The 140,681-nt window shown below is 53.9% G+C and overlaps 1 protein-coding gene across 1 annotated transcript; it reads left to right on the top strand.

The window, feature by feature from the left end:
- Nucleotides 1-39,114: 39,114 nt before the first annotated feature.
- Nucleotides 39,115-122,981, top strand: NKD1 (NKD inhibitor of WNT signaling pathway 1). The gene is made up of 10 exons (XM_030299041.1): nt 39,115-39,248; nt 39,377-39,409; nt 40,131-40,264; nt 93,714-93,780; nt 107,833-107,939; nt 111,032-111,127; nt 116,526-116,673; nt 117,209-117,293; nt 118,673-118,800; nt 119,505-122,981. The coding sequence occupies exons 1-10, from the start codon at nt 39,224-39,226 to the stop codon at nt 120,092-120,094; spliced, it is 1,413 nt and encodes a 470-aa protein (XP_030154901.1). The 5' UTR covers nt 39,115-39,223; the 3' UTR covers nt 120,095-122,981.
- The last annotated feature ends 17,700 nt before the right edge of the window (nt 122,982-140,681 follow it).

The following is a 140,681-nucleotide window of genomic DNA, read 5'->3' as shown; positions in this document are numbered from 1 at the left end:
ATGCCAGTGGAACCCCGGCCAGCAGGAATTTCAAGCCATCGGAGAAGTCTGCCAGTCTCTGGCTGGACTTTGGCTGGGACCCTCTGCTGTAGCTACTTTTAGCTGGGAACATTTTTTCCCAGACTCTTGAAGGCCACACTTGAAGGATGATGATTTACTCACCAAAGACCCCAAACTGACCAGGGGCATTTCTATATCAAGTTAGCCATTTACATGCCTGCCTCCCCAGTTTCCCCATTCTGGGTGGTGGAGCCTACTTGTTAAGACCCAGAGCTCAGGAGGCAAACAAACCTGGGTTCTACCCCTGGGTCTACCTACCTCTTATTGACTTTGGGCCAGTGACCTAACATGTCTGAGTCTGTCTGTTTCCTCATCTGGAAAACAGAGATGATGATGATGATGATAATAATAATAATAATAAGATACCTACTTTAAGAGTGGTGAGAATTAAGTGAGGTAATAATGTATATGAACATACTTGCACCTAATAGTGTTTGTATCAGTCAGTCCAGGTGAAATTATGCTGCAGTAACAAACATCCCCCAAAGCTCAGTAGCTTAACACAACATAAGTTTTTTTTTTCTTTTTAATGCTTATTTATTTTTGAAAGAGAGAGCATGAGTGGGGGAGGGACAGAGCCGAGGGGGACAGATGATCTGAATGTGCTCTGCACTGACAACAGCCCAATTCGGGGCTCAAACTCACAAACTGTGAGATCATGACCTGAGCCAAAGTTGGATCCGCAACAGACTGAGTTTATTTTTCACTCTTATAAGGTTTGCTGTAGACCTAGGCCACTCCCCAGGGCAGCTTTCCCCCATGTGTGTGATACGTGATCCAGAAGATTAAATTCTGGTTCCCCCATTTCAACAAGAAGCCCCCATGTTCACTGTGGCAGGGGAAGAGTTTAGCTAAAGAATTGGGAAGAGCCCTTTTGCCCTCAATTAATTGCACAGAACTACTTACATGGCTTCATCTAACAACAAGGACATTGAGATATACAGTTTTCTGTATGTTTGGGGAGGAAAAGTGAACCAGGTACCGGGGAGAACTCAGTGTCTCCCACAGTGTTCAATAAACATTAGTTTCCTGCCTTTATTTTCTACCCTCAAAGAGTTTAGAACCTGTTCAAGGTGACAAGGCATAGATAGATGAAAAGATAAACATATTTTCTTAGTTCCTTAGAAGCATGGGTCCTTTGCATTTTGTAGAAGGCTTTTCAGCCTCATTTCCATAGTCTCCCGGGGAGGATTTTTCCTGCCGGTGTATGAGAAGTAAGACGGGGAATGGCGTGTGGGAGGCCCACGTAGGGACTGGACGGGCAAGCGTCAGAACCATCTGGTTTTGCGGAGGAAATCCAAGTGCACCAAGCCTCCCAGGAGGGCAGAACTTGAGGCTGGTAACTCAGTAGCTGTCTGTGGACAGACAGAAGGACAGACCGTGAGCCAGGCATCAAGCCAGTGCTATACGTACTGTCAGTCATATAGTTACTATGAGTACCCCAATTTTACAGATGAGGAAACTGAGGCTCAGAGAGGTGAACCATCTTGCCAAAGACATGCAGCGATGGCACAAGGGAGGAGGGATGGGGGGGGGATCCGGAAAGTCTCTGGGCTGAGGAGTGGGTCAGGGTTGCCTGGGTCCTCCCTCGTTCCTTCTGCCCGGGCTCCGGCTGAGCAGGCAAGACAGGGGGCGCTGTCTGCAAATTGCCAAATGTGAAACACGCAAGAGGCTCTTTGCAAAAATCCAAAGCGCTCGCGGGAATTTTTTCACAAAAAATAAGATGAGACTTTTCAGTATAGAAGCAGCCAGCGGCTCCTTTTTGGATAGAAGGGAGTTGGGGGAGGGAGGGGGATTCTGCAGAGGGAGGGAAGGCACTCTTCTCCACGTTGGGGCCTTAAGCTGGTGGAGATCCGAATCAAAGTGTCCTTCCCTTGTAAGATGGGGACACTGAGGCTGAGAGCAGGGAAAGATTTGTTCAGGGTCACACAACCAGGAAGTGGCAGAGGCAGGTGGGAACTCGGGTCTCCGGATGCCTGTCCCTCCCGCCACCCCCTCCACAGCTGCCTTGCGTGGCAGAGCGAAATGGAGGTCAGAGGGCACAAAGTCAACACCGAGCCCTGTGTGCAAGCAGGACGCGGGACCTCTCCTGAGGCCTGGTCTATCCCCGCAAGCTTGCAACGTCCCAGAGAGGAAGGGAGCAGGGAGGTGACACCCCCATCATACCTCAGTCCCCTAAAGTATCTCGTTTTCCATAAGGGTGATCAGCAATCTGTTGCCGTGACATTGTTATTTATTTATTTTTTTTTAGGATTCTGATACGAGGGCAGAAAAATCAAGACCAGGAGGCATCAAAAGGGGATCAAACGGGAGATACCGTTATTTTTTTCTGCCTTGACCAGGGAAGCAGGCCTCCTAGCCAGCTGTGCCCCGGCCTTCCCAGACTCCCCCTCCTGACCTTAAACTACAGCTCACGCCCTAGTATGTGTGTGTGCCTTGCTCCCCACGTCCTGGACTTGGTTTTGCCGGGAACTGGGGTGTGGAATGTTTCAAACGTGGATGGGCTGCCTGCGGGGGGAGGCCAGGGTGGGCTTCCCATCTCTGGGCGCGTAGGGGCTGAGGTTGGCCCCAGGGTGGCATGCTGTGGGTGGTGTCCCAGGGGGGATGGGGGGGTCTCCCCCCTCCCCCCCCCCTTTGGCTTGTGTTTGGCTAACAGGACGTGGCACCCAGGGATCAGTCAAGCCGTTCATTCCCTGCTTCTCTCCCTGCCAGGCCTCAGCTCCTACCTGGCGGCCTCTCCAGAGCTCACCCCTTCTGGGTTCTGGTACCTGCTCCGAATCCTAGTCCTTTCGGGCCTCGCTGGGGTAACCGCTCACCACTGGTGCTCGGTCCTCTCAGGGTGCCTCGCGGCCCACGTCCGTTCCCCTTCCCGCGTGCATGGCCCCGTCACAAAGTCCCCTCGCCGTCCCTCTGGAAGATGCCATCTGTTTGCCGCCGGGGCCTGGACTGACACAGGCAGAAGGGGTAGGACGTCCACCCCCGCGGCCCCCGTCTTTCCCGGAGGCCGCGGTTCCCAGGTCCTACCGCTCTGCCCGGCGGTCCCGGCATTTCCGACAGCCCGGCCCCTCCGCGTGCCAGGCCCGCGCCGAGCTCCCGCCAGCCTTATTTATTTATTGAACAAGATGCAAGCACGGTTTCCTTTTGTGTCTAATGTGTCAGCGTTTCAGCGGATTCTGACTTCAAGGCGGGGATTTTGTTGACAATAATGAGATCACCCAGACAATTACCGTTTGATTTTTCCGTTTGCCAGAGAGGGGAAGATTAAAGAAAAGTTAAGAAGCTTTGGCTGTTTCCTGTTATCCATTTGCGGGGAGGGGTGGGGGTGGGGCGGAGGGTTGGGAAGAAGAGAAAATCTAACCGCTTAGAAATGTCCACGTCGGGAGGCGCTCAGCTGTCTGCACGCGGCAGGCTTCGCGCGTCGGTGAGGGCGCCCACGTGGGACGATCCGAGAGGCGCCCGAAGCTCCTCTCTTCCCAGGTTCTTCCTCACCTCAGGCCACAGGATCTGAAAGTCCACCAGCTCCAATGTCCATTCCTGCAGCTTACATCCTGGAGTGAGACACGGGGGACTGGGATTCAACACACATGTATCGTCATCATTATTATCAGGGATAGAAACATTATTGTTTTGGTTCAGCCGCTAACTTGTTGGCATGGGGTTGGCTTTACTCCTCCGGCCTCAGTTCCCCCTGTGAGGGATGAATGAGAGGACCAGACCCCCTTTGGCCCTGACTTCCACCGCCCAGTGCTTCCCCCTGATTTGGGCGGCCAGATTTTTCGGATGGGGAGACCCTGGGAAGAGCGTGCATGGGTGCTGAAGGAGAGGAGGGTGCTGAAGGCACAAGTGGGGACTGGAAGCTTCTTGGCTCCCGTCATGCGTTCCTAATGAGACCTCAGGCCCAGGAGGGCAGGCCTCGGCTGGGGGCATTCAGAGCGTGTCCCATGGTCTTCCTGGGGGAGGAACGGTGCCGGGCAACTTAGGCAAGCTGGAGAATCTTCTCCCTCCTTCCATCTTCCATGTGGGGTTCCTAGTGGGGCCCCTCCTGTGAACCAACCTCACTGGCAGACATCATCTGGCTTCTATGCTCAGAAAGACCATCTAGAAAATGACTGTACCTCTGGAAATGTTCTCACGGCCTCTTCTACACCTTACACCTCTTTCTAGAACGTCACAGAGGCTCTCACCCCCAGTGGGTTCTGCCTTTCCCTCTACCTATCACCTTCCCTCTCCCTCCCTTCCAGCTCTCTGCCCCCTCCTGTGCGTGAACGTGTCACCGTCTGCTCCTGCCAGGTTGTCACTCTATTGGTCTGTCCAGGTGCTGGCACTTTCAAACAACCTGCTAGGTACAGTATGTTGGAAGGTGATCACTGGGACAACACAGTTTGTCACCAAAAAGAGAAAAAAAAGAAGAGAGAGAAATCATAGCGGGGTGAAGGGACTCAGAAACTTTAAGCAAAAAGAATGCTAGACAAATGGGAGAACTGAGGCCCAAAGAAAGGGGTGGCTCCACAATGTAGTGCTTCCTCTAAGGCTTGCGTCCCCCACGGCAAGATAAAGCAAGCCGAGGCAGTTTACTGAGTTTTGTTTTGTTTTTTTTTCTTTTTGAAGTAGGGTTCACTCCCAGTGCGGAGCCCAGTGCAGGGCTTGAACTCGTGACCCTGAGATCAAGGCCTGAGCTGAGATCAAGAGTTGGACACTTAATCGACTGAGACACCTGGGCGCCCCTGAGTTTTTCATAAAGCTTTTTCTTCTGAGAGTTAGTCCTTCCTACTTTTGCTGTTTAAATATCCACTCTTTTATGACATTGTGGTGATAACGCATAGTTGCTGATTTTCTTTTTAAATATCCTTTTGCGTGGGGGCACCTGGGTGGCTCAGTCAGTTAAGCATCTGACTCTTGATTTTGGCTCAGGTCATGATCTCACGGTTCGTGGGATTGATTGCCGTGTCGGGCTCTGGGCTCACAGAGCAGAGCCTGCTTGGGATTCTCTCTCTCCCTCTCTCTCTCTCTGCCCCTCCCCTGCTTATGCACGGTCGTCTCTCTCTCTCTCTCTCAAAATACATAAATAAACATTAAAAAAATCCTTGCTTGGCATAAGACACAAATTTTAAAAATTGGCAATATCAAATTGATAAGCCAGATTTGGGTGAAATTTGACTGTTGCCTGATGGCCAGTGTCTGGGAACGTGTGCCTCCTAGCATCAGGAGAAGGCACAGGCCAGCGTTTGTTAAACTCCTCTCCTGGTGGAGAGCTCCCTACCTCCCCTGGGAGGTGGTTCTGAGGAGCACAGACTTAGGGAAGCCAAGGCTCACAGCACCCCACTGGCCTGGGCCTGAGCCCCACTGTGGGAGGGAGGTCACAGTCAGGCCCCTGCCACATTGGTTCCTGAGGCCTTATGTTGCTGTGGGCCAGAAAACGCAGGACAAGGTTTCTCCTGCCCAATTAGTGATTATGGGTGATGTTTCACTTTCTTTACTGTTTTCACTTTTTTCTGAATTTTTACAGGCAGCAGAATAACTTTTATAGCCACCTCCAATAAATCCTCTCTACATTGGAGAAATACAAGCCCGCAAACCTTTGTCCTCCATTTTCCTTTTTTTTTTAAATTTTTTGTAATGTTTTTATTTATTTTTGAGACAGAGACAGAACATGAGCAGGGGAGGGGCAGAGAGAGGGGTAGACACAGAATCTGAAGCAGGCTCCTGGCTCAGAGCTGTCAGCCCAGAGTCCGACACGGGGCTCGAACTCACAGACCGTGAGATCATGACCTGAGCTGAAGTCGGACGCTTAACCGACTGAGCCACCCAGGCGCCCATTTTCTTACAGTCCTCCATTTTCTTAAAGTTTATTTATTTATTTTGAGACAGAGCGAGCGAGCAAGCATGTGTGGGGGAAGGGCAGAGAGAGAGAGGGAGAGGGAATCTCAAGCAGGCTCCGCTCAGCGCAGAGCCGGACTCGGGGCTCAAACTCATGAACCATGAGATCATGACCTGAGTCAAGATCAAGAGTTGGACGCTTAACCGACTGGGCTACCTAGGCACCCTTGTCCAATTTTAAAGTCATAATTGCTCATGGCACTAAATTGGAACACCCAGGGAAGGACAATGAGAATGTCTGCCTCCCACGAGAGAGTGATGGCCAACATTTTGGGTCCTTCCTTTCCATCCTAGGACCACGTGGAAACAGAGGACACAATTGGCTGTTCCCTCTTGGGGTTCCTCTCTCTTCCACACGACCCACTCGTTCCCTCTAACCTCCCCAGATGCTGATGCCAGCCCAGTAGGAGCTCCCCTGATAAATGTTTGTGGAGCTGAATGAAAAGGCAGCGGAGAAGAGCCAGCCCCTGAGAGGTGGGCCTCCACTCCCAGGCCCCCCGGAGAGCTCTTTCGGCCAGACTTTGACAGGCAGGGGTTTGTTTCTTCATGTTGGTTAGCTCAGAACGGAGTTAAGACTCCTAATCATCTCAAATGACCTGAAATGGTTTCCCAAGCAACCTGGGTAGACCCTGGGGGGTCCAGAGGGCATGCAGGGGCCCTGGGCCTCTGAGGCTGGAGGCCTGCCTGCCCCTGCTCTGCCTGACACAGATTCCAGAAGGGCAGCAGATGCCTGATGCCGAAAGCCTGGGGAGAGTGAGCGTGTGTGTGTCGGGGTGTGTGGAGCGGGGGGCTGGGAGGGGAGCAGGGGTCTCGCTTGGGCCTGGGGCATTGTCTCCAGGGGCAGGGAGAGGAAGTGGCCTGGGGGCATCGCTGGGGACAGCGATGAGTGAGAAGAATGGGGTCATTCTTCCAGAAAGCTGAGCGCTCAGAGCTGGGGTAACTCCCAGGGGCAGGGGGTCCTGGCTGCTGTTTGCCCAGGGCAGGACGGTCTGGCGATCAGTGCCAAAGCATGGCTGGAGGGTTCCCCGTGGGAGTGGCTAGTCCCAAAGGGGAGGGAGAGCTGGTGCTGGCCCACCATGCAGTCCTGGGATCTGGGGCTTTAGGACGGGGAAGGCCTTCCCGTCATTCACAGTTTGGGGAAACCAAGGCCCAGAGAGGAGCAGGGACTCTCCTGAGCTCCCTTAGTGAGTTAGCGGCAGAGCAGGGACCTTAATCCAGAGGACTCTGGGGACTGGGGTTTGAGACCCAGGTTGGTCACTTAGTAGGTGCATGTGTGAGCCCTGGGGCCTCAGCTTCTCCGTCTGAAAAATGGAGATAAATACAGTTCCCCACGGAGCTCGTGCAGGAGCCTGGCTAACGTGTCATGGACAGTTTTTAGCTGCTATTTATAACCGACTCTTAAATCTAGCCTCCGGGCTCCTGCTGGATCCTCAAGGCCCCTTACAGCTACTTCCCTGCTCCTGGCTCCTCTGTTCAGCTACTTGAGGACACCTGTTCTTGCTCTGTTCTCCGTGTTTGGTCCCCCGGTGCCCAGACGAGGATGAGCCCAGGTCCCCGTTCTCTCCTGCTTTCCTTGCGGTTATCCTTTAAGAACAGATGGCTGGGACAAAGGCCTTTCTCCCAGTTCCGGGCACGGCCGATCGGCAAAGGAGACAGGGAGCACAGCTTCCCAGGAACCCGTCTGACGTGTCCCCTGGGTTACTGGCTGCCGAGAATGGGGGTGGCCTCCGCAAGGCGACCGGCGTCTCTGTGCACCAACCACGTATGTGCCTGATGTGTGATAATCATTTAAGCCTCACAAAAGGCCTGTGATGTTCACGGTATTTGTTACTGTTTTGCAGATGAGGAAACTGAGGTCCAGTGGGCCAGAATCACTTTGCTTTGGACGTTCTGCCTCCGTGTGGCCTAAATCCTCCAGGCCAGGAGCTCGAGCTCTGTCCTGCTCTTCACCGTGACCGGGCACCTCAGGGGCAGGGCTGGGTGCCCTCTGGCATGGGAGCTGGGCAGGCTTTTGGCTGGCAGCAACTCTGTGGGTTCCCAGTTAGGAGGCGACCGGGAAGCCAGGGCATTTCCTGGGTGCACATCCTAGCCTTCTCGGCGCAGGAGGCCTGCGGCCCCGGGGAGTGAAGGCAACTCTGTGGCTGAGGCCTTGTACAGCTGCTTTCCTAGCAGCTCTGCCCTCCAGCTGGGTGGCCCTCGGTTTCCTTATGGAGCCTGGGCCTTGAAATCACCCTCCTGCTCTCTTGTACCTCCCTGCCGGGTCTGTGAGGCCAGAGGAAACTCACACTGGTCTTGCCTCACCCCCAGGAAGGTGAGGCCTCAGAGAACTCTGGGCCCTCTGTCACCTGCGAGCTCCCGGAAGACCGTGACTCGACACACCCACCCATCCCCCTAAAGGTACAGGATCCGAATGAGTTGGACATAGGCAGCTTCGTGGAGCCAGAGGTCTTGAGTCCTGGGAAGTGGTCAGGCCAGGCCAGGTCCGCAAAGGGCTTGCAAGTCCCGCTCAGCCAGGCACCCACAGCCGCCTGTCATCAGCCGCAGCCTGGCTGCTCAGCTTTCTTGGACCTCTGCTTCGGAGGCCACGGAATTGCTGCCGGTTTTAAGGCACAGAGATCCCAACAACTAGAGATTTCTACCACCAGGTCATTTATTATCTCACACAAGAGAAGCCCAGGGACAGGGGAGCTCCGTGGTGGTTCCACAGTCTCTCGCGCACTCGCTTCTGTCCCTCTGTTCCCTCCACTGTTCCTAGCCTGAGTGTGACCTCTTGGCTCGGCCATCCTCATGGCCTCAAGATGGCTGCAGGATTGCATGCCCACGGGCACTATCCAGTGGGGAGGAGACGGCCAGCTTTCTCTCATGTGTCTCTCTTCGAGGACAACAGACCCCCTGCGGGAAGCACCCCCAGCTCACCCCTTACCTCTCACTGGCCAGAGGACACCATTGCCGTGAGGAGTTTTGACCAGTCAGGGTTCATCCCGGGGACGGAGTCTAGACTCCCTCCAAAACCCATTACTTTGGACCTGAGCAAAATGTTAACGAGGTGGAGGAGGGAATTCTGGCAACAGGCATTCAAACACGTTTCCCTTAAATCTCCATGTAAATATGCGTTTGTGTGCATATATACGTACACTGACGTCTGTTTCATCTTTAAAGCACCTATTTTAATCTTATTGAATTCTGATGCTGGTGCCACCGCTGAGATTGCGTTTAGTTGGTCGGGTCTCACCTGGGCTTCAGGATTGCTGGCAGTTGCCCAAGAGATTCCAACAGGCAGCTCGGGTTGAAGACTGAACAAAAAGTTCCCTGAGCCCGTTTACAACCGCCTGCTACCCCGGCCAACGCTCAGTATTAGCTTCATTTTCGCCCGTCTGAGAAACGGGAAACAGTCCCTCGCTGCTGTTCTCATCGGCATTTCCCTGGTTACTCTGGAGGATGGGTATCTTTGGGGATGTTCGTTACTCATTGGTGCTCCCTACCCCAGGATTCTTTCCCCGCACTCCTGCCCGTCTCTGTCCCTCACAGAGCCGGGGCCCTTTCATTACCCTGTCTCACTGGGTCTCCTGGAGGCCTCAGAGAACAGACAGTAAGGTGGGACCCGTTTCCCATTGTGGAGAAATGGACATCAAGGCCCAGGAAGGACCCCAGGACGTGCAGCGGATAAGAGGCAGAGGTGAGCTCACACTGGGGTCTTTATACTTAGGTTCGTCTCTGTTTCCAGGACGCCAAGAGCTTCGAAAACATTTTAGGTAAGGAAGTTTCTTTTGACATCTTACATATAACCCCAAGTAGAGAGCAGGAGAAAGGCCTGTCCCTGAGGAGCTGGGTGTAAGGTCTGTCCCCTGCAGCTCTGTCCCCTGAGGACAGGGGCTGGGTCTTCCAAACTTCCTTGTATCCCCAGTGATGCCCGGGCAGTCCCGGCCACCGGTGGGATTCCACAGGTGCCACTCATAGTGCTGCTTTGTTTGGCCCACAGGGTGATTTTTATTTTATTTTTCATGTTTTATTAAGGTATGCTTTTTCCTGAGGTGTAATTTTATTGTATAACTTCTCTGTAGGAAAATTCACCCTTTTCGGTATTCGGTGCTGTGAGTTTTGACCAACTGTCACCACAGCGACATATAGATAATCTCCATCGCTCCCCAAAATACCCAGAATGCCCTTCTCGATCTATCCCTGCCCGCATCCCCAGCCCCCGGCAATCACTGATCTGTTTTCTGTCCCTATGGTTTTGCCTTTTCCAGAATGTCATAGAAATGGAACTTTACACGGAGGGGTCTTTTGATTCAGTGCTCTATAACTTAGCAGAATGCATATGAGATTCAGTAATTTTGCTGCACGAGTAGGTGGTTTATTCCTCTTATTGCTGATTGGTGTTCCATTTCATTGAATGTACCACTATTTATCCATCACCTGGTCGAGGGACGCATGGGTTATTTCCAGTTTTTGGTGATTACAAACAAAGCTGTCATAAACATATCCTTCCAGGTTTTTGTGTGGACGTAGATTTTTTTTAAGTTTATTTATGTATTTTTGAGAGAGAGAGAGAGAGAGAGAGAGAGAGCGGAGGCGGGGCAAGACAGAGGGAGAGAGAGAGAGAGAGAGAGAGAGAGAGAGAGAGAGAGAGAATCCCAAGCAGGTTCCATGCTGACAGCACTGAGCCTGACCAGGGGCTCGAAACCACAAACTGTGAGATCGTGCCCTGAGCTGAAGCCAAGAGTTGGCCACTTACCCGACTGAGGCGCCTGTCATAAATATTTCTCTCTCTTGAGTAACCCCAAGGAGTTGGGTTGCTGGGCTGCACAGCTGAGCGTATGTTTAACTTTATAAGAAACTGTCAAACTGCGTGCCATATAGCAGTACTGTTTTGCATTCCCTCTAGCAATGCCAGACTGTTCTAGTTGCTCTATCTACTTGCCAGCACTTGGTATTGTCAGTTTTTTTGTTTTTTGGTTTTGTTTTTTAAGAATTTAGCTATGCTAATAGGTGCCTAGTGTTATCTTCGTGTGGCTTTAATTTGCATTTCCGTGATGACTAACGGTGTCGAACATCTTTTCATGTGCTTGTTTGCCATCTGTGTATTGTCTTTGGTGATGTGTCCACATCTTTCGTTCAGTTTGTTTTTAATTAGGCTTTGAGGGTAATTTATATATTCTGGATACAATATAAAGGGGTTTTTAAAAATCGGAATCTGTTTGTAATATTCAAAGAGATTCCAGGAGATTTCACGTCAAAGTTGGCTTTCTGGTTTAAAAAAAAAATGGGAAGATCTGACAAGGTTGAGGCCAGCATCCCATGTGACAGCAGTGGCTGAGGCAGGGTGGTGCCTGCGTCTTCATATTGGCTCCCTTCCCCAGCCTCCTGCCTGTTTACACGACAGCCTGGCTCCCGCAGGCATTGGAGTTCGAGACCCTCTGAATGGTGTGTTCAAGGCTTGTCCTGTGGGTTGGCCACATAGACAGCGCCCCCTAGGGCTGAGTTCAGGCTTTGCACCGTTTTGCTTCCCATCTTCCCAACGACCCCTTGTCTGAGATTGAATCCCCAAAACCTACTTTTTCAAAAGAACACAAGGCTGATGCTCCTTGGACCCTTGATGTTCCCCACCTGGCCACCATGTGGTTCATTCACATGGTAGCTTATGTGGCTGGTGCCCTCTGGAGTTGTGCAGTGCACAACCCACATTACCATACATGCCAGCCGAGGCCTTTGTCGCGCCCTAGCCCAGGCCTCAGGTGTTTATTGTTTGCTCACCAGACGGGAGGATGCTATGTAGCATGTACTGGAACCTGAAGTTGTCTCAAGACACCCTACCTTCTCGGCCTTTGGTTTTAAACTTATAAATTCACAAAGAGGATTATACAGGATGAGTGGTTCTTAAACTTTAGCATTTGCTAGAATCTCTTGGAAGCCTGGCTAAAACACGGATTGCCAGGGTTCCTGGGTGACTCAGTGGGTTGAGCACCTGACTTCTGATTTCAGTTCAGGTCATGATCTCATGGTTCATGAGTTCAAGCCCCGCATTGGGCTCTGTGCTGACAGCTTGGAACCTGCTTGGGATTCTCTCTCTCCCTTTTCTCTCTGCCTCTCTCCTATTCTCTCTCTCTCAAAAGAAACAACAAACAACAACAACAAAACATGCTTTGCTAAGCTCCAAGAAATTGCATTTCTAACAAATTCTCAGGTGATGTAGATGCTCCTGGTCCAGAACCATGCTTTGGGAACCACTGTTCTAGATCATTCCAGAGGGAAGGAGAGAGAGAAGAGTGATTCTGAGTGGGAGAGGTTAATTTAGGGAGAGGAGGTCATGAGAAGAAAATGAAATGCCCTGAGAGAGGAAAGGGATGTATGGGATTCTCAGGTCCCCAAAGGACAGAACCAGGGGAGAAGGCTGCGGCAGTCCCTCTGAGTGACATGGCTACACCTGGGCTGGCTGGATCGCGGCCCCGGGCCTTCGCAAAGGTGCTGCACCCAGGTGAGGCTCAAGGCGGCAGAGGTGCAGCCTTGGGGGAGTGGGGGGAAGAGGGGGTGGGGGGAGGAGGGGGTGGAGGGAGGAGGGGTGGGGGGAGGAGGGGGTAGGGGGAGGAGGGGAGGAGAAGGCGGGGAGGAGGGGGTGGGTGGGCCCTGCAGGGCTGTCAGGCTCTGCCTTGGGCTGGAGACCTGTCAGAAGTGATCAGGACCCCGTGTCTAGTCAGGCTGCTGGGAGAGTGCTTGGAATCTTGTTTAATTTGATTTTCGAAAACCAAAATAAGGACTTTATTTTACACATCGAGATCATGGAGTAAAATTCATAGCTGCCGTCCATGATTTCACTGTGAGCGCCTCTGCCTTCACAACTGCAGGGGTTTTAGCCAAGGATACAATAATTCCGGGGTGCCTGGGCGTCCAGCTTTGGCTCAAGGTCATGATCTCAGTTTTTGGGTTTGGGCTCTACGTCGGGCTCTGTGCTGACAGCTGGGAGCCTGGACGGAGCCTGCTTCAGATTCTGTGTCTCCCTCTCTCTCTGCCCCTCCCCCACTCTCTCTCTCGCTCTCTCTCAAAAATGAATAAACGTTAAAAAGAAATTAAAGGAAAGATAAAACAATTCTTTCTTAAGCCTGCAGAAACCCATGGTGGAAAGAAGTCAACAGATGATGAAAATCAGTTTGTAAATAGCCTGCAAAGTAGAACCGTCAAGAGGTGGTTGAAACTACTGCTCGTTCTCCCTACCTCGGAATCTGTGTAATATCGTAGTGATCAAAGGTGCAGAGGTGATCAAAGCACGAGACAGGTGCCAAGGGTCTGCTGTATCGGGCACTATGGGCAAGAATTACCAAGTACATTACATATGTTGAATCGCCCCACAGCCCTGTGAGGTAGGGATCTATTGCTCCCATTTTATAAAGGAGAAACTGAAGTCAGTAAAAAGCACTGTGTCTGAAAGCACACAGCCAGGGGCAAAGGCAGGATTAGAACCCAGATCTGTTTTACTATTTACGTTGTGGATTATACGCTGTGGGAGAGGATAATCTCTCAAATCACCTTAAACATAAAATGGCTCTCCACAGGAAGGGTACGGGGTGACGGCAACGGGCAAGGGCTGGGGGTGGACTGGACCTCAGCAGGTTTCTCCCTGGCTCTCTGGGGCCATCTGGCCTCTGTGTCTATTTCTCCCGCACATCAATTTCATCCTTCTTTCCTTTGGACACTGCATCATCCGGTTTGCCTGTGGTCCAGTCTTGGTCAGCCCCAGCATGGTTTAACAGACTGGATCCCAGTCCCTACTCCCCAGGAGGGAGGAGCTGATGGGTCCAGCTGGGGTCAGGTGTCTCCCACTGGTCCAACTGGCTGTTTCAAGGGAGGACGTGGTGGTCAGGGGAAGGAAGTCTAGCCCTGGGTGAAACAGCTGTCCTCTGCGCAGGTGGCCCCCATGTTGTATAGGAAAACCCAAGGCTCTGAGACTAATCACCCAGCTCGCGATGCACTGGGAATGAAGGCTGCTTACTGGGTTTTGAGCCAGGCAGACGGGGGTAGATCCCTTGGCCCCACTGTGTAAACTCGGACAAGTTCTAGAGCCCCTAAAGCCTTGGTTTTCTCAACTGTAAAATGTAGAAACCGTAACCATCTCATAGGATCTTTGTGAAGAGTGGGTAATGTCTTGCTCCTTGCACGTAATAGACCTTTAGTGTTAACATCACACATCCCTACGTATAGGAAGGCACCTTTGGGGCTGTTTCTTTTCCAAAATAGCTCTAGTACCAAAATATCCAAATAGAAGAGGACAGATAAGTGCTAATTCTCTGTGTCTTGTACTTCTTGATTCTTTGCGTCTATCATCAACCTCTGGGGGGACCTCAGGCTGGCTATTTGAGTGGCACAGGGCCTCAGTTTTCTCGTCTGTAAAATGGGCACAATTATTTCCTCACCACCCCCTACCATCTCCAACAGCAACGCAGAGGTTCCTGCAGGCCCAGGGATGCACAAGAAGGAACTTCAGGGGAATCGATACTTTACAGCAACAGGTTATTATTATTTTTTAAGGTACCTGAAGAGACTTGAAAACCCCTATGCTCCAAGGATCAGGAAAAACCTTCAGAAAACTGGTTATCTCATTTCAGTTATAGATGCCCAGTATTGCCAGATCATCTGATTTTTAAGGAGAAATTAGAAGGAAAATACTTGATTTAAGGAATACTTGAGTATCTGGTCTATTTTAAAAATCATTTAATATTTGAATTAGTACTCATATCAAAAATCATCATGGGGGGTCAAATAAGACACTCCCCGGGGCCACCAGTTTGAGTCCCCTCCCCCCACCCCCTCCCACATCAAGGCAGGCAGGGGGTTCAGGGCCTCGCTGCGAAAGCTGTCCCCCCACTCAAGCTCTGGTCCAAGCCTCTGGCCAGGCTACAGAGGCGGCCTTCCCCCAGCCTCCTCCCTGCCTGGGGCCAGGGATGACTTCAGCTGGAAGACAAAGGGGCCTTCATGTTCAAAGGCCGGCAAGACGGTTCATCCTCCGTCCTCCACAAACAAACAGGGAGGCTTTGATCTGGGTGGGGGTGGAAGCGGCAGCTCCAATTAGGAGATCAGCCCGTGCCTGGGCTAAAGAATGTTTGTAATAAAATAAAAGATCTAAGTGACGGTAATGAAGGGTAATAGAAAAATGGTGTCACTCAGGATTCCCCCTGAGCTGTCCCATTTGAAGTGGATGAACCGACTGGTGCAGGAGACGGGACAAAGGGCCGGTCCGCCGGTCTCTCCCTGCCTTCGCCCTCACCCCCACTCTGGGTGCACGTAAAAGGGCCACCGGGAGAGACGGCATGGCCGTGTTTGCGGAAGCATGTCCCTCCTTACCTTTGCGGACATTGCCACTATCACCCAGGGGTGACCACCCTCCTTCCTTCAAGACGTGCGAGTCAAGACCTTCCCCAGGGACCTTCCTACCGGGAAGAAGTCCCTGCTGTCTCGGCCTTTCTTCTCCTTATCCTGCTGTGAGTTGCTTCACACTCCGGAAGCCGATCCATGGGGTTTGGTCCTGCAATATAGCAGGGCTTGGGCTATTTCTTGCTGGAAACTTTTGTTGAGGGCAGAGGCACTTGCAGATTGGGGATGGCAGTTCTTCCTCCCGTGCTGACGTCCACCGTAAGGATGGAGGAAGGTGCATGGAAAAGACTGAGCTGAAGTCGATGGTTTGATATGTAAGCTTACACAGACAGAGGCACAACACATCAACTGCTTTATGTTCGTCATCGGGGCTGCTATGTATGGTTGCCCGGATCGTGCACTGCACAATCCTAGAGGATGCCATTTATTGTTTAGGGAGTAACTATTTCCCTAATTCCATTTCTCTTCCTGATAAGGCTCAAGGCAGTCGTTTTGGTTCCCAGATAAGGAAATTGAGGCTCGGAGGGGTTGCATGATATTCTCTAGGCAAGACAAGTAAGCTAGGAATGTGGGTCCTGCTGGCCAATGAAGCCCTTGTGTTACCACATCAGGATACGACACTGAAGGTGATGGCCCAGGATAGGAATTTAGAAGGCACGCTTCTCGGGCTGTATCTTTATTAATTCCTTGAATCCTTCCACATCCTGGTGAGGTGGTAAGTGATTGTCATCTCCGTTTTCCAAATGAGGAAGCCGGGGCAGAGGTTGGGCTGGAGGTAGCTTGCCCAAGGACATTTAGTAAGCAGAGCTGTGGGTACTTGAAGGCAATGGGCTGGGTGCTCAAAGCCCGTGATGTTACCCACTGTACTATCTTGCCATCATCGTGACCCTATTTCCGGCTCCTTGGTCCGACGTGGTTTCTATCCCCTTCCAAACTGGTGATTCCATTCGTCTGAGAAAGCCTGGGGGTAGAATATGAGTTCCATCCCTGACCACACTTGTCCCCCTCCACGACGGCAGGGATCCCTGAACAGAAATTTCTGGGGGCGATGGGGTCTTGCTCCTTCTTGACCACATCATCCAGCACCCCTCTCCCTGCTCTATCCGGAGGCAGCAGACATCACTCCCGCTCTCTCCTCCTCCCTCAAGGGGGTCCTGCTTCTGGGGAAAGTGCCTGAATACACCCGGATTTATCGACCATGTATGAAGCAGAAGGCAGCTCTTTTTTTTTTTTTTTAATTTTTTTTTACATTTATTTATTTTTGAGAGACAGAGTGTGAGCGGGGGAGGGACAGAGAGAGAAGGAGACACGGAATCCAAAGCAGGTTCCAGACCTCACGCTGTCCAGCACAGAGCCGGACGCGGGGCTCGAGCCCACAAACCGTGAGATCGCGACCTGAGCCGAAGTCAGACACTCAACCGACTGAGCCACCCAGGTGCCCCCCGGAGGGCAGCTCTTGCCTCGACGTGGAAGTCCTTTTAGCTTTTATTTTATTTTTTCTGTTTCTTATTAGTAGTTTCAACTAACCTGGTATGACTTGACATGGGTTGCCTCCCAACTAGCAGAGAGTAGATGTCATGGGGGGACATTAGCCTCGTTCCTGTGTGTTCAAGGACACGAGACACGCCTTTTGAAGAAGACGGGAGGACTCAGCAGTCTCCCACCCTCCTGGTGGTTCCAAGGGAGAGGGACAAGGCAGGTGGCTCTGGAACCAGGACTTGGATTTAGCCCTTAAAACAGAGGAGGTCACTGAGCCTGCAAGGTCGGGTGGGTCCCCCTCAGAGCAAGGACAAGCAAATCCAGAACGCCCCTCTGGAGTCAGCTCTAGAGCCACACATGTGTAGTTTCCTCCTGGCCGGCTGCAGACTTAAAATCCGCCAGACTTTAGAAGCTCTTGAGTTAGGTTCAAATTTCACAATCGCCACCGGCCACAGAAGCCAGCTCCTCCGAGAAGAGGCGGAGATCTGCCCCTTACCCCACTGGCTTGGCATCCTGGGGGGAAGGTTTGAGCGCGTAGAACGACATAGGCCACTCCGTGGGCCACGGCAGGGGTCTTCCAGGGTAAATCTGACCGTATTCGGGTCTTGCCCTCCCGGCGGTGAGCGCCTGGTACCCCCTAAACTGCACATTCACACACACCGCTCAGGCCCCCTCCCCTCCAGGTTTGCTCCTTCACCGGCACATCCGGTCCTGGGTCCCGGCTACCTCTACCTCAAGGCTGACACCTGGGCAGCTCCCGCCTCCCCATCCCGCCGGGTGGGTGCTCTCCTTTGTCAGAGACCCCCAGAGTGAGAGTGAGTTGTGGGGGGGGGGGTGACACATAGGGGTGTGTTGCGCCCATAGGGAGGTATGTGAGCACGTGTGCCTTCTAGAGAAGGACCCCCAGGCAGCGGATGCCGGATTGCGTGGGGTGGGGGGCAAAGGAGCTGGGCAGGGCCAAGCAGGGTGAGCTAGCTAAAGAATAAAATCGATTCTCCAGGATCTTCATTAAGGGAACGAGAGCTCCGCCCACTCCAGACACATCCCACTTTCACGCATATGTTACCGGGGAGGTTGGTGGAGGCCCGGAGGGGGCTTGAACCGGGGCCGCTCTGCTCCTAGCTCTCCTGGGTGGGGGGTGGGGGGGGAGCAGGTGTCTGTGACAGCTCACCCAGGGTCCTCCTGCCAGTCAGTGCCCTGTCTGCAGGCAAAGCCAGGGTCCGGCTCTCTTGAACCATTTCTTGCCGTGTGCCCCCGCCCCGCTCGCACGCACGCGCCCTTCAGGGCCTAATTTCTGTCATCTGGACAGGAAGGGGTGTGTCCGGCTGGAGGCGGTTTCCAAACCTCAGTTTTCCCTGCCAGCATCTGCCCCCTGGCCCTGGCAAAACCAGAAAAGGGAGGACAATGCAGTGGGTTGTTCGTACATCTAAATGCATTCCGTTTAACGGACTTGCCTTTCTTCTGAGAGGACGCCCTTCTTCTTTTTTGAGATTTAAATGCCCTTTTAAAAATCAAACGATAGACCGATAGACGCCGGACGTGTGTGGGCACGTGTGCACGTGTGTTTATATATATATATATATATATATATATATATATATATATATATATAAAAGCAGAATGGCAAAAGGCAGAGTGTTATCGAAGCACAGTCTGAGAACGCCCGGAGGTCTCCCTAGGACCCTTTCAGGGGTCTGCAAGGTCAGGACTATTTTCCTAATGATTCTGAGCTGTCGTTTTCCCTCTCCACACCAATGGTGCAGGAGCAATGGTGGGTAGACCCACCGATGCTGGAGCATGATGCCCTCACAGTTAACACAAAACACCGAGGAGCGCCTGGGGGGCGCGGGTGGTTAAGCGTCCGACTCTTATCTCGGCTCAGGTCCTGATCTCACGGTTTGTGAGTTCCAGCCCCGAAATGGGGCTGTCAGTAGAGAGCCTGCTTGGGATTTTCTCTCTCCCTTTCTCGTTCCCCCTCCCCGGCTCGAGTGCTCTCTCTCTCTCTCTCAAAATAAATAAATACATAAGCAACCATTAACAATGACAACAACACAGAAAGAGACAGTATCACTGAGGAAGGTCCTTGAGGTGGGGACATGGATTAATATGTGTTAATTTCTTGACCCTCGAGATAGCCATTTTAATATTGTCGGTCACCAAATGCATAAAACATTCCTCCTACAGACTGAAATACAGTAATTGTCTTAAGGAGAAGTCTTTGCGTGGTAGGCTGAGTTGTGAGCTGACCTAACTGAACACCGCTTTTACTTTGAGAAAAAAAAAAAAAACTAACCGAGAAATTATGGTTATTGCGACTTGAGTCCTGGCAGCCAGTAAATGAAACGTGTGTCACTTCAAGGAAAATAATGGAGAGTATTTGCTGCCAATGATAAAATTCAAGCTTTCAAATACCTGGAACGGAATGAGTGTCTGATAAATGCTTCTGTCCCTCTCCCTCCCTCCCCTGCTTCTTTCCTTCCTTCCTTCCTCCCTTCCTTCCTTGCTTCCTTCCTTCCCTCCTTCCTTCCTTCCTTCCTTCCTTCTTTCTTTCTTTCCTTCCTTCCTTCGTTTTTTCCTTCCTTCCTTCCTTCCTTCCTTCCTTCCTTCCTCCCTTCCCTCTCTTCATGGTGGAGATTAGCTCCTCGGCCCTGGATGGCGAGGCCTCTGAGAATTTAGTGTGAGCAGGGAGAGGAGGTGTCAGTTAGGGCACAGGGTAAATTGCCGGAAGAATAGTGTCTCCAAGTACAGCGACTTAGATAAGACAGAAGGCTCTTCTGCCTACGTAAAAAACACCAAGATGGGGAGTAGTCTGGAAGTGGAGGGCAAGTGGACTCCGTCAAGTGGGTCAGGGGCCCAGGCCACTTCCATCTGGCTCTCTGCCCACCGCATGGCTGAAGCTGGATCTTGGCCCCCTGTGTGTGCTCTAACCCGCCAACAGAGGGCAGGTGCACGCATCCCCGGCAAGCAGGGCCACACTTAGCTGCAAGGGAGGCCGGAAAGTGGAGGCTCTCGCTGTGTGGCCTTTCTATTTCTAAAACAAATACGGACAGAGATGCTGGGGCGGGGTTAGCTGTTTCTGCCGTGATGGGTGTGGTGCAGGACGGGAGAGGAGAATGTGGAGAGAGCAGGACGTGGCATCTCTAGGCTCCCACTTCAAAGAGAGGCTCACAAGGACTCAGCATCCTGGCACTGATGCCTCTTCCCACCTTGTCAGTCTGTGCAGGTGATGTGGGCCACGTGCCCTCACGAGTGGCCACGCGCTCTCACAAGTACCCCAAGCATCTGACCTTGTTAGACCTAGAAGGGACCTTAGAGATGCACCCTCATTCTATAAAAGGGGAACTGAGCCCCAGAGAGGGGGGAGACTCTTGCCCAGTGGCATACCGTGAGTCAGGGGTGCTACCAGAACCAACTCTCCTTCCCCTGGCCCGTGGCCTTCCTGCCGCACCGTGCACCCCTCCGCCATGTTGCACCCCGCCTGCTTGCCCCTGGGTGCTCCACGTGACTCCGTGCCCGAGCTGACCACCCAATTCCTTCTCCTGTGTGACCTTGAAAAGCACCGGGAAAGGAGTTAAGCACACGAAGAGAAGAACAAACAGAAGGATGTAGCTGACGGAAGCTACATCCTGAGGAGGGGTTTTCCATCCCTTCTCACGTGTAGATCCCTCGAGATCCTTTTGGCAGTAGGAGCAAAAATCCCACTCAACCCTGCTTACACAATTAAGGGGGAATTTATTGGCTGACGTACCCAACAATTCCGTATTTTTGGGCTGGGTCGGTTTCCACACGCCACTTCCGGTACCAATTTCTAGATCACGTGAGGTGTCTTGTTGACCAGTGGCAGCCCCAGGCGCTGACTCACCTGAGCCATTTGGGCCTTCCATTGGAACCCCCCACAGAGGACTGGAGAAAGGACTGGACAATTTGATCTGGAGGCTGTATCTCAGAGGATGTCAGAACAAGGGATCTGTCAACTTATGCTTTGATCGCAGCCAACTTCCACCCCTGAGATCAAGGGCCAGGTCTGGGGAAAGAAATTCTGATGGCATGCCGACCCCTGTCTGAAGTCACAAAACGGTGTGGCGAAGAGGGGGAGACATGCCCGATAGACAAAAACATGGTGACCACAACCTCCCATCTCCCCGTGGGGGGACACTGTCATTCCCTGCGTTTATGGGGTCATGCCATACGGTTATGGCTTTTATTCTCAAGTTTTAATTTACAGATACACACACAGCCTCTGTCGAACAGGAGGCAGTACATATATATAGTAGTGAGAAAATCTTGACCCAACATTCAGTAACCATATAACCTTGGGCAGGTTATTCAACTTCTCTGAGATTCCGTTTCTTCCTCTGTAAAACGGGGGTGAAAACTCCCTGCTGTCGAGATAACGAAAGACAGAAGGCACCGAAGGATCTTGAAGTGGAGTGGCAGTCAATCAACAGTGGCGACATTTATCACTGCGGTCTCCCTCCCTCTCTACTCTCTTAGGTTGGGTTCCCGGGAGCAGCTCCCAAGAGGAGGGAATGTGTAGGAGGTGGGGAAGCGGGGCCAGGAAGGGAAAGTATCAGTTAGGGCACAGATACCCAAGCAAGCATGTGATATCGAGGCCGTGATAGCCAGCAAAGCAGGGAAGTGATCTCAGGCAAGACTGGGGTATTGAGCAAGGATGTCATATCAAGAAAGGGTGGCGGGTCAAGCAACGATGGATTTGATATCAAGGATGTGATGTGATATCAAGCAAGGATAGGGCATCAAGCAAAGCAAGGATGGGCTGTCATGCAAAGACCTGCCGGAGGGTCACGGGGGCTCCCTTCCACCTGGGTGCCCCGGAGATGTATGCGTCATGCCTCAGAGTTGCAGAGGAGCAAGGGAACAGGGGTAGCGATGCCCTCACTCTGCTGGGTGTTGGCCGAGTTCTCCAGTCGCCTGAAGGGAGCTTGCCAACAACGAGACACAGGTTCTGGCGATCGGGACTCAGGGCGCACATCGGGGTCAGGCAGAGGGGTCCGAGGAGACATGGGCGGACCTACCGGCCTCAGCAGCTCTTTCATAGTCGCCCAGGAAACCTGAAGCCGGGAATGATTTTCATGGTGAGGCCAGAGTTAAAGAAGGCCCAGGGGCAGGCCCAGCAGCCTCCGTTCTCTGGATCAGAGCTCACCCACTCTGGCTCCAGGGTGCACCCCTTGGAGCTGCCAAATTGCAAAGCACTTCCAAACAGGAGAATCAACGTGCTCAGCTCAAAAGCTGGAGGTGGTTATTTGAAATACCGACCTGAGGAATGAGGGATTTCGACCCCAGAGGCCCTTCGCACTGTGGCCTTGCACCAGCAGGCGCTAAGCTGGGCCAGGCACATATATATACATATATATCAGCCCAAGCTCAACTCGTATTCCCGCTGCTCGAATTTTGAGGGTATAGAGAAATGCTGGAATTTCTCAATTGGCAAAAGGCCTCCCTGCTCAGGTGTCCTCCCAGTGTCTCCTAAGCACCTACCAGGCACCAGGCACTGGCCTCAGCCCTGGGAAGACATCAGGCCTCACAAATTCATCAGTGACTCCAGTTGCGGCTCAGAAAAGACAGGCAGACCACGTGTGTTGGAGTGCCAAGGAGAGGATGCCACTTCCCACCTGGAGAGGGGGGGAGGCCTCAGGGAAGGGATAGATTTTGAGCTGCCCTAAGAAAGGATCTGAACTCACTGAATTGGGAAAGGGAAATCAAAAGGGCCTCAGTTCACTCACGGCCTAGAGCAATGTTTTAGAATATTCTAGAATATTCTAGAATATTTTACTATTTATTGAGAAACATTACCAGGGCACTTGTATGTTCTAGGACAAGTTCAGGAGTTTTTATATTTGTAAAAAGTATGAAGGTCCAAGGGATGTTGGGGATTTGGGCTCCCTAGCATCTGACCCTATCCTCTTCAGGAGTCATATATCTGTTCTTTGTCTTCTAATGGCTAAGGCATGACTGGGCCAATGGGATGCTTCCCCCTTCAGAGAAGCAGGGGGAGCCAGAGATGCCCACCCTGCCAGCAGCGGCCTAAGGATCCAGCACCCAGAGTCCAGGTAGCCAGTGGTGGTCTGTTTCGCACCTATGTGTCTTCTGACCCTGGTCCCAGCTGCCTGACACTTCTTGCTTCCTGCCTATTTTCTCAGTCTGATTTTACAGCTACCTGTGAGTCCCTTCTCTGTTAGGATTAATCAAGGTTAGATTCTGCTTTGGCACGCAGAGTCCTGACAGGTCCAGAAGAGAAAGTGAGATGATAAGGCCGGAGAGAGAAATGGGAGACTGACTGATGAAGGCCTTGAATGCCAGGCTAAGCATCCTTTTGGCCAGTCGTTCTTTTTTTTTTTTAAGTAGGCTCCATGCCCGACGTGAGGCTTAAATTAAACTCATGGCCTTGAGATTGAGAATCACGTACTCTACCGACTGAGCCAGGCAGGTGCCTGTAGGCCCGTGGTTCTTAATCGGGGATATGCTTCAGAATCACCTGATGCATTAGTTAGATATGGCTGCAATAATGCTGCATAACAAGCGAGTCCATGAGGCATATGACAGCAAAGATTTCTTTTTCTCACTACAGGTCTGAAAACCAACTGGGGTGACTGATGAATCTGAGTAGAATTGGCTGAGCCAGACTAGGGGTTGGGTTCATATCTGCTCTGCGTATCTCTCATTTGGGGACCCAGGCTGAAAGGCTATTTGGGGCAAATCCTTCACGGTGAATAGTAGAAGTGTGAGAGGGAGGGGTGGAAATACGAAATGCCTCTTACGGCCTTGGCTTAGAACTGGCACCGTGTCACCTCTGCCCCTATTCGACGGGGCAAGATAAATCCCACGGCCAAGTCCTGCCTCCTGGGTATGGGAGAGCCTCCTCCGCTCACCGTGAATTGTTCAGAAGTAGACAAGGAAGAGCCGTGGACAAATCGTTTCATCTACCACACCGGCGGTGTTTCCACAATCTGATACCCTGATTCCAAGCCCTCGAGTGGAATATCTGTATTTTGAAAAACCCGGTCGTTCTGATGCACACTCCCGTGGGGTATGTCCTCCTTCTGTGGACAATGAGAAGCCATTGAAGGCTTTGAGCAGAAGCAGGACATCATCAGTCCTGCGCGTGGGAAACGGCTTTGGCCAATAGACGGATGTGGAGGCTGGGACATCAGTCGGTGAGCGTGTGGTTGCCTCTGAGCCAGAGGAGACGATGAAGTCTTGGGCCTGGAGTTCAGGTACGTCTGCTGTGTCACAAGGCACCATAAAACTCAGTGGCTCAACGCAGCCACCGTTTCATTGTCTCTGGTGATTTGAGGGGTTCGCCGGGCTCAGCGGGGACAGTCTTGCTCGATGTGATGTCAACAGGGACCCCAGTCATCTGGGGACTCTCTTATGTTAGACACCCACAATGGCCGTTGTTGCTGGCTGCCGGCTGGACACTCAGCCGGGGCTGTCTGCTGGCACGCAAACGTGACCTCTCCATGTGGCTTGGGCTTCTGGCATCGCGGCTAGGTTCTGAGAGGGAATGTTCCAGAAGCAAACATTCCAAGTGGGAGAAAACAAGAGCGGCTCACCACTACCACCATACACTCTGTTGGTTCAATGGTCACAGGCCAGCCCAGACTCAGGGGGAAATAAGCAGCTTTGCTTAACAGGGACAGTGACAAGTAGGGACAGTGACACATAAGAGTGGCCATCGTCAATCAGTCACACCTGGGCGGCGGCAGTGTGGAGGGAGGGGCTGCAGATCTAAGAGAATGGACGCAACGTGGCACCTCATGGGTCATGGAAGGAAGAATGGAGATGCCCAGGAAGCCTGGCCCTGGGGGTTTGTCAGGGTGGCTATGGGGATCTCACGTGGAGTGGCCCCTCTGTCATGTATTGTGTTCCCCGGGAGGGATGGCAACGGTTTTCCTTTATCCTTGGAGGCCCAGGGCCATCTGGAGAAGGGGGTCTTCTGGTTCTAGTCACCAGGAGACAATCCAAAAATCATCTTCCTGAACACTGAGACCAGGCCTCGGAGGGCAGCCCCGGATCAGAGTATGATACAGACTTTTCTTTTTCTTTTCTCAACCTCTGGCTCCCTCACAGCTTTCCTTCAGATCTGTGGCTTCTGGTCTCCATGTTCACCTGTGTCACCAAGGACGCTTGCTCTCTGGCCACTCAGATTGTTCAGTCTCTCATTCCTGTGTCTCTACTGTTTTCTCTTTCCCTTTCCCCGGGGCCAATTTCATGGGGTCAAGTCTACCCATTTGTGCATTGGAGGGTGGAGTTAGGAGGATATTCTGCCTTCCTCAGGTAAGATAATGACTCCCGTTCCCTGCTTCCTTTGGGGGCCTTGTTCCTTCCCATCCAATGCTGTGGTTGGGGGTGGAGCCACCACTCAACTCCATCAGGCCACAGGGTTGGTTGGGCACCTGACTCAAGTTGGACCAACCAAACGCCTATAGTGATTGGTTCAGAAATGTGCACATGACCCACCCTGGACCAATTAGAGTCCTTCCCCAGGATTTTTCTCTCCTGAGCTGGGGAAGAATAATTCTGTTTTCACGCTGAACACAAGGTTGTTTGGTTATGAGTCTGAAGCTGCTCATGATCTGTCTTCCCAGTACCTGGGTTATGTGACCCCATAAACTAACTTTTTTTTTTCTTTCTTTCTTTCTTTCTTTCTTTCTTTCTTTCTTTCTTTCTATTTATTTATCTTGAGACAGACAGCATGAGCAGGGGAGGGGCAGAGAGAGAGGGAGAGAGAGAGAGAATCCCAAGCAGGCTCTGGACTGCTGTGGAGCCTGACGCCAGGCTCGAACTCATGGACCGTGGGATATTCACCTGAGCCGAAACCGAGAGTCGGTCGTTTAACCGACTGAGCCACCCAGGCGCCCCAAGCCCATACATTTCCTTTCTGCTTGGGCTACTTTCAGTTGGGTTTTGTCACTGCCGTTTACAACCAAAAAGTGCTAAAGAAAACATTATTTTTTGGTGTTTTCATGAATGACAATGATGACGGCGATGACGATATGATGGTCCGTTTTATCACAGGTCTGTTATTTGCAGGCTCTGTGCCAAGTGTTTGCACACATTGGCTGGTGATTCACCTTGGTCTGTGGTTATTTGCATGCACGGTGACACTTCCCATGAACCTAATCTCCTCTCTTCGAGATTAGGTTTGTCCCAACACCGTGTAGGGCACCCAGCTTGGTGCCTGTCCTGCACGAGGTGTAGGGCAGCCTGATGACAGCCCCTCAGTGGGTCACCTCCGACTTAGCGTTCGGTGTGACGTGAACAGGGTGGTCAGTGCAGACGTTCTGTTACCGCACAGATTCCACAGGCCACCTGGGTTTGGTCCTCTGGCCAGAAGTTGTGTGGGGCCTGATCTTCGGGAGGTGGCTGCCTAAAAGTGGAAAGGACCCCCCCTCCAGCGCCTCCTGCAAACCCAAGCCTCAGTTCCTCCTTCCCTATTAGTATGTTGACAGCTGGCTCCAGAATTCCTTCTGGGGACGGTGAGGAACCGTGAGGAACTGTTCATTTCTACTAAGTCACTTGGGCTGGAGGCGAGACCTCCCCAGGGCTCCAGCTGGGGGTTCACATGGAGGCTGGACAGTTGGCACGTGGAGGAAGAGGTGACATCTACACCGGCCCTGAAGGATGAGCAGGGGCCCGGAGTGGAGAGAGTAGGGGGCAGAACAGCAGAGAGAGGGCATGGCCTCAGGAGCCTGCTTGGGACTCTCTCTCTCTCCCGCTCTCTCTGCCCCCCTCCTCCAGATAAATAGGTAAACTTAAAAAACAGAAAAACCTGCTAACTTGAATGGAGAGCCAAGGTTACCTTGACTTTCCAGAGGGACCACAGCTTTCCTCTGTTTAAAACCTTATTTATTGTGGGGCGCCTGGGTGGCGCAGTCGGTTAAGCGTCCGACTTCAGCCAGGTCACGATCTCGCGGTCCGTGAGTTCGAGCCCCGCGTCAGGCTCTGGGCTGACGGCTCAGAGCCTGGAGCCTGTTTCCGATTCTGTGTCTCCCTCTCTCTCTGCCCCTCCCCTGTTCATGCTCTGTCTCTCTCTGTCCCAAAAATAAATAAACGTTGAAAAAAAAATTTTTTTAAAACCTTATTTATTGTGATCTTGTGCCCATTGTCTGGGTTTTTGGTGAGGCCCAAGAGCTTTTCAGCGGTTTGCTAGTCCTCTGTCTGCCCCCCTGGACCATCTAGGCCCCCTGCATGCTCTTATGTAGACAGGTTAATGTTTAGGGGACGAGAAGGAAGAAGATGGGGCGGGGCTCCCAGGCCCCATTCTCAGTCCCTCCTTCCTCTCCCCGTCCCCCCCCCCCCCAGACATCCAAGACTCAGCATGTGATGACAGAGGACAGCAGGTAGTATGGGCCCCACCTCACCTCACACAGTGTGGGACCTCGGTCACCTTCCTCCTAGGTCGTAAACAGCAAAGGTCGACAGTGATGTGCAGCCTGGTGAATTCTTGAAAGATGGTCTGATGCCCGATGAAACTGAGAGCCATGCGAGTGTCTATGGTGGGAGGTCACAGAGGTGATGTTCTTGACGACAAGGCAGCATGAATGATGGATAACGTCTGTGGAGAGCCCACCCTCAGCGGGGGAACTGCAGACCATTTTACAGACGGAGGAAGTGAGGCCGAGTATCCAGCCAAGGCCGCTCAGCTGGCAGGTGAAGAAGGCAGAGCCATCTCGAATAGCCTAGAATCCCTCTCCAATCGTTTCAGCACGTTCCTTTCTTAGCTGTAATCCCCACACGCAGATGAGAAAACTGAGGGCAGATATGGGAGACAGGAAGCACTGATGCTCTGCGTGGTCTTGGTTTCCCTCGGGTACCCACGGAAGGCAGAAGGTCTGGGTAAAGGAGGGACTCATTTCTTCACCAGAAGCAAGATTTGTGCCAGGAAGAAGGGTCTCAGGGGAGGCTTCAGACTCAACATTCCTTGGCTGAGCCCCAGGCCTTTACACAGACGTTGATAAACACTTGATTTGTCATAATTTTTTCTACCACTGGTTGGCATGTACAGTTGCACAGTGTACACACTGCCCAGCTTGAAGCGTTATGTGGGCATAAACCTGGACGACCCATCTTGCAGTACGCAAGGGCTTGGCTGGCAAGCAGTGGGAAATCCAGTCTCTGCAACTGTGTTGAGAAGCTCCATTCCTCTCCTTGAACCTGTATCCTCATCTACAAAGTGGAAACGATAATCAGAGTCCCTTCATTTCCAGGGGGTTGTAAGGACCACGTGGGATGACAAAATGCCCGTAGCCCTTCACACAGGGCCTGGCAACAGTGGGCTTTCAGTACAATTTAGCTTCTCACACTTGTCTCCTTGACTGGTCGAGGGCAGGCAGGAGCCCCACCTGATTAATTCCTGCATCCTTCCTGCCCAGCCTGGTCCCGGCACATTGGAGAAACTGGGTACCCCTTTGCCAAGGAACTGAAGGAATAACATTAATTGGGGGGACACTGGAGCATCAGGCACCGGGCTGGCATTGCCACCCCTAGTTTTCCCTTTAGGAGAGAGCCTGGGACAGGGTCTGAATTATTACCTTCCCTCTCCAGTGTTCACTGTCTCTGGATGAGTTTACCTAAGCAGAGGGTGAAACTAGTGACCACAGGCTGGGTTCCCGTAGGGATGCATGCTCCCTATGGCCTGCGCCGCACTTAAAATCTTTACAGTTCGTGGGGCACCTGGGTGGCTGAGTCAGTTAGGCCTCCGACTCTTGGTTTCGGCTCAGATCATGGTCTCACAGTTTCGTGAGTTCGAGCCCCATGTCGTGCTCCACGCTGATGGCGTGGAGCCTGCTTGGGATTCTCTCTCTCCCCTTCTCTCTCTGCCTCCCTCCCCACTCGTGCTGTCTCTGTCTCTCTCGAAAATAAATAAATATACTTAATTTTTTTTTTTTTAACAATTCATGGCCAACTTAAAAAATTTCGAAGATTTCATTTAGAAACCCGGATTCACAGCTCCTTTTGAAAAATCCAAAGATCTAGCAGCTCCGGGCCCTCGGGTGGTAGCTGGTGTTGAGCTGCGGCTGTCTCTTAAGGCTGGGTATGTGCCACCAGACCTCCCTGGCCCCTGCCCTTCCCTTATGTTTCCTGCGCTTCCCCGGTGAACCTGTGACCAGCGCCCCCCAACCCCCGGCCTTATGGAGCTCCTGTGCAGTCCCAGTGACCTCTCAGACCTTGGTTTGGCATACCAAACTGTGCCGGGGCCTTCCTACGTGTGATGCGTGTACCTTACTAGCGAGAATGTGGAGGTGCTCTCCAAATGAGCTGGCCAACGCTCACAACCCAGCCCGCATTGTAACCATCCTGTGGACCTTCTCTCCCCCCCCCCCCCCCGCCCTCCCTGCCTCCCTCCAGTCAGCCAGGCTGTTGCATTGTTTTGGGACGCAAACATACACACGTTATTAGAACCCCAGATCAAAGGCGGCATCCCACAGCCTGCCTCTCAATGGTCCCTTTGTGCAGACAGAAGCCTGCACAAAGTCAGAACCCAGGGACAGAGGGAGGGGCTGGGGAGGGGGGCGCTCAGTACAAAGATATTTGTCACCCAGAGAAGTCCGCAGATCATGAAGCTAAAAGGGGCGCCAGGTGGAGGATGCACCCCCAGTAGCTGTGGGAAGATGCAAACAGAGGAGGAAACACCCATCCCTGCGGTTTCAGAGGGGAGGACAGCCGCGGCCCGTGGCCCAGTGCATGGCCCCCATCTGTCCCCCTGCCCTGGCTGGGAGCGGAAGCTGCTTGGAGCGATTGGGTGGCAGTGACCCGTTGGGCACAGAGTCAGAAGAAACAAAAATGATGTGGGAGGGGCCTGGAGAAGACCCGAAGAGGCCGTGGGGGACAGTGTCCCCTCCGGTCAGATGGGTTCATGTGCTGTCATTCCTGCCTACAGCAGACATTTTTAAAAAAAATAAATCATTGTTCCACTATATGCTAACTAACTTGGATGTAAATTTTAAAAAGTAAATAAATTATAGAAAAATAAACTTGTTTTCATGTTTACTTATTATTATTATTTTTTTAATGTTTATTCACTTTTGAGAGAGAAAGAGAGAGAGACAGACAGAGTGCAAGTGGGGAAGGGGCAGAGAGGGAGGGAGACACAGAATCCGAAGAAGGCTCCAGGCTCTGAGCTGTCAGCCCAGAGCCTGATGTGGGGCCTGAACTCATGAACCGTGAGATCATGACCAGAGACAAAGTCAGGTGCTTAACCGACTGAGCCACCCAGGTGCCCCAACTTACTATTGTTTTTAACGTTTTATCTATTTTTGAGACAGAGAGAGAGAGAGAGAGAGAGAGAGAGAGAGAGAGCATGAGTGGGGGAGGGGCAGAGAGAGAAGGGGACACCGAATCTGACGTGGCCCCAGGCTCTGAGCTGTCAGCACAAAGTCCTATGCGGGGCTTGAACTCATGAACCGCGAGATCATGACTCCAGCCTAAGTTAGATGCTTACCTGACTGAGCCACCCCGGCTCCCCTATGTTTGCTTATTTCTGAGAGAGAGAGAGAGAGACAGAGAGAGAGAGAGAGACAGAGAGCACAAGTCAGGGAGGGGAAGAGAGAGAGGGAGACACAAAATCCGAAGCAGGCTCCAGGCTCCGAGCTGTCAGCACAGAACCTGAAGTGGGGCTCGAACCCACGAACTGGGAGATCATGACCTGAGCCCACGTCGGACGCTTAAACGCCTGAGCCACCCAGGCGCCCCAACATTTCTAAAGCCCGTACTGTGGGCCAGGCATGGAGAGGTGAGGCCGGCACAGACCCGACGAACTCAGGCTCAGGCCCCCACGCAGAGAGCCGGCTTCTCTGCTGTGACCAGGGCATCAGGGAGAGCTGGCATCCGCCAGGGTCCTGCGCTGGAGGCCCTAAGCGTTTCACACACATTGTCTCGTTTATCTCTAGGGCTGGTTGGAACAAAGAAGTACTTTGAGAGTTCAGCTGCTGAGCCAGGAATCTGCCAGCCTGGGGGGCGGTGCAGGCGGTGGTGAGCAGGTACGAGAAGGATTACCGGGAAGAGAGGGGGTTTCTCTAGGAGGGGAACCCACGAGGACCGAATGGAGTCCAAGAGGTCGCGGGGGTGCTGAGATTCTAAGAAGACACTTGCTGACCCTTAGACTTGGCAGGGTCCCAGGGTTCTATTCTGTTCTCTGTCTCCACTCCCTCCCCAGGGGATCACGTCCAATGTCAGGCTTTAAATTGCTTCTAGATGCTCGTGATGCCCAGGTGTATCTCTCTAGCCTGCAGCTTGCTTCTGAACCCTAGGCTCTTGGATCCACCTGCCTACTTGACCTTGCTGCTCGGCTATGCAACAGGCCTCTTCCAAGTAGCTGCTCAGACGGAGCCCCCGGGGTTCCCTGCCCTGCGCACAGCTCTATCTGCAGACTCCCTCCTTCCCAGGGATCAGGACAGGAGCTCTGGCATCTTACACAACTCCTCTTTCTCTCCCCCACCCCCGTGTCCACTGCATTAGCTAACCTCATTGCCTCTGACTTCCAAATACAGTCATATCCTCCGTCTCACCTCCTTGGCTGCTATCACTCAGGTGTAAGCCACCATCATGTCACAACAGCGTTGCTGCAGTCACCTTGTCACTGGTCTCCTTGCTTCTGCCAGGCCTCATGCTGCCACCCCCTAATCCACATTCTGCTTGAAGCACGGTAGCCTGGGCACTCCAGGTCACAATTCTCTGTCGACCCCCTCTCCCTCGAGTAAAGCTGAAGCCCTTGGCAAGGCCCACAAAGTTCTCAGGATGAGCCTTCCCACCTGGAAAGCTCAGCTTCCCCTCCCCCTTGAACATCCCATCCCCACACCCCCATGCTTCGGAGCCACAGCCCACCTTGTACCCAAAACATTCACATTATGTCCCTGCCTCAGGACCTTTGCACTAGCTGTTCCCTGCCTGGATCTGCTTTCCCTCCAGTATCCTTATGCATCCTTATAGCTCCCTTCTTCATTTCCAAGTCTTCACTCAAAGACTACTCTCTGACCACCCCGCCCCCCCCACCTAAGATTGCAAACCCTTCCTTGGTATTTCTTCTCCCTCTTTCCCACTTGATTTTTTCCCCCATAGACACACCATTTATTTCACTGACTTATTTTTGTCTGTTTTCTTAACATAAGAGCCTGGTATAAATTAGGCCTGCTTCACATCTTTGTGGAATGACTTAATTAGTAAAAGAGAAACACGTTTATTTCTCGGGTCCCCCCTCCCTGACTTCTGTCCCTCCTTCTCCAAGTCCTGCTACTTCCTCAGAGAAGAAGCAAGTTATAAACCCTCGCAGCTGCTGCGAAGGCATGGCTTTCCTGGGCTTCAAAGGCGGTCTACAGACCAGCGGCAGCAGTCGGATCTGGGAGATTGTTAGAAATGCAGATTCTCAGGTCCCACCCCAGACTGCATTTTAACAGCATCTCAGGGGATTCGTCTGCATGTTAAATTCCAAGGAAGCCTCCTCTCTAGCCCCCTGAGAAAGGGGGGCCAAGGGCCTGTCAGGGACCCAAGGTCAGAACACGCAGACAGAAGTAACAAGGTTAAGAGCTGGGGATAGGCTGTCTCGGGGACTGAGACAGTCTGTCGCGTGGCTCTCTCCACCTGGTTTGCTATCTCTGCTTCTCTCTGCTCCTGCTCCTGCTTCTTTTCGCTTGTTCCTTGGCTCACGTGGGCCCCAAGGAGCCGCTGCAGGCCCCGGGGCTATGGGGCCCTTTGGTTTTGGAGACCGCCAGCATGCCGACCACAGGCCCTGGGCCTCTCACTTCAAATTCTGCAAAGAGATCCTGGCTCATGAGTCAGGCGTCCAACCAGCTGTGGCCAAGGAGTGAAGGGGCCACGGGGTACCAACATGGCAGCAGGGCCCCCCTGAAGCTGCGCTCTGTGGGATGGATGGAGAAGATTCTGGTGGTGGTGGAGGCCATGGAGGAGGAGGGGGAGGAAGGGGAGGGGAAGGGAAAGAGGAGGAGGGAGAGAGGGCCGGTGAGGCCAGCTGGCCATGAACTTCCCTGTAGTCACCCTCTTCCTTCTTGCCTCACACTGTGGCCGTGGAGCCTCGTGCACAGGGGTGTCCAACTGCCCAGAGGCCTGGAGGTGGGCGAACACGTCCTGAGACACGCTAAGTGCCCACCGTAGACACATGCAGGTGCATACCTTCAGGGGGCCTTCCCATGCCGGCTCTGTCCTCACTGAGTTTCCTTCCTGCCACCCTCGTAGGCTAGGCCCCTGGATTAGGACTTGGGATCTCAGATCGGAAAGATTCTTAGGAGCCGTTTAGTCTGGCATTTTCCAACGTGTGTTCCACGAACATTTGTTTGCGATCAAGCTTCCAATAAAGGGTTCCCCAGTTAAGTGAGTTTGAAAAACACTGCTTGTGATGTCGTCCTCTTGAAGAATGACAAAACTCCGTTGCTTACTGAAGGTTCTGACAGGTCCTGCAGAAAAGGAACTTATCTCCCCGTGGCTAGGCCAGGGCTGCCCAAAGTTTCACATGGAGCCCTTTCTTTCACATAAGGATAGCATCTCACAATTCTGGTGTTCTCCATGGGACCTGCTTTGGGAAATGCTGATTGGCCGGATCCTTTCTTCTATTTTATAGACATACAGACTGAGTGTGGTGAGTAGGCCCCAGACTGACAGCATGTGACTGAAAAACAAAGGCTTGGGAAGGTGGAAGTTTCTTTCTCCCTTTTTTTTTTAAAATGTTTATTTATTTTTGACAGAGAGAGACAGAGCATGAGCGGGGGAGGGGCAGAGAGAGAGGGAGACACAGAATCGGAAGCAGGCTCCGAGCGGTCAGCCCAGAGCCCGACATGGGGCTCGAACTCACAGACCGTGAGATCATGACCTGAGCCGAAGTCAGACGCTCAACCGACTGAGCCACCCAGGCGCCCCTCTTTCTCCCTTTTGTGGAAAGAAGTCTGGAAGTAGACACACAGGTAAGGCAACTGGGAGGGCTTCACAGAGATTCGGAAGAAGGGCTGAGAGGCAGGGATTGGAGGAGGGCAGGACCTCACCAAGGAGCAGCCTGCTGAGGCCAGGCGCGCGTCCTCCCTCTCCTTCCCTTCCGGGAAGCCCGTGCTCTGAACTTGCTGAAACACCCCGGACCCGGGAGAGGCTGGTGGCACAAAAATCCAGTTCAGTTCAGCTAATATTTAGGCTCGAGTAGCTGTCTTTGGAGCCTCTTTCCTGTACGACTTGAATCGAGTGGCTTGGGGACCTCACCCCTCGTTCTGGGGGAAGCCCAGCCTCCTTTACCTCATCTCCAAGGACTGACGCTGGGGCCGCGTTCCTCCTGGCTGTGCCCGGCTCCCCTCCTTCCCCCGGATGAACACTTCCACTCTGCCGACGACCTGTGTGACCCGTTGCCCTATGACGACCGATGTTGGGCCCGTTCCTTCATTCTGTCCTGTGCCACTAACCCAGAGACGTGATTAGGGTTTTGCCCAGGTTGGGAGCGACCGAGGGCCATCCCACCATAGAGGTGAGCAGGTGACGCCTGCCGATCTCACGTTATACCTCACTGTCCTGAACGTTAACTGGCCGGCCCCTCCTCACCGGACTGCCCCTCCTTTGGCCCCTATTTATTGCCCTTCTCTCGTGCTCCTTGGTTCCCCTGACATGCTTTCCTTCCTTTTCCTCGTGGCCATCTCCAAAATTCTTGTGACTTTTTCGTGCAGACCGGTTCACCTCTCCCTTCCTTACGCAAACGGGGTTTGCAGGCCACTTAGCAATGCCCAATCTCACTGCGGGAGGGCGGGATGAGGCAGCCCAGGGACCGGGCGTGGGGGGGAGCCGGCGGAGTTGGGCATTCATTTTCTCTTGAGTGTATCCCAGGGCATATTCTTGGCAGTGTCCTACCTTCTCATTGACAGCGTACCCTGGAAGGGGGAGGGTGGAGGTGGGGCTCAGTGGGCTCTTCTCATTCCATCTAGAGCGCCTCCTATGGGCAGTGATGGGTACTGCATCCAGAGACGCCAGTCGGGCAAACCCCCTCCTTTAAAGAGCCTAGACTCTGGGAGGAGAATTTAGTGCCATCATTAAAAAAATAAGGAGTGCCAAACCGAGAGAGGGAGGGGACCTTGGCTATTCAGAGCTCTTCGGGTTGGGAAGTCAAGGAGGGCTACTTCTAGGAGGTGGCATTTGAAGGGAGCCAGTGCTTTAACCTGGGGACAAGCGTGGGGGTGACCCACCAGGGTGATGTGGTTTTTAAAAGGAAAAAAAAAAACACAAAACTCCCAGCTCGACATCTAACAGATTTCACCTAAACCAGCCTTGCTAAATCTCAAGCCCCATGAAACCCGTTTCTGTTATAATCTCTCTCTCTTATCTCTTCCTTCCCATCCTTTCTCATTCTCCTCCCCCAAAGGATGGGAAATCTTCAAAGAAAAAGATGTGTCACTGTAAGTATTCAGCCCAAGAAGTGGGCCAGATAAATTATTAAAACACATAAAAAGACAGTGAGTCGTGGGGTGGGGAGCCAGCAGAGGCCAAATAGCCACCCCAGGTGGACGGTGGGTCCGTGGCCCCCCTGGGAGCCCCTCCTCGGAGTCCTGGACAGGCTAAGGTTTCAGCGCATGGCCCACCTCTCTGGTTTCTCGCCCCGGGGCCAGGTTGGTGGGGGTGGTGGTGTCACGATTCCAATGGCAGCCAGGTCCCCGGCGCCTGCCCGGCTGGGAAGGGCCAGGCTGAAGGTGGAGGGGGGCCTTTGTGTCTGGGCTGGACATTTGGGATTTACTTCCCCCAAGACTCAAACTGGTAACTGTGGAGTTTTAGTTCTTGCTTTTATCTCTTTTTGAACTGTAAAAAGAAATTCCCAAGGGGAACAGGGGATACTTTTTTCTCATGAAAGAAGAAAGCCATGACCGGTTTAAGGAAGTAACCAACTTTTTGAGCACTGTGAGAAAGAACGCGCAGACTTTTGCTTTGATTTAGATGCACCCTGGCACCGGTGGGGGGTGGCGATGAGAGAGACCAAGAGCGACCCCAGTAGAATTCCGTTTCCTCTGGAGGGGGTTCACAGGAGGCCTCCTGCTCTGAATCAGACCCTCAAAACCCCCACCTCCCTCCTGCTCCTGACTCCCCTTCTCCTGCTCTGCTTTTTCACTTTCCTATTGCTGGGTGGGGCGGGGGAGTCCTCACTTCGGCAATATTGACATTTGGGGCTGGATAATTTTTTGTTGTGGGGGCTGTCCTGTGCATCGTTGGATGTTTAGTGGTGACTCTCTGCTAGGTGTCCTAGCAAATGTCCCGTGGGGGGCAAATTGCCCTCAGTGGAGAGCCGCTGCATAGCTGGCATGTCACCTTCTGACTTAGTGCATGCACTATGTTCCTGTTTGTTAAGTTTATTGTTTCTTGTCTCACTTCCTCTCGGTAGAGTGGGAGCTGGGGATTGTTTTGTCCCGCGACGGATCATAAGTGCCTAAAACAGGGTTTGTCACAGAGCTGCTACATCATCAGAATGGGTCTCCAGATGGGGGACTCTCTCTAATGGATGTGAGGCTTAGACTGTGTTGGGGCAGGCTCGTATAGAGAAAACAGCCCGGCCAATGGAATCTACAGGCTTCGGTTCAGTCCTCACCAGGCCACCGGCTAGCTGTGTGACCTTGGACAAGTGACTTCACCTCTCTGAGCCTAATGGTTTCCTTTCTTTTTAAAGCAAGTACAAGCCTGCATCAGACAGTTGTGGTTCTGAGGGCTATGCCTGACTCAGGATGATGGCTGGCATATGGTAGGTCCTGGGTAAAGAAGTGCAATATAAAATGGCAAAAACATTACTTTGGGGAGTCCCAGGACTCCTCAAATGAAACCAGCCTGCTAACAGCATTAATGTACCCGCTTATAAGATGAGCCTTCATTTTCACCAAAGAGGACGGATTTGGAGGATAGAAGTAAGACTTTGGTGGGTGAAGAAATTTATCACTCTGGAGGCCCATGCCGTTCCCAATGTCCTTTTGTGACATGTAGATGCTCTGGGGCTATGACGCCCAATGCAGTAGCCACCAGCCACACGTGGCCATTGATCTCTTGCAATGTGGCTAGTCTGGGAGGAGATGCGCTCTAAGTGTAAAATACACACCAGATTTCAAGCAATTAGCGCAAAAGAAGGAATGTAAAATATCTCATTATTTGTTGAAATTATAATGTTTTTGGTATATTGGGTTAAATAAAATATATTATTAATCTCATGTTTCTTTTTGCTTTCTTCTGTGTTGATGAGTAATATGGCCTATATATTTTTTCTTTTAGTGTTCTTGCAGGCTTCTAAAAAATTTTACTTTTGGGTCACTTGGGTGGCTGTCAGTTAAGCACCACACTTCAGCTCAAGTCATGATCTCCAGGTTTGTGAGTTCAAACCCCTGCGATGGGGCTCTGTGCTGACAGCTGGGAGCCTGGAGCCTGCTTCAGATTCTGTGTTTCCCTCTCTTTCCGCCTCCCCCTGCTCATGCTCTCTCATACTCTCTCTCTCTCTCAAAAATAAACATAAAAAAAATTTTTTCAGGGGCGCCTGGGTGGCTTAGTTGGTTAAGTGGCCAACTTCGGCCCAGGTCATGATCTCAGGGTTCCTGAGTTCAAGGCCCGTGTAGGACTCAGTGCTGATAGCTCAGAGCCTGGAGCCCACTTTAGATTCTGTGTCTCCCTCTCTCTCTGCCCCTCCCCTGCTTGCATTCTGTCTCTCTCTATCAAAAATAAAAATTTAGGGGCGCCTGGGTGGCTCAGTCGGTTGAGCGTCCGACTTCGGCTCAGGTCATGATCTCACGGTCTGTGAGTTGGAGCCCCGGGTCGGGCTCTGTGCTGACCGCTCAGAGCCTGGAGCCTGCTTCGGATTCTGTGTCTCCCTCTCTCTCTGCCCCTCCTCTGCTCATGCTCTCTCTCTCTCTGTCAAAAATAAATAAACATTAAAAAATTTTTTAAAAATTACTTTTATTTTAATTTTTTCTTCTAGTATAATTAACATACAGTGCTATATTAATTTCAGGTGTATATAGGAGTCAACAATTCTACATGTAACTAAGTGCTCTTCGCGATAATGCGCTACTCTTAATCCCTGTTTCTCTTTACTTAAAAAAAATGCGGCTACTAGAAAATTTAGCTTTACACATGTTGCTCACATTATCTTTCTTGGGCAATGCCGCTCTAAGGAGTTGGCAAAAAGGGCAGACTTGAGCCTCCATTTTACAGACCTGAAAACTGAGGCTCAAGCAGAGAACTCAGTCCCGGGGGCAGAGCTGGTCTTCTCACTCTTCTCACAGGGTTTTCTTTCCCCATGCCCAGGCTGACGGGTACCAGGCCCAACTTGACAGGCCCACCGTGTCCCCAGTAGAGCAGCCATTCTCCCTGACAGCCACAAAGGTGGGGTGGAACCCCTTGATGTCTCCCTCCGCTCCGCAGAAACTTCCCCAGACAAAACAAACAGGCCCATGGGTCTGGCGAACTGCAGCGGGGAGCGGAAACCAAGGAAGATCAAAGGCCCAGCGGTTACCCCCTTCCGGGCCGCTCAGCTGGCAGCGCGCCTCGACCCCAGGAGGGCACCCACGGGCACCGGTATGAGACATCCGAGTGATTGGCTGGCAACTCGTGGCTTTCGGACACTTGTAGCCGCCAGGAGTGGGCCGGGCTCACAGTAGGCTCAGGCGCGGTGGGCCTCCTCTTGGACTCCCAAATCAAAACTTCCAGAGGGGCGGAGGGAGGGGGAGACATGGGTAATAAGCGAATCCTTTCTGCAAAAGTCAGGTCGTGGGAAGACTGGGAAGGGGCCGCGAAGCAGGCTCGCAGCAGACCCTTAGCGCCCCAGCAGCGTCTCCTTTTCCGACCTCAGTTTCATCACCCGTAAATTGGAGCCGCCGAGTCCTGCCCTGCCCTCCTCCAGGAAAAATAGAGCGGAGGGAAGGCGCAGTACTGTTAGTGGAGCGGTGGTTCTGGAGAAGGCAGGACCCAAGAGGGTGTCTGTCCCAATACGCCTGCTGGCCAGAGGCCCGCCCCCTACTCCGGTCCCGAGTCCTCGCTTCTCCGGTCCCGGGTCCCGACCTCCTCGCCCCCTCGCCCCCTGGCCCCCCGGCCCCCACGGCCCTCCAGCTCCCCGCGCGGGGCTGAAGACCGCAGCCTGGAGGGGGGCGCTGTGTCCGCCCGGCGGCGCCTGGCCCCGCCCTGCCCCGCAGCCCCGCCCCCCGCCCGCCCCCTCCGCGGCCCGCCTCGCCTTTGATGCGCCGCGCCCGGCCAATGGGCGCGCGGGGAGGTGCGGGCCGCGGCGGCGGGCTGGGGGCTCCGCGCGCCCGGGCGTCAGTCGGGCCGCGGCGACGGCGGCAAGAGCGCGTCCCGGCGCCGCCTCGGGCTCCGCTCGGCTCGGGGTTTCTCCAGGAGGAGGAGAGCGAGGCGAGGCGCGGCGAGCCGCCGGCCCCGCGGACCGGGCGCATGGCTTAGGGACGCCCCCGCCCGCCGCGCCCCCAGCATGGGGAAACTTCACTCCAAGCCGGGTCAGTGTCCCCGCCCGCGCGCCGGCCCCCTGGCCCCGGCCGTCCTCGCCCCCGCGATTGCTAACTCTCTGCCTCTCCTTTCTTTCCGGCTCCCGCCGCCGCCGCCGCCGCGCGCGATGTGCCTGCAGCCGCCGTGTGCAAGCGCAGGGAGAGCCCGGAAGGTAGGGGCGCGCGGGGCACAGACCGGGGGGATGGACGGGGAAGCACCGCGGACCGCGGCGGAATGGCCTAGCTCGCGGGATCTTATTACCAGGGCCACCCCCACCCCCTACTCCGGCCACCAGTTCCACAGACCCGCTCCGGGAGCAGCCTTCTTGCCCCCCCCCCCCCCTTTTCTGTTCCATCCACCCGCTCCTCTCCGTCCTGTGCTCTCTCTTCTGACCCCCAAGCCCTCCTCTCGCCGTCCCCGCCCTCCGCGCTCACTGCGCCCCCTCTTCAGACTCCTAAGCCCCTTCCCCCAAGATTCTGCCCCCTCTCTTTCCGGCCCTCAGCCCCTTCCCCCGAGATCTGGGCTCTTGCGCGCGCTGCTTCCCTCTCCTCACCCTCCGTTTCCCTCTTCCCCTCATCCCGTGCTCATTGCACCCATCTTCTGATCCTCACCCCTCTCCTCCGCAGTCGCGGCCTCCGGCGCTCGCTCTTCTGATCCTCAGACCCTTCCTCCGGGGTGCTGCTCCCCCTTCGCGCACCCCGTTAGGTCCCTGCTCCTGGGGCTTCGCTGGACCCCTTTCTCCTGATTACCTGCGTCCCTTTCTCGGATTGTGTCCCGGCTCTCAACTCCCTCCTGGCCCCCGCTGCCTCTGCCGCGCCCACTCGCCCTGCTCTCTCGGGTAACTTTTCGCCCAGGGGCCAGACTCAGGGGGCTTCGTGTCTTCCCCGCCCCAGGTGACAGCTTCGCCGTGAGCGCCGCCTGGGCTCGGAAAGGCATCGAGGAGTGGATCGGGAGGCAGCGCTGCCCCGGCGGCAGTTCTGGGCCCAGACAGCTGCGGGCGGCGGGCACCGTTGGCAGAGGAACCCGGGTACGATCCCCTCCTACCCTCCTTTCAGCCTCAGAGACGGGCCTCCTTACCCACCCACCCCAACTTTTAGCACCCTCTTGGCACAGCTTAAGTCCAGAAGCCCCTTCTCAGCTGCCCCTGCCCCCCTAACATGACCCTGTACCCCCATGTCTTGGGGAACCTTAGAGGTGGCACAGGTGATGCAGTCTCCCGCCCAGCTGGGGAAAGAGGGCTGTTTGGGGGGAAGGTCCTAGGTGACGAGGTGGTACAGGTCCAGTCTGTGGGCAATCTTGTCTGCGCTGGAGGGACTTGGGGGCCTGCTCTGACTTCTTACCTTGTTTCTGCGCCAGCATTCAAAGGTGGATCTGGAGGGGGGTGGCTAGTAAGACAGGGAGGGCATGAAGGAGGGGTGTCTGGGTGGAGGGCAGGACTGTGGTGGCCTCCAAATGTGTTCCAAGTGTCTGTGGCGTTCATCACTACCATCTGCCCAGGAACCCCCAGTAGAAAGGGCTGTGATCTGGGTAGCAGAGTTTGGGGGCACTGAGACCCCGTCATTTGGCCCACAGGGAGAGAGAGGGTCTCATTCCACTGCAGCCCGGGCCTTGCCCCAGTAGGTCCCCGAGGCTGGGGTTGTTCCTGGGGGAGCAGTAGACGTGACAGGGGAGCGAGTGAGTCAGGCCCCAGCTCCCGGCCTGGGACTGGTGTTCACAGATGTCCTGTGAGCTCTGGAACTCTGCACGGGGCTTTCAGATGGTCTGCGTGGAACTCGAGCAAGCCAAGGATCAAAGGATCAATCAACTTTTTGATGTGACATTTAATTTTTTTTTTTTTTTTTTTTTTTTTAACTTAGAGGGGGAACAGACTGAGTCTCAGGTCTGGTTAGTTCTTTGGTCTCGTCCATGGGCTAGGGAGGGGCCTGGGGAGTCTTTGGAGGTGTGCGTGTGTTTCCGGGCGGTGGCACCTGGGCTCTTTGCAGCAGCCCCGTCGCAGGGGGCCGGTGTTGGGAGGTGAGCCTGTGGATAAAGTCGACTCTTGTCATACTTCTTGTATGAAGTAACCTCTGGGTCTGGGAGAAGCCCCCGCCTCCTCCTCTGGTGGCTCGCTTTAGCTGGGGGCTTTCTCTTCACCATTTTTCTTCATCTGTTGGCTGGGCTGGAATTGGAGCTGCTCTCCCCTAGGAAAGGTCAAAACTTGGTGGGTGGGGGGCACTGCGGTTGGGGCCCTTGAGAAACAGAGCCACAAACTTCCCTTTCTTCCCCCAGCGTTTATAGTTTTTGATCTACTTACTTATTTAAAGCCCAGTGAAAATGATCCGATTTAGCCCTATGAACAAATGCATTTGTAGCTCAAGACAGAGGCCAACTGAGTGGATTTCCATTAATCAAGTTTTGGGTTTTTTCAGCCTGTTTATTTTTACAAAGTATTCCTGCAGAATGACATTTATTTGCAGTCCCCCCCCCACCTTTTTTTTTTTTTTCCTTTCCTCAACTGCCAGGCAGCTTGCTCCATGCTTTAGGGGAAACTTGAAATACAGCGAGGGCTTACTTCAATTGACTTTTATCTTCAAAGCCATAACAAATGTTACCCGCATGTTTTTGGTGGGTCTCCTTGGCATCCAGTCCTGGAGGATGGGAGGGAGGAGGAAGGAAGGAGAGGAAAACAAAAGTCTGTCGTTTTTAATTAAATAGTAGTGTTCCCAGCAAGAGGAATGTGAGCCAGTAAAAGTTGCCATTGGGGGAAATGAGGGAGGGTGGGGAGGGGGCCCCAGCTTAAGTCTGTGGCTTTGGTGAAGTCACGGAATTTTGTTGCCTGGTTTCTTCCCCCAGCTGAAGACAGCGTGGGGGTGGTGCTTGCCCCCTCCCTTCCTCGCCCCCCTCTCTCGGAGAAACACTGAGGGGTCATTAATGTTTGTTCAAAGCACTTTTGAAGATGTGAGACACAGAGCCATCAGCGTGACATATGTTAGTGGTGGCGGAGGGTGGGCCCCGCCATCCAGGATATTAAGGGGAGGAAGCCTCTGCTTCTTTGGGAGTTATTCTTGGTGACTAGGGTCCAGACACCTGCGTTCCTACCAGTCCCTGGCCCAGCCACCGCATCTGCAGAGCGGGCGCTGGGGAGCCTACCCTGGGAGAGGTCAGGGTAAGCCCAAACGTGTAGGCCTGCATGGTGGGGGCCTGTGCAATGATTTCAGGTGGTGCCTCGAGGAATGTTTGTTATCTTAATAGTGAAGCGCTGGTTTTCCCAGGAAAGGTAGTGACTAGGACATCAAACCCCCGATTTCACGGATGTTATCGCTTAGGATGAAGCTAAATTGAAAGAGAGCGGTGAAAGTTGATTCCGGGAAAAATATTAAGTACAAGTGGTCAAAGTCATGACTGTGGAAACAGGATGCTCAGAGTTTGGGAAACACCGAGAAATGGTAAGTAAGACAGCAGTGAGCAACCTTCTGTCCAGTTTAACTCCCATGATTCCCAGTGGCACAGAAAGGGTTCTTCCATTAGCGCAGCGGGAGGTAGGGTGTGGGCTCCAGAGTCTGCCGGATTCCAGGGGCTGTCAGAGGTCCCCCCACCAGCTCCAGGCCCGGCTTGGTGGTGGCCTCTGTCTTCACTCCTTCACATGGCCTTTCACCAGAGTGGCTGGAAACATATTAGTAGTTCATCCAAGTAGCATTATTATTATTGCGATGAGAACTAATTATTAAGTGCCACGTGTATGTCAAGTACTTTGCTTACATTATCTTACTCCTCCTTATAACCCTATAAAGTTGCCAGCCAGCTTGTGTGAACTCTTTCTCCCTTTCTGGAGCACTGTCTAGACCACAAAGGCCACGTGTGGTAAAGCCCTGTGCTGGACCATCTGCCCCGAGGGCGCCACGCTTCATGTCCAGAGAGATGGCATGCTGACCCGCTGCTGAGTACTTTGGGAAGAGGCAGGCTGTGGGGCAGGCGGAAGGGGCCCCTGCTTGCCGTCTTCCTCCCTGACCGGGTCTGAGTAGCTTAGTAAATGTTTAGGGTGGGTCCCGGTTGCATGCAAGGTCCTGGGATGTGAGAGGGTGACCTTGCTGGCACCAACCTAAGCCTGACCTCCCGAATACAAAAGTAAATGAGGTCAGGCTCTGCCACCAGAGCTGGTCACCTTGTATAAGCCATTTTACCTAAGCTCATCTGCAAAATGGGTATAATAACATTCCTATCCCTGGCAGGGTTATGGCAGATGACTCCTCAAAGAGCTCAAAAGGCAGAAAGGTACCGGGAGGTTTGCTGAGGCACTGGTGGGGGTGGAGACGGGAGCCCAGATTACAAATCCAGAGGTTTCCCACCTCCCCTGCCCGGCCATACCGTATAGAAGCACTTGGAGGGACACAGGCTAAGGCCGGGGCTTCCGCTCTTTCCGGGGGGACATGACAAACTTCAAGGAAACTGGAGCTCAGAGGAGAAAAGCGATGAGAAATGGGAGGTGTCCACGTTACGAGTGAAGAACAGCAAAGCGAACAGTTTATATGCCAGACAACAATGTGCTAACCAATTAGAAATTTACATAAGCATAACCTCAAAGAGATAAAGAAGGATAGTGAAACGTGAAGCTACAACAGGCAGTTACAAAAGAGAACCAATTGGAACTAGTGGGTCTGGAAAATGTAATATAATATAATGAGCGAAGTAAAAAAGCTCGGTAGGTGGAAGGAACAGCTTAATGGACCCAGAGAGCCTGATAGGAAAACACCTGGAAAAGCAGAATCTGCTCCCGCGGCGTGTATGTGCGAGAGCATACGTGAGTGTGGATGCCCAGATTTAAGGCGGTCCCCTCCCCACCTGCCCCCACCCGCCCCCCATTTGGCCCTTTTGTTCTTTTATGGCAAAACTGCCTGAAGAAACCGGCTGAGAGCCGTGGTGCCGGTCGGCCTGCCTCTGGATCGAAGGTGGCTGCCAGGAAGGCTGGTAATTTGATTAGGGGGCACCTAGCGCATTTTGATATTGGGGGACGATTGGGAGGGTGCAGGCCGGGCTGGAGCCCGCGGGGACGTGTGCGGATGGGTGATGGGGTTGGAGGCTGGCTCCTGGCCCAGCTGCTGCCCGAGTTGCCGGATTCCAGGGGAATTACCCTTGAATGATACCAGTTGGCACAATTAAAAGGCCCCATGTCTTCACCATATGGAAAGCGTTAGGCCTCCTTACGTGGTTTCAAAGCTATGTGCCGGGAGGTACACTTGACATTTGAGGTAAAGCATAAATTAAATATTTGGTGTTTCAGAATTAAAAGATGATTTGCTTTGAGGCTGGTGGAGGCCTCTGGGCCTCCACTTGCTGGCATCTTTGGGTACTCCATGGAGGGTCTCCTCTGTCCGTGGCACCCGGGACTTCAGAGCCCCACCTGGCAGCTTTCTTTACCCCTGGGGAGCAGGGAGGAGAGACTGGGGAAGTCTGAACTGGGCAGGGTGCTGGGGGGGGCTTCTGGTTTCCAGTAGGGCTTGGGTCCCTCAGGGTGGTGCCGGGGGTGGGCGAGGGCGTCATACTCTGAAGGCTTAAACGAATCTCTGTGATGTGGTCTCTGGGAGACTTCGAGGAACGTCTCATCCTGCCTTCAAAACTCTTCTTCTTTGAGAAGAAAGTTCCCCTGGGCCAGGCCGGTGCGTGTTCTGTTTCCTTGAATTCAGGAAGAGCCCCTCCTTCAGGACGTCAGCTATTAATTATGATTAATAATGAATTGTTATTATTAACTCCCTAGCTGTACCAGGCATCGAGGACATAGTGGCACAGAAAAGAGATGTGGCACCTGTCCTCCTGTGGCTTCTAGTCTAAGAGAGGAGACAAAAAGAATCCACACATAAACAGCCAAATTAACAGGCAGCAGGCCTTGGGAGAAGCTGTGTGAGTGACATTCGAGCAGAGACTGGAAAGGCCGTGAGGAAGAGGGTGTGGGAGCGGCAGGTTGGTTTTCGCGCAAGGAGTAGCGACAGAGGCCCTGGGCTTGCTATTGTCCCTGAGAACTGGGTGGTGTTTGGGTTGGGATGGTGGACCCCAAGGGGCTCGCAGCCTGTGGGGACTACAGATCTCTCCTGGTGCTCAGTCTTTCTGAAGAGCCCTGTGCATGAGTGGCTCTTGGCATGTTTGAGCCACCTGCCCCCCTGGACAGGTATGTGGGGTAGAACCGGGTGGGTAGTCAGTGTGCCCCCCGCCAGCCATTAGCTTGCCCCTTAGATGTGATTAATGTGGATTGTCATGGACGTGGGGACTTGGGGGCTTTACTCCAGCTGTTTGGATGGATTCATTGCCCCTGCTACCCTGAGGGGAGAGGAGGGGCGCCTGTAGGGCCAGAAGCCCAGTTGTGGGGGGATAGAGGGGACCTGAGGGGTGGGATTGGATTGGCTGCTCAAGGCAGAGAGAGGCACCCCACGGGCTAGGGGACAAGAGCCAGGGACAAGCCAATCCCAGAGAACGGTTGTGAGCCTGTGCCTGAGGGTAGAGGGTCCCTTGCCTTGGTTTACCAGATGTGTCTGAGGAAAGGGAGTGCCGAGGAACCCTGTGGTCAAGGGGCCAGTGCCCTGGCCAAGAAGAGATCTGCTACCTCTGGTGAGCCAGGCACCCCCCCCCCCCCCCCGGCAAGTACTAGCTTGGGGGGTGCTTATAGTCTCACTTGCTGGCTGTGAGTTCCCAGTGTGCTTCGATTTAGAAACTTTTGGAATTTTTAGGTCGCTTGTTGGATTCCAAAGCAGGCGCTTCCGGCTGCCTCCCTGACTTCCCTTTTCTTTTTCACTCACACATGTTCTTTTTGTGGCTCTTGTCTCTCACAGACATTCTTTCTCTTCCTCTCGCTCTCTCTCTCCCCCTCCCCTCCCCACTCCTCCGCCCTCTCCTCCTCTCCCCCTCTCCCCGAGGTAGGAAAAAATTCAGACTCTCACAAACAAAATATCTGCCATTCCATCTGAGGGAGAACTGAGGCAGGAGCCCAGAATATCCTGGAAGAAACGCCAGAGAGAGCTGAAGGCCTCAGTTGTTTAATCTGGAATCTTTGATGTCACCGGGCTCCGTTTATCCTGGGAGGCTGCCTGCCTCTTTAGGGCTGGCTTCAGACTCTCCGCATGAAGAATGGCCGAGAGCCTTCAGGGGCTGGAGGAAAAGCCTGATCACTCCCCGAAGGGCAGGCCTGATGATGCTGCCCCCTCCTGCCAAGCCCAGGTGGGGTGGAGAACCTTTTCCAAACAAGCACTTCCAGAGACATAAGTAATTCTTTGATAACTTCGCGGGGAAGCAGAGGGGGCCCTTTATCCATGTGGGCAGCAGTCACAGGGCTTTGCGAGGAAAAGCTCAGGTCCCTCCGTGGGTCATCCCTGGCCCCAGAAAGGCGGCTCTGCCTACCCGGGCGTGCCCCGGGTGTGAGTTTGTTTAGAGGGCTCCAAGGAATTGGTCTGGGCTTCACTTTCCATACGTGTGGAGCCACGTGGGTGGCGCCCTGTGTGCGTGGCCTTGTGTGTGGCTGCTGCCTTTCAGAGGACCCAGGGGTCCTGGGGGGTGGTGGGAGGGGGCTTCGCAGTGGTGTGGCCTCCCCTCCCTCCTCCAGGCCTCAGGTTTTCCAGCTGAGAAGTAGGATAAAATTATTTATTATTATTTAGCAACTATGAATGCATTTTATTCAAGTCGGTCCTGCATCTGTGCCTTAGATGTTGAGTACCTATTTTAGGCCAGGTATACATTTGCTCTGCCAGTAGAGCTGGTACTTGGTTCACGGACTGTATATACTCTAGTAGGAAAGGAAAATAGTTTTAAAAACAAATGACACAATTGAAGTTGTGATACGTGCCTCGCAGGAGGAGTACTGGGTGCTTTGAGAACATGGATTTGGGATCAGAGTGAATCTGGGTGGCCGTTCATTCCCTAGGTGTTCGAGTGTGCTTACGATGTCGTGGAAACTAGGAAGCATAAGGCACGGTTCCCGCCTCACCTAACCTCGAGTTTAGCGGAACTAAACGTTCATCTTTGCCTCCCGTCCGTTTTTCTTATCTTATTGCATTGGTTAGAATCCCCTTTACTATTTAATAACTGTTTGCTGCGTATCGAGGTCAGAAAGCTTTTTTTAACTCCTGGCTTGCTAATATTTTTGAAACCGGGAATAATGATTGAACTTTGTCAAGTGCTCTTGGGGTGTTCTCATCCTTTGCTAATGTGATAGATGATTCAGATGCGTGATTTACATCACTAGACTTCCTCGTGTTCAACTTCCTTTGCATTCCTAAACTCCATCTTTCTTCGTCATGAGACGTTGCTGTTTTAAAATGTTGCTGCATTGGACCTGCTGATATTTTCCTCTGGATTTTGCACTGGTACCCATGTGAGATGGGTTCATAGTTTGGGAAGGTGGATACTGCACAATGGAGACAATGTTAGCGGAGTGTTGGAGGACACTCTGGGGGCTCTGAGAGTCTGGAGCAGGGAGCGCCAACTGGCCTTGGGTAAGAGGTGGCCTTGGAGGAGCTGTGATTTAGGCCCAGAGGTGAATCGAGGAAGGGGTGGTGGAGAGCAAGGCAAGGGGAAGGGCCGTATAATAGTTTAAGAATGTCTGCTAGATGGGCCATCAGCGAGTGAGAAAGCCTTGGAGTCTAGAGGGCAGTTCATTTGAGATGCTGATCGCGGTTCATTTGGCTGAGGAGGGATCACCTTCTGGGCCCGGGGGCCTTCTCAACCACGTTATGGACCTCAGTCCTTGTCTAGAGGGGAGGCAAGTGGCAGGCCCTAAGTGAGGGGCCAGCGGGACAGAAGTGGGGGAGTGCTCATGCAGGGGAAGAAGGAATGTGGAGACCGGTTCTCGGTTGTAAAAATACCGTGGAGAATAAAGAGGAGTCAAGTGACTGTATCTTCTGGGCTCAGTGAGAGATTCTGGAATGTCTGCATTGGTTCAGGCATGACACTTGGTTCTCAGAGGATATCCAGGGGGCCCTTGAGGAGGCCACCAGCAGCTGGAGGACCAGGAGTAGGAGAGCAGGACGCTTCAGCAAACTGGTCGAAGGGGGTCGGCTTCCTGGGGGCACAGAGCAGCGTCGAGGAGGGCAGGGAATGGACGGGGCTGGGGATAGCAATAGAAGAATCAACTCCAGGCCTCAGTTTCCTCATCTGTAAAGCGGGGATGGTGAAAGTACCTGCTCCACAGGGTGCTTTTGTGGGGACTCAAACTGCAAAATGGTTCTAACTGCCTGGCACGTAAGTAAGTGCTCAGTACAAGTTATAAGGCCGTCAAGAGGCACCGGGCTTTGGAGATTTGGGGAGGACTTTTTGAAGGAGGTGGCATGTGAGGAGGGCTCTGAAGGATTTTGAGGCTGAGGGCAGGGGTCAGGGTTCAAAAGGGAAGAGAAGTCATATTAATGAGCGCAGCAGGCTGGGTAGAGACCAGCGTGAGGGGTGGGGGCTGGTGGCCCCTGGGGGGCACCCGTCCTGTCTCAAGGGGGCAGCACCCCTCAGCTCCAGCCTGCTGACCAAGGTGTGGGAATGTGGCCCTGGCCCTGCCTTCTGATCATGAAGAGAATCCGGCCATCTGGGCTTTTTTTTTTTTAAGTTTATTTATCTATTTTGAGAGAGAGAGAGAGAGAGAGAGAGAGAGAGAGAGAGAGGGAGAGCAAGCGTAAGCAGGGGAGAGGCAGAGGGAGAGGGAGGGAGAGAATCCGAAACAGGCGCCGCGCTGTCAGCACAGAGCCTGATGTGGGGCTCGGACTCAGGAACCGTGAGATCGCAGCCTGAGCTGAGGTCAAGAGTCGGGTGCTTAACCGACCGAGCCACCCAGGTGCCCTCCAGCTGTCCGGCTTTTTATGTGAAATCATTCTGATTTAAAGAGGTTATCATCAACGGAATACCGTTTTTAGAAAATAGTTTCTTTGGGCGGGCCCGGGCAGCTAGACTTGGCCTGTTGCGCCCTGGCCTGTGAGATGAGACGTCCGTGGGGTACAAGTGTGTTCCTGGTGATAGCGTATACGCACAGGTCTTAGGCTTTACATGCAGCTTTTGCACGTGTTGTTCCCCCGTATGGTGCAGGTGAGAGGTGGGCTCAGCAAATGGAAGTCCTGGGTCCAGCCTTGCAGAGCTGGATTCGGGCTGCGTCCGAGCAGAGAGTGCAGCCCAAGCGAAGGCTGGGTGCTGGGGAGTCGGGGACAGTATGTTTTAGTTTGGCCGAACGCTCTGGGAGGAGCAGGTGGGGGTGAGCACAGAGAGATGTGGTTTGGGCCGCTTGGTGGACAGCTCTAGTCCATATTTCAAGCTTGCTTTGGTTCGCTTGACCTCCATTAGACCCGCCGTCTGGTTCGGGCCCCTTTGTGCTGAGGCCCGGCGTGTGCGCAGAATAGGTGTCGGAGGTGTGACTTTCGGAATCAGACTCTCTGTGTCCGAGTCCTAGCTGCATGTCTCCCCAGCCGGGTGGCTCGTCTCTGTTCCTCAGTTTTCACATCCGTGGGATGGGGAGAGTCCTGGCTCCTAGCTCATGGAGTTGTTCTAAGAGCGAGATGAGTTAGTCCCTCTTGGCAAAGTAGGGAGAGGAAAGCAGGTGTCTCTTCTCTTACAGCTTTCCGGTGTCGCTTGCTGATGATCGCCCGCATGTGCGCTGCACGTGATGCGGAAAAGAGCAGGCCATGGTGGGCGAATAAGGAGCGGAGGAGGGGTATAGCGTGAGAGGGAGAGAGAGAGAGAGAGACTCCCAAGCAGGCTCTGCACTGTCAGCACGGAGCCCACTGTGGGGCTCGAACTCACAAACCGTGAGATCGTGACCTGAGCCAAAACCAAGAGTCGGACGCTTAACCGACTGAGCCACCCGGGCGCCCTGATTTTATTTTTTTGTTGATCTCGCCTTTCTGGCTGGATGGGAGGTAGGGGGGAAGCCTCTGGAGCTGATTGGCTGGCCTGCTGTGTGCTGCCCCGGGGCCCCTGGCCTCGAGTACTGCTCTGGGGCCCTGGAGAGGCTGGGGCAGAGCATAAAGGGCCCCTGTTGCCTTCAGGCCACAGGTAAGGGCTGGGGAAGACCGGAGCCTCCCAAGTGGACTCAGGCCCAAGGATGTTTTTCTAATTCCAGAAGGCCACGCATGCTGGCAGGCCCCTCACACAGAGGCTTTGGCTTCCAGCAGCTCCCCTGAGTGGGTCTGGGGGTGCTGCTGAGGGATGCCATGGCCAGTCTACACCTGGCTTCTCGAGGGAGCCCGGTTACAGGGCAGTTTTTGACCTAAACTCTGTTATTTTACCCTTCTCCCCCCCAGTGATCTAGAGCGACTTCAAAAGCAAAAAGAGGATGTAAGAAAACTACTACAGACCAGGAATGAAGTTGCCCTTTCAGTGGGCACTGGGGACTCCCTTCTTGTTCCTTTGCCCTGGAAATTCCGAAGAGCCTGGTGCCTCGGTTGGTCTTGGCACGTGCCTTCGTTTTCAGTGTTCTGTGGCTGTAGCCTCAATGGGGCTCTTAAGTGCTCAGTATACTCTGCACCCCACGCTGAACCATCTGCTGTAGGTCAGGCCCTGAGCCAGGCGCTGTTCTTACCACTCAGTTCTCACAGCGCCATTGTAAGGCAGGTACTGGGATCGTCCCCATTTTACTGCTGGAAAAACTGAGGCTCGAAAGGAGTCTCCCTCCTTGCCCAAAGTCACTCGGTGTGGAAGTGGAATCTTGCTCCAGCAAGATTCAAATTCAGGTTAATCTGGTTTTAGAACTGCCTTAAATCGTTATAGAGGAGATTTTTTTTCCCCCTTAAGCTATATGTGATAATCCCCTTCGTGGCTCATGAAATCAATTTAGTGACCAGCATTAAAAAAAAAAAAAAAAAAAAAAAAAAAAAGAATAAAAACAAGAGAGAACAATGACCAAAGTGAGAGGAAATACTGCTTTGTGTAACTTTGTGTTTAGTTTGTAGGCATGGATATTCATGTCTATTGATAATAGATGGATAGCTAGATCAATCTAGGTCTATGTATATCTACATACACATCTATACTCAAATCCATATATAGGGAGGCCCATTCTAAAATGTAATTCTTACTGTGGGTTGAGGTGTTAGGAGACACTGATGTTTGGTCACTGGTACAGATTCTGAGCCTGGATACCCTAGGTCAGCTTCTTACTAGCTGTGTGACCTTGGGCAAGTTCCCTAACTTCTCTGCACCAAAGTTTTCTGTCTCAGCTTCAGGGTCTTTCGGTTTGCTGACTTTCTGGTCACAACAGATTCTCCCAGGATTGCCAGGGGTGCTCTCTTGCCCACCTACTCCCTTTGCTTAGGGCATGAAGAGAACGAGGCGTCCTTTGCGGGCCCCCACGTCCTCCTCCTGAGAAACCAACCTCTGAGCAGCAGCTGCATCCTGCAGGAACACGTGGCTGAATCTTTAGGGTCTGGACAGAGTACTTTGTTGTACGATTTGCTTAACATTATGCACTTTGGGATGGACCAGGCAGGGGCAGCTTGTCTGTGGCTCCACATGGCATAGTTGGGGTGGCTCAAGCAGCAAGGGGCCAAGAATTCCACTTGGGTCATATGTCCGGGGCCTTAGCTCCCTTCCACGTGGCCTCACCACGTGGTTAGCTTGGGCTCCCTCAGAGCATGGCGGTCCAGGGTAATCTGCCTCCCTACATGGTGGCGGCCTTCCCGGGAGTGCAGAAGTGGGAACTGCCAGGCCTTCTGAAGGTTTGGGCCCGGAACTGGTGACCCCACGTTCTCCTTGTTAAAGCAGGTCACAGGTTTAGCCCAGGTTTAGGGGAAGGGGCAAAAATACTGGGAGGTGGGATTTCTTGGGGGCCACGAAGGTAGTCTTGCAGAGAGGATGTGTCTTCTGGAGAGAAACTGCCCAGTGGCTGAGTAGGAAAAAGGACTTCAAGGTGTCCATTGGACTTAGGAACCTGCTGCTCACAGCCGGGTGTGGCGGGAGTTTGTCTTGGCAGAATGACAGCAGAGGCAGGACAGGCCTGGGTCATGAGGGGACTGGGGAAGCCTTGCACGTGAGCCGAGCACATACTCGTGAGAACATCCTGGGTTGCGTTATTTGCAAGAGTGAAAAATGTGTAATGACTCAGATATCCATCACCAGGAGACAGGCTAACAACAGACCATGGGGTAGCTGGGTCACGGATTTCTCTGCAACTGCTAAAACCAGGGTGAGTTAGGGTGGGCAGTGGGCTGACAGGAAGGAGGCCCTGAAAGGCTCCTGAATGAGCAAAGCAAGAGCAAAACATAAGTATAACGGGGTCCCGTTTTTGCGGGTTGCAAAAATCTATTCAGGCCCGTGTCTGTTTACAGGTGCACAGAGAAGGATCTGGAAGGATACACTGCCAAAGGCTGCTTCCCTAAGGATTGGGGTGGTGGGGGGTGGTGGGGAGAGAAGGAATTTCAGTTTTCACGTTATACGTTTCTACATTGTTTGATTTTTTTTTTTTTTTTTTTTTTGGTCCAGTGAGCATGGGCTACTTTTGTATTTTTCAAAAAGCCAATACATTTTAGAAGAGAATGAGAGATGAGAAACGGATTGCATGTGTGGGAACTCTGTGGAGAAGCTTTGCTGGAGAGGGTGGAGAGGGAAGATGGTGGGGGGAGGGGGGGATATGGGGTTGGGAAGGGCGCAGGGCACAGTCGAGGACCATCTGCATCAGAACCTCCCGCGTGCGGTCTGAGATGCGGAGAACTTGGGTCTCCCTCCCCCTGGAGGCTCTCTGAATCCAAGCCTCTCTGTATTGGACGACACCTGTCCTGGCTGGACCCTGTAGGAAGGGCTGAAGGGGGAGGGCTGAGGCGGGGAGGGCACTGCCCATCTGGAGGGCTGGAGGGGTGGAGAAGGGGGCATAGTCCCTGACTCCTGACGAGCTCAGTCAATGGTTCTGTTTCTCTCTGTGCATTTCCCCACGGCTGTGGCTCTGTAAACCTATATGTGGGCTTAGAGCTTTACTGGCAGTTATGATACCTGGCCTTTCTTTCAAGACCTGCCAGGACCCTCGATTTATAACTGGAAGGAAGGAGATGTTAAAAGGACCTCAAGACTAATGCCGTCCGGTAGAACTTTCTGTGATGATGGTGATACTCTGTGTCTGCACAGAGGAATCATTAGCCACCTGTGGCCGTTGAGCACTGGGGATGTGGCTTCTGTGACTAAGGAACGGAATTTTGACTATATCGTATTGGAATTAATTTAAATGTAAATGTAAATAGCCACTCTGGACCAATGGAGAAAATCCTGTGCTCCAGCACATCAGGCTGACCCCATCCTAAGGGGGGAGGGTCAAAGGGGTTATTTGCAGCAGGTGGTGGTGGAAAGAGCTCTGCCCCCAGAAAGCGCTGCTCTGCGGAAACCCTTCTTGGGGTCTTTCCAGACCCTGCTCCTTGGAGGCATGGCTTCCTTCAGCCTCGGAGGGCCACTGCTTGGCCACTGCTGCGTGGGGGATGGGAGAGATCGTGGGGTCCTTCCAGGTGGGTGGGTTGGAGCATCTTCTCCTGGTGTCACAGATCAGGCCTTCCTGGCCTTCTTAATCTGCAAGGGCCTTCTTGACATCTTGCTTCCGGGGCTCTTAGGCGAGGACTTGCCTGCTTGGCTCTGGTGTGCGGAGCTGGGAGGCAAAACCCACTCCTGGGGCAGGTGCCAAGAGGGGCCATCTTTCCTCCAGGAGGAAGGGCCAGAGCCTTATGCTCTGCAAAGCCTTCCTCGCAGTCATTTGTCAGGCATTTAATGTTTCCAGAACGGAGGAAACTAAAGCCAGACTGCAGAGTCCACGGGTCAGGTTTTGCGTGGCCCGGCACCATGTCTCAGGGCCTTTTGCTCCAGAAGCGTCTGCCAGGTGGATGAGGCTCAGATGGGCTCGCGGCTTGGTCAGGGGGTGCACGGCCCCAGAGGGGCAGGAGTTAGGGTCCAGTCCGCACCTCCTTGCACAGAGCTGTGCTGCTCTGAGCCCTTGAAGAGAGCCTCTGCTCACGTCTCCCCTGCCCCTCAGAGAGGGTCCTCATCTTTTTCCTTTTCATAAATGAAGCAGTGTAAAATGAAAAGAAAAGAAAGAAAGAAAGAAAGAAAGAAGGAAAGAAAGAAATTCAAAGTAGTAGTGAAAGTTATGTAATAAAAAGGACCCTCCTTGCCATCTCCACCACTGTCCTGCCAGCGCCCTCTCTCCAGGCATCTGGTTCCTCCGGTTCCTTGAGGAGCTTTCTCGCCTCACTCTGTGTGGACGTGCCCTTTTCCCTTGCAGATAGCACAAACCCTCTTGGCCAACAGGACTGGGAAGCACTGGTGTTTGTAGGTTGATTGGAAAATGGAGTTAAGGTGGGAAATCATGAAAAAGTGATAGAGGAGACTTTGTTTTAACTTCAGTTGCCTGTCGGTAATCTTGCTTTGTTAACAGTGTATCTTGAAATCAGTCCTTATCAGTACATTTAATCTTACTGCTCCTCATGGCTCTCAAGCCTTCCATTCTAAGGATGGACCATAATTTGTTGCACTGATTCTCTGTCTTTGGGCAGCTAGGTTGCTTATGGGCTTTGTGCATTTCTGTGGCTTCGCTTCTGTACACACACCTCTGCCTCGACATACACACCCGATGTGATTTCCAGGTGTGACTCTACCATTTTTCTGGCAAAGCCAGAGTTTCTCCCCTGGGCTAATATTTTCAAAATTCAGGGGGACAGCAGCTTCAGGGGTGGGGGTGGGGGGTTGTTGTGGTTAAGTCAGTATAACCTTTCTTGGGGTGGCTTAGTCAGGATCCCTTGGGTTTTAAACCCACTCCACTGTTTCGTACAGAGGCGTGTTATTGGCCTGTGTTAACTCCAACTCCAACTCCAGAGAGTTCCAACTCTGTCCCGGGTCTGTGGTCTGTGCCTTGCTCTGCTTTTCTTGGGCTCGGCTTTGTTCTCAGGCAGACTCTCCCCAGGTGGTGGCAGTTTGGCACCCAGTGGTCCGGGCTGCTGTTCCAGGCTGGAAGAGAATGTTTCAGCCAAAGCCCAAGCTGGGCTCCCATTGTTTTGACTTGGCTCACAAGCCTATCACAGAACCATGCCTCTGCCTCTGATGGTCCTGGGTCACGTGGTCATCCTGGAGTGGGGGCTGGGATCAGCCCCAAACCTCAAGGGCGGGGGGGGGGGGGGGGGGGGGGCGGGGGGGGGGGTGTGGGGGGCGGTGGTGGGCGGTTCCCTAAAGAAACACCTCACTGGTGCACCTGTGAGGAGAAAGCACACCGGATGGGCGAAACCAACAACATCTGTGCACCGCCTGGTCCCGGGAGTAAAACTCACTGATTGCTGCTCCTGTCAGCAGCTGGCGAGCGTGGGTGGGGACAGAGCAGACGACAATTAGCTGCCTATCTGGGGAGAGCTGCTCCTGGGCCCTGGTAGTTTGCCACCTCCTCCATGCAGCCCACATGGGCCTTTCTTTCAAGCCCCTAGCTTCTCTTTTGAGAGACCCTTTTGAGAGTCTGCTAAATCTGATGGTGTCATTCGCTTCACAGAAATGCTCTTTTACACCTTTAATTCCAATTTCAGGGCACCCGTAACCTCCCAGTTAAGAATCTCTGCCTAAGTTTGTATGGCTTTTTTGTTTTTAACCTCATTATTTATGGATTTTTTTTCTTACGTGGGTCTTCTCCTAATTCCAGGGACCACAGAGCTTTGGATCTGGGTTTTGGATCTGGGTTCATAGGCAGCTGTGGTGACCGTATTGACGTTGGGTCTTAATTTTCTCACCTGTAAAATGAGAGGGGGATAAAAGCGCCCACCTCTTGGAGTCGTTTTGAGGCTGAAATGAAATAATGCACGTAGCAACTTAAGGCTTGGCTTGTAGTAAGCCCTCCGTAACCATGCTCTCCAACCCAGTAAGGCCGCCAGAGCTGCTGGTAGGTTCTGGAAGATTCCCGGGAAGCCCCACTCCGTCTCTCGGGGGTCCAGCACAAGAGCTGGAAGGCGCTTGGTTGCTGTTTGGTGGATGAAGAGGTTCAGAGAGAACATCTCTGCTGAGGAGTCGCTGGGGGCCGATCACCTCTGTTTCCGTTTGGGAAAACTAAGGCCTAGGAGGCCTCCGTGACTCATCCAGGTGTCTTGCGGCTGGTTTGGGTTCGCTGTGAGTGCCGTTACATTCTCATCTCAGGACACCCCTCGCTTATTTTAAAAACTGTGTCTCCTGCCCGCCAAGGTCAGGCCGCAGGTGACGGCTTAGCTGTGCATTAGGGGACTTGAAGGAGTTCTCTGATCTCAGCAGCGCCCCGGTCCGTGGCTCCACCGCCTGCCTGGCTGAACACCAGGTCTGGGCTGGCGGGTATTGTTCTGCAGAAATGCGAACTGGTGCTTTGCTTTGAGAGTATTAAGACACAAAGTCCCTGTGGTTAACAGCAAATTAATCACAGTATTAAGGAGGGAAGGTCTGGGTAGACATGACTTCACGAGCCTGTCGTAAAGTCTGCCGCTGCCATGTTTCACTCTCCAAGATTTTTGACTTTCAGAAAAGGAACCGCAGATAGAGTTACCAAGTTTTACAGAAATATTTTTACTGGGCAGAAGATTGCTTTATGGTGAGAGCTGGTTATTTCAGGAGACAAGCAAAGAGCCCTTTATTCTCACGTTCCGTGGGAGGAAAATATTATGCTAGGAAGCCCGCTTCTTGGATGGGCCCTTGGAGAGGCTGGGCCGCATTTCTGGAATCGGGAGTGGGTGACACCAGATGGGGGTCCGGGGCGGGGAGGGGTGCTGCTGGGCAAGCACCCACCTTCTCTCACCCCTCCCCGGGCGTTTGGGGGCTTTGTTACGCAGATGGAAGGAAGCCTAAGGTCACAGAGCAGGGAAGGGATGTGGCAGAGGTGGGTTTTGGCCTGGGGGCGCGAGGCAGAGAGGGGAAGAAGGCGGGGTGGCGCGCCAGCGTGTGAGACCCCCAGCTGGCGAGAACGCACGCCCGGGTCAGAGCTGTCTGCTATTTATCAGGTGTGTGATTCTGGGTCCACAGCGATCGGAGTGTCCTTTTTCCAGGCGCAACGTGGGGCCTCCCCAGTTATCCGGCACTCGGGCCCGGGAGGATAAAGCGAGAGGACCCACGTCCGGCATTTACTCATTTACTCAATCCGTAGCGTCCGCAGTGATTACTGGAGGCAGGGAGACTGGCCTTCCTTCCGCCCACATTCCAGAACCATCTCATCCTGCCGCTTCTTTGGCTGGTGCTGTCCAGTGCAGCGGGCGTGTTTCCTGAGTCCCGAAGACTTCTGGTCTGATAACGCCCGCAGTGAGGCGTCTGAAATCTGGGCCACCCCAGCCGGTTGGAGACTTACGGGCCTCATTCCTGGAGCTGGTCAGGATTTCAGTTCACAGAAGGGACTGTTCTCTCCCGGAAATCAGGGGAAAAGATACTGGCTTGGTTGGACCCGAGGAGGATGGGTTCGACCTCCGTGAACTAAGACTTGGTTCTCCCCTTCCCCCCTTGGTATAGAAGAAGAATGCCTGTCAGAAGTTGTGTTTGTGCCTGGAGCTGCCATGTCCCTGATAAGGAGACAGCATCCTTGCCCCCTTCTTGCTTCTGACCAAAATCCCTTTTAAGCTGGGCGGTTGGAGACGGTTGATTTATTTCGTTCTCTTCCTCACCTCCCTTTCAGTATTTAGAATGTGAGGGAGAGTTTATCTTGTTCTCCAGGAGATGTATCGCTTCAGCTTTGGAATGGCATCCAAGTTTACAGAATGGAGTCTGGTGCCCAGTGCCTTCTGGTAAATATTTTGGGAAGCTGGATTCCGCTGGCATTATGGCCCGTGGGTTGGGCAGCGGGTGCTTTTCCACGGCCGGATGATTGGACCCGGACCCTTTTTATACAATGCCCCACGCACGGGCTACGCGCTGAGGCATCTGAGCGCCCAGAATCCCTGCCTCTCAAGGGAAACAATATTGCTTTAGCAGGGTGATTAGAACTCTGTCCACTATGGTAACGGTTCTTGAGAATGTGAGATATGGCTGGGCTGGATTGCGAATGCTTAGCAGATTTCAAAGGCTTAGTATAATAACAAAGGATGTAGAATTTGTCAACAATTTTTACATTGATTACATATAATGATAATACTTTGAAATGACAATATTTTAGCTACATTGATGAAATTTCATTATTTAAAAAATATTTTTTAATTTTTATTTATTTTTGAGAGAGAGAGAGAGACAGAGCATGAGTGGGGGAAGGGCAGAGAGACAGGGAGACACAGAATCCAAAGCAGGCTCCAGACTCCGAGATGTCAGCATAGAGCCCGACGCAGGACTCGAACCCACGAACCGCGAGATCATGACCTGAGCCGAAGTTGGACACCCAACCAACTGAGCCACCCAGGCGCCCTGATGAAATTTCATCATTAAAATTAATTTCATCGGTTTCTTTTTCTTTAATGTGGCTACTGGAAAAATTTAAAACTATATATACATATATGTATATATATATGGCTTGTGTTTGATTCCTATCAAGCAGCATTGGTCTAGATTCTAGACCATTCTTGATGATATTGCCTCCAAGTAGGCAAAACTTGGTTCTTGGGGTGGGGGCAAAAACTTGATACTCTTTATAGGTATGAAGCACGAATGTACATATAGATCTACATAAATAGTTACACAGTATATTTGTGGTATTAAAATTTGAAGTGATTAGGAAAAAAAGTCTTAAGTAGGCTCTGTATGGGGCAGGGGGCAGATAATGAAGCCTGAGAAACCTTGCTACAGGGACAGCCAGACCTGAGTCACATGCTGGCTCTGCCTCTTATTAGCTGTGTGACCTAGGGTGAGTTCCTTAACCTCTCTGTGCCTCTGTTTCCTCATCTGTAAAATGGGAGGAGAGATGGTACTTACCCCACAGAGCTGTTGTGTAGATTAAATGTGAAGCCCTTTGCTCAGTACCCAATAAATAGGGAAGTTATTGTTAATTCTTACTCATATGTGATAAGCGAGTCTTCTGGAGGCAGAACCGAGGGCAGGGGCGTGGGTTGCGGCGGGATTTCTCCTTCTAGAACTTACAGAGTGACCATAATGTCTGTTCTCCTGTTTTTCCATCTGGAAATGTGTTGCTGGGCAGACCTTAACATATGCACAGCGCTTTGCACTGAGCGCAGCATGTGGCTTGGGGGGTATTTGAGCGCTGGTCACTCCCACCCCCAGCCATACCAACACCGTGCCGGGCACTGGGGGGTTCACACTGGGGGCTGTTCATCAGTGACCTTTGCCGGGCTTGTGGCAGAGGCTCATGGCCGCCTCTCCTGGGCAGGCGGGTGTCCAGCTGTCAGGGCCAGGCCGGGGTGGTGCTGGACATCTTCTCCCTGGGGCCACCTGCAAAGGGAGAGCCGGGAGGAAGGTGGAGGGGTAAGAGGGGCTGACCACTGACACCGACAATTGGATTAAAATTCCCTTTCAAGGCCTTGGAAGTTGTTAGTGACATGGACCCTGGCCTGGGGACCGCTGCCTTTCCATAGTAAAACCAAATTCCGTCTTCTGAAATCACAGTTGAGAGACACAGATGCCAAGGCTCTGCCTTCTGTGCGAGGAGGTGGTGAGAGGGGCCGGTCAGCAGCACGGTGGGGGTGGGGGAGACCTGTTGGCCGCTCCCCCTGCTAGATGCCCCGGGCTTCCCGCACATGATGGCCTTGGGGGGCGAGTGGGGGCCTTGGGAGTCTCAGGTGGTCTGGAGATCTTGGGTACCCACTGCTTGACCCCCCCCCCCCCCATGCCACTCACACACCAAACATAACCTGTCCAAACTGGCTCCCTTCATCTTCCTGGGAAACCCACCACTGGCCCTCCATTCACCTGCTGCTCCATTTGGAAGCTGGAGGTCATTCCCAGCTCTTTCTCTCAGCTCCACACTGCATAGCTGACAGATGGTCACTTTTGTCAATTCTGTGACTTAAATGCATCTCAGATTTGCTGCTCGCTACTATCCCGGTCTGGTCGAGGCCACCCTCATGTCTCACCTGGAAGGTTCCAACAGCCCGTGATGTTACCTTCTGTATTTCAGCCAGTACACATTGGGATTTTACAGAATCATGCCCCTCCTTAAATCCCTACCACGCCTGCCTGAAGCCTTTAGAAGAATGTCACATCCTTCCCATAGTGGACAAGACTAAGTACCATTTGCCCCTCTCCCCCTCCTTGCCTCCTACTGCCTTCCCCTCGCTCCCTCGGTCTCAGCCACTCTGGTCCTTTTGGAACACACCCATCACACTCTGACCTCAGGGCCTTTGCCCATGCTGGCCCCTCTACTTGAGATGTTCTTCCCGATACAGTTTGCCTGGGTCTTCCTTCCTTGCCATTTAGGACTCAACTTTCACATCACTGCCGCAGAGCAGCCTCCCCTGAGGCCCCACTCGAAATGAGTTTCCTTCCTCACAGCTGCTCCTTCTCATGACACCCAGCTCCTTCCACTTCTTGGGGTGCTTATCGCCGTTGGTCATTAGCGATTAATCGCTAATGACGATTGAGTGGCAGGAACATCAGCTGTGTGGTGTCCAGGGCAGTTACTCTCAACCCCTGTAGCTCTAGGCCCAGCACAGCGCCTGACACATCGTAGGCACCCATTAACACTTGCAGAATGGAATTGCTTTGCTGTGTACTTTGGACACTCCTTCCCCGCTGGGCTTCAGCTACCCCGTCTGTAAGTAGTGGAGAGGGGTAGCTGGACTCAGTCACTTCTAACTTGTTCCCATCTTGGGTATTTTTTGGAATTAACTGGTGCTTCTTCCTTTACCCCATATGTTACTTTGGGCTGGCTGGAAGGCTGGCTGTTACAGGTCATGTGCCCCACCCCCTTCCTTTGTGCTGTAGCCAGGCTGGGGCTCAGGGGGTCGACCGCGGCACCCCGGGAAAAAGAGACATCCTCTGTGCCAACTAGTGCATCCATAAAAATGGGCGCCCACTACCACCATCATGCTGCTGCTTCGCAGCTTAGAGGCAGCGTGGCGTTGGGGCTTGAGCGAACCCTGAGTCAGGCAGAAGCGGATCCAGAGCCGGTCTCTGGCCCGCCCAGCGAACACTGAGGTTAGAAGGGGTGCCGATGGGCTGTGCGGAAGAGGGTACAAAGAATGGGCTCTGGGGTTCAGAGGAATTTGAATCCTGGGTCTGCTTCCTACCAGTTATGTGGCCTGAGGCAGCTTTCCTGATCCTTCCGGGGCCTCGGTCTCCCTGTCTGTAAAATGGGACTACCAGTTGTGTCTGCTCACCAGGGTGTATGAGTTCAGTGAAGATCTTGCACGTGAAATCACAGTTGAGGAACACAGATGTGTCTGTGCCTGGCATAGGCAAGGTGCTCAGTAAAAGCTCCTTTTGTTATGACTAATAAATATTCCCTTAAAGATCGCTTTTTGCGAGGGAGAAGGAAACAGCAGAAGGAAACGTCTTTCTGGAAATTTCTTTCACCCATGGAAAGGTCTTCGGTATTTTCGTCCTAGCTGGAAAACCCTCACCCCTACACACTCAGCATCACCCTGTCCCCGTCCCTCCATGGTCCCCCTGCACCCGGTCTGGTCACCAGGTGACTCATTAGTTACTCCAGCTGGAGGGTTGCTATGGAGACTTCCTTATGCCGAAATTGCCCTGTGGCTGGGTGGACATCCGGTGATCCTGGCCTAGGGCGGAAGGGTGATGGCCAAGGGGACATGGGGAGGCCCGGTCTGGAGACTCTGGGCATCCATCCTTGCCGTGCAGCTCGAAGGCGGATGCTGTTGGGGGAAGGGCCAGCAGGTGCTTTCTGGGGTCAGATCGGCGTTCTGCCTGCTCTCTGCCCTATGGAAGCTCATCTTGGCTCAGGTCTAGGAGAGGGTCCTGTCCTGACGGCCCTTTGGAATCCGAGACCCTTTGCAGATGTGCAGTTTCCTGGGGGGGGGGGGGAGGGGTCGGGGGGGGATAACACCCTCTCTGAACGTCGCCTCTGAGCCCTCTGGGATTTTTCTGGCAGCTGGCCCTGTGTGCATCAGACTAACCTGGGGAAATTCAACAAGTAAATAACTTCTGGGTTCAACCCCCGGCAAGTCTTACTCACTAGGTGTTTGAGGACCCCTGTGGAAACAGGTCAGGCTCTGTTCAGCCCCAGGGTCTGAAAGGGGGAGGGGCAGCGACCCAAGGAATATCAGGGTGTTGTTGGCACAGCTGGGGGAGGGGTGCCTGGCCGCACGAGCGACAGCTGTTGACTATATATGTCTGGGGTGCAGCCCAGGAGTCTCTTTTTAAAACACACACATACGTGTGCGTATGCATGATACGTGCATATCGGTACATAACGGATGTCTAAATTTTGCTTGACGTAGGCACTCTCACTTTCATGTTCTGGATGGTAAAACTGAGGTTCGGAGTGACAAGGGGCCTTCTTCCAGGTCAGTATCCAAAATGAAGCTCGGTATCGGATCCAAACTCCGGGCTGTTGTGCCTCATCACTGCCTCTCTTAGGACTCAGTGTTCCTGCCTGTCAAATGGGAACACTCCACTTGCCTTGACCACCTCCTGGGTAGACAGCACTTGGAGAGCGGGACCGGCCATGGGGAACCGGGCGTGTGTGAGTCACCCCTCCTGACTGAGGGGGAGCTCCTTGGAGTCAGGGCTTGGGGCTGAGGTGGCCTGGGAGGGCCTGTTTGGTTTCGTTGACATTTCCGAGAGATGCTGGGCCTCACTGGTGCCCTGGCTGAGCAGACACAGCCGTCTCCCCCCAGGGACTAAATTTAGGATTCCTCGGCTCTTGGCTGGGCCTCCTCTTGTTTTTGGAAAGTCTCCATTTTGTTCCTCCTGCTGCCTGCGGGCGGCCGAAGCCCAGCCACGGCCAAATGACTGTCCTGCCTGCTCTCCACTCACGCTCTGGCCTGAATTGATCTTGTCGGAGTTAATTAGTGGCTGGCCTTGCAGGCCTGGCCTCCAGCGGGCAGGAGGGGCTGTGCTAAGGGTGTGCCAGGAGCCAGGGGGTCCCCTCCCCACACCCCTACTCACCGCCGCCTCAGGCAGAGGCCCTCTGAGGGAGGCTCTGGGCTTTTCTTTGGCACTTGGTGAGCAGATGCCTCCCTCTCCCTTTTCTTCTGAGCCCTGTAAAAATAACAAGTTAAAAGACCCTCAAGTTTGAACAGTAAAACCAAATACATGAAACCAAGCTGTTTCCATGTGGGGGCCACGGACTGTGAACACCCAAGTTTGAAACTTCCTCTCTTCGGAATTTATGGAAGCCTTGGAAACTTTTCCTTTTCCCTTTAAACATCAGAATTGGCTCAGGGCATTCTTTAAAAGCATAACCCTGGTGCCGCTCACAGCTTGATTTAATACAGCTTGAATACAATAGTAACTTCTGAACCCGGCTCTCTTCAGAGAGCAGGAAAGGTGTTTCATGACACCAGTAAGTAGGCTTTTTTTTTTTTTTTCTCCTTTAGCCAAGAAGTATATTCTAAGATTTATTAGATTCTCCACTGCCCTCCCCCTAGTAACCCAGATTTTTGCTAGAAGTAAAGGAACCTTGCTCAGAACAAGTTCTTTAACTAGGGGCTAGAAGATGCGCGACCAGTCCTCTGGGGGAAACGTTGGCACTGAAACATTCACCAGTGCCCAGAGGCCGGCTGTTTTTATAGGCAGGCGGTTCACAGGTATTTGCTTCACAGACCAGAACCGCTCAGGGCCCCAGCTTTAAGAGCATCAGCAGGAGGGTAATTGTATTTCGGGGAGAAGGGGTGAAGTGTGGGGGTGGGTGGGATGTTGGCGAGGAAAGTCAGCTCTCCTGCAAAGGGAATCCGCTCTGGGTTTCTGGGGACGGATGGGTTTGCCGGCCTGCATTTCTGGGAGGGGGCATTTGACAAGCCAGCGGTGTCGTGACAGTGTTCCCCGAGAAAGAAGTCAGATTCCGGATCCGCCTCTGCCTCGGTGGTATGGGTCTCATGTCTGAGGGCTCCTTCCCGAGGGCTGCGGGGTCCGAGTTTGGCTTTTAGGGAGCCCCGGGGCTCTGGTGTTGGGAAGGGGGTTGTGTCCTTTCTCGTCTTCCATCTGGACTTAGCAGAAGCTCGGCTGGAGCCCCGCACACATGTTTTTTTTGGCTCTCGTAGCACAAAACAATTATTTTAATTAGTTGCCAAAATCTAAAAATCAGGACATCTCACTTAAAAGTCCAGATATGAGAGGACTGAATTTTGGTGTGGTCACCATGTGTTACACCAGTTAGAGCGGGGCATCCAGTGGGGGCAGAGGCGTTTGGCAAGGTCTGCGGACATTCTCGGTTGTCAGACCGGGGGGGGGGGGGGGGGGGGGGCATCTGGTGAGTAGAGGCCAGGGGTGCTGGTAGATACCGAACAGTGCACGGGACAGCCGCACGACAAAATTATCTGGCCCCCACAGCACCAAGGCTGACAAACCCTGCTATGGGGCAGCATCTGCAAAGCCCGCCAACTCCGCTCCTGGCTTCTAGAAGGTTCTGAGTTCCTGAGATTGGTTGCTGGCTTCACAGCTTATTCCCATCTTTTGATCTTTTGTTCAGAGTTGGGACTGGATGCTGGTGTGCCCTCCCTCCTCCCGGGGCCCTGCCTGGGTCCCCAGACAGATGGGTGCTTGGCGCGTGGAATGACCACTAGGCAAGCCTCAGAACAGAATGTACAGGAGCAGCTACCCCTGAAGGTGTTCGGCCCCTCCTCCCCCCTTCTTCCCCAGGCAGTGAAGATGCAGACCCCTCAGTGGTAGCGATTCCTGGTTTCAATGCCAGTAACTAGTGATTAATATGCTCATCGATCCACAGCTAAATTCCTGCGATCAAGCGGCGGTCTGGAGCGGAAGCGGTGCCTGTCCGTCCGTCATCATGCTTCTGGGTGTCTTTTATGGACAGGGCTGGATTGGAGAGCTCACTTTGAGACACTGGAAGTCGGCCTGAGAGAGGCTGCTGGTTGGCGTGTGACTCCCTGCAATTCGTGTTAAGGGGTCCCCAGAGGGGCACCCTGAGCTGTGGGAGGGACAGCGTCAGCACCCGCTTCAGGAAGAGCCCAGTGTAGTGGGAGGTGCAGAAAGGGATTCGTGGGAAAAGGTGTGAACTATTCCAGAGCAGGAGGGGGTGGTGGAAAAAACAGGAGCTTAAATCAACACCCAGTCCGCCTCTCCCTGCTGTGTGACCCTGGACCAGTCGCTGAATCTCTTCATCCTGTGGCCCTCGCTTGTCAGTGCACATAGGGAATGCCTTTCTGGCGGGTTGTTGAGTAGGCAGAATACACTTGGTAGGTAACTTTTTTTTTTTCAAAATAAGTTCTCATAAGTCATTGAAAAAAATTTTTTAAACGTTTATTTATTTTTGAGAGTGAGACAGAGCATGAATGGGGGAGGGGCAGAGAGAGAGAGAGAGAGAGAGAGAGAGAGACACACACACACACACACACACACACAGAATCCGAAGCAGGCTCCAGACTCCGAGCTGTCAGCACAGAGCCCGACATGGGGCTTGAACTCACAAGCTGTGAGATCATGACCTGAGCCAAAGTCGGACGCTCAACCGACTGAGCCACCCAGGCGCCCCAACCCATTCTTGATCAAGGTGGTAGGCATAACTGAGCACCCAACAGTCTCAAAGTTCACCTCTATCTGGGGGCATTCAGGTGGGCTGCATGTAGGAGGTGGTAGCTGATCTGACTTAAGGCGAATTTTTCCTGCTTTGGTCGTCGCCTTGAGCTGCTCACTCTGGTGAGGACCTGTTTTCTTGACCCATGGCATTTTTTTTCTTTCCTCTCCCGTTTTAGATGGGGTGACCCTAGTTGTTGTAGCAAATAGACTCTGACGTTGGGGTGGCTCATTGTGCTAGGATTTTATTTATCGTGCATGTGCCAGGTATCTTGTTTGGAAGGTGACTCTTGCCCGGGCAGTGATTTAGTGGCCCAGGCTCTTTCCATCTCATAGCTCAGGCTCTCCAAATCCTTCGCTTCTAGCTGGCAAAATTCTGGCGTGAATTCTTTCATTCATGAAAGAATGAAAAAAAAACTACCCACTCCTTAAGATCCCTGACTGTGAGATGGCCCGTGGCATGAAAGCACATGGCCCTGCCCCAATATAGTGGGTGCTGGGAAATACAGTTCTGTCCGGCCAGCCACCTCCCAGTGACAAGCCCACACCGTGGAAGGGGAGCATGAAACTTTGGGGGCAGGTATCTATCTCTCCAGCCCCCGCTCGCACCCTTGTATCCTTTGCAGGGTCTCTCGGTGCCTGGGCCTCCTTTTCTGCGGATTTCCTCAGCTGGCCACGTCTAGCTCCATGTTCCGGGAGCTTCTGCCCCTGTGTCCACGTGGAGTGGCATGTCCCCTGGAGGGCTGCTGGTGCGTTGCTAGGAGGGTCACACCCAGGTTCCGATTGGATGGCCACCCTGCATGCACTTCTTGCACTGCTGTGGCTGTTGGTCGGATTCTGATAACCATTCCTCATGGTTCTGAGGGTGCCCAGGAGGCCTTTCTGCAGGCCTGTGGTCCTGGGCAGCCGGGGATCCGGTTGGGGTACAGGACTAGGCTGTGACTGGGTCATGGCTTTCATGATGCCTCGTCTTATCAAGTGTCTCTGGGGATGCATGTGTTGCTAGGTCACCCTGGAGATGTTAAAGTCTGTCCATGGGCCTCATCTGTGAGAATGAAATCAACACGTACTCAAATAAAACCCTGGCTGCCCATGACACGGGCCACTCTGAGGGTCTACTGAGTCCCTTGCCGTGTAGTCGAACCTGCTACACACACGTGCCTTCAATCTGTCCCATGGGCCACTCCTTTGTTGGTCTCTCCAAGTTGGTTTTCTGTTTTTATTTTTGGCTTGAGAACATAGCATATTTTTAAAAACAGACCTGAGTGTTATGGCACCACAATGGGTCTTCCTTCCTTCCTTCCTTCCTTCCTTCCTTCCTTCCTTCCTTCCTTCCTTCCTTCCTTCCTTCCTCTTTCTTTCTTTCTTTCTTTCTTTCTTTCTTTCTTTCTTTCTTTCTTTCACAGAGACAGAGAGAGAGCACACACACAGGCAGGGAAGGGGAGGAGAGAGAGAGAGAGAGAGAGAGAGAAAGAGTATCTCAAGCAGGCTCCACACGTATGGAGCCTGACATGGGGCTTGATCCCACAACCCTGGGATCATGACCTGAGCTGAAATCGAGAGTCAGACACTCAACTGACTGAGCCACCCAGGCACCTCCAGGTCTTCTTGGTGGCCTTGGCCTCTCATTGTGTGCCAGCTCACAGCTCACCCCTTCCTGTGTGTAACCAGGGCGAGCCCACGCAGAGAACGGGGCCTCTTGCTTGGGGTGGAGCCTTTGCAAAGGCAAAGCCTGCAATTTCGGGAGGCCCTCAGTACGTCTGATGTAAGCACAGGTCCACACAGGAAACATAGTACCCGTGCTGGGTGAATGTAAGACACAGCACCCGAGATAGCAAGAGTGCTCTCATCCCACAGTTCTGCCTGCCGACACCAGTTTGGTTAATGTTTGACTCCCTTCCTTTTGGCAGAGATTGCAACTGGGTGGCCTGAATCTCGTCCCTGGGAATATTTTGCTTGACCGGCTCAATTAGAAAACAAATGGATCAATGGCTTACAAATGGAGGTTTTCATTTACAAGCCCAGATTTCTGAGTTCTTGAAAATTGGAAAAGCTGGTAATACTAGCATCAGCTTCTTAACCTGGCACCGTTGAGTTGGAGCAGAGTGTGGCTGTGCCTTTGGACACGGTATACGCCTCCCAGAGCCCCGTGGCACCCGCCAACCCTGTTTCTCTCTGTGGCCCCTCATCATTGCTCTTGCCCGTGTTTTCTTATACACATAGGTTTCTCTTTAATCAGTTTTTCTAGTGCTTGCAAAGAAAAAAAGTTGCTATCCAAGATGGAGGGGGGAAGATGAACCAAGATGGTTCTCAGAAAAATGACAACGTATTGCTTCCTGGTGATGAAAGGTTCTGTATGTTTCCTATGTGAATATTAAACGTGGCCCGCTTCATTCATTTAAATAACCTAGCCCCAGTACTGCTTCCAATAGGACAGTATTTCCTCACTGCAGTATCCCGCTGGGAATTCTGTGGGGGTAAAAGATGCTATGCTCAAATAGGTTTGGGAAACAGTAGATCTAATAACCAATTAATAAGTTTCTTTGCTGCGGGAATTCTCAGTGCCTTTATTGTGCCGAGGTACACGACGGATCTCAAAATGGGGTTTTAATATAACCTGGTGTCCTTTCAGGTTGGTGGCCCGCTTCCCCATCTCCTCTGGCCAGGAGCCCTTTGGGAAGCAGAGCGGTCGGGTTTGAGTGCTCTCACACTGTTAAGTGAGGTCTCTTACGTTCACCCAGCCTTGCGTACTGCGTATCCCCCGCATGTACCTGCTCTTACGCTGGACGCACGGAGGGCCTCCCAAGGATACAAGCTTTGCTTTTGGTCTTCTGCCAACTCCCTACCGAGATTTTGAGTCCTCCTTGCTGTGTGGGGCCCCTGCCACTTGCTTAGAGGCAACTTGGAGTGAAGAGCTGTCTGAATGGCTACTGCCCAGTCCCTGTGGTCGGTTTGTAGCTCTGGGTCTTTTGTGGGCTTCCACAGAGCTGGTGGTTGTTTTCTGCTCCAGGATGACGTCGGGCTATTTTGCAACAGCTCTTAGTCACCGTGAGTCCACGAGGGCTCGACGAGTGGGATCTGGGGAGGGTGGAGTCGGGTGTGGGGAGATCACCCGGTTGATCTCGCTGAGCCGCGTGTGCCGTAAGGTGTATTTCTTGCCCGATGACGCATTCGTCTCTTTGCCCGGCCATAGTAAGGCAGCTCCGGGACCAGATGCCAGCCTTGATCTGTGGAGCTCCCTGGGCTGTTTGTGAGCAGGCCAGAGTGTGTTGCCTGCCCAAGGATGTCTCAACTAATTAGTCCATTAGAGCCGATGGGCCTCAGATCATGAATTTGGAGCTGTCTGCTAATTATGCCTTGAATGTGATTTTAGTTAAACGGTTAAGGGCTCCCCCCGGGCTGCCCTCCCTACAGCAGTCCCTCAGGCCTCTGCCTAGAGCCCTTGCCAAGATGCAATTCTTTTTTGTCCTGGGAGAGAACCTCCCCACCCAGGGCCCAAGGGAGACTGGCTCTTGCAGGGGCTCAATTCCAGACCGAGGTCTTTGCAAACAGTATGGTGGCCTCACACCTCCCGGACATCCCTGGGTATGTGCAGGAAACAGGAACAGTGGCCCTCGCTAGTCATGTCACACGTTCAGTCTGGAAGGGGCCTCTGGGCCTCCTGGGGACCCAGCAGGGATTCTGCGGTCCCAAGGCCGCTGCTTTCACCTTGCTGTTTATCCCAGAGCCACGTCTGGGGCACAACTTTTGGGGTTTCCAGCCCAGACGTGCCCTCAATGACCGCACTGGCAGCTCCGTGGAAGCTCCGGCCTCTGGCAGCCACACGAGACAATCGGGGCCAACGAGCAGAGCTGCCCGGCTGAGCCCAGTCAATCCACAGCATCGTGAGACATTAGACGGCGGTGGTTTTAAGCCACCAAGTTCGGGGGTGGTTTGCTCCACAACAGCAGAAAATCAAAACGGATGGGTAGCTTCGTGTCGGCTTGCGTGGAAGAAAGATGATGTGTCTCCTGGTATCCTGGTAGAGTGCTGCCTCGTAAGTGTGGGAGGGAGAAGGGCAGGACAGTAAGTGGTTTCGCTTGGGGGACACAGCGCACAGGTATGGCACAGTGACCAGGGTCATGATGGCAGACGTGGCTCGATCCCTTCACGGGTCTTGTCAAGAGTTGTAGGATTCAAAGCCGCCTCTAAATACAGAAACCCTTTGAGAATCCCTCATTTAAAGGAAACCCCTTGATTTAATGCGTTTCTCACTCAAAATAGTATCACTGTTCACCCTGTGCCTCTCCTGAGGTTTATTTCCTATGTCAAAAGAGAATGGGCAGGGGAGCCTGGGTGGCTCAGTCGGTTAAGCATCTTGATTTCCGACTCAGGTCGTGAGCTCATGGTTCGTGGGATCGAGCCCTGCATCAGGTTTTGCGCTGGTGGTGCGGAACCTGCTTGGGCTTCTCTCTCTCCTTCTCCCTCTCTCTCTGCCCCTCCCCTGCTCGTGCTCTCTCTCTCTCAAAATAAATAAACATTAAGAAAAAGAGAGAGATTGGGCACTGAGATAGCGTATATATATGTATATGTGTGTGTGTGTGTGTGTGTGTGTTTTAACGTATAACTATGTGCTATGTATAAATATATACGTAAGCATGTATATAAATAACTGTATGTATATGGTTAGCTCTTGCCGTGTAACAAACCACCCTATGACTTAGTGACTTAGCCGTGAGTTACTCCTCATGCAAGTATGCTTTGGTTGTAGCAGTTTCATTGGTCTGGGCTAGGCTGGGCTGAGCTGGGTAGGGCTTGCTCATGCTTCTGAGGACAGTTGGCAGGTCAACTGGCAGCTGCCTGGTCTGGAAAAGAATGGACTGGGACAAGGTGACTCTCCTTCACGAGCATTTCGCATTCCTCCAGCAAGTGAGCCCGGGCACATCGCGTCGTAGGGACAGAGGTCTAAGGCAGGAAGTGGAGTTCCCAAGTGCCTTATCAAGTCTCTGCTTGCGTCACGTTGGCTGCAGTCCCGTTGGCCAAAGCAAGTCACACGGCTAAGCCCAGATTCGGTGTGGGAGGACACCACCGAAGGGTTGTGGGTTGAAGGGAAGGGTGGACAAATCGGGACCGTTAGTACATCGGCTCGATGCAACTGGGCTGAGGGATCTTTTTTCCTGCCCACAGGTCCCAGAGCTGCTACTCTCCAAATAGGTGATTTAGTCATTACTCAGCCTGTGTCTTGGTTTTCTCATCTGTAGAATGGGCATAATAATAGAAGGAATGTTGCGAGGGTTTAAAAAGAAGATACATGTAAAGCCTGTGGCACAATGTCTGGCACAGGGTAAATGCCAGCAATGATTACAATTATCTGCCAACTTATAAGTGACCCTGTGTCACAGGCACGTGGCAATTGGTAGCTACTGGGGCTGATTGGTTTCTCTTCTTTGGCCTCTGAGGATAAACTAGGGGTCGGTTCTATCTAGGATGGCCCCTGCTGAGCCCATCTTTCCCTAACTCTGGGCAGGAGGGCCTTGTGACACCCCAGAGCCTCTCCTGTAGCACCTGTGTCCCTGAAGGCTCCAGGCTGTCGTCTGTAGATGGTAGCAAGTCCCAGACATCAGGAACAAGGGTGCCCAGGCTGACTGCACAGAGCCTCCTGATGAAGTGATCTGCTGGGGGGGCCCAGGCCGTGGCATTTTCCCCAGCTGCCTCCCCCCCCCCCCCATAAGAATCGAGGAGGCTCCCAGATTCAGGATATGCTGCTCTCCTTTGTTTCTTTTTCCTCAAAACTTGGCCTGTTCTGGCATTTTGTTCCAGGGGAAACCTGTCATTAGATTCAGATTTTGACCACGCAGTGCCTGCCACCACTCAGGCACCAGGGGGACCAAGAGGGGTGGCCACAGCCCCTCACTGTACCACACATGTGGCTGGCACAGGGCCTGGGGACACTGGCAATTCCAGTTCGGTCCACTCAGGGGCTGGACGGGGCCTTGGTGGGAGTGTAGGAGAAAGTGTCCCAGCAGCTGGGCTCTGTCAGCCTCGTGGAGACGTGGTCCCCGCCGGCCAAGGAATGCTGGGTCTGAGTCGGGGATGAGGCTGCCTTGGAAGCACATCCCGGGCCCTGGAAGAATCCGAGCGCCCTGGGCAGCAGGCCCGACTGGGGACTTGGGGCCGGAATGCCAGGAACCGAAAGCTGGCCTGACTTCTGAGGCTTGTGGAGCTGGCTCTCCAGAGGCCTAGCTGCCTCCAAGATCCAGCCGCCAAGCTTCTGCCCAGGCGGTGCCTTCCCCTCCTCCCCAGCGCTGCCCTCTTCGGCCTTGCTCCGTGCCTCAGCACCCCCCCTCCCCCCCTCCCAGGGCTGCACAGTGTGGCCCGTGCTGATTTTCTTCTCTTCTCTCCAGCTAGAATCTGGTTAAAGTAATAAAAATGATAGCAGCAGGATCACCAGTGATAACAACTACCATTTCTCGAGAGACTTCCGTCTGCCACGGACATGCCAGGGGCGCTAGGCTCGTTATTTCATTGAGTCTTTGTGCTACTTAATGAACGTAGCCGGTAAAGCTGGCTCTTCTTTGGAGTTACAAGGACGTTTCTGTCCGCTTCTTGTGTTTATTCGTTGGATGTGCTCGCTGTGTGCCTGGTGCAGTTCTAGGTATGTGTCCGGAGTTAGGTGCCGTTACTCTCTGCATGTTCCAGACAAGGATCCGAGGCACGGCGTGGTCAGTTCATGGGTGGACCTGGGATTTCAACTCCAGCGGGCAGGCTCTGACCCTCGGCCGTGCTGTGTGCCTCAGAAAAGATTCCATGGCCTGACATTTTAGGAGACAGGTCCCCATCAGAGTTTTTCCATTTTCACTCTGTTCCGTGACAAGCTGGGTACAAATTGCAGTTACTTGAAGACGCTTGTGAGTAGAGTCTGGTTAGCCAAGGTGTTGGGCCATGGGCGAACAAATAAGGATCTTCTTCAAGGGTTTTTTTCCTGTTTGCCAAAGCTCGGGTCATGGAGCCACAGAGGTATCTCCTTGCTTCAGAGGGAGTGAGGGGTGTCTGCCCGCCTCCCCACCCATCCCCAGCCAGGGGTCAGTTAGTTCTGCTTACTCTCTGAGGACCACCCATGCCACACATCGGATCCAGGATGGAGATCTTTGGGCCGGAGGGTTAAAAATAGGCCGTATCCTCTGTTCAGACTCTTAAAGCCAGAGACTTCTCAGTCTCCCAGGGGCCACTGTTATCTACACCCAGCCCTTGGTGGGAAAGGGGGACATTCTGGTCTGCCTAGAACCCTGGGATTAAAGAGGAAAGTCCCACCTGTCAAGCCTGACTCCTTCATAAAGTAGGAATCCTCTCCAGTACATCCCATACAGAAGGCCACCCAGCCTCCGCTTGACTACCTCCTGTGACAGGGAGCTCATTATCCTGAGTCGCCTCTTTCTTTGTTGGAAGGCTTCAGCTCCCGGAAGGATAGAGACTCTCGGCCCTCCCGGCTGTGAGTCCTGCTCTGCCTTCAGGAGACACCAAGAATTGGCCTTCTTCGTCTGCTGAAGGGTGTGAAGGCAGGAAGCTGGCCTCTCCCACCATCTCTCACAGGTCATCTAGAGCCCTCAGCTGCTCCTTGAGTTCTTAACCTCTCCCATTGTGTTATCAGTTCTACTGCTCTGAAGCTGTGTGCCCTGGAGTAAGTTACTTAGCGTCTCTGAGTCTGAGTCTACGTCTTACAGTCTGTGAGATTTTATCTTAATATAAAATAGTCAGAGTCCTTACCTTAGACTTCTTGGCCGTGGTAAATGAGTTTATGCATATAAAGTACTTCATACAGGGCTTGCTGAGTGAATAAATATCGGCTCTAATTATGCAGTCATCTTTCTGGTCGTCCCCAGACCAAGCCTTCTCAAACTTGAATGCGTATATGAATTATGTGGATTTCATGTAAGTGTGCAGATTCTGATTTAGTAGGTCAGGCGAGGCCCGAGACTCTGCCTGACAACTTCCCAGACTGTGTGGAGACTGCTGGCCCTCAGCCCACTCTTTGAATAGCAAGGCTAGTGTAGTCACGTCTTCTTTATGAATGCAACTTCGTTTTCCAGGTAGGAAAACTAGATACCCTGTTCCAGTGATGCCGGAATCATCACCTCCCGTGATATAGATGCAATACTTGCAGTAATGCAACCTAACGTTGTATTACTTGGGGCGGGGGGGGGGGGGGAAGTACCATGTTGGATAACAAGGTAACCTTTGTCCTCTGGCTTCCAGTCTGAACCAGTGATTTATGGAAAAATTGTCCTGTGGTTTGCATTTATCCTTCATGGATCTGAAGGAACCTAAGGATCTTTGAGGGACGTGCCTCGCCTCTGGAATTCTCTCTGCTCCTGAACCTGGGACGTATCGTCTGACTAGCCAAAGCTAGTCAGTGAAGGGAGTTTCTCAGGGTCCCGTAGAGTGGAGCTCCTCATGACAGGGGTGGCCGGCTCAGGCGGGTCATGAGTGAAGCAGCCTGGTGTGGGTGATGGGTCGGTGCCCTGCTGCTAATGGGATTCCAGAACGTCCTGGTAACTTCCGCACACGGAGAGGACCACCTACACCTCTTTGCAGTTTCACTGCTCAGTTCATTCAACTTCCATAATAGAGAAACCGATTTTTCTTTAAGCTTTAAATGCTGATTTCAAGTTGAATTTCCATAAACAAGTGGGACAGAGAATACAACTTTAGAATGGCAGACCAGATCCCCTAACAGCAGATACATTGGTTATCAACTTATCAGTGCACATACCATTCAACTCCTTCCAAAGCTGTGGTGGTACTGTAACTTTAACCTGTGTTTCTTGGCGCCTTATCTGACTCTTCCGGACTGTGATCTGCTCTGGGCCGAAAGGAAGTGGCAGTCCAGCCTGGTGGTTAGATCCAGCACAGCCTGGGGCACCAGGTGGCTTGGGTTTGAATCCCAGTGCTGCCATTTCTTAGCCACTTGGTCACATTTCTTAACTGCTTTGTGCCTCAGTTTCCTCATCTGTAGAACAGGGAAAATACCAACGTCTACCTCGTAGTTGTTGTCACCATGAAATGAGCTCATAAACACAAATTGCTTCGGAGGGTGTCTGGCCCATGGTGCCGCACAATGTTTGGTGTCCTCCTGTTATGTTGTGATCTCATTGTGGTGAAATCTAGCATTTCCCAGAACCTGACATCACAGGATCTTGATTGTTGACTAGCTTATTCCTGGTGAGTCTTGGGTCTGGCGGCTTTTGCCAAGATGATTCAAAGTCAAGCTCTTGTTCTTCCAGCTAAGCTGCCTTCCCCCCTCCCCCCCACTACTTAGAAAAGTACTTACTATAGAAAATTTCCATCATATACAAAAGTATAGAGAATATGGAAATGAATTCCCTTGAAACAATTAGCCAGATAGAACAACTAATCAACTTTCTTGACTTTTTTTTATTAGAGAGAGAGAGAGAGAGCACAAGTGGGGGAGAGGGGCAGAGACGGAAAGGGGGGGGGGAATCTCTGCTCAGCATGGAGCTCAACGCGGGTCTTGATCCTGCAACCCTGAGGTCATTGCCTGAGCCCAAATCGAGAGTTGGATGCTCAACCAACTGAACCACGCAGGCGCCCCTCTTGACATCTTTTTTAAGTGTTAAACTTCACTTGTGGCATCATAGAGCTTTTTAAGGCTATGTCGTCCTCCTAGGTTTTCTTACTTATTTAAACTTAAAAAAAATCTTTTTATTTTTATTTTATTGTGGTAAGAACAGTTAATATAAGGTATACCTTCTTAACAAATTAAAAAAAATTTTTTTTAACGTTTATTTAGTTTAGAGAGAGAGAGAGACAGAGCATAAGTGGTAGGGGCAGAGAGAGAGGGAGACACAGGATCCCAAGCAGGCTCCAGCTCTGAGCTGTCAGCACAGAGCCCGACACGGGGCTCGAACCCACGAACCGCGAGATCATGACCTGAGCCGAAGTCAGACGCTTACCTGACTGAGCCACCCAGGCGCCCTACCCCCCTGCCCCCCACCTTAACAAAATTTCAAGCGTACAGTACAATATTGTTGACTATCGATCCAATGTTGTACAACAGATCTGTAGGCTAATTCACTGACTTAACTGACACTTTATGCCAGTTGAATGGCAACTTCCTATAACTTCTTCCCCCAGACCCTGGCAACCACCATTCTGCTCTTCGAGTCCATGAATTTGCCCATTTTAGATACCTCACGTAAGGGGAATCATGCAGTATTTGTCCTTCTGTGACTGGCTTATTTCACATAGCATCATGTCCTCGAGATTCATCCATGTTGCTGGATATTGCAGAATTTCCTTCCTTTTTAAGGCTGAATAATATTCTATTGTATGTGTATACTATGTTTTCTTTATCCATTCATTTATTGATGGAAATTTAGGTTGTTTCTATATGTTGGCTATTGTGCATAGTGTTGCAGTGAAAATGGGAGTGCTAATATATCTTCAGTATCCTCATATATTTAAAATGCTCAAAGAAGATGGGGTGCCTGGGTGGCTCAGTTAGCTGAGCGTCGGACTTTTCAGGTCATGATCCCGGGTCATGGGATCTAGCCCCACGTTGGGCTCTGCGCTGAGCATAGAGCCTGCTTAAGATTCTCTCTCTCTCTTCTTCTTCTTCTGCCCCTTTCCCCTACTCACACATGCTCTCTCTCTAAAAAAAGAAGAAAAAAAAATAAAATAAAATAAAGTGCTCAGAAAAGAAAACTGGCAACCAAGATTACTATACCCAGCAAAATTGTCCTTTAGAAATGAAGGAGAGATAAAGTCTTTCCCAAACAAACAATAGCTGGGATCGGGGGGACACCAGACCTGCCTTATAGGAACGCAGAAGAGGAGTTCTTCAAGTTGCATTCAATAGCAATGCAATAGCATAAGAAAGTATAAAACTCCTTAGTAAAAATGTACAAATACAGAATACTGTAATGGCAGTGGGTAAATCATTTTGAATTCTATGAAAATTATAACACAAAAATATGAAAAATAGCTATAAAAATGTGTTAATAGACAATAGATGTAAATAGGTGTAATTTGTGTAAATAGATGTAAATTGTGACAACAGTCACCTAAAGTTTGGCTGGGAGGGAGAAGTAGGTGTTGAATTTCTTCATGAAATTGAACTCAAGCTGTTAGCAGCTCAAACTACACTGTTAGGACTATGAGATACTTTATGTAAGCCCCATGGCAATCATAGAGAAAATTTTAAAATGGTATAAAAGAGAAACAGAAAGAAATCAAAGCACGTCAGTCCAAAAAAAATCACAAAACACAGAGGAAGACAGCAAGAGGGGGAAGGATGGACAGAAGAGCTATAAGAATTAACAGACGACAATGAAAAAAATGGCACTAGCGAATCCTTCCCTGTCAAGAATTAAAGGCAAATGGATTAAATTCCCCAATCAAAAGACCCAGAGTGGCTAAATGGATTTAAGAAAATAACCGGATTATGTGCTGCCTACAAGAAACTCAGGGGGTTTTGTTTTTGTTTGGGTTTGTGTTTCTGAGGTCCAGCATGCTCCGTACGGAAGTCCCGTGTGGCCAGCACTCCCAGCTCATTCCACTGGCCCGGTTGGAATATCCGCCTTTGGCATGAGAGGTCCAGTGCAGCCTCGGAAGAGGCCCAGTCCTTTCCAGGACTCTTGGGCTCAACTTCGTCTCCCATATCAATCCTTCTGTGTTTATTTTTATTTATTAAGCAAACATTTATGTGGGGCTTCTGATAAGCCAGGCACTAAGTGCTTTGCAAATATTGCTTTAATCATCACAGCAACTCCGGGAGGTTGATAATATCATTTCCCTGCAATACAAAGGAGGAAACTGAGGCACAGAGGAGTTAACAGCTGGAAGGTGACAGAACCAGGTGGTCTGGGGCAGAAGCTGGGCCCCACCCCACTCAGCGATGCTTCAGGCTCCTTGTGGTGCAGTTATGAGCTCACGGCCATTAGGACTCAACCTATTGTAAAATTAGCCCGCTAGTCATTATTTTTGGAGATGCACATTGTCAAGCCGAGGCTGCTGGGGTCCTTCCTGGGGTGTTTCATGCAGGTATGTGTCTGCTGTTTCTCAGTCTGCGAGCCGCACATCACTTTCTGTCTGGGGTCACCGCAGCACTCCTGGAGCGGGGTGTTGGGGCTGAGAGACCGGCCTGTGAGACTGATCCAGAATCTGACTGAGGGACATGTTCAAATCTCATAAGTCTTTCCTTTGCTCCTGAGACAGACAGTCCTGAGAGACTGACCTGCCTGGTGGCTTTGTGAGTGGTGATGGTCCTATGAAGTGGCCTAAAAAGAGCAGAGGAGGGATGGAGGTCCGGGCCTCGCTGAATTGACCCTACCATGAGGCCACGGAATCATGGCCTGCTGTAGCAGGAAAGCCTTTGGAGACACCCTCTCGACTCCTCTCTTTATACAAATGGGGAAACTGAGGCGGAATATGACGTTCCCAGGCCAGCGTTTTTTTTCCTGCCATAACCGTTTGTGTCCCGGTGAGCAGGACTGGGAAAGTAGGGCAAAACAACAGGGATCTGAGTTGGTTGGAAAGAGGGAGCCACTGAAGGCTGCAGAGCAGGGGAGGGATCCCGTGGAAATAAAGAAGTAGTGTGCCGTCCGGATTAAGGTGTGAGCCAAGGAGCTAGTCGGCAAAACATTTTCCAGGTAGCTGACCTCAGCCTAGGAGCCCGGCCGAACCAAGAAATGAGGCGGGCGAGGCCGCCCCGGGGTAGGCCGGGAGAGCTGTGTGGGCGGGGGCCCGGCAACCCAAGGGGACGCTGTCTGCTCACGAGTAGAACAACCCGGGCTGTGTGTGGGATGTCATGGCCTCAGTTTCGGGTTGGAGAGGCCCTTTGCACCTGCCCAATTTGCATTCTGGGCAGCGACTTGGCCGCCGCTGAGGACAGCTGGCTGAGGCTGCAGGGAGACGCCGGGCCTGTGTTTTGAGCAGGAGCCAGGGCTGGATTCTGGAACAGGCAGCCGGCCCAGGTCCAGTCCACACTGGCCCCTGATCAATGAAAACTGTCGTAGGGCCAGCACATTGCCGCCGTCACCGCCTGCGGGCCGCTGGGCTGGGCGGGGCCTCCCAGGGCTGCGGTCCCCAGAGCCCTCGGCTCTGAGAACATTATCAGCGTGTCCTGGCCTGCCAGGGGGCGAGTCCCACCCCTGCCCCATGCCCTCCCTGCTCCGTGATTCACAGCCCCGTTCGTCCCTGCTGGCCATCTCACCCACGACGGTCCCGTCGACACACGGAAGAAACACGAGACCTGCAGACAGGAGGCAAAAGGAGAGTTAGCTGTTTACTTTTTTGGCTTATGTTTTACGCCTTCCAGGCACTGTGCCAGGTCGGTAGGGCCTTCAGTAGTGAGGAAATGTGGGGTCCCTGTCCTCCATGCGCTTGTCTAGCCCTGTGGGGAGACTGGCGATCCACAAGTAGTCGTACAGAGCGCCGAGGGCTGCAATGAGGGCATCCCAGGTGGTGGTGGGGGGGGACACAGAGTGGGGGGCCATGCCGAGTCTGGGGGGTCCTGGGCTGGCTTCTCCAGGAGGGAACATTAAAGCTGAGCTGGAAGAGAAGGAACGAGGTGGCAGCTAGGAGGAGAGAATAGTGGGAGTGGCCTGGGCAGAGGGCAGTGATGGGGAGACAGGGTGGAAGGCATTGACCACGGGGGTGGGTGCAGGTGGGCGAGGTCAGTTGTAGGTAGGGCTACTGCCGGCCCATTTACCCATGACACTCCTAGTCACTCCTGTTGTCCTGGCCTGGTTATTAATAGCTCCCCCATTCACTCTCAAAAGTGACCTGGTTTGGGCAGAAAATTGTATGGCTATAGACACAGATACAGTTAGTAGTATCCTCGTTTTGCAGACGAGGAAACTGAGGGTCCCAGAGGCTCGAGGAAGTAGGGCAAGGCCCTGGAATGGGACGGAGCTGGGATGGGATCAGGGCCTGTCTGACTTGAAAGCCCAGGCTTTCCCATAATCCCATGCCACCTGCCACAGTAAAGTGTAAAGTTAGAGACACAAGCAACTGAAATATTTGCTGAGCGTGACTCCACACAGCATCGTGCCAGGGTTGGTGGATGGCGTCAGAGGAGGCCGGATTGAGCAGCACTCATTCAGGGGCCTGTGACAGAAAACAAGCTCAAACTGGTCTAAGTAAAAAGGGGTGATTTAGTGGTTCATGTAATTGAAAAGTCGAGGGAGAGGACTAGCTTCAGGCATAGTTTGATCCAGGCACTCAGACAGTGTTGTCAGGACCCATTTTCCATGATTTCACCTCCTGGTTCTGTTTTCTTTTGTGTTGGCTTCTTTAGACAGAATCTTAGACAGATTCTGTGTGGGATGTCATGGCCTCAGTTTCGGGTTGGAGAGGCCCTTTGCACCTGCCCAATTTGCATTCTGGGCAAGAATCTTAGACAGAATCTCTCTGTAAAGAGGTAAATGTTTTCTTCAGGGTCAGATTCCACCCTCACATCTCATTAATGTCAGCAGAAAAAGAGAAGCTGTCAAAGAGAAGCATCTCTTTGACCCAAGCTCGGGTCATGTGTCTGGCCTTGACCAATCGCTATGACCAGGGATGTGCAGAGTTCTCACTGATCGGGCCTGGAACATGTGCCCACCCTTCTGGTTAGGGGGACAAATCAACCCTGTCCATACCTCATGAGTGAAAGTGGTGGAGGGCTAGGATTTCTAGGTAATATATAGAACAGCTAGTTTTATGAATTTCAGATAAACAACATTTTTTTCCATAAGTATATCCCAAATGCTGCATGAGTGCATCTGAGATTCAGATTTGAGTGTCCTGTGTTTTTATTTGTGAAGTCTGGCAAGCCTGTGGAGGGGTGGCTCTCCAGGGAAAATCAAGGTGTTACCAGAAGAAGGAGAAATGGATGTTGGGGGGACGGGGTGGGGAGTTGTTTGTCCAAATCACAGGTGCTCACTACGGAGACAAAGAGAGGGATAAAAAGCTTTCCTTCAGCCTTGGATTTCTCCTGAAGGTACATCTGTGAATCCAGCCCCAAGAGCTATGGACGTTCAGTGAGAGAAGTCCCTGGAGGATGAAGTGCTCAGGAAGGGCTCCCTGTACTTGAGTTAGGCCCCAGAGATGGAGAGAGGCGTATATTGAAATGGGGGTGGGGTGAGTGGTGGGTGGGAGAAAATGTCTGTTTCTGTCTGCCAGTGAGACCTGAGTCCCGGCATGGGATGCCTGGCTCCTCATGTTGCTGGACTGGCTGTGGGGTGATCCCTTTGTCTGAGACTAACCAACCTGCTGGTCCGCCTGTCTGTTCCCTGTGAATTCACCAAACGTGTCCAGATTCCTCCAATCAACTGGTAGTTCAGTGAAGAGCCATCAGGTACCACAGAAGCAGAGCCTGAGACAAGGATCATGTGCAAGTGATTCATGAAGGATGTTCTCCCAGGGCAGATCAGGAAGGAAGGGGAGAAAGCACGGCAAAGGGAAGGCAAGCTATGTGCAATTTCAGGAAAAATCTTGGTCTGAGCCTTAACCTGCAAGGAGCTCTGGAAGGTAACTTCTGGCTCAGAGTTGGCCCGCACTGGAGGTGAGGAAGCGGGGCTCAGGGCCACCTGGCGGAGGGCGGGATTGCGGCGGGGTGGGGGGGGGCAGTTCTCTGAAGGCCTCTGAAGATGCCTCCCAGGGGTGGGCTGCCGGTGGGGAAAGCTTCCTGAAGGTGGGTGTGGGTAGCATGCGGAAATGGCAAGGGATCGAAATAGGGGCCATAGTCAAAGGGTCTCGGGAAGTTGGAGAAACCTGTGCACTGCGAGCACTTCAAGGGGCTCCCGATGCGAATCGGCTGCAACGTTTGAGAAATCCCACAGTGAGGAACCTGGGATCCTCCCCAAACTGCACGAGCCATAGAACCCTGCCTGTGGGGACACCGGTCTGAGTCTGCCCTTGCTGACCCGGGGCACCCGCTCCCTGCCTTCTGGTGGAGTGGAGGGGCTCTGCTTTTTATTTCTGGCCCCTGTGGGGGGGGACTGACTTTTGTTGGCTCTTGCGGCCCGCTTTGAGTGTTCTGGATCCGGATTGTGGCTGTGCCACGCTTTGTGACTGGGGGCAAGCGCTATCTCCTTTTGAGGCCTGAGTTTCCCCATGTGTCCTCCGAGAGGTTCTTAACCTGAAACGTTCGCAGAAAGGTTCAGCATGCAGTTTTGTTTGTGTGGCATTTTCCTGGGGGGCCAGTCTTCAGGGGGTCTGGACCTTCCCTCAGGTCAGAACCCCTGCACGAGGGCTCGGGTGTGGCCCGGATGCCTGCGGTCTGAGGGGCTGCCTGTATGCGTCTGCAAGCCACTCTTCCTCTGCGTCCAGGAACACGCCAGATGCCGTGTGTCAGGAGCCCTGGCCTTCCTCTTGGGGGTCTTGGTTCCTCCCGACTGTACTGCGTGTTCCTGCCTCCCCTTTCACAGCCTAAAAGCCTTCTCGTCTATAAGGGGGTGAGCACTCCCTCTTGACCTCTTAGGGTACAGGGTGAGTCAGACGACCCGGGGACCGCAGTGGGACAAGTTGCGATGGACACAGTCACTGCTGTGAATGCCCTGTTGTCCCCAGGTTGAAGTGCATCCTTAGAACTTGGATGCCGGCCAAGGCTTAGCACCTCCTAGGCTTCCCTGGGCCTCTGGTGGGACCACTGTGGCAGCAGGGGTCCCTGGTATGACCCGTAGGAGCAGACAGCCACCTTTCAGATTCCTACAACCCCTCCCCCCCTTAAAAAAAAAAAGATTTTGGCTTGCCTGAGAATGGAAATAGTAGAATTTGATGTGCAGCCGTCGGGGTCGGGAGAGAGAGAGCTGCCCTCCCCCGCTCCCAGCGACAGCCCAGTTTTATATGCTCAGCTGGCCTCTTGCCATTTCTGGAATCAAAGCCTGTCTGCATTACATGACCACAAAGAAGGGTCTTGCCAGCGCCCCCGGCTTCCTACGCACCCACAGCCAAGAGCACTGGGAAACAGTTGGGTTCCTGGAGGTTCTCTTCGTGGGCTGTGCACGTGGTGGGGCCGTGGGAGGGGGCCGTGGGATCTGGGGTGCAGAGAGGCCTGGTACTCCTCCTTCCCTCCCAGATGGGATCTGGAAACCACCCATTTCACTGGAAAGTTTCAGACCACACCACCTGGCGGCAGACTTCTGTTTGCGAATCCTTCTCGAACTGCCGTGGGCCCCCAGTTCCGTTTGCTTGCGTGTGTCTTCTTCAAAACGCTTCCCGTCATTTCTGATTGTAGAAGTAGTCGTGCACGTTCACAGCAAGCAATTGGACAATGTTGCATCCAGCGCCCAGGCCCAACCTCTGGGACCATTTTGCTGCCGCTCTGTCCAAATGCGCCTGTGTGACCGCGGTGCGTGGAAAACGCATGCGGATAATCTTCGTGGATGCAATCGTGTTCTCTCCGCTCTGTGGCGACTGCTTGCCTCTCTCAGGAAAATGCGGGGAATGTTTTTCTGGGTCCATAAACTTAGAACCGCATTTAGTTGTTTGACACGTATTCGTGGAGCGCCTCCTCTGTCGGGCAGTACTTGGTACGCCAGATGGTGATAAGTGCCCCAGAGGAAACTAAGGCAGAGAAGGGGTGAGGGAAGGCGGCGGGGGGTGGGGTGGGGGCTGCCATTTAAATAGAGGGGTTTGGGAGACCTCACCCAGGTGATGAGGTGAGCCAAAACCTGAAGGAGGGGAGGAGGAGAGGATATGTGGGAAAAGAGTTTCAGGCGGTGGGAACGGCATGTACAAAGGTCCTGAGGTGGGAGTGTGCCCGACATGTCTGCAGCAAGGAGGTGAGGGTGGCTGGGGCAGAATGCATGAAAGGGAGTAACAACAGGTCAGGTAGATGATGGGGCAGACAGGCTGGGTGGAGCTTTGTAGGGCATTAGGAGGACTTTGGAGAATGGAGGGGGAAGGGCAGAGACTAAGAAATGGTGGCCATCGCCCCAGTGAGAGAGGATGACCTCTCTCCCTGGCTTGGCGTGCACCTTAGGTGTGGAGGAGGTGAGGGTGTGTTGGGTTCGAGGTACGTTTTGGAGGCAGAGCCGGCAGGATGTTGTAGGGACTTGGCAGAAGGGTTGAAAGGGCAGCGGCAGGCTGACCCCTGCGCTGCTGGCCTGAGGAACCGGAAGGAGGGTGCTGCCCTGGTTGGGTGCAGGGAGGAAATCAGGGAGGCCGGCGGGAGTCAGTTTGGACGCGTGAAGTCGGAGATGCCTGTGGAACAGCTTGGTGAGTGTGGAGTGGGCGGTGAAGCCACATCGTTCCCTTTAGTGCAACAGCTTTAGAAAGCTCAGTGTCTTTTGAGTATAAGACTATTGCGCGTTCTTGGTTAAAAAAGAGAGAAAGAGGAGGGGAGGCTATGGGAGCGGGGGAGAGACAGGACAAACCCAGAGAGTCCAGAAAGCTGGGCAACTGAAGGGGACGGCTCCCCGGCTGCCCATGCCTGCTCCCCAAGGGTAGCCACTGTTACATGCAAAGCATAGCGTGTCCTTCCAGAAGTGTTCTGGAGAATATGCCTCTTTTGTTTCGGAGCACAACAGGATTGGCCCCTCGGCAGTCCTCACCTGCTCTCCCACCAGCCGGCGCCTGGGACCCTGGGAGCCTGGGTTCCCGAGCAGTGCCGCTAACCCTTCCGTTCTTCCATGTCCGCCTTCTTATGGGACATTCAAGGCACGTCTGTGTCACAGGCCCATTTTATAGGTACGGACTTGGAGACTGACAGGCACAGATCTGGTGGCACATAAACAGTTAAGATTCCAAATGAACTGAGTCCTCAGGGAGACCAGACGTGTGACCCTTGATTCTGCCCAAGAGCGGCATGGGGGGGCGGTTGGGGGTCAGCAGTCATGCTGGTTGGGGCCCCGGGGACAGGACTTCATGAGCGGGCAGTCAGCAGTTGAGGGTAGGGGGCTCCCCAGACCGCAGAAACAGCCCAGGCAGGGGTCGGGAGACCCCAAGGTGGGGTCCAGCCTGTGAGGGGCCTGGGGAGAGGCCCTGGGAGCAGGGGTGTGGCAGGAGAGGGAGGCCTGGCAGGGGCAGACATCGGAGGGGCAGGACGACGGCTTCTGCAAGAGCTTTAGGGCAGACGGGGTGGCCTGAGTGTGTCCATGCGTGTGCACGTGTCCAAGAGAGGAGAAACGAGAAGCCACAGCCCCTCACTCCTGAGGCTGAGAGAAACACGCTTCCCCAGGTCCCCAGGCCACACAGGGCTCCTGGCCGGGCCGACCTCTGCCCCGGGCGGGGTGCACATCCTTTCCCGCAACAAGGTGACCCCCGTCTATGGGGGCGCCGCTTTCCCGGGCGACAGATGACAGCGCTGTCAGTCACCAGCAGCCTGGCTCACGGCCACCCTGCTCAGCAGGGCGCACCCGCTGGCCCCTGGCAGCAGACCCGGGCCCTGTCCCAGGGCCAGGAGCCGCTGGCAGAGATTGCCCCAGCTGCTCAGCGATCCGAGGCGCCCCACAGCCCCCTCGGCCTCTCCTGTTATCAGCGCTCGGCTGCGTGGTGTGGCAGGCCAGTGGCGGGCAGCTCCGTGGCGTAGCAGGGTCAGCAGCGTGGCTGGCCGTGGGCCGGGCAGGGGGTGGAGGGGGGCAGAGACTGAGAAGCGCTGAGTGTCAGTCGCCGGCTGGAGCTGGAGGCCCGTGGGTGGCTGAGGTGCTCCCGGGTCCGGCTTTGATCAGCTGTGGGGCCTCCCTGAAGGCGGTGGGGGGTAGACAAGAGGATGGGAGGGTGGGGAGTGAAGGACAGGGGCCCCTGAGAGCAGAGAGGGAACAGCTGCGTGATGGCACGCTGGCCACCCGGTGGGTGTGCCGGGCCCTTTACACACGCAGTCTCCTCTCCCCTTCTAAGTGGTCCTGCTGGGCAGCCGCTGTCACTTCCCTGTTCAGATGGAGAAACCGAGGCACCGACGGGGAAATCGTTTGTATGAGGTCACACGGTATAGAACAGAGGGGCCAGGGCTCAAGTCGGACCCTCCTGTGAGTCACTTGACTTCTCCAACCTCCTGGCCGTGGGGGGCAACAATGGCACCCGGCTCTCAGGGCTGTTGGGAGCGGTTAGCGAGGCCCCTGATGTGCTGGCAGAACAGACCTCTTGGCACACGTCAGGCGCTTGCGAAAGAAATGCTGGTAATTATTATCATTGAGTCCTTTATGTTCCTGACCTCAGTTACTCCCACGCCCTGACAGGCCCATCGGATCGTGGTTTCCACTGTAGAAACTCCTTTGAACTGCCATCTAGTAGGAAAATTCCCGTCACGCCAACAGCAGACCCTTGAGGCCCCACGTCCCGCCCAGCCCCGGACAGTCTGCCTCGCGTTGGGTCACCTCCTCCTGAGAGCTCTGAAGTCCCAAAGACTGGAGATCAAGGCAGGTCCTGGGTAATGCCAAGCTCTGCTGTCTTCTCTTGGCATCAGTTATTTTAATCTGTGCCTAGGATTCATGGTCCCCGGACACCCGCTCTAGAGGAGGGCCTGTCCCGGGCGGGAGGAGCGGCCGCTGGGCCGTGAGAGCATTCCTGCTTCTGTCCTCGTCTGGTGCTTGTCTTATGTGGTGTCTCTTCCCCCCCCCCCCCACCTGTCCAGGAAACTAGCCTGATCACTGGGGGTGGGGGAGGGGGCAGAGGACTTCAGCTCTGGGCTCTTGAAACCTTGTAGTTCCCCAGGTGTGATCTGCGTTCTGCTGGGGGGATGGGGCTTGAGACAGGTCGGCGGACGGCTTGTATTTTCATGGTTCTGCATTTGTTTCACGTGGATTCTATTTTTGACGACCCCGACCATAACTCGGACATCACACCCACGATTTCACGGATCTTATTGGTAAGACTAGGTTTTAAAGAGAGAGAGAGAGAGAGAGGGCCAATTTAAAGAAAAACTTGAAGTACTCTTGGTCGCCCAGGTGGGACCCAGTTCTGGGGGCATTTGGGATGACGGCAGGTGGAGGCCGGCAGCTTGCTGGGGTGACAGCCCAGGAAGTGGACCTTGCTGGCCCGTTGCCGCCTATGGCCAGCTGTGTCTCCAGGACACGGGACTGGGCAAAGCCATCTTCGGAGGTTATTTGCACCCTGTAGGGTCTAGAGCCTGAGGCTCGGTGGAAGAAGGGATGTGGTGGCCCCAGGGCCAGGCCCCGGGTGGGAAGTCCTTCCTGCTCGGCTCTGCCATCCCAGCCCCTGCCCACCACCGTCCACCTTCCTGATAAGTGTTCCCTCAAGTCCAGAAAGCCGGCTCAGGCTGGAGTCCCTGGGATGTGGGGGGCAGAGGCTGGGATGTGCCAATGGGAACAGAGGGATTATATCTTGAGCAGATAAAAACAGTCGGGGAGAAATCCAAGGAATTTTAATTACCGCTGCACATCTTCGGAGTCTTGAAGGCCTGGTCCTTGTAGGCCAGTCATGCAGGCCAGCTCTGGGAATTGAGGCAGGCCACTTCTGCTCAGCCTCTCTGCCCTTCTCCAGCTGGGGGTACCCGTGGAGGTGCCCCCCTGCTTAGCAGGTGGCAGCAGCTTCCTCCCTCTGGCCTCTGAGCTTGGCCGGGATCTTGGGCTCTGATTTTAGGGGGGCTGTAATGTGGTTCTGAAGGCTCTGGGGGTCACAGCTTTCAATGGCAAAGCAGCAGAAGCCCACCGTGAATTGCCGTAAGCGACGAGGGCAGCTCAGTGGCTTCTGTAACTGTCCCCTCCCCCAGGAAGCACAGGCGAGGGTGTATCTGGCCCCAAGGTTCATCCCACAGATACTTGCTGTTTACTATATATCAGGCACTGTTCTAGACCCAGTTGCCTGCCCTTGGGGAGCTGACTTCTAGAAACGACTTGGCCTAGGGCCTTGGACCAAGTGCCCTCCCCTGGGCACTGGTCTCTCTCTCTGTCCCTTTGTGAGTTCGCTTTTGGGGTACGCTGTCGCAAGCAGCTGGAGATGAGATTATACACAGCCTTGGCACCGGAGAAGACTTCTTTCCCGCCAGCCGCTGTGAGAAGCATCCCCAGGGGGAGGACTCTGAATTTGCTTAGCTGGGGGACAGGTGCTGGGCAGGCGGAGCCCGGAGCCCCCATTGGGGGCTACATGGCCATGGGGGGCTGCATTGTCCTCAGGGGAATGTCAGAGGGCTCTGCCCCACATGTCATTTGTTTGAGAAGAGGTGCTGTGTCTTTCTGGAAGCAGCTGTCAGGTCTAGGTTCTGCTGATGACCAGGAGGAATAAGTCTGTTTCCCTCCCATCCTCGGGGAGGAGGGAACCCCCAGTCCCTCCTGGCCTGTCACTGGAGCCGGGGCCCCAGGAACCTTCCCATCCCTGGCCCTTCACCAGTGGTTACCTTTCAGCCCTGGTTTGCACGTTGCCTACCTTTCAGCCCTGGGTTGCACGTTGCCTAGGTTGGGGTGGAGTGGGGAATTCCCTGAAGTTTTGACCTGCCATTCTGGTGGGTAGAGTGACTCTCAGGGACAGAAGTAACAAAGGTCCACAGGTTAAAGTGCACATTGGAGATGGGGACATTGAGGCCCCGAAAGTGGATGGCCATGGCTTTCCTTCCACTCCTGATTCCTGCTGGGTAGGGGGACTGGAGCCCCAGAAGATCTCTTCTCAAGGGGACCATGAGCGTCATCCTGCACCCCCACCCCCACCCCATTCTAGAGACAAGGGGCCCGGGGCCGGGAGGGTTCTAACCCCAGCTCTGCCACTTTCTCTCCTTAAGTGACCTTGGACCAGTCCCTTAATTTCCTGGCTGAGCCCCAGGTCCTTCTTGTAAAGTGGGTTATTGTGTGGGGTTTTATTAAATTAGATTTTAGTGGTGCAAGTGATACATTAATATACTTGTCTCAAAAATTAGACTGCTTCTGAGAAAGTTGAAGTTTCTCACTCTCCATCTCTCTTGCCCCTCCCTCCTGGGGGTAACCATGGGGATACGTGGACGTTGGGTCTGGTATTTTCTTAGATGTACAGGTAGCATTATACCCTTAACACTACTAAACTTAAACGTGCCTCCTTGCTGCTCTCATGAGAATGTCATCCGGGGGTGGACCCTGGGGCGTTGAACCACTGGACGTTAGGTTTTTGCAGGAATAAAAATGTAAGGATGTTCCAAGCACGTGGCAAAAGAAGGGCACTACAGAAGGAGAAGAAAAGCTCATGTGTAGTGTATCCCGCTACGTGTATTTTGTCTCCCTTTTCTCGTTGACTTTCTTTACATCTAAATCCCCATTTTACAGAAGAGCAAAGTGGGAGCCGGAGCGGTTAAGCAAGGCGTCTGCGGCCACTCAGCTGCTGAGGGTGGGCCGGCAGGGGCCCGGGCTCCCAGGTTCGGCCGGGTTCCGGGGACAGAGCATCCCTGCCCTGGACGGCCTGCCTGCCCGCGGCCGCGCCGGTTCCCCAGGCACGCCTGGCCGGGCTGCGTCTGTACGGTGTGCTGGGAAGAGGGAGCTTGCCAGAAATTTCCTGGGGCAGCTCCAGGGCGGACTACTTGGGTCTAAGGGTTACTGGGTGGCTGGGTCGTGCCCCCCACCCTTCTCTTCCCCCGGCATGTCCCAACCCTGTGCATTCTTGGAATCTATAAGTTGTGCCGTGTTCTGTGGGCACCAGGAGTTTTCTTTGAAACCCGTGGCACCAACATCTGTTAGCTCTTAGAGAACAGAAAGATTGGCAAAGGACTGCCGGGGCAGGCGGTGGGGGAAGATATTAAGCTCAGGAGTATGAGTCTCAAAGACAAAGAGGAAAAACCCTAACCGAACTCCAGCCCGCTCCCAAGCCCTGCTTTGATGTGGTTTCCCGTCCCCGGAGGCCTTATAAGGCCTCATGCCTGCAATTCTGGACTCTGGGTTGGTGTTGGCTGCACTTAGCACCCGGAGGAGCTGGCCTCTCTTCCTGGGGCCCAGCGTGGGGCAGAGGAACAGCGGTGCTGGGACGTGCGAGGGAGGGGGCTCTGGGTCCTGTGGCCTGAAAGGCCACCAAGCCTGACCGCTGAGCAGGGGGCAGCCTGGCATCAGGCTGGGTGCGACAGGAGGCCTGGGGGTCCAGAGAGGCTTTTGATCAGAACTTAGAGCCTTGTCTGAGGCCGACTGTCCTGAGGGTCAGAGGAGAAAGGGCCTGGGACCAGGGGCCAGAATGATGGCCGAGTAGACAAAGCAGCAGTGAAGGGAAGTCACTGCATCCCAAGCCCCATACTGGGGCTTCTTACAGGGGGGGCAGTGAAGGGTGTGGGCTCTGGAGCCAGGCAGCCTGCCTTCCATCCCGGCTCTGACACTGACTAGCTGTGTGACCTTAGGCAAGTCACTTAACCTCTCTGTGCCTCAGTTTTCTCGTCTGCGAAGTGGGGACAATAATGGTATTAGCTCAAAGGATTGCCCTGAGGATTAAATTCGAAGTGTTAAAAACAGTATGCCGGGTAGGAGGGTGTTTCCCAGTGTCTTTGAGGGCACGTTGGGTCTGGTGAGACTTTGAGCTTCTCTGAGCAAAGTTCTGGTAGCCATTTGACAATCAGAGTAGAAGAAGAAGTAGGAAACAATAACTACCGGTCTCATGAGCCTCAATCGTATCAGGTGTAACGTTAAACACTTTACCTGCCGTGGCTTACTTAACCCTCACAACCCGCCCTGAGGCATCATGAGTGCTATCATCCCTGTGTACACGTGGGGAGGCCGAGAAAGTTCCCTCACCCAAATGATGCATCTTGTATGAAGCAGAGCTGGGATTTGAACCAGGGTCTGACCCATTCCAGTACTGTGCCTTGCACCTGCTGCACTGGGGCTCCCAGCGGGGCTCGTGGCCGTCGAGGGGTCTGAGCGCCTTCCTGAAGGGTGGTCCTGAGGGCCTGGCCCCAAACCTCGCAGGCGGGCCTCCCGGCCAGGGCCCTGCCAAGTCCCAGGCAGGGAGGAGCCGTGGGCCCTTCTAGTCACACAGGACAAACAGGAGTACTTGTCCACCACCCACGGAGCCACTAGCCAGCCTGTTTTTCTTACACTTCTTTAAGTGTGATCCGTGGTCCCTGGCAAGTGCCCAGACTCTTGGCTGCCTCCGTCCCCGTGCCCACAGGAGCCCTGATTCCACTGCACGAGCCCAAGCCAGGCATGGCTCCAATCTTAGCTGATGATCCAGAGCCACTCGCCTGGCCCCTTGGGGCCTCCTCACTTAAATCCAGGGCTGTTGGGAACCCCATTCTCTGGAGGTTCTTGTGAGGAGTCTGTCAGTCAGTGCCTCATACACCAGGAGCACTTGGTAAATGATGCAAGTGGCTGTCATTACCGTTATGTCCTATCTCCTATGTCCCTGGAGGGTTGAGGGTGCTTTCTTCGTAGAAAAAATAATAATAACAGTTATAACTCTGAGTTTACAAATTGCAGATCATTTTTATGAGCGTTTATTCCTTGAGAGATAGAAAGCGCGGAGCCGTGGCAAAGATTGAGGGAGAGGATATACCCATAAGGTGCCTCGCACGGTGCCTGGCACTTAGGAGACGTGCGAGAAGGTCAGCTGTCCTATCGTTGCTGTGGTTCATCATTGTGCCCATTTTACAGAGAAACAGACTGAGGTCCCAAGAAGGCAGTGGCTGGCCAATGCCAGCCCGGTCCAAGGGCGAGCGAGGCAAGGGAGCCAGGACGTGATCCTGTGTCTGGCCCCACACTGCATTGCCTCTAGCTTAGCGATTCAAAGCTTGAAGACCACAGACACTGCGCGGCACTGGCCCCGGGCCGCCTGGCTCAGCGGATGAAATGAACGTTTGCCAATGTCGAGCTTCTGTAACTGCACAGTATGTCAGTGGACCGTGGTGCAAAGGAGCTCTCACAGGGTTATACAGAGCAGGGTAAGGTTTAGCAGGAAGAGGCCGACCCCGGAGCTTGCCAGAAGCCTGCTTTAATATGCAGAGATGTGTCTTTACTGTGTCAGAGAGCTTCGTCCTCACAGCAGACATTTCTCAGAGTGCGTGATACACACTGTGAGGCATCGTTATCGGGGTTCCAGACGGCTGCTTTGTTGGGAGTGACGTTCGGAGTCTTTAAACTCCTCCAAGTCTGCCAATAAGAAGACACGTGCGCTCAAAAGTATGGGTCTGGCAGGTCCTGTCTGCCTTGCCTGCAGCGGTCAGGGTGGCGGGCCAAGGTCAGCACTGAGCCCCCCGCTTTCCAGAAGAGCCGAGCGTGAAGCGGGCTGTTGACTCCCTTGAAGACCGTCAGCTGCTCCTGTGAGGAAGTGCTCCTTTATGGGGAGATGGCATCCGTCTTCCTCTGGCATGAAAGATGGGCTCTAATTGGCTGCCGGAGCGTCCCAGCCGTCTAATGATGCCACCTGAGTGCGTCCCTTCCCTGTCACCAGCTCCCTGCTTCCCTGTCAACTCCAGTGCCGTTAACACAAACAGCCAGTTTACAAGCCCGGGAAGTGTTCGGTGATTATGATAATTGGCGGAGGAGGAGGGAGAAGCCATCCTCTCTCCAGGAATCAAGCAGCCTGGTTTTGAAGTCAGTGGGACCCCGGGAGTCTGAGTGGCCACATTTTCACAACCCGTAGGAAAGAGTGTGTGACGCCCCCGAACGATCTGAAAGGAGAGCGAGAGGAGAACACCGGCCCTGATCCATAAAATGTCAGCTGTTGATCCTTTAAAAAAAAAAGAAAAGAAAAGAAAAGAAAAGAAGAGACTTAGCTCCAGCTGTGTCCAGTTGATAAGATCAGATATACAGAGCATTATTTTTGTTTGGTTAATCAAAGCAAGCCCTGATTTTTCTGTTAAGGATCTGAGGTGCAGGATTTTTTTTTTCCTTCTAATTTTTCAACGAGAAGGGTATGTTCTCATTTTTCTTTCTCTTTGCCCCCCCCCCATTTTTTTTTTCAAAAAGAGAAGTTGGTGACAGCTGCTGAGTTTGGGCTTTTTTATTGCTTGTCATTTTGTGGTTCGAGAAATGCTGCCGTAGCATTGTTGTGGCATCTGAAGAGATAAGGCGGTATAACTTCTCAAACCTTGTCTCTCCCCCAGAAGAGGAGCATTTCCCAAAGTGGGTTCCTCGGAACACGAATCCCATGTGATGCTTGTGTAAAACAATCTCCACGGTCTAAATAGGAGGAAAATTGGGGAACGTAGCCTCAGTTACTACTTGGATACTCACAGTGTCCATTACCGTCGTAAATTCTTCAGTACGGGATCTTGCGTAACTTTAGAACAATCTTTTTAGATCACAGAACTCTTACAGGCAGAATACCAAAAAATGCAGAAGACAGTCTGGCAAATGCCGGCCCTGCTTCTTCCGTATCTAGAGTTATCCTGCAGGGGTGGGGTGAGATAGGTCGTACCTTTGTCGACATCCCAGAAATTTCCCAGCCTGTGGACCAACCAAAGTCCCCTGGCCAACCTGACCACATCTGAATGACAGCCTGAGCAGGCTGGTTGGGACCAAGTCGTCATATGGGATAAGCCGCCAGGCATCCTCAAGGATGCCACCAGGCAAGGCATGTGCCAGGATCAGGCTGGTTTCTGGCAGGTGTGTGCACGGGGGAGATGTGGCAGGCCTGTCTGAAGATCAGCCCGAGCCAAAGCATGAAGGTTTCTGAATGTGATGCTGAAGAGTTGGGGTTTATGTTAAGGGTAGTAGAGACCTCTCCTTGGGCACTCCAGGCCCTCTTTGTAAACCCATGGAGACGGCCCGCCCGGGACCCTCTGCTGGAGAATCGTTCAAACTGAGATCCCTTCTCGGGACCCACAGGGGTGGCTTGCTGGAGTCGAGTTGACTCCAAGGGGTAGATGAGAGACATTTTCTCATCTTGTCTCTGTCTTTTTCCAGGGTGGAGGGTGGAACTTCCTGTCTGAGGGAGAAGTGTGGTCGGGTATAGTATTTTATAGTGAGCTGAGAAAAAGTTACTTCCTGAAAAGCATGGTGATAATTCACTTTTCAAGTGTGATAGGATCCACCTCAGTTGACCTAAATTCCCATTGGAAGAATTAGAGCAGGACCCCCGCTTCCTTGTGACCAGCTGGGCACACGTTCATGACGTCCCAACACCAGGCTCCTACCTGACTCTGTCCAATTCTTGCTTAATGTCCCTGCTTTGTCTTCCTCTAGGAGCTCGTGGGTGAAATTTTCAGAGAAACGCTCAGTGAGGAGGAAGAGGAAGGCTTTCGGCTAGAAGGTACTGGAATCCATTGCTCTCTTCTTCCCAGGGTGCAGTGAGATGGGGAAGGGGCCATCTAGTCTACCGTGTGCCCTGTGTGCCCTCTGGAAAATCTGCAGACCAGGCGGAGGACTGGACCCTGTCAGTGGGGGTGAGTGGGGGTGAGAGGCAAGAAGGGAATATCGCCCTTCACAGGTCCAAGCCCAGAGTGGAGCCAGGCTCCCGAGGCTCACATCCTGGCTCTGCTCTGTATTGGCTGTGGAGCCTTGGACAGGTTGTTGGAGCTCAGCTTTCCCACTGGGGGGTGATCACAGTAGCGGCTCATTGGCCCCTCAAACTGTGTTCGGCACGTAGCTGATCTATTTCCCCATTTGTCATTCACATCGCTCAGCTGGAGCACATACAAATGGCGCCCCACTGGCCGCTCTCCGCTCACTCCTGTCTTTGTTCAAGGGGAAGCACCTGTTGTGGAAAGGAGGCGGACACTGGAGCACCGACTTGACTTTGGGCAAGGCACACCACCTTTCTGAGCCTTAGTTTCCACACTTACAGAACAGGAATGAGAGCCTTCTCCCTGTTGGACTCCCTGAGCTGATGCAAAGCATAGGTGGCATTGATTGGAAAGCATTTGCGAAGCGGGATAGCATTTCCGTTTTACGCTCAGAATCCGAGAAGAGAATCACTTCACTGGGGAAGCCTTAGGATGGTAGGGGCCTCGCTGTTGAGGTGAGGACAGGCAACTTGTAGGAGAGCTGAGCGTCTTAGGGGGATCTAGGCCTTGGGCCCCTGTAGAGCCTTGAGAGGAGAGCAGACAGTGCCAAGGGTTTCTCAAGGGGAGTCTGGGCCAGGCCTGAGGACTGTGGCCACATCCAGCTTGACAGTTGTCATAAGCATAGGGTCCCCCTGCTCAGCCCCAGGCCTGCTGCATCCAGTCTACACTGTAAGAGACTCCCCAGGTGACTTGTGCACTTTGAGAAGCACTGTTTTAAGAGATCCACCCAGTTGCCCAGGAGCTGGAGGCAGGCTGGGACCCAGGTATCTATCAGACTCAAATATGAGCAGGTCCTGAACCAAGGGTGGGGAGTCCCATGGATGGAAGGCTTTGTGAAGGCTTGGGGGTGTTTCCCTTGGGCGTGCTTGCTTGCAGATCTGGTGGCTGCACGCAGGGGCTCTGCAGCTCTGATTCTGTCATGCCCTGGCTCCCCTCAAGCCTCAGCTGTCATCTTTGGCTCCATGGAGAGAGATGTCAGGAGTTGGTGCCGAGAGATCTGGGGAGTCAGATAAGGGTGTGCAGGGTGTAAGCCCTTAGGGACTGAGCTGATCCCGGACATTGATTACATGGGCATCAGCCCTCATTCCTGTTAGGTATTCATTTGCTCATTCGCACCATAACTCATTAGCAAGTTCATTCTCTTGTTTATCTATCCCTCCACCTGTTCCATCCATCGCCCATTCACTACCCATCCAGCCACCACTCATCTGTCTGTCCCTTCGTTCACCTGTCACTCACCCACCCACTGGTCACGCCCCATCCATCCATCCATCCATCCATCCATTGCCTTTTCATTCTCCTCTCTACTCTCCTGTCACCCACCAGCCAGCCAGCTCTTTGTTATCACTCAGCCACCCATAATCCATACTCCACCCATGGATGGATTCAATCATCCCTTCATCCACGGAACCATCATCCTCCAATCATCATCTGTCTGTCTTTCTATCCATCATTTGTTGAGCCTCTAGTTACTGCTCAAAACAAGGCAGTTCTCTGTCCATTGAGGCTCAGTTTGAAACCATGTAACTGTTTTCTTTTTTTTTTTAATTTTTTTTTTCAACATTTATTTATTTTTGGGACAGAGAGAGACAGAGCATGAACGGGGGAGGGGCAGAGAGAGAGGGAGACACAGAATCGGAAACAGGCTCCAGGCTCCGAGCCATCAGCCCAGAGCCTGACGCGGGGCTCGAACTCACGGACCGCGAGATCGTGACCTGGCTGAAGTCGGACGCTTAACCGACCGCGCCACCCAGGCGCCCCGAAACCATGTAACTGATTTCAAGTGAGGTGTCTTTGCCTTCAATCAGACATGAAATGGCCCGCCCATGGAATCCACTTCCCTCTGATGTCTGCATTCAGAGCATGCGTGCTGTTATAATGAAGTAGAAGGAACGTTGGCCCTGGCTCCCCTCCCAGCTCTGGTAGCGACCTGCTGTGGATTGTGGCCAGGTCCCTCCAGCTCTGGGCCCCCCTTGCCCTCTGTAACATGATGAGTGAGGATGTGGAACCGGACTCCGTGGGTGCACGGAGGCTGTGGGCTCCTTGCAGGGAGAACGAACCCCTGAGACACGGGGAGGGCGACACTTACAAACATTGGTTGATGGATGGGGGATGAATATGAGGTGCCTGGGGGTCCCAGCTCCCGTTGGGGGAAAGGGTGTGAGGTTGGCATCATTCAGTCTGACCCCATGCCCCCCCCCACCCCCTGCCCCAGCTGCATTCCTGGCCTTGAAGGGCAGCCTGGGCACCTTGCTCATTACTGATGATGTCTAGGCACATCGGTGCCACCACTGATGAGGGAGGGGGCTCAGGCCACTCTCCTGCCTCAGTTTCCCAACTAGGGGTCGGACTAAGTTGTCGGCGGTCAAGCTTTTCGGCCTCTTTCTTCAAGCCAAAGCTGACGCAGAAGCAGAAAATACAAAACACATCAGGTTGCAGAAAGATGCAGCATGTCACAGTATGTTTTGTGTAAAAAAGGGCACGACACAGCACTCCGTATTTCCTTGCACATATGCGTGTGTACCGCGTGCATATTACGGGGTGGCTGGAGGCCTCGACACACAAAGACAGTAGCTCCTCTTGGGCGTGGGAGAAGGACACTAAAATCAGAAAGTGTGCACAAAGAGGACGATAGTGATGAATGTTCAAACTTTCACAAGGAGGATGAATTGAGAGACGAACCACAGCATTAAAAAGCGAGAGCACCGCGTAGATGAAGCAGTTAAGAGCGAGACTGCTCTGGTGTGGGCCTGGGCTGCCCACGTGGCCCTGGGACTCCTTGGGAGGATGCTGGGCCCGTGACTGCCTGTGGTGCCACGGTCGCCCTCGGCGCAGAGGCCTGAGGCCGCACACCCCAGAATGGGGGGACGTGGCCACAGTAAGAGCAGGTGCTGCTGAGTCCCCGAGAAGCATCCACCTGGCCTGGGGGTGTCCCTCTGTGCTACCCGGCCAAGGGAGAGCACGCGGAATCCTGACTCTCTCCTTTGTCTTCCTGTTGGCCAAGTTCATTGCCTCTTGGCAGGCTGGAGGGCTGTTTAAGGGAGAAAAAAGGCCATCTGAGGCGTGAAGATAAAAAGAAGTCTTTTAGCCATCCCAGGAGAGGACGGCTTTAGCTCCTGCGTTGTTATGTAAAGCCGGCCCTAATCCAGCATCTTAACCGCCTTAACTGGCCAGCTGGGAGCTCGCGGGACGGCAGATTAAGTCTGGGCTTGGTGCGAGGCTTCCGAGCTGCTTTTGAACTGTGGAGAGAACAAAGTAAACATCAAAAGTCCCAAGCCAGGAGAGCTGGCTGGGCGTGGCAGGGGCGGACACGAGGCTGGCTTTCCAGGGGAGAAGGGGAGAGGGACCCTCCCTCTGCTGGCCCGGCTGGGGTCTGAGCATGGGCGGCCAGCCCCACTCGTCACTCCAGTACCCACCTGGCGTCCCCACCTCCCCGGCTGGGCCATAGGACAGGCGGTGGCAGCCTGTGGCTTGTGGCCTGAGGTGCAAACGGGTGCCACCCTGGTTTGGCTGACCTGTGTCACCCTGAATGGCCCCCGGAAGAGCTGTGTTTGGGGGTGTCCTCTCCACTCGGCATAAGATGCAGCTTCCTCTCTAGGTCCCCTCTCTCCCTTCCACCTAGGGCTGTCCCCCTCCCTCCCCGTGCCTTGACTCACTTCTGCCCCTCCCCCTCTAGTATCTGCCCACTGACCCTAACACCGAGTCTGTTTCCTGTCTTCTGACCTCCACTTGGGGATGAAAGCAGGCAAAGAGCAACCTGCCCGGCATGTATGGAGAGCTGACTTCACAGAACGCCCATCAAGGAACCCTCAGGATGAGTGAAGTCAGGAGGCCCCTCCCTTTGGGGGCCCAGGTCCTCCCTCCAGGACCCAGGGCTGCTGGGGTGGGGGGCAGGCCTCCCTCTGCGCAGCCTGGGTCTGGCCTGACGGGGCCTATGGGATCCCCATTTCCCCAGCCTGAGGCTGTGGTAGAGTAGCTAGTCCTGCCCGGCAGGGCCGTGGTGTTGGGATTGAGGCCCTGGGGTCTGAGTGGCCCCACTGTGAGCTTAGGACCTGCCTGACTCTGGATGGGCCCCAAAGTTTGTCTCAACCCCACCCCCTCGGAACCCAGGGGAAGTACCTTCCTATCTTTATTTGGACCTTTTGGGAATTTGCAAGTCGGGCCTCAGAGCAGCCGGGCTTTAAACCACAACTCACTGGGTGACCTGGGGTGAATCCCTTCACTTCTCTGTTCTGCATTTTCCTTGTCGGGGGGTAATCATTAGCACTTCTTCCTCAGGGCTCCCGTGAAGACCGTGAGGTCATTTATGTAATATCAGAGAACGGCCCTGGTGCGGAGTAAGTGCCCGGTGTCTGTGAGCTGTCATGAGTCTTATTGTTTTATGGGTCTTTTCTTGAAGGGGAGCCAACTGGTGTTTATAATTATTTACCAGTCCAGATCAAAGAAGACCTATTTTCAAAGTTTCTTTAATCCTATTAGCATCTCTGAATGTCTCCTTCTTCTCCCAGCGCCTGACATAGAGTCTGGCATGCTGTAAGTGCTCAATAAATACTCACTGGAAGAATGAAGTCAACAGCATGAAGTCAGACAGTCCCCTCCCTCGGGCCACCCAGGCAGGTCCTGTGTACTCCCCCTTGCGGCCCAGGTCCGTCTGTCTCGGCCCCCAGGTGTGATGTGTCAACCACTCACAGACCCGAGGAGCCCTGGGAAGGCCTCTAGCCCCCTTCATTTGTAGTTGGCGAGCTGAGGCCCAGAGAGGGGACGTGAGCCGTCTAAGGTAACACAGCAGACTGAGAATGGAGCTCAGGCCTCTGACTCTTGCTCATTCAGGGAGTATTTAGCTGAGCATCTCCTGCAGGCGTGGGGCCCTGCTGAGTCCTGGGTGCTCGACCATGAACCAGGTAGGTGGGCCTTACTGGCAGGGTGCTCACCTGAGGGAGGCAGGTAGTGACTGAATAATCCAGAGAACGGCCGTGCAAATTTCTGGTAGTGGTAAAACGCCGTGAGGGGTAGATTGTGGCAAGGCCTCTCGGAGGAGGTGACATCTCAGCTGAGGAAGGACCAGCCTTGGGAGGATGTGAAGGGAGAACAGCCAGGAGGAGCAAGCAGAACCCCAAGGTGGAAGGAACTTGGGGTTTAGGGAAGAACAAAAGGGAGGCCTATGTGGTAGGAGGAGCCACTGGGGACAAGGGTGGGCCAGCGGGCAGGGGTGGGACCACACGCTTGGGTTTTACGCTGCCTTTGAAGAGAAGGCATAGGCGAGTGCCAGCTTCTGACATCCGTTTTAACAAGATCCTTCTGGAAAGCGTGATGGGCCGCTTGTGGGGAGGAAGGAGGCCATGGAGATGGGGCATGGTCACAGTAGTGCGGGTGAGAGGTGATGACATCGCCCAGCGTCGGGGCTGGGGGGCTGGAGGGCAGTGGGTGGCCCTGGGGGTAGAGGTGAGAGAGGGGAGGTAGGTGAAGAAAGACGGGATCCCGGGTTCGCCTTCGACGTCCGGCTTAAGGACGGAAGGCAGCGGTGGTGCCGCTTCTGACGTGGAGGCTTAGGCGGGTGACAGTGGAGGCTTTTTGTTGGGGGCACATTGGGTTCAAGATGGCTGTTGGGCATCCAGGTAGAGAGGCCAAGTAGACAGTTGGACACTGAGTCTGGAGGTCAGGGAGCAGCTGGGGGGAGAAAGAGAGGGAGGGAGGGAGGGGACTTCTAAGGACGTCCCCACAGGCTGCTCCGCACCACTCCCTGGCAGGGCCGGTCAATCGGCGGGGCTGGCCGGTGGTTCCCTGGAAGCCCGAGACGAAGAAGACACGACTGGTGAGCAGCGGGGCCCCCCCGACGGAGGGCAGGCGGGCCACACCCCGCTGGCTGCCGTGTCTCAGTTCAGAGCCTGTGCTCCTGCGAGTGTCAGCGAGGCCCGACTCCACTGCGCGGCAGTCCCCCCAGAAGCCCGGGTGTCGGCGGTGACAGCAGCTTCTCTCAAGTCTGTTCTTCATAAAAGCTCAGCTGGAACAGTGGAAATTCTGACTTGTGTCAGATACCGAAGAGGCTTTAGTAGTTTCAAGTAGCTCGGGGTTAGATTCTAAAAGTTGGATTTCATCACATGTTTTAACTTGGGCGGGGACCGAGGGAGAGTGGAAGGGACATGGTATTTTTAGCCCCAAAAGGCTTTTTTCTCTTTCCTGCTCCCTCTCCCGGCTTCCCCCCCTCCCTCCCTGAACAGATGTTTCGTCTCAAGCCTATACAAACCTCAAAGCAGAGTGGCCATCAACCTTATGCTCTGATGAGGGAAAAGGCCAGAATGCTATTTGTTGGGAAGGGTTGTTTCCTTTGTTTTCTTTTTTCCTCTCCTCTTTCCCCTTAGTCACAACCGGTCCTTAAAGAAATTCTCCCTACGGTAAAGTGCACCCTGGGGAGGCAGGATTGTGAAGAAAAACACCCTGGCTGGCATTTCTGGTCTCAGGAAGGGGTAGACACCCGCTGGTGGAAAGTGCCAGAAGCCACCTTGGAGAATACTCATCATGTCAATTCCTGTTTTGGTGGTGGTTTTTCCTGACAAGCAGGGGCTCAGAGTGATGGATAGTTAAGTCAGGATTCTTTGGCTTCTTTCGACATTCAGCCCAAATTTGCTGAAGCTTTGGCTCACGATATTGAAAAATTCTAGGGTGGATCTTGCCCAAAAAGGGCCAGCTGGATCTGGGAGCTCAAACCGTGTCATCCAACACGCACATACTCTCGCTGCCTTCCTCCCGTCCTCTCTCCCTCCCTCTCCGTCACCGGTGCCCTCCGCCCCTTTGTTGGTCTGTCCTGCTAAGTGGGAAGGATGGCTACCCAGCTCTAGGTGCTCACATTCCATGAACTCAGCCATCACAGGTGATAGAGAGCCCCCAAGTCTCACTACGTCTCACTTTGCGGGCGCAGGTGGATCTAGGTTTTGTGGGACCCGAACTTAATCCGGCTTGGGGGCCTTCTTTAAGAAAAGAAACACATGATTCTTTTATGGATTTATTTTTTTGTATGATCCTTTTATAACTTTGAACCAGATTATATATGTGTCCTGTTAAACCTAAATACCTGTATCTCCAACTCAGCCCTCCCTTAGCTCGATTCCAGAAATGCCTGTGTTCACCCCAACTGTGTGACACAAGAGGATGTACAGAAGTCAGAATGGGAAGAGACAGGGGTCGTAGCTGACTGGGGTTAAAATGCCTAATTGGAAAGTGTCAGAAAACCAAGTGAGCATGTGAACACATTGCTTAGGGCCTGTCCCACGCAAGTGAGGGGCCCGCAAGCTTTCACTCCATTGGCTTCAGGACGAACTCTCCTGTTATACTGACCAAGGAGCGGCCACAGTGGCCACCAGGATGAACTATACCATGTCGGGTCTGGGCGCTGGGTGCACCCCCGAAGCTGGAGTCGAATCAGCCCTCTGTAAACCAAGTGGATTGGGATGGGAGGGGGGCGGCCACCGGAGGAAACCCAGATGCTCAGAAGGAGGAGCATGGTTGCGAGACAGGCAGGAACAGGTGTCAACGATTGTGTGACAGAGTGGAGAGACCAGTGGTTGGGGAGTCAGGAAACCAGGCTTTTAGTTCTTCTGTTTCTATCCCTTCTGGGTTCAAATCCTGGTGCTGCCACTTACCGTCGTTTTGATGGTGATGATGGTGTTGGCGGACCTGATGTGGTGCGACAGGCACTGTACTGTATTCTGGGGCCACAGCGAGAAGCTAGGATGAACTGAGTAATGATAACGGCGGTGTAAGAGAGTGTCACTGAGCAGGGAACCCTAACCTAGCCCCCGGGGGTATGCAGGCACCATCTCCCAGGTTGGAAGGCCTAAGCTGAGGACCTGAAGGGTGAGCAGGAGCTGGAGAGCCAGGACAGGCGTTCTTGGCAGGGATAACAGTGTGAGAGCACGGCTGGGTCAAAAACTGGAAAGCGATTCCGTGGGGAGACAGGGCTGCGAGACAGCGGCGGGCAGATCGATCTCCGCAGGGAAATGGCTTGATCCACTTTGCTTTTTGAGTTTAGTTTCCTCTTTGGTAAGATGCAAACAGTAACCTATCCTGCCTGGTGTTACTTAGAGGCCCTGATGGAGTAACGCGCACACCCACTAACTCCACCAGCCCGCGGCTACGCTCGTTGACAGACAGATTTGTGTGTCTCTGGGATCCTTGCTCCCTGAGGAGAGCCTCGTGCAGATAACACAAGAAACCATTTGGCCTGGAATGTACATATGATACCTTTCTCTTTTTACTGGCAACAGATTTACGCGCCTAATTATATTTGGCATAGGCTAATATTAAAATTCCTCTGCATTCCCTCTCGCAGCTGCTGGCGGAGGGCTGGGGAGTCAGAAACATCCTGGCGAGCCACCCTGAGACTAAAATATTTGCGGCAGATAATCTGTACATGGACAATTGGGAAAGGCCTGTGGGGACATCAGGGCGGGGGTCCAACCTCCGGCAAGGAAGCGCTGGCTTGCGTTAAATCTTTACGTCGTATCAACTGGGAAGAACGTGGCAGGTAACCGGGCTAAGAGAGCCATGCCTTTGAGTGTTAGTGATTTCTGGCCTTTGGTGGGGTTGATGTAGTCATAACTGTGTTTCAGACTTGTCCCCTACTTCCAAAGTTTATTATCAACCAGGCCTTTCTGGATTGTGTTAAAGCAAGCTGGCATTTGCTGATACCGTCCAGGGTTGGGATTTTAGCCTAAGTATGGGATTCAGGATCAGACCTACCTCTTTCAACCACCCCCTTCCTCACTCCGGTTCCTAGTCTCAATCAGGCCAGAATTTATGGCGTGTTTGTTATGCAGGCTTCCTTGCATCTGCCTATGGGATTTGGTGCAGTTGAGCACACTGGGGTGGGATGGTTGCCCTGTGCATGGGTGGTACGTGTTGTGTGCTCTGGGCATCCCAGGGGCACTAGGCAGCAGGACCCTGGCTCCCACGAGACCTGCAGTCTGCCTGCCGGCATGTGGCAGGCTCCTGTGAAGCTGTCAAGAGACCCCAGATCAGATTGTGCAGAATGAAGGGCTAGTCCAAATGGGGACAGACCGTGCTCTGCGCGTAACAAATGCATTTGTGCAAATTGGAGAAGGGAGCCCCCCTCAAGACACCTTTCTGCCGTCTGTCTGAAAACTGTCACCAGCAATACACAGGCATCTGGGGTCCAGCCTGTGAACGGAGCCCCCTAGAGTTGTGCAGTGCACAACCTGCTTCTCAGATGAGCCCAGGCCCCTTGGGGAAGAACGCTGAGGTGCTGGTCCCACCTGGGTGCCAGGGAGGGTGGGGCTGCGGGAGGGCGGGTCTGTTTTATTTCACAGCCTGAGTCTCACACTGTTTGGGTGGCGCCGGCTGTCAGCAGCTCTGGCTGGGTGGGCTGTGCCATCCGGCTCCCTGGGTCACTGCTATTTGCCAGGCTAAACAGTCTTGAGAAAGTGACCGTGGCTCTCCCAGCATGCAGTCCCAAATGAGCTGTTGATGCCTCCCATTGGGACTGGGGGTGCAGGGTGAGGGCTGGGAGTCTAGACCCCACGGCCACCCCCAAAGATCGCCCCCACTTGGGTCTTTCCTTGCTTACTGACGCTCCCCTGCACTCTCTTCTTTCCCTCTCTTCCTCCCCAGCCCCCTCTTCTTTTTAAACTGGGGGAGGGACAGGGAAGAGACTGTCTTTGATCTCAGTGGAGGAAAAAAGTCTGTTCTGTTCAGGCTTTTGGCTAACACAACAAACAGTGTTTAAAATTTAACTTTGCTTAATTAATTAGTAATTCTGTTTAATGCTGTCTGATCTCCCTCCAAAAGGTATTTTGAAGCTTGAGAAGGGAACATCAAAGGGAGCCGGGTGAAGATGGTCAAGTAATGCATTTAATCTGGCAGTTGCTGGGGGTGGAGAGATGCCAGGTTGGGAGCTAATGTGGGAGAGAGCCATCATCTGGTAAACACAGCCAGCAGGCTCCTCGCAGCCATGGTGTGAGGAAGGACAGGGAGTAGTTTCCGAGGAGAAGGAGCTTACACACTGCCCCCCAGACTCATCTGAGCTGAGAATTGGTTTTAAGAAAGCAGAGTTGACATTTTCTCTCTTCCATGCCTGCTGTGTATGGTTGGGCAGGTTGTGTACTGCACAAGAGTTTCCAGTTAAGCAGGTGACCAGCAGGTGAAATCCAGCCTGCACCCTGCTTATCAGGGTACCCTAGCGGGGAGGGAGGGCTGCATTTACCTAAGTACAGTTCACCATCTTTTCTTTTTTTAAAAAAAAGATTATTGATTGATTGTTGAGGGGGAGGCAGAGAGAGAGAGAGGGAGAGAGAGAATCTCAAGGAGGCTTCTCGCTGTCAGCACAGAGCCTGACACAGGGCTTGATCTCACGAACTGTGGGATTGTGACCTGAGCTGAAGTCAAGAGTCAGACACTTAACCGATTGAGCCACCCAGGCGCCCCCGCAATCTTTTCTATAAAGGGCCGGGAGAGTATATCTTTTGGGCTTTATGGGCCATACGGTCTCTGTCGTGACTCCTGAACTTTGCGTTGTAGAGTGAAGCACCCACACACGGTGCACATGAGCGTGTCTGTGCGCCACTCAAACTTTATTTACAAAAATAGGCGTTGGGTGGGTTTGGCTCCCAGGGCGTCCTGCTCTCTCATCCAAAGGTACTTCACAGACACTGTGAGCCCAGAATATAAACCCAGAATACGAGTCTTTGAACTTGAAGGCTTTGCTTTCCTCCTTAGTCTATCCCTTTCCTTCCTTCTTCTCCTACCTCTCCTCCAGCCCTCCTTTCTTCTTTGAAATTAGCCGGATGGCCTGCTGTTACTGTGAATGATTAAAGAGTGATCAGAGTGCCTCTGAAATTATGCCCCCCAAAAGATCATCTCTGGGGGGAAAAATCCGCTGGGCTGAACAAGAGTAAGAGACAGAGAAAGGGCTCGAAATCTGGAGCCAAAGTCCATCTTGACAAAAATGCCATTCTCTTTGCTGGTTGGTGGGACCTGGGCAGCCCGAGGTGAGCACCCTTTACCTTGCTGTGCCTGCCCGTGAGCCTCGGGGTTGATGGATAGAGGGCGGTTTGTTCTGCACACGGCAGGTGGGGCCGGGGGCTAGTTGATGCTGTTTGGTTTGAGAGGGTTCACATGTGGGTGTAGAACTCACAGGAGTTCCAGTCCCTCCCTCTGACACTGGGGTCCGCCAGGCTTTCTGACCAGCTCTCTGCTACCTCCTCTGGCCATTGGGCAGGGGACAGTGACCAGGTGAAGGGCCTTTGATGGGGACAAAGGGTGCTGACTGTCCTTGTTCCCGGCCCCCAGGGCTCTGGGCAGGGTGGCTCCCAGTCTCCCCCCGCCCGTCGGTGGCCAGCCCCATGGGTGTCCGGGTGGTTTTCTGAGCTGGGATGGGATGAGGGACCCCCTGGTGAGGAGAAGGCAATCCAGACCACACTCGTCCTTAGAGAAGACACATAAAGAGGGTGAGCGGTGGAGGAGACGTTTTTTCCCACATCCCCCCCTCCCCCGCCCCGGGTGAGGAGAGAGGAGGGGAGAGGAAGGGAGGAGGGCCTGTATGTGGGGAGGGGTGCTCCAGAAAAGGAGAGAGCAGGGACAGAGGTTTCTTTTCTTTGGGTTTTATCAAGTGGAACTTGAAAGGCAGTGTTGAACCTGAAGGTGGTTTTCTGATAACTTCTCTTTGAACTTGAAGTTTGGCTTCGATAAGCTTGGCTGGCTTACATCTCCAGCCGGGACCTCTGTGGAGGGAGCTGCAGCTTTGAAGATGGGGCTGGCCTTTGTTTTTCTTTCTTCTCCCCGCCCTGCAGGGGGGCTGAAAAGAAGATGTTGCAGGTCAGGAGAGCACCATGGTTTCTCCAGTGGGGCGGTTTTGGGCTGAGGGGGGGCACTGGGATCTGGGCTATCCGCAGGGCTCATGGGTCATCTCCATCATTTGCAAAAGCCAGTGTTTACTGAGCACCTATCTCCCGTAAGCTGCTGTGCTAAGTAGGCACTTTTCTCACCGTGCCCCCCTCCTCCCCATAACTCTGTGGGGAAGAAACCATCTCATCCCCATTTAACATACGAGGAGACTGAGATCCGGAAAAGTCCAGCGCCTTACCCCAAAGTTGCCCAGGCCAGTCAGCTGCAGGGTCAGGATATGGACCCAGGACATCGGTCCTCACAACCAGGACACTCCCGCCGAGCTCACTGGCACCCCCTGGAGGTGCTGGGGGGCTCCTAGAGCAGACGGCTGGGCATGGAGAGAGACCCAGCTCCCCGACTCGCTCAGACAAGCCTCTTGACCTCTTTGCCTTCTTTTAAATAGAGGTGACAGCAGTGCCTACTTATTTGTCGCCTCGTAGAAGCGACTCTGCCTTGTACCCTGTCTGGTTCCATGGTGGCGGCTGCTCTGGCCCAGCGGGTCGCCAGTACGGGGGAGTCAGGGTGGCCTAGGCTGTGTGCTCGGCTGTCCTCGGGTCACTGGCTGGTTGCCCACTTGACTGTCCCGGGGCTCGGGTCACACTGGAGTGGCACACCTCCTGGCCATTGCGGTCTCTGCTTTTGGAGGAGCAGGGAGGGCAGGGCCTGGTCTTACCCAGTATATCAGAAGCAGCCAGCGTCGGTCGCCTTCCCCCCATCAAGTGCTCCCTGTGTCCTCCTTGGCTGCATTCTGTGAAAGCACCAGAAGGGAGCTGGGGTCTGCGACTGCAACTGGGGAATGGTTGCCCCGACAGCCCTAGAGAATGGTTGCCTTGCTGTGGGGGCATCGCGGGCCGGGGGGCTCCCCGCGTCTCTCTGGGTGTGCCCGGAGTGAACAGAAAGAAGGGGGCGCTCAGGCCCAGGCGGGAGGGGAGCTATGGATGGGGCCAGGTCAGTCGGTTGCCGCCACGGCCTTCCTGTCCCCGCCTGTCTGGACTGGTGACCCGAGCGTCCTTATCGTCAGCTCCTCCCTCCCTGTCCTGCTCCCCATCCCAGGCTGCCTGTGTTTGTTAGGATGCTTCTGTGTCCTTTTGTATTCCAGAAGCCTCAGTTTTGAGAAAACTTAGCTAACAGCTGTGCTGATTCCCAAGAGATTGAGTCGGGGCGGGGGGCAGGGGGGACATCATTCCTCCATCACTACTAATCACTAGGACCCTGTGTGGTGGCCCTAGGCCCTTGGCCTTTCACAGTCATAGCTCATTCAGTCCACACAGGGATCCTCTGGGGAGGGGACTGTTATGATCCCCGTGTTACAGCGGGGGAGACTAGTTGAGACGTCTGGACAAGTTCTGTGACCCGCCCTGGGTCACACATAGTGTCAGAGGGATCCGGGCCCAAGCAGAGACTAACCTCCCCTGACTGGCTGAGAGAGGCACCGCGCTCCCCGTTTCCCTCACTCCTCCTGACCACGCACCGGTGTGCTGGGCGCAGGCAGGCGGCGTCTTTGAGGAGGCCAGGATGTCAGCAGGGAAGGCAGCGGGACTGTGTGGAAAGCGGCCCTGGTCTGCGACCCCCCTCTGTGGTCTGGCACTGCCCTGGCCGGCTGCAGGCTTCTTCTCTGAGCTGTAACGTTGGGGCAGGGGATGGAGGTCTGAGAGGCCCACTGGGTGATCTGAGAGGCTGGCACAGATGCATCCTGGGAGCGGTCTGCCCTCGGGCAGCCCTGGATGTTATCAGAGCCCAGAGAGCACAAAGTCATTTGGCCTCCACACCGGCGGGACAGGAGGGGCCCGGCACCCTGGCGGTCCTGCACACGGTCCCCAGAACAAAGCCGGGGTGGGTACGGGGGCCCCACGGCCCTGCTGGGGACTGTCCTCATGCTTTTTCCCCTGCCGTCCCCGCAGTGGCCCTGCCTCCCGAGAAGACAGACGGGCTGGCCAGTGGAGACGAGAAGAGGAGGGAGAAGGCGAGTGAATCTTGCCCGGGTCCCAAGAAGCAGCTGAAATTTGAAGTAAGTTTCCTTTCCTGGCGCGGACTCTGGAGAGAAGGGTTTTCTCCTCTCAGTGGTACTTTTCGAGGAGGGAGGCTGAGGCCCTTCCAGATGTGAAGGCCCTTCACCTCCTGTGTGAACAGCGGTCCTCTGTGGGAGGTTAGTCCTGCCACGTCTGGGGCCGCCCCAGCTCAGCACAGGCCCTGAGGACTCCCCGCTGCCACCCCACTCGGCCCTGACCCCTAGCCGTGCAGCGTGGGGTGGTGGCCAGAGGGCCCCGCTGGGCTGTGGCCCGGTGGTCCGGGGGAAGGACGCGAGCACGGACGGGGGTGCAGCCATTACTGTACGAGGTGACTGCCTCCCTCTCTGGGCCTCAGATTTCCTCACCAGTGAGAGAAACAATTCCTGTCCAACTCCTGGGGCCTGTTCTCATCATGGGCTGGTGCCCAGGGGGCAGGAGGGCTTAGGCAGGTCCCTGACCCTATCTGGGACTCAGTTTCCCTGTGTGGTGAACAGCGCAAGGAACACGCCCTCCCAGAGCTTGCAGTCTGTCTGTCCTGCCCCATCCCAAACAGGGTATTAAGCTCCTCCTTTGCACTGAGCAGGGCCAGGTGCTTGGAGAGCAAAACCCAGGCCTATCGGCACGGCACTTTCCGGAAGCTTCTCTTTGCCCTCCTTTCCCCCTCCCTTCTTCCTTCTCTACTTTCCTCCACGAGACCACATATAGCTCTGGAACCAGGAGGCTAGGGTTCCCTTCCTAGCTCTGCCACTGCCCCACTGGCCTCACCTATGAAATGGGGGGTAGGAGCGGTATCCATCTTATCGGGGTATTGTAAGTATGGTGAGTTAATGCATCTAACGTGCTTAAAAGGGTGTCCAGTCTCACAGAAGCACTTTCCTTCTTCCTTCCGACCAAGCTTGATTGACAGCTGCTGGTTACCAGGGGACCCAGCAGTGAACTGGGCAGGGCTCCTGCCCTCACAGGGGACAGACCCAGTAACTGCACAGCCGGCGATGTGATGGGGACCTAGGAGCACGCGGAGGGGGTGGTCACCTGAGTCAGGCTGGAGGGATGCGGTGTGACAGACTTTTTGCGGAGCGGTGGCTGCAAGCACGGGTTGGAGAGGACGAGCGTGTGAGTGGAGCCTCTGAGTGCAGGAGTAGGAGTTGCGAGAGGTCATGACACGGAGCCTTTGGGGTAAAGAGAGCACTTGAGGCCGAGGGAATAGCAGGAGCAAAGGCCCAGAGACCTGCCGGTGCCACACGTTGTGTGGGACTAACAAGCTGCATTGTGTTGAGCGGTGACGGTGGGGACTCGGGGGGATGACACGGGAGAGGGTGAAAGACAGGTCACAGCGGGCCCCAAACTCAGGAGCTAAGGTGGGTGAGCACAACCTGGTCGGGGAGCTGAGGTTGCCAGCTTCCACCCTGGGACCCACCGGCATCCCTAGTGTCTTCCGGGGTGGTCGGCAGCTCAGAGGGTAGGCTTCTGATGTCTCGCTTCCCTGGAGGCCTGTTTCTGGAAAGGGCTGGGTTGACTGCCTGGGACTCAGCCAGGGCCCATGAGGAGGATTCACCTGAGAAGTCCCAGTAGTGGGGGCACGAGGACAAAAAAATGCACATGACAGAGCTTGAGGGATGTGGGGGTAGGGATAGTTACTCAGCCCTGAGCTGTCTTCGGAGCTGAGCACAAGGGCCAGGGAGAAGGAATCGGGTAACCGCTGTGTGTGTGTGCGTGTGTGTGCGTGTGTGTGTGTGCAGGGCAAGTGCTGTGCTACATGAAACGGTGCCTCGCAGAGCAGAGTGGCCACTTGGCAGGTATCAGACGGGCATGTCACAACTGAGGGAAGGCCGACTTTGAACTCAGCGTGGGCCGCCCGAGGACTGCTGGAGGGAACTGGCTTTGAGCTGCAGAGGCTGGGGGCAGGGACGCCGTACGCGGGCACATTCCTGCCTGCGTTCAGAGGCCAGGTACCACCCCTCTCTGGGGGCGCCGAGCCTGTCTTCCTGCAAAAGGAGAGGGGAGCGGAGGCAAGATGTGGCACAGAGTGGTCTGGGAGCATCGTCGCTTGTTTTTATGGAACGTTGTGACTCTCTTTTCCAAAATAGCCCGCCTTTCTAGAACTTTCTATGTGGTGTTCCACTGGCCCCTGTATACGCACTGCCAGTGACCAAGCTCACCACCTCCCAGCTCAGGTCCCTGTGGTTAGACACGCTGGGCTGTGTGAGCGATGATAATGAAGTCATTGTTAACATTACGTACATCCTATGTTAGCACTACAGCAAAGATCACAGCAGCTACTACCATTAATTGGACTTCTCTATGTGCCAAGCAGTTCCACGCTTTTCCAGTTCCGTCACTGTGGACCCTGAGGCAAGGACTTGGGAGGTGATCCCAGGGAGCAGGAATGGAGGGAAGCCAATACCAGTGGGTTGATGGGTGGATCCCCGCCAGGGCAGCCGGGACTCAGACACATAAGCTGGATGCTTGGGGTGGGAGGTCGGGGAACTGTCCACCATGGCTGCAGGGGAAAGCCGAGGGGATGTGGGGCGGGGCACTTCATGCTCCCAACAGCCTTAGGAGAACAGTACTGTCCTTTTCCATGATTTATATGAGGGGAAACTGAGGCACAGAGAAGCCATGTCCAGGGTCACACCGTTGTGGAGGGCTAAGCACTGGCTGGCATCTGGGGCTGACCTGGAGCTTTACCTTTTAATGCTCACCCTCTCCTGCCTTCCGGGTCAGGTGTCCACCCTGGGAGTCCTGCCATAGCCTCTCATTACTGGGCTCTGTGTCTTCCAGTAACTTCTGTCCCTTGGTCCAGGTTTAGTTTCCCTGAGGCCACAAAGAAGCCTCGTCTCACACCCCTGACTCACACCCCTGGTGTTTCCTTTGCCTCCAAAGACCCAGATGCGGTCTGGCACCCCTGTGGGCATGCCTCCCTGGGCCAGACCTCCGGTGCCCGGCCTGGCCTCCCCTCTGACCCCTCACGTCTCGGTCATTTTGCTCTTCCTTCACACAAGGTCTGGGGAGAGCAGCAGGGAGGTGGCAGCCCCAGAACCTGGCCCCTGGGCGCTCCAGCCACGCCCATGTGTTGTCTGTTCATGCCCAGGAGCTACAATGTGATGTGTCTGTGGAAGAGGACAGCCGGCAGGAGTGGACCTTCACCCTGTACGACTTTGACAATAATGGCAAGGTCACGCGCGAGGTGAGTGCACGTGGCAGGCAGGGGGCCACTGGCCATGCCCTCGAACACTCCTGCCCCTTCTCCTTCTCCTAAGGCCGGTCCTGCTCCCACAGGCAGCCTGATGGGCGGTGGTGGGGCGTGGGGAGGGGAGCAGGGCCGCTGGAGCTTCAGGGAGACCTGGAGGAATGTCCCAGAGCTGCCTGGTGAGTGGGCAGAGGTGACAGGAAGGGGCGGCCGGCTCCCTGGGACTCAGGCCAGGCGCTGCTCCCACTAGAGAAGGGGAAGGTCAGGAGGCAGGTGCCTGAGGTCCTGCCTCCTCCCGTCTGTAGTCCCAGAGCTGGGACCACCCCAGGCCACCTCCCACCTCAGCCGGTCTGCCCGGGAGCCGGGGCCAGGGGGGCACACAGAGGCCAGGTGGGGCCTCCCTGCACCCATACAGGAACGAGCACCCCCAGCCCCGAGGGCTGTGTCAGCGGCTCTGTGCACGGCCGTGTCCCAGGCCTGTTCTTCGACACCCGTCTCCCTCCGAACACCTGTGTCTCTCCCCTCGGCCCTCCTGCCACGCCTCTCTCCTCCCTGTGTGCCTCTCACCCTTCTCCCACGCCTCCGTCTGAATATTGAGCACCCGCTGTGTGCATCCACTGTGCCCTAGGTGTGAGGACAAGGTCAGGGGGGACAGTGCAGACAGAGTTCCCAGCCTGTGGCTCTGGCAGCTGCTTCGGGAGGCAGATCCCAAGCAGTCACAGGACAACCGTAGGCGGTGACGTGTTCAGTGAAGGAAGTAAACAGTGCGACAGAGAGGGACCAGTGTGTCTAGGGAGGCCTCCCTGTGGGGACAGAGTCCCGGGCTTGGACCCAGCAGGAGTGCTCCGGGTGTTTAAGGAACCGGAGGAGACCGGTGGGTTCACCAGGAGACATGGCTGCGGCCGGAGCTGGCAGGGCAGGCCCTGGCTTTGAGCCCTGGTGCTGAGGGAGGCCACTGGTCGGTTAGTTTAAGCAAGAGCATGACCTGGTCTGAGTTCTTGCAGTCCCTGCCTCCCTTTTACCCTGGACCTTGGCATCACCCCTTTTGCCTCCTTATTTCTTTCCCTACTGTTCCTCTGTGACATCGTCTCCCTGGAAGCTCTGGTTTCCAGACGTGTGACCCGTTACAGGTCTGCAGAGGGGTCCGAGATTAGCATGGCTGGCCGCCTCTGGCTCGCCAGGGCATCAGGGGTGTGCCCAGAGAAGCTTTGCTGTCTTGTGTCCCTACCTGGTGCAGGGCTGGGGGTTTTCTTTTCTGTGGGTGGTGCAGGAGAAGCTCCCAGAGGGGAGACCTGGCTGGAAAAAAGGGTGTCTCTTCCTCAGCCGGGGCTTAAGGAACGTTAGAACAGGGGGAAGAAGCCATGAGTGACTTTTAATAACTCAGGACTCCTTGGGACATACGTGACAGAATCCCAGCAAACTGGTATAGGTTAAAAAAAATAATAATAAAGAAATATATTGGTTCATGTAACTGCAATGTGGTCCGGGGCACTGACTTCAGGCACGGCTGGATCCAGAGGCTCAGTGTCGTCAGGACTAGCTGTCCTCGTGGCTCTGTTTCCTCTGTGTTCCTTCATTGTCTGGCAGCCTTTCCCCTGGCCAGTAGCAAGGTGGTGGCTGACATTTTACTCTCTATCTGAGACTCTCAGCGACCCCCCCCACCCCACCAGGCGGAAGTTCCAGAACTGAATTTCACTGGCTCCGATTGCCTCGCACGAGTGGCCCTGACCCAGTCGTTTTTGCCATGGGTTTGTGATGTTTCAGATGGCCTATTCTGGGTCAGGTGCTCCTTCTGGAGCCCAGGGGAAGTTATGTGATGCATGAGCCACACAGACTGAACGTGAACGTGCGTTTGGCTCATGAAGTAAAATCAAGGGGCTGTTATTAGGGGATCGTGGGCAGGCAAAGACCCCGAGAGGGGCCTGGGTACTTGGGAAGCAGCGAAAACCCTTGCTCGTGGAGGCTGGGGATGGTCCAGGTGAACCCCCGTCCCCTCCAGCTGTGGTTCTTTGTGTGAGGGGTTATGGTTTTTCCAGAGTCAGAGCCACTGTTCTTCCCCATCCTGTTTGGGAATATGGCAGCCGTGGTGTAATTACCTTCACAGGGGGACACACTGCAATCTGGAAACCTGGTCAGGTGAGCTGAGTTGCGGAGGCCCCGAGCTGTTTGTTAAGGCCACGCAGGCCGCCAGGCCGGGCTTCTCAGGGGTGTGGCGGCATTGCCCTCTCTTCTGACATGTGCAGTGGTGAGGGCCATGCCGCCTCTGGTCGCTGCCTTCTTCATTCCTTTCCGGTTCGGAAATGCCGAGGGGCCTCACGTGCTGACCGTAAAAGGGTCGCCTCCCCCCGCCCCGGCCCCCCAACCTTGGAGGCCTCACAGGAACCTGCTCGCAGACACCGCTGTCTGATTGTGCGTCTTGCCTTCCTTTACCCTTGGCAACCAGAGGAAGAGCAGGGAAGCGAGGGTTTCCAAGGAAGGTGCTCCCGCCCGGCCTGGAGAAGGCATCGCTGGATCGTGTCTTCCTTCTGCTGAGGAGCGAGGAGGTTGGCTTCCGGTCCAGGGAGAAACCAGCCTAGTGTTTCCCTTGGTCTATTTTTAGCCCCAAGGCCACTCCTCAAACCTGGCTATAAATACCGGTCCCCTCCATACTCTCCGGCTGTCTGCGTGCGTGCTTCTGTGTGCGAGGGCAGAGGGGCTCCTTCCTCACCGCGGCTGCAGCCCGGAGCCGGCGTCTGGGCCAGCTTCCCAACTCGGAAGAAAGCGCCTGTTCGTTTGGGCAATAAATATTCGCAGGCACCTACTTCTGTGTGCTGGGCCCCGTGCAGGCAAGAGTTGATTTTTCAGCCGGGATTGCCAGAGCGTGCCGGTTCCTAGAGCCCGAATCCCTGGGCCTCCTGGCTTGGGATGACGCTCGGGGGGGATGATGTTGGAGGGCGTCACTTTCCTCCTCTGTAAAATGGGGATTTGACGCCTCCTTCTTGGGCTTCCTAAGATGGTAAGAGGGAGGGGGCAAACGTGGCTGTGCAGAGCAGCCCTAGGGAAGAAAGGAGGAGTCCCCTGTGGGCCTCGCCAGAGGCGGTGGGATTGCTGAGCAGGCCAGCAAGCCTGGGTCTCAAATTGGCCGCTTCCACAGATGTTCCAGCCCAGCCCCCCAGAAGGTTTTGTTAAAAATTAAGTTATCAGCCTGGGTGGCTCGGTCGGTTGAGCGTCCGACTTCGGCTCAGGTCATGGTCTCATGGTTCATTTGTTCGAACTCTGTGTTGGGCTCGCTGCTGTCAACGGAGAGCTGGCTTCAGATCCTCTGTCCCACACTTGTCTCTGCCCCTCCCCTGCTCACACACACACTCTCTCTCTCTCAAAAAGAAACATAAAAAAAAAAATTAAGTTATTGCAGGCAACGAAAGTAAAAATAGATACGTTGACTACATCAAAAACGGGGCGCCTGGATGGCTCAGTCGGTTGAGCGTCCGACTTCGGCTCAGGTCGTGATCTCACGGTTCGTGGGTCGGAGCCCCGCGTCGGGCTCTCTGCTGTCAGCACGGAGCCTGCTTCGGCTCCTCTGCCTCTCTCTCTTCTCTCTCTCCCTCTCTCTCAAAAATAAACAAACGTTAAAAAAAACCATTTAAAAAGTTTGAAAACAAACCCCAAACCGAAAAGAGCAAGTGCCACTGAGGAAGGGGCACGATCAACCCCGCGTGCTGTCGGTGGGGATGTGAGACGATGTAACTGCTTGGAGTTGGGAAACAGCACGGGGGCTCCTCGAACGACGACACGCAGAATCGCCACGGGACCCGGCCATTCTACTTGTGAGTACACACCCAAAAGCAGGGTCTCGAGGAGATCCTTGCGCACCGTGTTCACAGCAGTGTTCTTCACAACAGCCGAAAGGCAGAAGCCACCCAAGGGTCCGTCCACAGATGAACGGATAGACGCATCCACACAATGCAGCATTATTCAGCCTTAAGAAGGAAGGACGGGGGCGCCTGGGTGGCGCAGTCGGTTAAGCGTCCGACTTCAGCCAGGTCACGATCTCGCGGTCCGTGAGTTCGAGCCCCGCGTCGGGCTCTGGGCTGATGGTTCAGAGCCTGGAGCCTGTTTCCGATTCTGTGTCTCCCTCTCTCTCTGCCCCTCCCCTGTTCATGCTCTGTCTCTCTGTGTCCCAAAAATAAATAAACGTTGAAAAAAAAAATTAAAAAAAAAAAAAAAAAAGAAGGAAGGACGTTCTAACACGTGCTGCAACGTGGGCGCATCTCCAGGACTTTCCGCTAAAATGACAAGGCCAGTCACAAAAAGGCAAATACCGTGCGATCACCTGGAATGGCTTGTCATAGAGACGGAGGGTAGAATGGTGGTCGCCAGGGGCTGGGGAGGTGGGGAGCTGAGAAAAACTAAATGAGAATTATCCAGTATCAAAGAGTCTGAAGATTTAGCAGGAGATTCTGGACCTCCGGGGTGACCCTCACTCAGCTCGCATGGCCACAGGGCAAGTCAGCTGTGGTGAGTGGGAGGCACCGTTGATGGGTACGGAATGAAGCGACGGCTGAGCCCGTCTGTGTTTACGAAGAGCCGCAGGGCAGATAACTGGCCTTCTGTGGGCCTGACCTATAGAGAGGAGACATCTCTTCCAGAGGTTTCCTACATCACGTAAAGCCGGAAGCCCCGCCTCAGACAAACGACCTTAGCGGATGCCCAGAACAAAGGGAGACCCCGTTTATCCCTGCATTCGCCGGTCAGAAGCGTCTGAGATGTTTCTCGGAGCATGGGTTAGACACCAGTGTTCTGGCTGAGGGGACAGCTTGAGGCCCAGAGACAAGATGAGATTTGCTCAAGTTCTCCCAGGGTATTTCATCTTTAGGGACACATCTGCTTTTCCATTTGCATTCAGAAGGAGCTCACCAGACCTGAAGCAGGTGCTGTGGGTGCCTTTCTTCCCAGCAAGATCGCTGACCTGCTTCTAGGTTGACCTGCTGCTGTGGTGGACAGTGCCCGCCATAAGACCTTTCTCTGGTGCCCGGGAGCCGGCTCAGCCTTTGCACGACAGCCCGGAAGCCCAGGGGCTAGAGCATCCCTGGGGTGGGGGTGGGGGTGGGGGCAACTCTCAACCACCGAGGGACGGGAGTTTGCCGAGGTGGGTTCCACACAGTCTTTCCGAGGGCCCAAGTGGACTGAGCCTGGTTGGCCACGGCCATACCTGCTCGGTCGGGGCATCCACTGTTTGCTGCCCCCTTGCTTCTGTGTCCCAGGACCCCTTCTCAAATGAACCTCTCACGTGCAAGTTTGTGCCTTCGTCTTGACTTTGGGGGAGCCGGGGGGCTTCACCGGGCCCTCTGATTCCTGGGTTGTCGAGACACTGAGACTGAAGCCCCGGGTGCCTTTCTGCTTCGCTCCCCTGCAGGACATCACCAGCCTGCTGCACACCATCTACGAGGTGGTTGATTCCTCCGTCAACCACTCCCCGACGTCGAGCAAGACCCTGCGGGTGAAACTCACCGTGGCCCCCGATGGAAGCCAGGGCAAGAAGGGCATCCTTCTCAATCACCCTGGTGAGGGGTTAGAGGGCCGCCCGGGCCACAGGGGCCAGTCCACTGCAAGCTCTCGGAAGGATCACACCCCTGCCTGGGAGGAGCGGGAGCGCGTCCTGGGGGTTTCCACTGGGAGCGACTCTGTGGACAGGCGGGATTTGAGCGGGTCCTTGAAAGAGCAGGATCTGGATAGGGAAGGGATCACAGGTGGGGGGCCCTGTGGAGGCAAAGCCCTGGAGGGGCGCGTGGGCATAGCTGCAGCTACAGTGAAGGCTTGTGTTGTGATGAGCCTGGGCAGGGCATGGCCTTGAATGTCAGCTGAGGAGCCTGGGGAGGAGGGGAGTCTAGCCGGGGAGACGGTAAGGGGACAAGTAGCCGCGAGACCCCCCTGTCTGGTCCTGGCTTGGCGAACCCCTTCCACAGAGCCACGGCGAGCTGCCGTGGGCCACTTGTCAAGGGCTGCATGCCAGGGAGCTTAGAAAACCCCAGCAGAGCCAGGAAGCTGGCGGACGCAAGAGCAAACCGCTCACCCGGCTCTTTCTGGGGCGGGACTCAGACCTGCAGAGCACGAGGCCCAGAGCGGAGACCAAGCCCGCCGAGGAGCTGCGCAGCTGGGAGAAGAAGCAGCGAGCCCCGCTCAGGTACACCGGTTGCGGGAGGGTGGACGGCAGCCCAGTGCACCTGAGCACATATGGAGCGCCAGCTGTGTGCCGCCTGAGCGGCGGTGGGGGGGAGGGCTCCCGACTGTGTTCTCTTCGGGGCGGGGTGGGGGGGGGCAGTGACTTCAGAGGACAGGCTCACAAATCAAGCTGAGGTTTTAAAAATAACTAAATATAGGTCCGCATTCCTTTGTCCCAAACGCTTTGGGCCCGAGATGTTTTGGCATTCAGCATTCGCCGGGTTTGAGACAAGGTGTTCTCGGCGTAGTTACATATTCTGTGTGGTGTCTGGGCAGCACCTTGGGATTTAGCGCACTGACATTTCCGCACGGAGCCGCGGGACTGTCCACGTGGAGTGATGGAAAGGCTACAGCTACCTTCACATCCGTTTCGGGCAGCGTGGCTGCCTGACAGGTCATGAGCAGTCTTGGTCTTCGGGCTTTTTGGGTTTCAGAATCATGGCTAAGAAATTGTAAGGCCGCAGTTCTCTTCCGCCTGTTGTTATTTTGTTAACTGCAGGGAGGGAAGGGAAGAGAAGAGAGGAACGGCAGGCAGTATAGGAGGCGAGAGGAGGCCTCAGTGGCCCAGAAAGGCAGGGGCGGGGTGTCTGTACCTGTTGTGAAATGGAAAGGAAGTGGCCGGAATGTGAGAAGCACGAGCCCAGAGGGAAGAGAGAGAGAAGGCAGTCCAAGCAGGGGCCGAGGCTTGTTGTGGGGAGGGGGCTGGGAATCCAGGCATCCGGGCATGCAGGCTAGCTGTGCTGGGGAGTGGGGAGGGTGAGGGAGGTGGGGCTGGCAGATCAGAGAGCCTTGGAGGGGAGAGGCAGGGAACCCAGGCTCCCGCAGTGGGAGAAATGTGGCCTCTGGGGGCACCTCTGTCCCCACCCCCTTTCTTACACATGCACACACTGGTAAGGCCCATTCTGGGCTTTGGGGCCGGGTACAGAGCCTGCCACCCTCTGCGGCAATGGCTTGGGAGTTTCCGTCCACACCCTCTGGGGCTCCAGCCCTAAGAGGAGTTAGGCCTCTTGTCTGCAATGGGCACACATGGTTTGAAGCCTGACTTTGGGGCATCCTGAAGCTTTGACCAGTAACCTCTCACCTTTACTTTGGATCTGTTCAAAGCAGATACCTATCTGGTCCTCCCAGAAGGCCCAGGGAGGCCGGAAGAGGTCTTATCTCCGCCGTCAGGGAAGGAAATAGAGACACAGATTGCCGAGATGACCACTCCCTTCCCCTCACCCCCTTCCCAAGACCCAGAAGGAAATGAATGGAAAGTTCAGAAGGATTCCTCCTGGTGGCTCCCCAGGTGGGGGGGGGGCGGGGCTGCTGCCCACCCACTCACTTGCTTCCTTGTCATAGGTTCCAGGGGGACAGCCGTCTGGAGCAGTCTGGTTGCGACCACCATTGCGTGGACGAGAACATTGAGAGGAGAAACCACTACTTAGATCTCGCCGGGATAGAGAACTACACGTCCCAGTTCGGGCCTGGTAAGGGAGCTCCTACACCTGCAGGGTGGGGTGGGGACAGGTACAGCTTTGATTGGACGGGTTACAGAGTCCTCTCGGAGGAGATGACATTAAAAACACTTAAAAGACTAACACGTGCACAAAGCTGAACAAAATCAAAGAGCATCTTGGGGCCTACAATGCAATGAACACAGTAGTTCTGTGCCCCTACCCCAGGCCCTTTGCCCTGTCCGATTAGCAACATACTGCTCTGTCTTCCTCAGCCGTTGACATGTGTTGACGCCTTGCTGAAATAAATGAAGAGGCGGCCCACTTCATTTCACGCCCCCACCCCTTCTCCCCTTCCTCCCACGTGTAATTCCTGTGTCGGTCACCTCTGTAAGTGAAGGAAGATGCCTGAATTTCCTTCGTGTTCCCATGACCTCGGACTCGTAGGAGGGTCTCTGTCTCTCTTTCTCGTCCGTCTCCTGGAAGGGGAATGAATTCTTTTTAAGGACCCGACGAAGAAGCAGTTCTTCCCGTTTAGCAGATGGCAAAGTTCCGTTCCAGAGAGGTTCCTCCAAGGCAGCGAGGAGCAGTCGGGGCTGGGGGGGGGGGGGGGGCGAGAGGAGCTGTCAGAACAGTTAGTGTTCCGGGAGCACTGGGCGTGGGCGTGGTTTCGGGGGCACAGTGTGGCACCCGCACACAGTAGGTGCTCATGAAATATCTGTTAAATTGGTTCCTAGGCTCCCCGTCAGTGGCCCAGAAGTCAGAGCTGCCCCCCCGCACCTCCAACCCCACTCGGTCTCGCTCCCATGAGCCAGAAGCCATCCACGTCCCACACCGAAAGCCCCAAGGCGCGGACCCGGGCTCCTTCCACTTCCTTGACGCCCCATTCGCCAAGGTCTCGGAGGTCCAGCAGCGGCTCCGGGGCACCCAGGATGGGAGCAAGCACTTTGTGAGGTCCCCCAAGGCCCAGGGCAAGAGCGTGGGTGCGGGCCACGTGGCCAGAGGGGCAAGAAGCAAGCCCCCTCTGGGCCCCGCCGTCCCCGCGGTGTCCCCGGCCGCCCAGCTGGCCGCCAGCCCGGCCCTCCTCCCCACTCTGGCACCCCTCGGGCACAAGAAGCACAAGCACCGAGCCAAGGAGAGCCAGCAGGGGTGCCGGGGGCCGCAGGTGCCGCTGGCCGTGGGCGGCAGTGTCGTGGGGCGGGACCGCGTGAGGGACCTGCCCGCTGTGGTGGTGTACGAGAGCCCGGCCGGCCAGGCGGTGCAGAGACACGAACATCACCACCACCACGAACACCACCACCATTACCACCACTTTTACCAGACATAGACCCCTCCCCAGGAAGCCCCGCCCTGCCATATGAAGGACCCCCCTCCCCCTGCCCGCCCAGGCATTATTATTCTATTAATTATTGTTATGATGATGATTATTGTTATTAATAATTATTGTTACTCCACTAATATTCAGCTAGCCTCCATGTAGAAGATCTATGGAAACACAGAACTAAACTTTTATTTATATGTTGTGAGGACTGCATAACTTTACCCGAGAAATGACTCTGGGTTTGGAATTGGCCTGTCGACCGGCGGAGGCTCGCGCGGGCTCCCGAGCTGCGGTTTCCACGCAGGCTGGCCCACGCCCGTCCCAGCTCTGGGGGAGCCCCCGGCCAGAACGGTGCCCTTCCCCAGTCTCTTCCGGGAGAACGCCCTTACCTGGCCCGCTTCCAGAGACCCTCGAAATCTCCGAGAAGATAAACAGCTGCTACCTCTTAGTATCATTCTGATTTTATTTTGCCCTTAACTGATTGTAACGTGCTACAAGGGATTTCAGCGGACTGCAGACGCGTGACCTTCCTGGCTGTCGTGGTTTTTTACGTCCCAACCTAGGAACCCTAGCTGTCCTTTCTGGCGTTCTCTTTCACGCCTTTCCAGTGGGATCACGTCCTTGCCCAGAACCGGTCCCCTCTTCTCTGCCATGCACAACAGGAAAATACGCTTCTGGTCCTCCCTTCCGCTTTTCTCTCTTCTTTAGAAAGATACACACACATATTTAAATACTGCCCCCAAAACCAGCCTTCTCATTTTGGAAACCTCTGGAGAGGGAACCCAACCACAGAAACAACTGTGGTTTTCCAAGATCAGGCGCTTGTGTGTTGTTGGTTGTGGCCGAAGATGTAGAGACCTCGTGTTCTGCCGCTGGCAAATACACACGTTCCTACACGGTTCTCTATCGGAGCTCCTGTATCTACAGCCAGGTGCCATCTGTCCATTTCTATGTATCTTTCGATAAATATACACTCTCAGGTACCTGTTCTGGTGTGCAGAGATCAGTGGCTTGCTTCTCTAGACATTTCCTGAGCCCAGATGTGACCCGGTGTGCCTCCTGTTCGGGCCACTCTCCATCAGATGCGAATGGTCACTTGCTTCTCATTGGCGGGTCCTTTTTTGGGGTTTGGGGTCTGGCAGATTGGGAGAGGCTTGCTGGAGTCTAGAAGCTTGGAGGGAAACGAGGACAGTGGCCGGAGCTGGGACCCTGGAGTGGTGTCCTCCACAGAGCAGGATTTTATCTGATAAGGGCCCGGAGAGACTAGGAAAAGGGTCCCATGAGAAACAGATGACACACACTCACGTTGGGTAATTTGAGGGAATATTTATGAACTGTGGGCAGAGCCTCCGTTTCGAAAGAGTGCAGGATCGGGGGCTAGCAATGTGTGGGGCGGCTCCTGCCCCTGCAGTGGAGCAGAGGGGGGGGGCGTCATCCTCAGCAGCAGAGGGGTGGGGCTGGGGGGCCCCCTGAAGGAGCCGTGAGGGACCCTCACTCTGGGATGCAGCCAGCCTGTGGGGACCCTACAGAGAAATACGATGGATATCCTGGCTTCACTCCTTCCTGCCCTGCATCCTATCGAGACCCCATTGACTGAAGCCACTGGGAGCCGTGGGGCCAGAGAGCTGTTACTGAGGGTCATATGGACATTATTTCAGGGCAGACAGTGAGTGGAGGGACACAAAAAAAGGAATGGCCAGCTGCCTGCCTTTCTGCTGCTTGGTTGCCAGCTGGCACCCCCTCTTCCAGAGCCTCTGGTTTTGGTTTAATGTGGCTGGTAAGGAGTTGGTTTTGATAGTGAGCTCGGGGAGCACATCAGGCTCAGAGAGGTTAACTAACTTGCTTGAGATCACACAGCAGGTGGCAGAGCTGGGATTCTAGTCTCCCCGTCCCCCCCCCCTCCCTCCCCGTGATCCCTTTAACCACTGGAGCGCTTAACCACTGGATCAGGGCTTCCCTTGTTTTGAGTTGTGGGTTTCTATTAGCATCCAACTCAGTGGGAACGTAACCAAAGCAGGGAAGGCAGGGAAGCAGCTGGCTTGGAGGGGAGAGGAGCCAGGGTTTGAATGAAGCCCTCCCTCTCTGGGTTCGTACTTCCACCACTTGTCACCGGGAGGGGGCTGCTGGCCCTCTGAGCCCCATTACCACGTGGAAAAGCATCTTCTGCCCCGGGAAGCCCAGGGCAGGCTGCTGACTGGCCGGGCTTAGAGCTGGAACCGATTCCTGGGCCGATCCCCGTGGCCCACCTGGGGTCACATGTCCAACCTGCAGCAAGGGGGCGGGGTCTGTGCCAGAAGGAAGGAGAGGAAGGGTGCTAAGCAGGCAGACGCTGATGGGGCCCCAGGACCAGAACTGCCGCAACATGGAAAAGAAGCAGGAATTGTGTCCACACAGGGAGTATCTCTGCAGTGGCTTTAGAGCATTTCCTCAGCCTCTGAGAAGACGTCCCATTCCATCTCTCCGAGCCCCACGCCTGTCAGGATTCTATTTCTTAGTGACTGGGATTTATTTAAAATACCATTTTGAAAAATCGTGACAGGTGCACATGTTAAAGATTCGAATAGTTCAAAATGCTGTTCGGTAAAAAGTACACTTCCCTCCAGCATCCCTGACTCTACCTTCCCGGGCTGTTGAGTGAAGCCTGGTGGTTGAGGGCATAGACGTTGGGGCCAGGCTGCCTGGGTTCAAGTTCTGACCTCCTTAGCGTCGTGTTCCAAGTCGTACACCGTACTTCTCAAGCCTCAGTTTCCTCTTCATACAGGGGGATTATAAGAGACCTACCCCGCAGGGTTGTTGGGAGAATTCAGTGAGTTAACATATGCCCGGCCCCTGGGAGCACTATGAAAATGTTAGCTGCCATTATTTACAAGAATAAATGCATTTATAGAAGATATCTCTCCACTTAAGTTTTGTTACTTTTTTTTTTTTTTTGAAAAGACTTTACTTGTTTCGGAGGACTTTGAGGCTTACAACAAAATTGACGGGAAGGTTCAGAGATTTCCCATATACTGCTTACCTCATGCATGCACGGCCTCCCCCATAATCGACGTCTGTCACCAGAAGGGTAACATTTTTTTTTTTTACCAAGGATGGACCTACGGGGACACACTGTAATGACCCCAAAGTCCATAGTTTGCCTTGCGGGGGTGGGGAGGGGTTCACTCTTTGGTGTTGGACATTCTGTGCATTCGGACAAATGTGTAATCACATATCCATCATTCTAATGTCATACAGAGTATTTTCACGGCCCTAAAAATCCTCTGTGCTCCTCCCATTCCTCTCTCCCCTGCCCCGTTTTGTTATTTTATTCAATATTTCAAACAAGATTTGAAACAGAAAACTGTGTAACAGTAACTGCAAACTTACCACCCAGATCTTACAAATGCTGACAGATTACAATATTTATTTCAGATCTATTTTTAAGAAAGAAAACACTGCCATTGCTGCTTAATCCCCTTCCCGCCCCCACTCTTTTATTTTTACCCAAGGAGTAACATAGTATTCATACTCAGGCACTTTTCTCTGTGACCTAATGTATTTGGAGAGCTTCCCCCCAGCGTTTATAGAGCTCGGACCCCTTCGCTCTGACAGCTGCTCAGCCTTCTGTTCTCAGAGGCCCTGACACGGACTTGTCCCATCCCCCCTACCGTGCCTGTGGATCTCTCATCCCGGCACTCAGGGTCCTTGTGCCCAGCTCGACCCGGTGCCCGCCAGCAGAAGCAAGAGCCACAGGACCAACACAGAAGTGCCGAGTTCAGGAGCATGTGTGATTTCGATGTGGGTGGATTACAAACGACCTCTGAGAGAAGGTGTACCAAATAATTAGAAGTGGAGGAAGAAGACAGAGGAAGAGGAGGGAGGGAGGAAGGGAGAAAAGAGGGAGGGAAAAACAACTAGGAAACTACAAGGGGTCAACCGCACTTCTTGGTGAGGCTCTGAGCACGTGTTCCTGCAGGCTGGTGTGGGTGAGTTTTGTCTTGTTTGCAAGTCTCCTGACATCCTTTGCAGAGGAGCTGTTGCTGCTTCCCCAGGACCCTGAGCTCTGAGCTCCCCTGGCGCCTGGAGAAGTTGGGGGCGGGGGCGAGGACAGGACTCGGCTTTGCGGGGGGACTCTTTGCGCAGGACTCTTGCGCGCGTGCGCACAAGCACTGGCCAGTGGCTAGGATGCCGCGTTTTTGCTCGTCTGTCTCTGGGCCCTGAGGACAGTCTGGTGTGTCGGGCAGACAGCCGGGGTGAGGCTCGCAGCTGCCGGGGCCCCCTCTCATCTCCTGGGGAGCACGGGGCGGGGGGGTTGGGGAGCCTGGGGGGGGGGGGGGCTTGTGCATTTCCCGCCCAGCCGTGCCAATTACACTTTTTGGCAAAGGAAACAGCCGGGAGCGGTTTCTTTTGCTTCCCCCTCGTTGTTCTCAGCGTTTAGATGTCAAATCATTACAGAGCCGGAGGGAAGGCAGCCTTGGAGGCAGCAGGAGGAGGGCCAGGCTGCCTGCACCTCAAGTATGGTTCCTGTCAGCCGCCGCCACTAATGACCCCAGCTTCTGTGAGGCCCGTCAGCACTCGCGGGAATGAAAGGGGACCCCTGAGATATGCTCCGCGTAAGCAGACTGTGACCCCCCCCCAACCCCCCTCGCCTGCACCTCCTCATCGAAGGCGGGGCTTCAGCCAGCAGAAGTACCTGTGGGAGGCACACTCCAAAAGACCCCCACAGCAGCCTTGCCCTTGTCCCGTCCAGCCCCAGCCTCAGCCTCCACCTTCCCAGCCCCGCCTTTGCCCCCCAAGTCCCGTGGGCACAGCCCGGCTCCACCCCTTCTCGGTGCGCACTTGGCTGTGTTTCACAGAGTCAGTACCGGTGGCACCCACAGTCAAGTGCTCCTGAAAAGCCGCGGGGAGGGCACTCTTCCCCTATCATTAAAGTGTCATTACACCCTTGTGGGGGGCTCTGATCTGGTTTTTGGTCTTGTCCTCTTCTCCCAAACCAGCAGACCTGTGAACCCGACCCCTCTTCTCAGGGGCTTGTGGCCTTGAATGATTTTACTGATTACTGTATGTCTCTGCAAAAGGCTTTCTATGCTCAGCATCTTTCTTCCTTTAGCATGAGAAGGCGGATGAGTGTGAGACCCATTTTCTAGCGACCGTGGGGGGCGGATTGCGCTCAGGTCCTGGTCTCATGGTCCACGGGTTCGAGCCTTGCATCGGACTTTGGGCTGACAGTGCAGAGCCGGCTTGGGATTCTCTCCTCTCTCGGACCTTCTCCTACACGTGCACGAGCTCTCTCTCAAAAACAGATGGATAAACTTAAAAAAAAAAAAGAAGAAGAAGAAGAAGGTGACCCTGCGGAGGAAATGACACACAGAGCCTGGCCTAGATTTTCCATCTCCCACTGACCGTCCCGCGGGCTTCCTTTCCCTCCACCTTCTCCCCACAAAGGGGAGGAATCCTGGCGCGTTCAGCCCGTGAGCCTGGTGGCAACAAGAGGATCTCTATCTTGACCTGAGATGCTCCAGACGTGACTCTGGCATCGCCCAGCTTGCTGGGGTGGGGGTGGGGAAGGCAGGGTCGAATGTTCGCAACCTGTAAGTCTCACCCCGAGTGCTTCAGAATCACCCGGGGAGATTTTTTAAAAATGCCACTTCCTGGGCCCACCTCTGATGGTGCTGATTCGCCCGGACGGGGGTGTGGCCAGGCATCAAGGTGTTTGGAGCTCTCAGGTGACTTCCGGCGCAGCCAGGGCGAGGGCTCTGAGCCTTGCATTTTCCCCAGATGACCTCAGAAGGCCCCTTCGAAGGAAATACCTAACGTCAGGGGTCATAAGAATCTCCCAGGGAGCATGTTAAACGCAGATACCCCTGGAGAGTGAGATTATGTGGGTCAGACATCATCGGTGCTGTTAACAAGCTCCTACCCCAGGGAGTGGTGTTACAGGTGGGCCCACAGGCCACAGTGTGAGAAGCCCAGCGGCCTGTGCCTCGGCACAAGCGGGGTGGAACCGTGGTGGGCCTACCTTAAGGAGTTTGTGCGCTAAGGTGTAAATGAGGCAGAGACAGCTCCCCAGATGCCTTTACCATGAAGAGCCTCCAGAAAGCCTCATGATGTTGGAGCAGGTGGCCATGACCGCACCAGAGGACAAAACCGGATAATTCAGTCACGGCCCTCTGGATGCAGACCGAGTTCTTTTCCCAGCTGCCCAGCCGCCTGGGCCCTCAATAACCCACCGCCCCTCCCTCGGTTAAACCACAGGCACCCAAAGCAGCCAGATGTAGTGAGATTCCCAGGTGTATCTTTCAACCAGGATGGGTCCGCAGAGCCCCCTGGCGTGTGGACCACACGTTCTCCTTCCACTCTTGGCTCTTTATATAGAGGTGCAAGTGGCCTTTTCTCAATCCTCCCACTTTGTTTGGGGGCCCTTGCTCCCTGGGGGAGGCACTCGTGTCCTTGGTCAAAGCCAGCCTTGGGGAATAGAGGCGTGGTGCAACCCCCGGCTGACGGTCTTTGCAGTACTATAGACTTGGTTACCGGCAAGCTTATGGTGCCCCGCCCTGCCCCTACTCGGGTCTACACTGGGGGCCACTGCGCGCTGGCCCTTTGGACCCTTCCTGATCCCCCATGTCTGGACGGAAGAGGTATGCACAGAGGGGCATCAGAGATCTAGAAGAAGGACCAGGGAGGCTTATCCAGCCACGAAGTAACTGCCAATGTCTGAGGATGCACTGGAGGAGGAGAGCAGTCCCGGACCCCCTGGGCCACCGCTCAGATCTCAGAGGGACAGGCTGAGCCAGATGAAGGCCTTTGGGGACTGTGGGCGCTACAAAAGGATTACTTACCATCGCCAACTCCCTGCCCTCATCCCGAGCTTTGACTTCCTCCTGCTCCACTGAAGTGACACTTTTCTAGATATTTCTCGTCGCAAAATTCTGGATGAGTCCGTCGAAGCTGACTTTTTTTCTATAACAGCAAGGCCTCGCTTCTTGTCGCCAGCTTAGCTGGTGCCCAGACAAAGGGGCGGGCAGCAGTGTGTGTCAGCATTTTGCTGCGTTTACTGGCATCCTCCTAGGCTGGGACATCTCTCCAGGCGGGGACCTCTGTACTGCCGGTTCCTGGAGCAGGCACAAAGTAGGTGGTCACTAAAAGGAAAAGATGGCAGGAAAAGGAAACGGAAGGCGGAAGGAGGGGACTGGGGATTTCACGGCCTTTATTGACCGGAGGGTTCACGGCATTCTCCTGCCGGTGAGTCCTCGACTGTGGAGTTTTACAAAGCGGTAACAGTTCGAATAAAAGTCTGGGAAAGCAACACAGCGTCACCAACTTCTCATTTCGCTAAATAAGACCGTAAAACAAAACAAAACCAAACAGAAAAGAAAGCCACGGTCTTTTACTGTTCAAAGAAACATTTTTTAAAAAGAAAAGACAAAATTTAGCCTTATTTGAAACGAAAACCCCCTCACTGCATTGGTATCCCCCCCTCCCCATCGGAAACCGGTGCAGATGTGGCTGAAGGTTCGTGGGGTTCGTGAACAACCAGCTGTTGTTGGGTGGGAGACTGCCCCCAGTTTAAAGGTAAGAGAACTGAGTCCGGAGGAGGCGTGTGGAGGCCAAATTGCCACTTGTTCCCAAAGCTGAGTCCAGACCGGCTCCGAGGCCCCCTTTCCGGTCTTCGGCCTGCACTGCCTGCTGGGGGGCATGGGGCTAGGCTGGCATCTGTGATATCTGGGGAGAGGGTTTCCAAGGCCTCAGTCGCGGGCCAGTGACTCTGCAGGGGCCGTTGTGGTGATCCTGCTTGGGCTGGCCCAGCTCAGCCACAGCCAGACTGTTTGAGGCCTGTCACTGCCTGTCCAGCAGTCAGCCATCCGCTGTGCCTCCGGGTGTATGTTGGAGGGGTGGTGAGGGCCTCTCTCACCCTTCCCATACCCTGCCTCCTCGGAGCCTCCTGGGTCCTCCTCCTCTACCGTCTGATCCCTCAGGCTATACCCACGGTGGCCCACCAGGATGTCATGTTTGACCCACCTGGGCTTTCACAGATTTTGAATTAATTTCCCAAATCCGAAGGTTTCACCTGAATATCTGGATATTTTTTTTAATTTTTTTAACGTTTATTTATTTTTGAAACAGAGAGAGACAGAGCATGAACGGGGGAGGGTCAGAGAGAGAGGGAGACACAGAATCTGAAACAGGCTCCAGGCTCTGAGCGGTCAGCACAGAGCCCCACGCGGGGCTCAAACTCCCGGACCGCGAGATCGTGACCTGAGCCGAAGTCGGACGCCCAACCTACTGAGCCACCCAGGCGCCCCTGAATATCTGGATTTTTAGCTTTTCTCGTAAAGATCAAAAAATGGGATTCCACCAGGCCCACATTCCCAACGGGGCAGCAATCCCCAGGAACTATAGGGACGTCCCTTCAGATGGCACGTGTGCTCTCCGGTCGTCCTGGTCAACCTGGGGCACGTGTGCCTTCCTCGGCTTGCCGCCGTGGAATCCCAGTCCATGACCCCGAAGATGCTCAAGCTCCTTTGGGGAGTCAGCTATGCCAGTAAAACCTGGGTCTGCTCAAGGCAGCGTTTCAGATGCTAATGGGGGTATTTCAGGCATGGGAGGATTTTCATGGGGGAGATCTTTGGGGCCAGTTCTAGAAGTCCTCCCTCAGCACATGGCCCCATTCCTTCTTTAAGTGAGGCAGGGTTGGCTGGGGGCCCTTAGCAGAGGGTGCCAGCCCATGTGAGACCCTGCCCGTCACTGCTTAAAGAGGCAAAGTGGGTGGAAAGAGCCCCAACTCAAAAGACTCTGGTTGATTCCATCTAGCTGGGCTCCTTTGAGCTGACCATGGGTCAGTGACTTCACCTCTCAGAGGCTCAGTTTGCCTTTCTGCCGAGTGGGCCTGATGAGATCTGCTTTATTTTAGCTCCAAGGTCTTCGGAGATGTAAGCAAGCTGAGAAATACAAGAGGAGATTCTTACACCTTAAATTCCTTGAACAAATCCCCACATGCCCCAGCTTTCTTGGAAGGACAGCAGAGAGGCTGCCGAGGAGGAAGGGTTCTCAGGGTGGACACATAGGGAAGCCCAGCCCGGCCCTGTCTAGGCCTGGCATTGGCCGTGACACCCGCCTCCCTGGGCTGCTTCTCACTGTTCAGGTTGGGAGTCTGGCCCTCTCCCATCTGCAGATCTGGGAGGATGTGGCTCCAGAGCCTCTGCGTATGACATCTGGTTTGGTGGGTGAAGTTTGAGGTGGTGAGGAGGTCCAGTAGCCAGGCCCCCAAATGAGGGTGTGGGGGCTCAGCTCAGCTGGTAGGGACTTTGAGGTCAGGCAAACCCTAACTGAGACCTGGGTCTGCTACTTCTGAGCTGTGTGACCAGCGAGACCATTGTGGGCCCAGCGGTCCAACTTACCCGGGCCTCAGTTTCCTTCTCTGTAAAATGGGGCCAATCAGAGGACCCGCTTCACTGGGGGCATTGTAAGGATCAGAGTAAATGATCCAGTGGATGTGAAGGGCTCAGCTCAGAGCCTGGCACAGAGTAGGCCCTTAAGAAATGACAGCTGCTGTTACGAGATCTGGTCCTGCAGGGCTTATGGGAAAGGGGGTGTAGTCCTGAGGGACATCTCGTTCAGCCCCTGGACTCAGGCCCTGAGCTGCAGGATCACTGGGGAGTCTAAATCACCATCTCGGTCATTTATGGAGCACCTGCTGTATGCTCAGTCTGCATTTGCTGGCATCCTTAGGCCAGCCTTGTGAGGAAACTAACAAGGCAACTGTGTGTTGAGCGAAATGACTTACCAAGGTCACAGTTGATGTGTGGCAGGGTTAAACACAGAGTGACACCTGAGCGGGGGGCCAGCTGTTAGTCACTTGACTCTCCCTTTCCAGGAGCCTTCGGACTCTGGCAAAGATGAGCAAAGACCAGTCCTACCCTCTCCTCTACCATCACCCTCAGCCAAGTCTGGGCGAATGTGAGTGAAGGCAAGCTCTAGCAGGTGGGACAAGCCTGAGGCCCCAGCTGCGGCAAGACGGCACCCTGCCCGTCCACTTGAGTCTTGTTATGTTCTGGAAAGTCATCGCTGACCCCGAATCAGCAGATACCGAACCATTGCTCCTAGGTGAAATACAGGGTTGGGTTCCTGTGAGCCCGGGCTTGCAATACGTTTGTCCACCAATCAATACATAACCTTGTTTTGTGTGTGTGTCTGTTGAAAGACACCTGATTCTCTATATAATGTTGGGTCATTATCATTTGAACTCAAGGCCAATGGCAGTGTAACTCATGCCTGAACGAAGGTAATCTAACGTGCATTTTCTCTATAAGGCACATAAGAGCCTTCTGGTGCCCGGACACACGGGACAGCACGTCAGTACCACACGTGGTACTTTATTTTTGTTTTTTTAATTATTTTTTAAAACTTTATTTGTTATTTATTCCGAGAGAGAGGGAGAGAGAGGGAATCCCAAGCAGGCTCTGCACTGTCAGCATGGAGCCTGATGCGGGGCTCGAACTCACAAACCATTGAGATCATGATTGGGGATCATTTGAAACGGCTAAGTCACCAATACAAGGCGCAAGAGTACAAAAGTGTGACACTAAATCGACTGCAAAAAGGACACTCGTTGGTAGTATAAGAGCGGGAAACGCGAAGGCAGAGCATGGCCTTGTTTGACGTCAGCTGGAAACATGCACATCTAAGCGGCTGAAATTTTTTACCGCTTGGCGCATGACTCTGATTGACTGTGAAAGCACCGTGAGTATTGATTTGGAGGTTACAAGTAAGTTTAGAGGGTAGGCAGATTCATAAATAAAGACTCGGAATCATCAGAGTTGGCTGTATGATGCTTGTTTGTGCCTCCGATTATTCAGCTAACATCTGTTTCCACCAAAGCGCTCTCTTGCTCCCCGAAGATTATTTTGTTTTTTTTTTTTTAATTTTTTTTTCAACGTTTTTTATTTATTTTTGGGACAGAGAGAGACAGAGCATGAACGGGGGAGGGGCAGAGAGAGAGGGAGACACAGAATCGGAAACAGGCTCCAGGCTCCGAGCCATCAGCCCAGAGCCCGACGCGGGGCTCGAACTCACGGACCGCGAGATCGTGACCTGGCTGAAGTCGGACGCTTAACCGACCGCGCCACCCAGGCGCCCCATCGAAGATTGTTTTGTAATCCCAAGGCCCCGCAAAGATAGGTGCTTGTTAAATCTCTGCCGAGCAACCGGAAGACAGTGCCTTCCGGGCCTCCCCACCCGGCCTGGGCGATAGCACAGGGCCTGCTCTGGTGTCCCACGGGTCTCTGCGGATCCATTCATTCATAAAGACTGGTGGGCAGGGAGCCTCCCCTCCCACAAAGTTGTGCTCGGTTCTTTAACTTGTTGGTCCTGCCCTCGGGGAGGGGTAGCAGCGTTTGGACAGGCTGAAAACCTGGAATGCACTGCGGATGCTCTGAGTGGCTGGGAAGAGAGAGGTAACACCACTGGGCTTGGCCTGCGGGCTCCCAGGACAGTCCAGGCATGCGGCACCCGGGTCACTCTGAGTGGCTCTGTCGCCTGGCCAGATCCTCCCCAGGTGGCCACCGTCACCTGATTTCGTTTCCTCTGACTGTATCCTCTAAAAGCAGCATCTGGTTGTTATTTGTTCAGAAATCCCTAGCTGGAACATTCCAGTGTGGTCCCTGTGACCTTTTTTTCCCTCCCTCCGTCCTTCTTTCCTTCCTTCCTTCATTGTGGAGAATTTGGCATTCAAGTACCTCCCTCCGTCAGTCGGTCGTGCTGTGTGGTTTACTTGCTGCCAGTCTGTCTCTGAGGGCTGACTACTCCCTGACTACAGGGAGCTGCTCAAATCGAGCCTGGTCAGAGGAAAGGGCGATCCACACTGGGTACTCACTGTTCCGAGAGGTTTCTCTCAGGCCCACCTGGCCTGGACCACACCTGTCCCAAATTCCTCTCCATCTGTACTCTCAAGTATTTACTGATCAACTACTATGTGCCAGGAGCTTTGCTCAGCACCAGATAAAATAGACATCCCCTCTCCCTACCTTCACAGAGCTTTCAATTTAGAAAGGGAATAATAGTCATAAAAATGACACTGTTATCAACTGTGATAATTTCTGGGGGGACGTGTGAAGAAATAACAGAGGGGACACGATTGAGACCAGGGTTGGAGAGGGCCTCTCCAGGAAGCCACATTCAGGTGGAGACCTCAAAGATAGGAAGGATACAGCCAGGTGAAAAGTTCGAGGAAAGCTTGTGCAAAGGCCCTGGGGCAGGAGAGAGGGTGGGCCATTGGATGAACTGATGGAAGCCAGGGAGGCTGAACACAGATTGTAAAGAGGAGGCCCAGGATGGGCATGACCTGGGAGTCCTGGTGGAGAGTTTCCTCATTACTATGAGGACACATTAAGAAGTTAGAAGGTCGGGGGTGGGAAAGGCGGTTAGGGTGTGTGACCCTCTGGCCACTTGGTGGAGACTGTGAACAGTAGGCAGGAGAGGAGGCTCTCCTCATAGGACACAACGGCAGCCTGCCAGATAGACGTCGCTTGTGTCGCTCTTACCCACAAAAGTGCTAAGGCTCCACTTGTTTGCCCACGCCGGGGATCAGCGGTACCTTCTCTGCTGTTGAACATCTTCTCAAGTAGGGGAAGGAACAGAAAGCGAAGTTGGAAAGAACAAGAGGGCAAAGACAGGGGCCGAGAGAGAAAGAGGCCTCCGTTTCCTCTCTCTGGTAATTGCTGAATTGGCGCTCCTGAAGGCAGAAAAGGAACGACTGACTCATGTCCCTCCGCCAGAAGAGGGGGAAGAACGGAGGCATGATATTGACTTAAACGCGGGGGATTTAAAAGGCCCCTATGTTCCCACTTTGTGCTTTGCTTCTAACAGACAGCCTGGGACCTTTGAAGTCAGTCTGGCCCAGTGGGGAGCGGGCTTCTGTGGAGACAAGATGCTAACGGGGGCGGGGGAAGGGGGCCAGGGGGCGGCCGAAACTCTATTAGGCATGCTCTAGCAAAAAGAAAGGCAAATCCAATGATAATGTACATCTGTTTCAGGGAATTTATAAGCTTTGAACATTTTTTATGGGCAGATAAGTGGGTCCTTTTCTTACCATAACTTAGAACTTCAAAGCTGAGTGTGTGGATAATGCAAATTGCTGAAATATGAGATTTTCCCTACAAAGAGGTTTCCAAAAAAGACGGGGAAGAAAAAGAGAGGGGGAAAGAGAGAGAGAACGAAGGCTAATTGATGCCACAGTCTTTTATGTACATGGCAAAAACGGGACAGAAATTGATTTTTATGAAATAAGAAATTGATGGGAGAGACAGGGAGAGGCGGAGCCCAGAAGCAGGTGTGGGGGCTAGGCCTGGGCAGGGCGAGTTACCCTAGGCTGTGGGTCAGCTCTGGGGGCACGGCCCCCTCCCTCTTGGAGCCCTCACCCTTAATGGGGAGGACGGGACAAGCGGACATAAGGACCCTTCAGAGACGGCCAAGGCAGTGTCAGCCCAGCGCCTGGTCCATCCAAGGTGCAAGGGGGCTCAGGGACAGGGTAGATCCTGGAGGCCTGGGACAATCCGGAAAGGCTTCCTGGAGGAGAGTGGCTGTGTAGGGCAGGCATGATCCTGGGCGGCTGGGATGGGAGCAGGTGCACACTAGGTGAGGAAACAGCTGAATCGGGGGATCCCAGGTTATGCCTCTGCCAGCCAGTCCTTGACACAGTCAGTCCTCTGTGCTTCTCCTGTCTTCCCACCTCACGCCCAGCAAGTAGCCCGTGAGCTCCGTGAGGGCAGGGGCATAGTAAACACTCAATATATGCTTGTTGTAGGAGTGAATGATTGAATGAATCAATGAATGAATGACAGGCAGGATCAACCAAAAGAGGAATCCACTCCGTCTTTTCACTATTCCATATTTTAATATTTATAACATAACCAAATACGAAGATCTGAGCTTATAAAATTGTTCTTTGGGCATTACAAATTTTGCTTCTTTTTGTTCTTTTCTTCCTCTTTTCTTCTCCCTCTTGCCGCCTCTTCTTTCTTTCTCCTTCTTTTTCTGCATTTTCATAGAAGTGGCGGGCTTTCTGTGTTAATTTTATCATTTGTCTACGCCATCTTGGCAAAGCCGTCCCCTGTGCCAGGGATTGGTCAGGAAATGTCATGTGACCCTGTGCCGGCCAATGGGACCTGAAAAGAAGTCTGTGGACGGGCTTGTGAGACGTCATGGCGGCAGCCATCTTGTTTGGCACGGGAGGACCGCAGAGCACCTAGAGAGGCAGGCCTGGGTCCCGGAGGATGTCACCGAGTACCACCCATACAGTACCTGGCAGCTGCTCAGCGTGGGCACTCCAGTTGCTTGGCTTTTCGCAGAAGAAGATCCTGAGATCGAGTCGTTTATTCTGAGGGAATCCTGGGAAATGCCAGTAGGGCAGTGCGGAAGTGGGACTGGGGAAGTCACGCATTGTGGCGGGTCGGGGCTTACTCCTGCCTGGAAGCCCAGGAGCCCACGTAGAACACCCTCAGGGTGACGCACCCGCACGGCAAGGGAGCCGGGGCATTTATGCCCCCGTTGCTGTCAGCCATTAGCCAGCTGCTCCCGCCCGCAGGCCCAGCAAGCTCTGGCGTCCAGACAGACCCTCCTCAGAGACTCCCTGGTGCCTGCAGGTGGGAAATGGACTGGCAGCCACAGAAATGCTTCCCATGGGGGACTCAGGGCCAGCGCTGGCATCGTCCGTTCCTTGGGGTTCCCTAATCCCCGCCAGGTGATCGCAGAGGGTCTCCAAGGAAGAAAGAAGGGGGTTGGACACTCTCCTGGGGACCCATGGGCAAACGTTGGAAGTTTGGGACAGGTGTCATAATGGCCGCGAGAATGTGAAACAGTTGGGGTGGTGTCGGAGGCACCTGGGTTTGCTCCAAGAGATGTCTGCCTCTACCAGCATCCTGGGGGGGGGGGGGGTGGGGGTGGGGGCTCAGCACTCTCCCGGACCCCTCCCAACATTTTGTAACCCCCCCCCGTCTTCCCAAAGACCTCGTTTTTCTCTCTGCTTTCCCCGGGCCTCGTTGTGGACCCAGAAGGGTTCGGCCTCAGAAGCCACGAAAACTGCCACCGCCTTCTGTCCTACGCCTGTCCTTCTCACAGCCGCGTTTGGTTGTTCCCAACACACCAGTGTTCTGTCTCCACTTCCTGCTTGCTCTACAGTAGCCCCTGGTCTGGATTTCCACCGCTCTCTGTACAATACCTTCAATGCCATCACCTCTGTCTTTCTGCCCCACCCACCCGACGAAAACCAACTCTGGGAAAAATAGGGAACAGGATCAAAAGCTCTGGAGTCAGACGGACAATGGTCATTATCCTCACCAGGTTGCCATTGACTTTGTTGTTTCTCAATCCCATGGGTATTTTAACAGCTACCTTTCTTGACCTCTTGGCTGTATTTCATGATGGTGGTCATATTCTCTCCCCTTCGTATTCTCCCTCTCCTCTGGGATTCCGTGCACAGGCTGTTTGTTGCTCCCCTGTGTGCATTTGGTAGTAGAACCTCTGGTTTTGAGTTCAAGAATAAAGACTACAGTTCTCAGACTCTTTTGCAACTAAATTTTGTAACTGAATTCTAGTCACACGGAGGTGTCATGTGGCAGCTCTGGGAATGTTTTTTAAGAGCTAGTTTGTTTATTCCCATCGTCCACTTTTCTTCTCCATCCCCTCTTCCATTCTGCTTCCTGGAAAGCAGATGTGATGGCTGGAATTCCAGCCACCACTTTGGACCATGAGGACAAGCACAGTAGCCTAGAGATGGTGGGGTGGCTGGAAGAAGCCTGTGTCCCTGAGGAACAGGACTTCCATTACAGACCTGGATACCTACATTTAGACTATTAAATGAGGAAGAAGCCAACTTTTCACTTTTTTAAACCACTGTCTCTTGCAACCAAACTAATTCCCAAGTGAAATTAGTTTCTTGGTATCAAGCCCTGTTGGATATCCTCTAGCCCCTCTGGACCACATTTAGCAGTAGCCTTTTCCGAATCCTCCTTTAAAAATTGCTGCATTAAACCTGGGTACGCGGGACCTCTCTGTACTATCGCTACAGAATCTGTAAGTGTTTCAAAATAAAAAGTTTTTTTTAAAAGACGGCATTGAGCTGGGCTTGGTCCTCGTCCCATTTCTTCTGCATGGCCTCACTTCCTGGGATCTCATCCACTGCCATGGCCTTGATTGACCATCTCTAGACTGTTAAGAAGGGCCTCCGACTACACGCCCCCAAACGAACTCACCATCCTACCCCAAAACTTGAGTTTCAAGCTTAGCAAAGGGCAATGCAATGAATCAAGTGACTCAAGCCAGAAGCCTGGGCCTGCTCAACTCCTTCTCCCTCACGCCTAACCCAATCACTGAGACTTGCCGGTTCTGCATCCTAAAGAGAGGTCACCTCTACCCAAGTCCCTCCATCCCGGAGCCACTGAGCCGGATGGAGAGCCCTGTCAGCTGTCCCCTGGCCTGGTCAGCTCCTCTTACAGCCTTCTCCTGTCGGTCCCCAAAATGCGGACGGAAAGTGCTTCTTCCAGTGAGTCTGACCAGGCCACTTCCAGCTTCACCCACCCAGGTGAAGGTTGGACAAGGGTCCAACTAACTCCCGGCCCAGCAGACCAGGCCTCGGCGAGGTGCCCCTGCCCACTTCCTGCCTCACTTTCCCTCACACCCTGACTCCCCTCTCCACCACGCCCCACTGCATGGTGGTCCTCGAACGACCGACGCCTCTGCTCCCCTCCGTCCCCGAAGCGGCTGCTACTCACCCTGTTGAGCCTGTACTCGCCCTGGTTCTTAGCCTGCGTTCCCCGAGGAACCCGAGACACAGGCTTGAGGGCAAATTGCGGTTTGGGCAGAATGATGGCAGCAAGAGGCGTGAGGGGGCAGGGGAGCGAGCTGGGAGGTGACAAGCCGACACGAGGATGCGTCGAGAGCACTCCCAGAGCGTCCACCCGCAGGATGAAAGGGCGGAGCACGCGTTCACCGCTCCCAGCCCCCAGGCCCGCGTCTCGGGGGTGCTTCTCGGGGGGTGCTGACGCCTCCCCCCCTCGCAGGCTGTGTGCTCACAGGCAGGCCCCTGCGGGCCTGGAGAAGGCCCCGGGGAACTTGCAGGACGACAAAGCACAGCATGGGATGCAATTGTGCTGGGGCCAGGTGGGTCCTTGCTGGCAGCCGGGCTGAAATAGCAGGTGGCCGTGGCTCTGTGCTGCCTCTGCCCTTCAAGAAGACCAGCTCCTCCAGGAAGACCTCCCCAAGGCTGGAACAGATGCCCCTCCTAGGCTCCCCGCACATCATCTCACAGCTACTTGTCCTCCCTGCCTGGCTGCAAACTACTTTAAGGCACAAATGAGAGGAGGCGCCAGAGCTCAAAATAATGCTGTGGAAATAAAGCTGAGCAGAGAGGGACAAGTGTAAAGACGCTTCAAATTTATAGGAAGCTGGGATAGGGTTTCAGCAGAGTCTAGATGAGCTTGGGAGGCCACGGAGCTGGGGTGAGAAGGCAGCCTGCTCCTTGCTCTGGGCCTTCGGAGATGCCGCGGCGCCAAAATCCCCCTGGAGGCAAAGCGCTGCTCATTTAATCCTCATGACAACTTTGGGGGGCAGGTGTTCTATCATGTCCATTTTACAGATGAGGAAGCCGAGGCTCTCTCTCCCCCGCCTCCGCCCCCTCCCCCCGGCCCCCACTGATTTAAATCCAGTCCAGACCCTGGGTCCAGCTTGACCAGCCGTCCCGGGCTCACTTCCACCACCGTTCTTGGTGTCCTCAGACAACCCAGTGGAATTCTCTGGAAGCCCGCAGTGGCTTCCCATATCATGGCGGAAGGTGGGGTGGGCGGTGGGCAGGGGGTGGGGGCTGTCGAGACGGCCAGAGGACAGGCAGGCCTTCCCATAAACGGCCAAGGATCCTGTGCCAACCCGCCAACGTTGGTGGGGGGGGGGGGCGCGCTTCAGATGCAAGGATTATGGAAAGCGAGAATACAATTTCCTGATAAAATAGAAGAGGCGATTAAGTTAATGAAGGATCATTTTGCTGGTTTGAAAACTATAATTAATAGGCATTAATTGTATATTTAGAAGTTTAGCGTGGCGTGGGCTTGGGGAGCCATCGTCAAACACAATGACGCCGTAGGTGCTGCATAATAAAGACAGGGCCCAGATGGTCCTCAAAGCCCCTAACGAGAGCTTTGCGAGGGGCTGCTATAATGATAAAAGATGCCACTCGCTGTTCTGCTCTTCCTTTAACGACATCCTTTCCGAGATGATGCTTATCATTGGTACTTTCATCTTCAGTTAAATAGCATATGGCCCCGGCTGATTAAAACCCCCTCCTGGTTTTAATCAGCGACTCGGGATCAGGTTTCTAATGGTGGCCGTGGTGGCCTTGCTGGTCCCGTGGTACGCTTTTCAACTACATCTACGTCTGGAGAAAGGGTGGTGGAGGGGTGGGGGGGCGGGGCGTGGAGCTGGCCCTGTCCGCGTCCTGGGTGGCAGGACAGTCGCTCGGGCCCTCCTGGAATGACCTGAGCCGGGAACCAGTTCCACGGATGCCTCAGAGATCAGGCCGGGCTGGCTCAAGCTGTCTTCAGGGGACCGGGTTGGCTGGAGGCCGGGCCCGGTTACCCTTGGCTGTGGCAGGGAGGTGGGCTGCCAGATCCCCTCATTGTTATAGAAAGCTTAAAAGGTTGAGAGGAACTGTAGGGGCTGCTGACCCCGGGAGGAAGAGGAAGAACCACTTAGGGGACTCGAAGACGAGAATCAGACGGATGGCATCCGAATCCCGGCCCCACTGCCCAGAGCTGTGAGCACCCACCAATCTCAGACTCACTCTTCTCACTGCTGTTGGATGATTTCTGTTAGTCTCTTATTAACCCCATTGCATAGATGGCAAAACTGAGCCTCAATCAAGGGTTGAAAGCTGACGAAACTTGGTGAGTCAGGAAGGAGGGGGGTCTGGAGAACATTCAGGAGGATCTGCCTGTTCTTCCACCATGCCACCCTCCGTCCATGAGCCCCCGAAGGACTGGGACCATGTCTGTCCTGCTCATGTCTGCCCACTCCAGGCACAGCGTCTACCTCTGTCAATCCTTAGTCGGTGTTTGGAGGAAACGAGGGATCCCACTGGAGGGGGCAGAGTGGACATCTGCCATGGGTATTTGGCAGGTAGGCAGGAGAGACTTCCATCGATCACCAACACTCTACGTGCTTCCCCTGGGTCCCAGCCCCCTGGAAGTTTCTTGGGGCCACAAGATTAGTTTTGGCCAATGGACTACACGTGGGAGCGACTTGGGTGGAAGTGTGAAGAGCCTTTGCTTGTCTTTCCAGTTCTTTCTGCCCCTGAAGGCTTGTACTGAGACAGCAGAGCCGCAAGAGCAAAGCGGCCTGGTCTGCTGAGACATCGCGTTGTCCTGGAAAGTCACCCGACTTGCTCTGGACTTCGTGACAGCCGGGAAGCCACGGAGATGTCAGATAAGTTTGTTACTGCCGCATAACACAGCCTTATACTGACTACCTTGGGGCAGAGTTACCGAACTTGAGTCCAGGGCAGGGCTGCAGTCAGGGATCTGGCCGGCATGGGATCCTCGCTTGTCAGGGTAAAGGTCCCCTGGTCAACCTCTGCCCGCCTCTTGCCTGGCTCTCTTGCCTGGTGTGGGCCCATGGAAGAGGCATGGAGATCACTGTACCAGCCTCTGTAGCTCCTGAAGTCCCCGAGACACTTGTGAACAGGAAATATCAATAGATAATGATTGATATCTATCCAGGCTCTGGGCTCCCCACATCGCTTAAGAGTAAATACTCTCCTCTCCTCACCGAGTATACTTAGCTTACTTAAATGTCTAAACCAGTGGTGTTCAAATTTTATTCAGCATCAGGATCGCCTGGAAGGCTTGTGAAATCACAGATCGCTGGCCCTCCATCCAGGTTCTGATGCAGTAAGTCTGAGGCAGAGCCTGAGAATATGCATTTCTGACAAGTTCCCAGGTGCCCCTGAAGCTGCTGGTCCAGAGACCACACTTTGAGAACCATTGGTCTGGGGCATCTATGGCCCTGTTCCTGGAAGACCAGGCCCTCTCCCAGGGGCATTTTGCCCTGGCATTTGTGTCCGTCCTATGCATGCTGGTTTCTACCCTGTTTCCACATTGGCAACCTTCACTCCCATTGGCTTCCAGGAGCTCTCACCCACCTAGATAACTGAGGAGGTCCATGGAATGCCTGAGCTTTCTATGACGGATCTTCCTGACCTCTGGGGGATGACTGGGTGTGGTTGTTTGCTTTGTCCCATGACACGTGGCCCCTCAGAAATTCGAATGCAGCTATATAATCAGGATTCTTTTGGTTGCAAGTGAAAAATCCTGAAAGAAATCTTGAAGGAAGATATTGGCTCTCGAAAGATCCAAGAGCTAGCTCTAGGGCTAGGCATGGCTGGATCCAGGAGCACAATCAATGTTGTCAGTGCTCAGTCTCCCTCTCTCCTGGCTGCAAGGTGAAGTGTGTCAAAATAAGGAGATGGGAGTAGGAATATCACGTGTTCCTTGTCCCTTCTGCCTCAGTCCCTGAGCCTATAAAATGGGACTGTTAAGTTCAGGGAGAGTGATATCGGTTGCAGGAGTCCCAG

The sequence above is a fragment of the Lynx canadensis genome, chromosome E2, assembly GCF_007474595.2.
Source record: "Lynx canadensis isolate LIC74 chromosome E2, mLynCan4.pri.v2, whole genome shotgun sequence".
Lineage (NCBI taxonomy): Eukaryota > Metazoa > Chordata > Mammalia > Carnivora > Felidae > Lynx > Lynx canadensis.
Note: the sequence above shows the minus strand (reverse complement) of the source record. Positions and strands in the feature narration are given on the sequence as shown.

What these genes read in the sequence shown, in the direction of transcription:
- NKD1 (XM_030299041.1), top strand. Translation starts at nt 39,224, where the DNA reads ATGGGGAAACTTCACTCCAAGCCGG. An exon ending in GGAAGGCTTTCGGCTAGAAG is followed by an intron (nt 93,781 to 107,832) that starts GTACTGGAATCC and finishes CCGTCCCCGCAG; the next exon opens with TGGCCCTGCCTCCCGAGAAG. An exon ending in AGAAGCAGCTGAAATTTGAA is followed by an intron (nt 107,940 to 111,031) that starts GTAAGTTTCCTT and finishes GTTCATGCCCAG; the next exon opens with GAGCTACAATGTGATGTGTC.